The sequence below is a fragment of the Magallana gigas genome, chromosome 8 (genome assembly GCF_963853765.1).
Source record: "Magallana gigas chromosome 8, xbMagGiga1.1, whole genome shotgun sequence".
In the NCBI taxonomy this organism is placed as follows: domain Eukaryota; kingdom Metazoa; phylum Mollusca; class Bivalvia; order Ostreida; family Ostreidae; genus Magallana; species Magallana gigas.
Genome location: NC_088860.1, coordinates 32,121,069 through 32,224,671, shown reverse-complemented (window position 1 = coordinate 32,224,671; position 103,603 = coordinate 32,121,069). Strand labels below are relative to the sequence as shown.

The window sequence follows — 103,603 nt, the reverse complement described above, 5'->3', positions numbered from 1 at the left end:
TTTACATATGTGTTGTATTGGTGTTAATTTCAATCAGATGTATTTATGAAGATAATGAGTTAGTTTAAATCGTTTTTTACATATCAGTTTGTCTAAGAAATGGTAAATCTGTACATTACATATTTTGTAAACAACTATAAGACTCGAGCTTTGTTTACATAACAACCAATTCTTACCTCTGTATCTCGCTCGTAACTTGACTTTAACATTAAATATTTTGGTCAATCATTTCAAATGCAATAGTAAACCATTTTATACATAAAAAATGAAAATAAAATTTTTGATCTCAAATCGTGTCTAAGTCCCTTTAAGACATTTTTTTTAGTTTTGCTACCCCAGGAAAAAAGTTCCTACCTTGTAGGCAAGATGTTAAGCCATTCTCTTTTACAGTTAGTCTTAGTTTGTTCATAACGTACCCTATATTGCTTTTGCAATACGACAAGAAAGCATGTCTCACACATCTCCGCATCCTTGGCCCTATTTCCATACATATTCTGAATACGATCCTTCAAATCAGGTAGACTTTGGACTCTGTTGTCGTCGCCAGTTAGCTGTGGCATAGAGAATGAAAAGCTTTTCTTGAAAGAAACTTTGATTAGCGTCAATGTAACGACCTCTTTTGGTATATTTCTGCAACTCTTTGTCTTGAATTTCATTTAAAGTCACGTCGTAAATAACAACTACTAGTATGGCGTAGTTAGTTTTAAGACCCTTAATCTTTTCCTGTGTCTCATTCCCTGCAATTTTTAAAATGTCGTCGTTCAAGGTGGCAATATTGTCTTGGTATGAAAACCCTGCCACAAAATCTCGCATCATTTCGCAAACTGACAATAAGCTATACTGACTTCCAAATATTCAACAATATTTTCCGTTACCCATTTTGTCTATACTGGTGAATGTACCACTAGTACATCTATAATTTCTTTACAAACTTTATCCTGATCAAAGTGGTGAAATCCAAGGTATATATAAAGTAGAATCTTGATTTCAAGCCTATAAATGATTATAATCATCAAAACCAATACAACAGATGCTATCAGGCATGGAATAACAACCATATTATAAGAATCAAAGTCTTCTAGGCATACAAACGCATTGTCTGGTACACTTATTGATTTCCTTTTCCGTGTTATTTATCAACGTTACACCTAACTTTCTGAGAATAAATTGTTATATTCGGATTACTTATCATCCAATGTTTTAACCAAATCGTATAGCAGTCGCATTTAAAGGGATTATCTTCTATAATATCAAGTTTTCCTGAGAAATATTCCAGGATTTCGGAAGGCAAAATACCAGAAAATTAAGGTTCAAAAATAGTTCCTGAAGGTTTTTCATTTGACGGAACACACTAGACTCAATTTGTGCAATACTGTTGTGAGATAAATAAAATGAACGAATGTTGTTGAGGTATATTCTATTACTTAATGTTGTTTTGATGAAACCAGAGGTCCAAGGTACCAGATGGTAACATTTCAGGCAAAGAGCGAAACCCTCTACTACGACAGTCTACAATATTATATATTGCTGAGAGATCTTTTATAATAACATGGGCAAAGTGGTATATTTTTCTCGCAATATGTGTCCTTTTCAGGGACTTCTAATATACCGGGACTTTTGAACTCAGCTGGCCAGTGGCATTTCTTGTAGATTTTATCTTCTCCAAGGATATTATCTTTCATGAAAAAATTCAATACTTTAGAAATTTGGTTTATCCCGCAATCACAACGAAAAGGATTATTTTCCAAAATAAATATAAAAGTTTTCAACACCTTTAGGAGATTTTGATGCAATTGGATTTTGAGTTAATCTCGTTGTCCTCATAGTTTGCTATTTCCAAATTGTCAATTTTGCTTCCAGTAGAATCTAACATAACTGTGTGTTCATCACTGATTTGCTGTCTGCCTATGGACTTAAGATTTTCTAAAGAATTTGTTTCGTTATTTACCACACCTTGTATCGCAATCCTTTTAAATCTAAAATTGTTTGAGTAAAGTTTTTAGATTTCGCGTTTGTATTTTTCAGACTTATTCCATGTAATAATTAAAGTGAAAACACAGCTTCTGGGACCTCAGAAAATTCATTTCCGTCGAGAATAAGTTTCTTAAATTCTAGAGAACGACTTGGGAAAGCGTTTGGTTGTATTGCTGCAATTTTATTATGTCCCAAGTTAAGATTCCGCAAAAGCTTCAAATGAGAAAAAGTATTTTGTTCTATGTTGGATATTTTGTTTTCAGAAAGGTCTAGATACCCCAAATTCAAATTGTCTGAAAATGCTTGGATGACAAAAAACTGATCTGGTTGTTTTTAACATCAAGATGTCGAAGTTCACCAAGGCCTTTAAAAGAGTCGATTGGAACCTGTACCAATTCATTGAAGCTTAGATCCAAATACTGAAATCCTCGGAGATTTCTAGAGGTATCGCTGCTAATACTCATAAGTCCAACTTTTGAAAATAAAAAATTTTGAAAAAATTCTCCAAAACCAAATTGTGATCGGTTGATTTGAATCATTTGATATTATTGAAGTTGAGAGCACAAAACACTGTTAATAGATTTAAGGTATCTATTTTCAACGAATAACAACTCAATCTATTTATTTATGGTAAACTTTAATTTTTATGTGGTGACTTTGACTGATAAAGTATTCGAATATTTGTCATTTTTATGCACATGTCTCCTTTTTATACGTCTTTTTCAAAATTATATATTTCAGGATTTTGTGATAATTCATCAATCATTTTTTTTATGTCGGAAACGACAGTATCTATTTATGTCAACAGAACAACTTGAAACATTGTCAAAAAATTCGACGTATATGTACACATGTACATTTGACTGTAACGTGAGCTCTTCAAATTATTTGAATTAATTACTTCACCATTCATATCTTGGTGGGTCAGACTGACTTTTCCTGACTTTTCTCTAATTAAAGAACGAAGTGAAACCCTGGGCCTTCAAAATTGATTACTAACGGGTGTTTTAATTCATTTCCGAATGTTATTTACCGCTTGGGTTACGACGTCTCTATGAAAGGGAGTGAATCGGGTTTGCTACTGACAAACAAGTTGATAGAACTCGATTATCAGCAGTATCGACTGAAGTCATCTTTTCTTAAGTTCTAAAGTCGATACAACGACTTTGTCAGCAAGTACAATCTTATACTGGGTCGTATGCTGACTGACTGACTGGCGTTTTTCATACTTACTGTTAGGCCATTATCAATGATGACCGAATTGTCAACGATGAGGTCCGTGTTTGCTCAGCTCCTGTTTTGCCTTTTTACTTTTTACTTTTGATTTATAACACTTTTCGTTATCGCCACTCTTCATTTTTTTATTGCGTTATAGTGATTATTTACGGGTCTGAAACCAAATGATTGCAAATTACTTCTTCTCGCCAGCAGTGCATTGTTACGTCATTTTTGGGAGTTGATTTCTGCTGCTGACAAGACTTAGTTCTTGAAAATAATTGATAGATTCGATGTCATGTATGCTAAAGCATTGTTTTTCAAGGAAACTTATTTATAAATACCTTGAAAAAAGTCAGATTTTAAATGGTACGAACAATTTAAATATTTTTTGTAGTCGTATGTATTCCTACGCCTGAGTTCAATATACGACGCTCGGCTAGCTGTCTCCGTAAATCCTTGTCGGAGATTTACGGCATGCGCGGATCCAGAAAATTTTTCCAGGGGGGGTCCGAAGGATAATTGTGTTTGCCAGGGGGGGGTCCGAGGCATATTTTCGCGATAATTTTACTATGTAAATTTAATAAATTTTCATTTTCCAGGGGGGGTCGGGACCCCCCGACCCCCCTCTAGATCCGCGCATGTACGGTGTCAGCTGAGCGTTTGATTGAACGAGACTAGAGTTCAATATTGCTTGGATCCATACAATTTTCGAGAAATATTTATATTACTGATACATAGTTTGATTGAATTAATTTTATCTTTAGATATTATTTAACATGATTCATATCGGGGTTTCTCGACATTCTTGTCGAAAAAGTCCAAAAATTCATATTATAAAAATGTGCGTAATTCAAATTAGAAACTACATGTATTTGTCATGCAAAATAACATAACATTGATTTTAAAATAAATAAACATGGACAAAATCAACTCCCGTCAGTTCTTCAGTCCTTTGATTTTCACATGGAAGTATACAAGAAAAATGACACAACATTGCACTGGCGATAATCGGTATTTAGAAATTGGTCTCACTGCAAGCCATGAATGCGCAGAAGGCCGTACTTATCTCCGAATTCCGGTGGTAAGCTGTTGAAAGTCCATAGATGGGGCACCAGACAGTATGTAAGTCGATAACCAAATTGAAGCTTGACACACTGAAAAAAAAGTGCCTAAGACAACAATTGACTTGTATTGCATTGTTAACTATTTAATTAAAATAAATATTGTTCAAGGTTTAAACGTTATACATGTAGCGTTACGTTTTTTGCATAGTTAAACTTAATATTATGATCAAAGAATTGAAAAAAGGTAAATGGGCAAATCTTTTATAAAATTTAATAGTTATCCTTTCGAATGCAGACATTCTCAGATATATTATTGCTGATTAGAGATGTTGAAAGATGGGCTGTGGCAGCTCGACAATCAATTTGTAATATTTAATTACGCCTGACTAAGTTTTTTTTGCAATTAGGTAGATGTAATTTTGTTATATAATACCGTTAAATGTTGACATTTATACAGAAATGACACATGAGAATGCAAGCAATCAAGGTTAACGTAACTTAGAATTGAAAAAACATTGATAATGAAACATTTGGCTTGCATACAATCTAATTAAAGTTAGATCTTTGATCGGATCCAAATAATAGCGATCATTTTGAAGCAGATAAATGATAAGAATAAAAGTAATAAAATAAAAAAAAAATAAAAAATGCAATAATGCAAATATTGTTAATATTTTTTTATTCTGGTCCATTTTCAAACCTTTTTTGTTCCATCAAGGAACTTTATTTTTCGTATAGCTCCATAACAAAGTTAATACAACGACACAATAAAATATTTATATTCACTTCACTAAATCATTGTAAATAAGACTTTTATTGTGTGAGTATTTGTGTCTGTTTGGGTGGGGTGGGGTGGGGAAGGGTGGGTTATTCTATGATTTACGTCTACTTGCTTTTCCCGTGGCCCCACTCTGACCAAAAATAAAGGTTAAAGTATTGAATCCTAGATGTAAGCCAGCCTTGAAATTGAAACATGTCCATGGTCGTGTAAACCTATTTCCTTTTGAGGCTCTACTGGTCTGTCCCTGGATCCCATTCGGACTAAGTATTAATGATTAAATCTGGGATTCTTCCGATTCCTTAAATAGTAGCTAGCCCTGTTATTCCCGTATTCAGTATATGCTATTAGTAATTTCACCAGGTTAGCTATATATTTTAATGGTCGTATAAACCAAATTCCTTTTGAAGGTCAGCTAGTATGTCTTAGGGCCCAATCCTGACCAAAGAGGAAGTCTTAGAGTCTTGGCGTTTTGAGATTTAATAAAACTTTAAGGTAATCATAATAACTCACTGAACAAGTTGGTCTTGCACAAAATACACAGAAATCATTATTACTCCCGTTAAAACCAGCACCCCAAGCACAGCTCCAATGAAATAGGACACAGTGGCTTTTCTTCCCAGAGATTTGGCTTCATCAACGTCGCCATTTTTGTAAGCATCGTCACCAACCTGCATCCAATGAACTCCCGGCATGCAACAGAGCAGGAAGAAGAAAAAGAAGCAAGGGCAGTGGAGGGCACTGTGGATCATATGATTAATTTTATTGTATGGATTTGATTTCACCAAAAATTCGTTGTAGGTCGAAGGCTCCTCTTCGGGAAGATTGTAGATGAAAAAATGCATGGGCTCGTCTTCGTATCGAGACCCTTCGGCTCCCATCTGTGTGGGCTCAAGAGATTCCCTAACTAAAGGATGGGCGGATCTTTTCGCAGCCCTAGGAGTGGGCGGGCAACTATAAGCCCTTCTTTCTGACGGAAACTCCGGACGTTGAAAATTATCCTCCAGTTCCTCACCAATGAAGATGTTTAACTGCCTCGTGTGCGCATGCTTCGCTCTGAGAGATCCGGTACCCGACAACTTTGAGATGATGCCGGGTGTGTGAATATCCTCGTCGGTATAGGGATTGTGATACGTTGAGAATTCGGATAATGGTGATGAGGGATCTCCTTCCCTTTTTTCTGCATGTTGAATCTGTATTCGGAGTTTCTCGGGTTGGATAGTTTCATACGCACATGAACTCGGTGATGACGATTGAACCCTGTCGCTGTCTATAACTTCATATTCTATCGTGGCACTGGGGATGTTTATTTCAGAGTTGGAGGGCATGCAGGAATACTCATCAGCCATTTTTGAGAATTCTGCAAGAAGAAAATTGTATATATATATTATTGAATGCTGTTGTAGCCTTCGTGTAACAGCACTATATTACAGTCTATCCGTAGACTCTGATATCTTATACACCCATTAGTGTAGTTAAAATTGAACTTTTATCTTTAAATCAATGGGTGCTGGAAAACAAGAACCACACCCCCTCCCTTCACCGATTTAGACATCGTGTATTTTTCTTTAGAGTCGTGTAACAAAAAATTCAGTTTCAAATAAAAACTAATCAAATTTTTTTTGTTTTTCAATATTTTTCTACTTAAAGACCCCTTTGATCTTTAAGGAGTGACAGTGGGGAGGAGGTACTAGTGTCGTCAAGTACCTGAGATCAAAACTACAAATGTATTTTATAGTGTGATTGGGGGATTCCCGTTAAGGCATTAGTTAATAATAGGAAGCCAAACGATGTGTATCATGTGAACTGAACATTGATCAAAATAAACATATAAAGTAAGTACAATCTAGCGAATTTTCCTTATTACATTACAAAATAATTTTTAAAAAAATGCAAATTAGAACTCACCACTCCTTTAATTGTAATCAGACAAGAATTCCAAAAGCACAGCGTTTTCAATTTCCTTACATTTGATTTCCAATACTGTCTCAGTTTCAACACCTCTCAACAACAAGCATTATTTGTTGAATTCACATACATCATCCATCTATTTATTATCTATTTTGTTTAAGAAAATAATAGGTGAAAAAAATGTCCGATATTCTCAAACGGCAAAACGCCCTACCTTGATGAACTAGAACTGTTGTCTGCTGTGCTCACTGATGTGGAACCAGAACTTTCCCCCTTTGTTTAGGCGTAATATCCTGACAACATTAACGACATTAATCCATCACTTTACACGAACCAGTTTTTGCTAATTTATTGAGAAATCTAGTAAACAACATTTAAGTCCCCCCACACATTAGGTTTAATTTTTGTAGTTTTTATCAATACATTTAACTAGATTCCTTAAATAGGAGACTCGGTGCAAATCAATTTATTATTACAGACTGTGCTTGGTTTAATTTTGTGCAGTCAGTGATTGTGCCTAATCAAGTTGTATAAACAAAAAATGGTCTCAAATCAATAGAACAAAAATCAAATGCATAATGAGAAGCTTGAATGGCCTATACGAAAAAGTACTAAAGTTGAATGTATAAAAAAGTGCATATTTTTAAAGATTTTGTATTTTTATCCACTCATTCATTTTTATTTATTTATTTATTTATTTATTTATTTATTTATATTAATTTCTAATATTCAAGATAAAAATTCAGTATGACTCTGTCAGTATGAGAAATAAAATCGTTTTAAATGTTCTGGTAAACAGTAGATTAACTGATTTGTTGATTAACTGATAAGAAGATGAAAGTTCAATCTCTACACAGAGTTGTCGTTCGTACCTCACCATACACCAATCGCGATTGTTCATAAATGTACATTATTTAGAATTTTATTCAAAATCTATCAACGCAAAGTGTCTGTATCATCAACATTCCCGTAGAAGAACACGTCTTTGTGTACTCATTTTAAACGATGCATATTTTTATACTTTCAATTGTTAGTATACATTCTACATACTACATATATACTATACGAGGGTGTTTTGCTTGATTAATACCTGTCAACTGCATGCAGACATAGCCTTTTGGGTGACCATTAAAAAAAGGTCTAGTGAAGCGTTTGAACCATTTGATATCGAGAAATGAAATTCATTCTATTAACATGAACATGCATGTTTAAAAACACTAATATGAAAGGTGAAAACTGCAACAGTTTTTATGACCGAAGCTACCTATAGAACTGCTCTTTAATGTCAACAAAAACGATCTATATGTAAATACAATTTCATAACATCGTTCAATCTATCGTATTAAATCCTTTGGACCCGTACCTTCGCCACCTTGAACCGTTCTGTATGTACACATATGTATATAACCATTGGCCACATTTCCCATACAAAATAATTTACTTGTTTGGGGTTTATATAAATAGTATGCAATTTCACAATATTGTTCAATCAACCTTCTTTTACCCTTCTCGCCAGTGCCCACTTTACCTTGAACCGTTCCGTATTATAATACCCATGCAACGATTGGCCAGATGCTCTCCTAAAAATTACTTTAAGGGTTAACAAATATATACCTCGGTATACAAACATGTTTTTGTTTACGTTCTGTTGCACCTTTTCTGACCCCCCCCCCCCCTTTTCCTAGTTTTCACTGGTCAGGGTATATAAGTAAGAGTTGCAGATTTCCGTAACCCATAATTAAGTAAACGCTCTCCAGACTAACCCACAGCGCTTATAAAAACCCCGAGTGGCTCTGAGTGCCTCTAATTGTCGAGAGGTCGGCTATACATGTTATACATATAGAAGAGCTCCTGCAACAAGGAAGGTGGGTTATCATTTTGCTCCATTTTAGTTTTTCTTATCAAGAATTAGTTGTAACACTTTTTTTTTTAAGAATATGATTCATTTTATATGCATGTGGTAAATTATTGTTTTATTCATTAAATCTCCTGATATTTAAAAAAAAAAAGAATGTAAATTATATGAACGGAGAAAAGTCCTTTGCATTATGAACAGTCTTCAATAGTGCCTAAATCCAATAAAACTTCGCATAAACCATAACCGATTTATCTGTTTATTCTTTTCCTTATCACGTAAATGAAACTTACTAAAGTTTCATTTCATTTGCAGAAAAGATGAGACTTCTTTGGATTTTTTCGCTTGCCCTGGTATTCAGTTTGGCTCTTTCCGGTAAGTTTATGTATCTCTAACCATGATTATCTTAAGAATGTTACAGCGTGGATCCAGCCAATGCACACCAAATTATTATTCAATTAACATGTTTTTAATTATGATTTCTCCTCTATAGACGAGTCTAACTGTTTTGGAAGCACGTGTGAGGAATGTATGAAAAACAGCGAGACTGGGAAATGCATCTGGTGCGGTGCCGCAGTAAGATGTTTCTTTTTTCTTTTTTTTTTTAACACCCGTTCCATCAAATAATAGTTAGAGAATTGATATTGTATAGTGTCACATCCTTTTGTTTTTGCTAATTTCCCCTTCCCAATTTGCAAATCAAAAATAACTATGGAAATGTATCTAATGTTGAGAATTCATCACGCACCAACTTAACTCAGTAAAATAATTGTTACGCTGTGCACGTACGGGGGTCTACTCCGATGGAATTAAAAAAAAAATTGCATTTCAGCTTTCTTAAAATTTATCGATATCGATATCATATCATAGCACCTATTTCACTTATTCTTTGCCGCAATTTCTAGCCAAGGGCAGCCTACATGTATATGCTACTCGCTGAAAACAGGATGAGAATATTGTTATACTGTATTATAGATAATGCACACAGAAATCAATCACTGCACAGATGACCGTTTATATGTAATTTTACCATAACAGTGCCACTGAATAGCTGCTCATAAATCAGAATAGTACAAAACAAAAGTTGATAAGGCCACACCAATATAATTTCTTGTTCGTCGAATATTTAGTGATAAAGGATACGAGCGTGCGAGCGATTAATAAATAATAATTTTTTTTAGTAGCGAAAAATTTAAGGCATTTCATAGATAAATTTGAGCGGACGGTTATATTTCATCTATTTGTTTCTCATTTATAAAACTATTTTAAATGCAAAAAATAGAGCGGAAATAAAACAGCACTGAATTTTCAGGATGCGGAAAATTACTAATAATATTATTTGTATTGTTTAAATGATATAAGAATGCGCGGGATCCGACGAACAAGAAATTATATTGGTGTGGCCTTAAGCATATAATAATTTCTGTCTATGCAGTCCTGATATAAAAATTGCAGCTCATATTGCTTTTGAAAGGTTCCCTCTTAAAAGCGGCATCTTAACACCCTTAAGTTTTTCAACTCAGAATTAGGACACAATGTACTATATATGTACCTAATTAAGACTAGATATTTATGATATTTACGAAACACTTAACATTTCATTTGGCTAAGTGGTGTTATAGTGACGTGGGTGTTTCTGGTACTTGTGCAGTATCGAGCAATCCTTCCCAAATTTCAAGTACATGTAGTTATAGTCTCCAATTTTGTCCCCAGTACTACTTTTGGGACATTTCGACCCAACGCCAGTTACTATAGAACTGCATGTATCTGATTATTATACCCATCGAGTCTCAATGAATATCATATAGTGGTAGAATGATAATTATTCTTTGTCAATTTATGAAATTATAGCAATAAAAAAAACATGCACACAAAACAAGCAATATGAAACCAAAAAAATATATAATTAAAATATCTAATTACTGTAAATCATTAGAATTTGCATGTAATCATTACAGAACTATACTGCTGGTCCACGCTGCTTCTACGTGCGAGATTTCGACGCGAGAGGCAAATGTGCCGGGAGCATGGTTAACTGGCCTACAAAGCTCGCCTACATCAAGGTATGTCCAAACGTGAGATCACTAAAATTTAGTATACTACAAATAGACTTTTAAACTGGTAAAAATAAGTTTATATTGTCGTATTTACAGGCAAGGCAGCTCACTGACAAGGTCATTGTAGGAAACGACATAGTCCAATTCATAGGCCGGAAAGGTACAAATAACGCTGTTTGACAACGAATTACTCAGCAGATTTTTAAAGATTAGAACAGTTTTTAAAACAATTTTACCATCGAAAACCATTTGCCCTATATTTGTTTGTTTTTACAGGCGGGGAGACGGAACACAGGGTCGCCATTCGAGTTCCTGGAACATACTCGCGCAAGAAAAAGGTATACTCGTATTTCATTCATGGAGTGTTTATACATAACTAAGAAGTAATACACTGCTTTAAACAAGACACACGATATTGACATAGGAGTTAATGTTATAAAATGACTGTTTAAATGATTTTAAAACCAATTGTCTAGGTGACGGCTGTATTTATCCAACCAAATATGGGCAACACTGAACCTGTAGCACTGACGATCGATATCAAATGCCAAAACAGGTGAATAAAAACCCTTCAAAATTACATACCGCCATAATATTGAAAAGACTTTTTTTCATACAGAGTTAATTATTTTCCATTGCAGAGTTGTTTCGAGGAAGAATCCTAACAAAGTGAAATGCAAGAAACTCAGACGACAGCAAGAGGTAAGATTCTATAAATTTTGCAAAAAATTGACTTTCTCGATATTTTATGCTCTTTCTCGATAGTTTATGCTCTCGAAGATCAAAAGCCTGGATGCAAAGTGCATTTGTTCTGACAATACTATGGTCTGTCTTACTAGCACACGTGTGCTGTGACCATGTGGCTTGAATCACTGCAGGTTGACTGTTTAATATCAAATTGCGCATTCAGTAATCGCAACCGGCCTTTTTTAGCCTTCACAATAAGCGGAGAACGACGTCGAATGTATTACGCAGGCGTCCAATGTTACCCCGCGTTTCATAAACCTTGATATAAAGGGCAATGTATGATTTGCTGCAGTTTTGAACCATTTTAACAAGACCATCTATTTCTTGCGTCAAAAGAAGTTTAAAATGACGCTGGTTCAAGCGAAATTTACACCGATTGCGTAGTCTTAGCTCAAACTAAAGCCAGACAAACCTTGTTGATTTCAATGAGCCATATCTGAGTGGCCAGCGATTAAATAGACTAAGTCACATTGCTGCTTAACACAATATCCCAAGGTCCAAGCTCTTGTTAAAATAGATCTAAGATAAATGCATTAATTTCAATGGTACTAACTAACAGTACAAAACAAATGCGTACTACAAAAGGGACATTCAATGCTGTCTTGTCAAGACTTCAAATTGATGGGAATTCATGCGCGGATCTAGAGGGGAGTCAGAATCATGCGAGGATCTAGAGGGGAGTCGGAATCATGCGCTGATCGAGAGGGGAGTCGGAATCATGCGCTGATCGAGAGGGGAGTCGGAATCATGCGCTGATCGAGAGGGGGGTCAGAAGGAGGAGGGGTCCGGAAAACTCCAAGAAAATCAATCTTCTTCCGTTTACATAGTAAAATTACTGAATATATGCATAGGACCCCCCTTCCCCCGACCTTGGAAAACTTTTCTGGATCTGTGCATGGAAGCCATTTCATTTTGTAAAAAAGTCTCACATCTGAGGTTTTTTTTCCGGGCTGCACCGGAAAGATCCGATCGAAAAGTTGGGATTTACATGTAAACGTTTAATTCTTTTGAGATCAAAGACTATTTGTTCGTCTGTGAATAATATGATATACAAATGCCTGTTACTGCTTTATCCTAGTGACCTTCTTGTTTGAATGAAACTAGAACATATTAGTTATTGTTATACTTTCATGTTAAATACTGAAATCTGATTGGTTAAGACGCAGTTAATAATATTTTCTATTACCCTCAGCGTTAGCAAAGCACTTAGCAACGGGTAACATTAAAAAATGTTACATGCGCGAAAATTATGCGCGTACGGTTCGCTGTAGAATTCACGTTATTCCTATATAAAAGCAGTAAAATTTTCTTAAAAATTAAGACATTCAGTATAACAAAATACTAGTATTTACAAATTACCGTTTGTTCAATTACTACATTATTATTGAATTGCGTTTCTTGCATATCAGTTTTATTGAAAGTCGAAATGTTTTTTTAAATATATATTTTTAGATTTATTTCGATGTGAAGATTAAATATCTGGAGGATATGGCCCCAAAACAGTGAGTTATGACTAATCTAAAAAAAATTATACATGTATTTTTGATAAATCATAAATGAATTCTTAAAAATGTATTTTTGTTTAGCTTGATGCGAATATCATTAGTCTTGAATGTACACACGTATTATTCTATGAAGATCAAAATCAAATGTTGATAAAATGAACAATTATGAACAGATTATAAGCATGGCAATTTCATTTACAGAAAAAAGAAATATAAGCTGAAAGTAAAGATTGGGAAACAGAAGCAAATTCTGAGAATAATTGCACAAGGAATTGAACCATGCAAATGCAGCAATAAGGTAAAGTACTGCAAGATTAATAATGTTTTATTTTTTGGTTGTATTGTTTTCCAATGAGAAAAAAATTATTACTGTTTCTGAGTATTCTGCGATTATAAAGAAATCAAACGCAACTATAACTGCTTTTAGATTAGTGTCTTTCTATTTTTTGCAAACCGAATAGAAAACAAAAGCACCTGTCTGCAAATGGAAAATGGATTTGGGAAGCAAAGGGAACGACAAATGTGTGTGTACGGATTCGAACTCTCCCGCCGCTACATCAACGTCGGTGGTAGAGGGTGCCACTCCAGTCGGTGGCCCGGAATTCGTGGGTGGCGGATCCGGGGCTGTGGAGGGTGCCATAGGGGGTGGTATCGGGGGTCCCGTGGGAGGTGGTATGGGTCAGGGATTTACCATTACAGATGAGGTACTGAGCCAGCTACCTATGGGGTCCCCTGGTAGTGACATTGAATGCGAGGTAAGTTCTTTGTGGTAAAGTCCCACTTGGCTAAAATGACCGCTTGTTTTAGGTTCTAAGGATATTAAAAGTCTAAAACTTTATGAAGAAATAAAATATTGTATTAATTCAATTTTTTTTTAATTTAAATTCAATTTAATAGTTCATTATAATTTTCAAGCGTCATATGATGGTAAATAAATTATTCATTTTAAGAAAGAAAAAAAAAATTGATTGATGTTTTAAAAACTTGATCCCGGGATTTTCCGTTCCTATCTGAATATTGTTTTCTTGTCTACTTTTGTTGAAAACTCCTACCTTTTTTTGATGTAAATGTTTAACTGTCCTATCATACTTGCAAAGACATATTTCCTGATTACAGTGCATGGATGTGTAAATACAACATGTACAGTACTCCCTCTTTCTAATAAAGCCTGGTTTGTCTCTTCCAACAGTCCTGTAAGGAGATGTGCCCTGTCTACGGTCAGTGTGTGGACTGCTTCGTCTTCTCCGGGTCCCCCATGCCTAACGCCAGGTGTCGCCAGTTATGCGGGGGGAGACGATTTGCTCCAACCATCAGACGAGTCCGAGACTTTCCCGGTACCGACGACTTTATTACAATTACCATAGTATAATTAAAAGATATTCCTGCTACTGTAAATAACATTACTATGAAAAATTTGTTCAACTCGCTGAAAAGAAATACTAAGTATGACTTGTTGCAGTGTGTCTGGTACAGTTTGAAGTTGCTTTTATGGTGTGTTGTTTTAAAATATGTTAATTAATGAAAAAGAGTTTTTCTTAACTATCTCAGTTTATATCATAAAATACATGTTATTTTATTTAGATGAATTTCAAACGTTGATTTACGCAGCAAAGAAAAATGAGGACTACTTAGACCCATTTTTAACAAGAGCTTGGACTTTGGATAGCAATGTGACGTAGACCTGACTATTTCATTGCTAGCCACTCGGCCAAGGCTCTTTGAAATTAACAAGATTTATCTGGCTTTTGAGCGTAGACTATAACTAAACAATTGGTGCATATTTCGCTTGAAACCAGCGTGAATTTGTTTTGACGCAAGAAATAGATAGTTACGTCCTACTGAAAGTCCAAGGTCTTGTTAAAAAGGTTCTATTACAGTATCAGTTACAAACCCCATGATTTTATTTTTCGCTTTATTGTTGTCTTTCAGACGAAATCAATAAGTGTAGTTACACCGATGAGCAAGGCTGCAAACTGAAGTTTCAGGTCATACAGGACAGGGTATTTGAAGTGTCTATGAAGAAAGGTATGATGCGCCCCCCTCCCCCACCTTTTGTTACACAGTTATGATTTACAACCAGTTCGAATGACACATTAGTGTAGACTGCGTTATGAATTGTAAAAAAAAGCCAATTTTTTTCCCTTTTTAGATTGTGGATTTTCATTGTGTTCAAACAATACGTGTCCAGCACCTAATGGTGTAAGATTGCTTTTATTTTTTCCCAACTACCCCCTACCTTTTCTAAAATAAGTATAAAAATGCCTTTTAGAGATCCAACTAGATTTAATACATATTTATTTATATAACACTACATTTCAGTTTATTTTACCAATTTTGTATTTAAAAATTAAAATTAATTCATTGTCTTTTTTCATAAAAGAGGATATGCAGTGGTAAGGGTTTATGCCAGTGTGGAGTCTGTGCGTGCGAGCCTGGGTATTTCGGCCAAAGCTGTGAACAGTGCCAGGTATCTCTCTCTCTCTCCCTCTCTCTCTCCAATGTTCGTTTCATACAATTTTAAACGGCATAGGTGTTTTCTTTTCGAATACTAGTACCTTGGTTATTGTATAACACGGAAACAGCACATTATACATAGTTCAAGTATTAGTATTAGCTTAATACTCACAGTATCACAGTAAAAAAATTGTACCCCCTTATCAGAATACCACCATGGCATCCCTTTAAACAACATCATAATTATATCATCACGTTTTATCACTGGTTCTAACCCTACTAAGATAAGTTTTAACCGGTTACGGATGTTCAAAATATATACAGTATATTTTATCTTTAATATTAAATTCTTTGTATTTTGTATATACATGTATATTATCTTCAAAATATTAAATAGTATATAATAACCATTTATTGCTTGTAGAATTGCAATGAAAAATGCTACGACCTGATGCCCTGCGTTGCGTGTATGTCCTTCAACGTGTTTAAGAATTTCAAGAATGCAGAGGAATGTCGCACCAATTGTGCACAGTACAATATTCAGACAATGAAAACGATGTCTCCACCCCCACCTAGTGCCAGTTAGTGGATTTATCTTCCATTTTGTTTATCTAGAACGAAGACATCATGCGCGGATCTAGAAGGGGACCCTTCCCATCTCCAGCAAATCTGACAACTTGAATACCCCCCTACCCCCGGGAAAATTTTCTGGTTCCGCGCATAGAGTGCTTTTATTACCAAAGTGTTGCTTTAAACTTTATGATATGTTAAGTGTGTTTCTTTAATTATTACAAGCTTAAATATTAAGTCAAGTCAAAATGATTTATTTGAGTACTTAAAGGAATTTGACCGATATTAGTTGTTTTTATCAGAAGATAATGGCAGAGATCGCTAAACGTTTTTTTTTTCTTTCATATAGGTCAAGGTCAAATGAGTTTGTGTCAGGCATTTGACTCGGACAAGTGCTTTTACACTTTCCAATACACACAAACAGGAAATGACGTCACACAAGTCAAAGTTCTTCCGCAAAAAAGTAAATGCAGATAACCATTGGAATTTCCCTGAGTTTTAATTTTTTTCAATCTTTAAATTGATATTTAATATTTTTTTATGATTTCAGTTTGTCCGGAATACGGCGGAAAGTGAGAGAGGGTCTACATATATGAACTAATCATATGAATCAATCTCTTATTTTGTACATTCATATTGCTTTTACATATTGATAAGTCAAAATGTAATCATATAATTACATGTATATACTCAACGAACTTTAGTGTAAATTCTTTATACACATGTAGCTTTGAGAATAAATTTTTATACTCTTAAACGTAATATTATCCGTGGTTGTAGCTGACTGGCTTGAAATTGAAAAATGAAAGGTTTAATTTAGGATTTAGTATCTGATGCAACCGAAAAGTTGAATATTTCACATACTAAACTTTCAGCTGTTAAGATGTGATTGAGTCATACATAGGTTAAAAGTCATTGATAAAAATCAAAGTAACACCATTTACAATTTATAAAAAAAAATTAATATTCAGACGGCGTATCAACCGCAAAACTGAAATTATGACAGAGGTACACTATACCCTCAGAAAACATCACGTGTCTTTGAACATTTAAATTATTTAATTGGAGTTCTCTGAATTTAAAGTAAAGTCTTATCGATGATTTTTAGAAAATGTTTTGAGGGAAATTTTGAAATCCTTTGCCTAGGGTTAGGGTTAGGGTCTTTCTAGATGTATATGGTCAAGATCTAAAGCGACAATTAACGTATATAAACTAATAAACTAATCTACTTTAATAAATAAACATCTTATTCATTAATATGCATGTTCATAATCTGCATTTAATAAGAGGTTATTCCAAAAATTTCCGATTCCTCGGAATCGCTTGTATACACTACCAACATATCGGCTTCATTGACTGCCGATCGTCTAATTCCGGCAATTTGACCTTTAACCTCTCTATTGTTTGGTGTCTTTATGACCCAATTCACAGTCTTTTCTATGAGACTAACGACATAATTCTGGGTCGTGGCCATTTTGCTGTTGTTGTTTGTCGAATTCTTGGAATCATCAGTGTTAGACGAGGAAGCTTGAACACCAAAGATAAGAATATCCGGAGAACTTTCAGAGCTTCTTGCAACTATAAGCTTTGAAGTCACAGTTGATGAGGTCATATTGAGTACAGAATCGAGATTTATTTGCTCAACGACGGTTCCGTCTTCAGGATTTAGTTTTAGAATTTGTTTTTTGTTGATTGAAACACCCCATATCGATGCTTCTCCTGCGTTTTTACTTAACTTGAGCGAATTGTCTTTTCTCTTTAGTTTATCAGCTCCAATATCTCCGCTATTAGATTCAAACATCGCAAAATTTGATAGAGACTGTGGAATTTTAAAAATAAGGTTCGGAGATGTTCCATTCACTTCGTCCTTGAACCCCCACAGAAGATGTGGCGCGTTTGTGGTGCCCTCTGGTGGCGGTAAATTCACGTATACCATGTTTGTGTTGCTGTTGACCATGATTTGAGGAGCTGGACCATATGTGGAGTCGACGCGGGTTTCCTCTGGCGTACCTCGCTTTTCTTGGTGATTTTCACCAACAAGAGGCAGCACGGGATCAAGATTCTCAAAATTATAAACCCAAGCAATCTCCAGACGACCATCCAACGCATTCTTCATGTCAATTGCAAACAGACGCTGCATGCCGAGAATGTTTGGCTTGAAAGAAAATTATGAAATAAAACTAACATTAATAAATCAAAAAATATGATTTTGAACAATTTGTGATACGATGATATTAAGGATTAAAGCTCTAAAATTTCTTCGTATTTTATTGATATTATTTGTTAATCGAACTTCAAATGTTTTTTTTATATATATTATTGGATAGATGGTTCTTTTTCTAGGAAGAAAGTGATAATTGTTCAATGATTTAGTTTACCTCTTGTGTATCATAATCGGGGCGAAACTCCGTGAGGATGTAAATTCTATGTCCGGACACGACAGGGGGAGCCACCGGTAAAAACGTCCCGTTGCTTCTTTGTTCCTCTGCTCGAAACTGAATGGCAGCATGGGGCACGCCATCTATTAAGTCATCATGTCAACATCAGTGAAAACTATTCTTAATAAATTGTGTTGTAGAGAAAATGTTGCAAAAAAGATGTAAAATAAAATGTGATTTTACTTACTTGATTCATAGGTAACCAAAAGTCCTTGTCGTGAAACAATGGCAATGATACCGGTCTCCTCTGATACAGCCAAACTAAAAATATGAAGTATAAATCATTCATAATGATCTACAGGTACAATTCCTGTATATAATGAAACAAGAAGATGGTTATTATATTTTTCTATACCTATACGTCGGATACAGCTTATCTTGGAGATTAATCTGTGGCTTCACTATTTTTCCATCGGGCTCGAACATTACAAGGTTGTGGCCATCGGTTCCGATGACGTCACCATAAATATCCATAACAGGTAATGTGGGTTTCTTTAGAACGTCTCCGTACCAAGACGCCATACCCGTGTCTGGATTCAAGGTCGTATAGCCCCTGTAACAAAGAACTCGGGCGTATAAAATGGCAAATGACAAAAATGTGAATCCCTACTATCTAGTTCTTAATATTACACTATTTAGATATCTTATCACACATACTCATATTTTATTATAGCATTGAATCATGATTTTTTGAAGTATACACTCTCATAACTGCAGCGGTGTGTGCATACAAATTGAGTAACGCGCGTTAGCGCGTTATGAAAATTTGTATGCACACACCGCTGCAGTTATGAGAGTGTATACTTCAAAAAATCATGATTTAATGCTTATATTTACATTTTTTTAACTTCTTGCCTTTTCTGCAAATGTGATTCATACCTTAAAATTCCTATCTTATCCTAAGGGTAAGTTAATATTAATGGAAGAGCCACAGTAACAGCCACAAGCGTGAACTTTGATTTTCGCTTGTGACGTTGCAGTTTACAGCGTTCAACGTTTGTGACGTCATAATAAAACTCGTCAATTTGACCTTTGACTACTTGTTGCATTTAGAGGCATTTAAACATCACGGAATTTAATGAAAAAACACAGTAGAATGTAAATATATTAAAATACATCGCTGACAATTAACCAAGTTTTGAAAGAAATATCGAGTTTTCGGGAATATTTTTTTTTTATAAAAGTTCTACATGTTCTTTAGGACTGATTCACTTATCTTCTTCGTAATTGCAGATCAGGTTATGTCAATATGCCTAACGAACTATGTCAATAAATACTTCCGCACGTTGTATCAATATATGCTGTATCAATATGGCTTTAGCTGTTCAGTAATCGATTACGCTGTAATGTTTAAACAATATGCAATTTTAACGCTACAATTCTCGAAATATCATTCAATGTCATAACGAAATATAGCAATTAATCAATGCCTTAATATAAGCAAATTGAAACACTGTTCAAATATTGCCCAATATTTACGCTACAATGCTAAATGAATTCATTAAAAAAAAAATCATACTCATGCTGCAAGCCCTTTGCTTGACACACAATGTTGACATTGTTTGCTGCACACCCAAGGGAATTGGTCAGCGGCCCCTGTATAAAACTCCTTGGCCAGGCCATGCCGACATTAGAGGTCATTTCCAGCGTGTAGGAGAAGGTGCCCGTGGGACGGCATCCATACATAGGGCAACTGTCCACTGATGCAGTATATACTTTTCCAACACATAAGACTATAGAGATGAGGACCAAACTTGAGACCATTGCATTAACCGCCATGACCGGGGGATAAATACTAGTTTCCGACCGCAACCTGATCGGTCAAAGGGTTATAAAGATATAATGATATCATAGTCGTTATCAGTACCCCACTACTTCTATTTAAGTATGTGTAATCTTTAAGACCATAAGTCCAACTAAAGATATCAGAAATAAGCAACATATACATGTGCATCTATACTGTTTTTGTCTATTGGTTGACAAGGACATGTTTACTGAGTGTGTGTGTGTGTGTGTGTATATATATATATTTATATATATATATATATATATATATATATATATATATATATATATATATATATATATATATATATAATCCATCCAAAATGAGTAAAGTTAATCCACACAAGTAATAAATGATTAAAAATAACAGAAAGCCGATTCAAAACTCTACCGGTTTCATTGTAATCTTCATGAGTTTTGAACAATCACCATAGATAGATAAGTACATACATTTCAATACATTTTTGTTATATGACGTCACAACGATCATTTGAAATGTATGTACTTATGTACCTATGGTGATTGTTCAAAACTCCTGAAGATTACAATGAAACCGGTAGAGTTTTGAATCGGCTTTCTGTGTTATATATATATATATATAGCTTTTACAATAGCTTTTTTCCGATAGTACGACCCGATGTTTTTTTCATTCTCGCAATCTTACTTTACAGCAAATTGTTATCGTGTAAGAATATGTGGAGACTATAGTCGTTTTAAAAACAAATTCTTCCTTATATTTGGAAATGTTATGGGAAGTATATGTATGTGGGGCAATAAGGGGAGGAGTCCTTAGTTATGAATTAGATTGTAAACATTATTGGTGTTTATCCCATTATTGCATAATTAAAAAGAAGCATTACTTCCTTACAGAAAAAACTCATTTACTATTTGAAGACACGGGATACTGGTTATATGTACAAATTTTTTTTTAAAAGAACACGTTTACGTTATTTTTGTGACAAAAACCATCATGTCTGATCTAACGTTTCATTTGATCTTCAGTTTAGATTGAGAACTTAAATTCAACTTATGCTATTTAATTGATCTGTGCTATTTTTTGTTTTTTGCAAACTTTAATACAAGATAAAATCGATTCGTTTGTATTAACTAATGCAGCAGTGCCCCACTATTTATAAGAAAAAAAACCCAATGTGACGCAACATTGGACATTGGAAAATATTCAATTAAAGAAGTTCGTGCATTTAGATACCTTTGTGTGACGCGACTTGTCAGAATGTCCATTGTATATGGGCTAAATAAGAAAAACATTAACTTCAAATTTGGTTCAAAAGATGGAACTCTTCGATTTTGAATTCATCCCAAAAATATTTCAAAACCCTTTAAACAGTCCGAGGTTTCCGAATAGAAATTCAGACATTTAACAAGTATCAGCTGTAAAATCTTGTCATTCATTGAACATGACGCAAAATATAGAAACAAGAATAACCACCTCGAAGGTACAGTTGTAGATGCAAGGTCAATGGCAACAAAACAGTGAAGTATTACAATAAAATATTCGACGTATAGATGTATCCCAGTCACAATAAGGTTGAAACCAAATAACGTGGTGAATGAAAGGAGATTTTCTCTCACTGTTACAGTTTTCCTTTTCAGCTTTCCCTTTTACAAACAAAGAAGTATATGTTTGATAGACTTAGACTGTGCGACCTTCTGCTTGGCTAGAGCCTGTAATAAAAGTACAATATGCAAGTCTGATCAAAATATCTGCAAGAAGTATTTATATTTTCCCGTTCGTTTTAATAAAAATTGTGTGTGAATTAATGAAATAATGTTAAATATAATAACTGAAAGTAAAGGCTAAAAAGACATATTCGTATATGATTAACTGGTTAAAACAAAATATCTTGGATGATATAATTCATGCACAAAAAATGTCATTGATAAGAAAATCCGTGATATTTGGAAGGATACCAAATCTATTTAGGGTATTAAGAACTTACTTAAGAACTCAAGGGTCTTAAGAACGTACTGCTTACATATTTGTTATTTCAAGTAAGCAATCAATTTTTTGGAAATACTTTAAGATTAAATATCATAAGAATATCATCAGAAATTTGTCTAGATTTAGTATATAATAATATGATAATATTATCATAATTATGGATTCGGTTAACGACAGGAAATATCTTTTTTTCCCCATTGTTGCCCCCACCACTATTCACGATTCAAAAGAGTTAAATAAAACAAAAAATGTATGAGATTGATGTCTCTATAGTCGTGAAAAACGTTTGACCGAGCTTTTTACTGGTACCTTATTTCGTAGTGCATGCATTTGCACAAATGAAAAAGAAAGCGACATGCGTTTCCATAAAGAGTTGTATCTTGTGATATTGGGAACCTTATACTTTACCCTTGTACTGAACGAACGCGTAAGTATTATTTAAACTTTTGTTCATGTTACACAAATAACTATAATAAGCATACTTTTATGAAAGAATTAAAAAAACATGTACCACAGTATTCTAAACCTGTGACATCATGAGCTGTATTTATTTAGGAGTTTTGCTGCTTAATTGAGAAATCATGCTTATCTTTTTTTTTTATTATTTCTTAAAATCTTGTTTTACCCACATTTTTTAAAATGAAGAACAAGAAAAACATATTTTAATAAGATTTGCAGATTTAAGAAGAAGATCTATTGAAAGTCTTTTTCAAAATTTCTGCTGATGTTAGTATCTGAATAGTATTACTTATTAGATTAGTTACTGACTCAGTACGGAAATATATTGGGTTGATCAATCTCACAGATGGTGAGCAGAAGGCGAGACGTCTATGAGATTGATCAATCCAATATATTTCCGTAGTGAGTCAGTAACTAACCTAATAAGTGTTTTGTTTTCCCGAGGACTATCAAGCGACATATTCAATAACAAATAGCGGTGATCTACGCAAAGCCATGTATAAGATGCCTTACATCTCGTCCAATTAAACTCATTTAAACTCTTCAAAATTATCAATACAACCTTTCAAATACGCTTTAAAAGTCTTCGCTTCATCCATATTATTACAATGTTTTGTTGCTATTCAATTTCAAACCTCTGCAGAGATTTGAGCAAATTTTGACGTTGTCGTTTTGTTCTGCTACAGACACAACAATGTAACGTCAATATTCAAAGGACAACTACTCTAATTTAAGCTGAACACGATTTCTGTGTTAAATAATATAAAATATCGAGATGAGTAGGTGAGGCGGGGGCCAATGACGGCCATATTGCCTAATATTAATCCTCAAAGAACCTACATAGAGATATATGAGGCAATCACGTGCCATGTTTAATACAATGAAAATGTGATATTTCAGTCCGAGGGAAAACAAATATCCTTATATGCAGGCTGTTTCCAGCACTTACTCGTACATGTTGAAAGTCGCTAAAACCTATTAGTAATCTTTAGGGTGTTGTTTACTCAGGGTTTGAGTTCTTAAATTCGGATTGTTGTAAAGTTCAATGTCATGAGTAAAATTTGTTCTAAACACAAAAAGTATCTGTGAAATGAATTATTATTTACATAACATTCGATATTTCTACTATATTATGGAATTATGCCAACACAAAAATAGACTTTTAGCCAAACAGAGGACAATCGGTCTAAATTTTGCAGATTTTGTTTTCCGCTTTAATATTTTTGAAAGTACTCTAATATTAAAAGTTAAGATTTTATATTTTAGTCTATATAGTTTTGCATATTTTCTGTTAGTTTTACCTCATTTATTCATTATAATAACCGTATGGCCCGAATTTAAAAAATATTGAAAAATTATTAAAAACGAGAAAAGACACCATATCTCAAAATTTTGGTCATTGACCTCATATAAATTATATGCCAACAGAATAAGATCAATATACGTTGTTTAATACTATAAATGTTTTTGTATTATCATCATTCAATTTTTTGTAAAATTGGATCAAAAATGGATAGGAATTTGAAAAGTGATGGAGGAAATTCGGACTGGAATATTTATAAAAAAACTGTGAACGAAAACTTAATGCTTTGTATTTATTTAATGTCATTGCCATTCATAAATTGTATTTCATTTTCAAAAGTGTTGAGCAATTTGTATTATTTTCACAATTAAGAAAATCTCAATCATATTTTAAATCATATATAAAATTTTAAGGGATTTTCCTTTAATTTTCAAAAAATATACAATGGCAATTAACTCAAAAAGTAGGTCATTGACCTACTTTTTTGAAAATGAAAATTAACACTACAATAGAAGGTCTATAACACACAATAGTTGGTTTTTCATTATCATCAGTGGAATTTTTTTTTCGTTCTGAGTAAACGTCATCCTTAAAAACCAACATCATATATACATTTTGACTTCTGGCTAAGCTGTTGAATTAAAACCTACATAAAAGCTTTGTTTTTTGTTCCTATTATTTATAATGTAATGCTTTAATTTCTATATATATGGGGCTTCATTAATAGAGTTAGTGACGTTTCTTACAATAGAATGCAAAAGCACCAACATACAGTATTTTGAATACTAAACAAATTTATAGGAAGGTTCGTGCATTTCTAAATGTCGCTCAACCTAATGAGATCAAACTAAATTATACCTGTACGCGACCAGAAAATGCAACAAAATGAATCAAATGCATAAATTACAACACAAATACTATGAAATGCCTCAAACTTCATTTTCATTATTAAAGAAGGACAACACGGACATGACGACAATATTTCGATTTTTTTGGTTTGGATGCCTTTACTTCTGGTACATGACCATGAACACCTAATACCGTCGTTTTCATTAACGTTAGATAGACAATTTTGTATTTGAAAGCGACAGATTTTGAGGTTTGAGGTGGTGGCGTCATCATTTGGATTAATCAGAATTTTTTATCCAAATTTTTCATATTAACAGAACCCTCACTGCCATTTGGAATGTGAACGGACCTCAATTTGCTAACCCAACTCTCTTTGCCCATTCTCTCACCTAGCTCTACTTTCGACCCAAACCCTTAACTCAAACTACTCTAACCCCTCATTTTCCTCCACTGTCTGTAAAGACACTCTCATACACTCTATCCAGTACTCAGTCTTTCAACCCTCTTACCTTATTTTCTCTCCCCCACTCATGTCCCAAGTTCTCACCCCGTCACACTCTTTTCTCTCGACCCCTCATCCCACCCCCTATTCACTAAACACACACACCAATCTCTCGTTCTCTCTCTCTCTCTCTCTCTCTCTCTCTCTCTCTCTCTCTCTCTCTCTCTCTCTCTCTCTCTCTCCAGCTCTCTCATAAAATACTGTTATTGATATAGGTGTATTTAGTTTAGATGGAAGCAGATTATAGCAACATTGTTTCGTGATTACAATAACATTTTCCCAATAGTACCATCTTATACGACCTGATGTTTTTTTTCCTCGCAATCTTACTTTACAGCAAATTGTTATCGTGTAAGTATCTTTAAAAGAATATGTGGAGACTATAGTCGTTTTAAAAACAAATTCTTCCTTATATTTGGAAATGTTATGCGAAGTATATGTATGTAGGGGCAATAAGAGGAGGAGTCCTTAGCTATAAATTAGATTGTAAACATTATTGGTGTTTATCCCATTATTGCATAATTAAAAAGAAGCATTGCTTCCTTAGAGAAAAAAAGTCATTTACTATTTGAAGAAACAGGATACTGGTTTATGGAACGCCAAATTAACATATATTCAAATATTTGTACCTATCTTCAAATAATTGTACCTATCTTCAATTAATTGTACCTATCTTCAAATCATTTGAAGATAGGTACAATTGAATTAAAGATAGGTATAATTGAATTAAATATAGGTACACTTGAATTGAAGATAGGTGTAAATAATTATACCTATCTCTAAATAATTATATCTAGGTACAAATGAATTATACCTAGGTACAAATGAATTATACCTAGGTACAAATGAATTATACCTAGGTACAAATGAATTATACCTATCTTCAATTCAATTAAGGATAGGTTCAATTGAATTATACCTATCTCTAATTCATTTGAAGATAGGTAAAATTAATTTAAAGATAGGTACAATTGATTTGAAGATAGGTTCAATTCAGACATATCTACAAAGGATTTAAAGATAGGTACAATTCAATTATACCTAGGTTCAATTCGTTTTGTGTATTGTTGAAAATAATGAACGCTCCCTTGAAAACATTTCAACATGGAGGAAAACGAGGGAAGCACCAACAACCCCTCTATTTGATGGGGTACCAAGTGCCTATAGAAATTTTGAAAATAAAAATAAAAAATATTAAAATCATGCATTCTGACGGTATTTTGGTCTAAACGTTCTACATAAAACAATTAATTTAAAGAAATGAAGATAATAATATTTCTATTGATCGACGTATCGCATTGATGAAAAAGTTTTCCGGTCAATTTTTTATTTGATACGTCGATCAACAGAAAAATTATTATCTTCATTTCTTATCATTTAATAAAACATTTTCAAATCAAAAACTTTGAAGTGTCATTGATCAAAAATGTAAATAATGTAAATGAAGCGTCGCGTATGAATACAAAACAACAGCAGCAACAATATTCAAAATGGATGCGCCTTCATCTGATGCAGTACTATACAGGGAGTATTCATTATTGCCAATATTTTAGTAATTGAAGATAGGTTCAATTCAATTGTACCTATCTTTAATTCAATTGTACCTATCTTCAATTCATTGCATTTGTACCTATCTTCAAATCAATTGTACATATCTTTAATTCAATTGTACCTATCTTCAATTCATTGCATTTGTACCTTTCTTCAAATCAATTGTACCTATCTTAAAATGAATTAAAGATAGGTATAATTGAATTGTACCTATCTCTAATTCAATTTGAAGATAGGTACAACTGGATTGAAGATAGGTACAAATATTTGAATATATGTTAATTTAGCGTTGCATACTGTTTATATGTACAAAAGCATTTTTAAAAGAACACATCTACGTTATTTTTGTGACAAAAACCATCATGTCTGATCTAACGTTTCATTTGATCTTAAGTTTAGATTGAGAACTTAAATTCAACTTATGCCATTTAATTAGTCTGTGCTATTTTTTGTTTTTTGCAAACTTTAATACAAGATAAAATCGATTCGTTTGTATTAACTAATGCAGCAGTTCCCCACTATACATAAGAAAAAACCCCAATGTGACACAACATTGGACATTGGAAAATATTCAAATAAAGAAGTTCGTGCATTTAGAAACCTTTGTGTGACGCGACTTGTCAGAATGTCCATTGTATATGGACTAAATAAGTAAAACATTAACTTCAAATTTGGTTTAAAAGATGGAATGCTTCGATTTTGAATTTCTCCCAAAAACATTTCAAAACCCTTTAAACAGGCCGAGGTTTCCGTATAGAAATTCAGACATTTAATAAGTATCAGCTGTAAAATCTTGTCATTCATTGAACATGACGCAAAATATAGAAACAAGAATAACCACCTCGAAGGTACAGTTGTAGATGCAAGGTCAATGGCAACAAAACAGTTAAGTATTACAATAAAATATTCGACGTATAGATGTATCCCAGTCACAATAAGGTTGAAACCAAATAACGTGGTGAATGAAAGGAGATTTTCTCTCACTGTTACAGTTTTCCTTTTCAGCTTTCCCTTTTACAATCAAAGAAGTATATGTTTGATAGACTTAGAATGTGCGACCTTTTGCTTGGCTAGAGAATGTAATAAAAGTACAATCTGCAAATCTGATCAACATATCTGCAAGAAGTATTTATATTTTCCCATTCGTTTTAATAAAAAATGTGTGAGAATTAATGAAATAATGTTAAATATAATAACTGAAAGTAAAGGCTAAAAAGACATATTCGTATTAACTGGTTAAAACAAAATATCTTGGATGATGTAATTCATGCACAAAAAATGTCATTGATAAGAAAATCCGTGATATTTGGAAGGATACCAAATCTATTTAGGGTATTAAGAATTTACTTAAGAACTCAAGGGTCTTAAGAACGTACTGCTTACATATTTGTTATTTCAAGTAAGCAATCAATTTTTTGGAAATGCTTTAAGATTAAATATCATCAGAATATCATCAGAAATTTGTCTATATTTAGTATTTAATAATATAATAATACTATCATAGTTATGGATTCGGTCAACGACAGGAAATATCTTTTTTTCCCCATTGTTGCCCCCATCACTATTCACAATTCAAAAGAGTTAAATAAAACAAAAAATGTATGAGATTGATGTCTCTATAGTCGTGAAAAACGTTTGACCGAGCATTTTACTGGTACCTTATTTCGTAGTGCATGCATTTGCACAAATGAAAAAGAAAGCGATATGCGTTTCCATAAAGAGTTGTATCTTGTGATATTGGGAACCTTATACTTTACCCTTGTACTGAACGAACGCGTAAGTACTATTAAAACTTTTGTTCATGTTACATAAATAACGGTAATAAGCATACTTTTATGAAAGATTTAAAAAACATGTACCACAGTATTCTAAACCTGTGGCATCATGAGATGTATTTATTTAGGAGTTTTGCAGCTTAATTGAGAAAATCACGCTTATTTTATTTTTTATTATTTCTTAAAATCTTGTTTTACCCACATTTTTTAAAATGAAGAACAAGAAAAACATATTTTAATAAGATTTGCAGATTTAAGAAGAAGATCTATTGAAAGTCTTTTTTTTTTCTTCAAAATTCCTGCTGATGTTAGTATCTGAATATATAACCTTACATATGTATATGCAGGCTGTTTCCAGCACTTACTCGTACATGTTGAGAAGTCGCTAAAACCTATTGGTAATCTTAAAAACTAACATCATATATACATTTTGACATCTGGCTAAGCTGTTGAATTAAAACCTTACATAAAAGCTATGTTTTCTGTTCCTATTATTTATAATTATTATAATAAAATACATGCATTTGCACATTTGTAAAAGGAGGTAAAATGCGATTGCGTACAGGCTTGTATCTTTCTGATTTTGAAAACCTTCTCATTCTTTATCCTTATACTAAACGAAATCAAACGGGTAAGTAATGTATGCTCTTTTATTTTTGATACATAAATAACTAAAAGAAACATTAAGAAAAAAAATTGTCACATTAATCTAACCTAAGCCTTTACTTCTGGTCACTTTTATTCAATGTTGAGTCCTGAATTTTTATTCATTTTCAAAGGGAAAAATATAAATGATTTTTACAGACATTTCACGAAGATTTGCTGATTTAACAATTTGTATACATTGTGCATGACTAATTGCAGTCAGTCCCGAATTTTTTTTTTACAATTTCTGTTGATGTAAGTCCCTAAAAATAATTTAAAATTTGCATGAGAGCAATGTTAAATACCTAATATTGGTCTGACAAAATGTATGTGACCTCATTAATACAGTTAGTAACGTTCCTTCCAAAAGACTGTAAAGACGCCAGTTGATTTAGAACATGATTAATGTTGAATACATAACAGATTGACAAGCAGTAACGTTTGAGTGCAACTCCTTTAAAATTATTGCAAACCTATACTAATATAAATACTCTAAATTGCTTACATTTTATGCCTAAATGCATTGATAAAGTTCACGCCATCGCTACTTTGATGTACATTGTGACGGCATATATATATATATATATATATATATATATATATATATATATATATATATATATATATATATATATATATATATATATAACAACGATAACATACCCTATATATATCTAGTTAGTTGGGGGGATACTGTATAGTAATTTTAATTTTATGATATCTTTTATTGCAAGGCTATTTTAATTGCTTTCAAAAAACAAACTTCAGTATTGCCTTGTTCAGATAAAACGGTTATGAAATTCACATTAAGTATGTTGGGATGAGATCAGAACGAAAGCGTCATATTCTTTAAACTTAAAGGAAGTGGACATGAAAAAACTATCAAGGGCTCAAATTTGTCTGTTTGATGCGTATAATGATATCTGAAAACCGTTTAGACAGAGCTTTCCTCAGTAAGAAGATATACCACTTAGAATAACTAATTCTTGCAATCCATGAGTGCTGTCATATTGTTAAAATCATTACCTCCCTGCATGGTTATCTCTAAGCATCTAAGAGAGGGCAGCACTGATGCTGACGTCAGTGAGACACATTGCATTTTTACATACATTTAGCAACAGAGATAAAATGCCATCATCAAAATGTGAATTGAAACTTGAAATGGATGTAAAGAGTTGTCTTTATGGAGGAAGATTTTGGATCTCAGAATGATGCATTCCCACCAGCAGTTAATGTGACATGAAACTAGAATGGAAGGTCCCTGGATCAGTCACAATTAATCAGTGTTATTGTGACCTATTTTTTCTTGCACTCGGGAATTTCTTGTTAATGAGTTTGAACATAATATGTGCTACATAAATGAACACACAAGGTGCATTGCTCAGCATCATGACTTTTAAAATGTGTCTTAGTTCTGTTATTCTTCTGACAGCATAAACAGAACCGGCGTACATATCAAGATTTTATCTATCAAAAACAAAACAAATCAGAAAAATGTCCAGGGCATTTAAATAAAAAGTAACGGTAAGAAACCCCACAAAGTAAAAAAAATTACATTAAATAAATTGAAATGTACAAACAGCATTTTATTTATGTAAACACTGACTGCCACATCTCCGTACAAACATCTGGAATGCGATTGTCTCATATTTCATAATTAAGGTCTTCCGTTTCCAACGGAAGACCTTATAGTGATTGTAGTGATTGTAGTGTTTCTTCTTATTTTTGTCCCCTTCTTTTTGTCCACAAGATTTCTCAGAGATGGCTGGATAGATTTTCTTGAAATTTTAGGACTAATAGAAAGTAATAATATCTCGAGGTGTTTTTTTCATTTTTTCAAAATTCACTTCCTGTCGTCCGTGTCCTGTCCCGCGTCAAAAAACCTTGTTCCCTCGATATCTCAGAATCGGCAAATACTTGAACATCTAAACTTTGTGGGATGATAGACCTATATCTGTAGATTTGTTTAAACTATTTTGTTTTGTTCGTCGTAACTTCCGGTCGTCACCGGAAGCACTTCAAAAATAATAACTTTTAAGCATTAAATTCTTTTTCCATAGAATAAATATATAAGTATAAATCTATACATAGGTTATGAATGCGATATTCTATCAACAAAAACATTCTACTTCCGGTGAGATATCTCAAGTATCTCAGGTATCTTTTTTGAAACACATTTTGTATCCACTATATCTCAGAAACTATTAATGATTAAGCCCAAAAACTTTCATGGATGGTAGACATTTGATTGAAGATGTGTTTAACCGGTTTCATTTTTTCTTTCGTCACTTCCGGTCCACACAGAAAGAGTTCAAACAAATCGAGCTGTTTATCAGTTGAACTATTTTTATTTGATATTTGTTGTTAGCTCATGAACAATAATGTACAAAGGGCAAGTATTCAAGAAATATTTAATACAATTTACATTAAGCACTTTCGTTTGTTCCTATCCTGTCCCGCAACAAAAAACCTTTGTCACCTGTAGATATCAGGAACGATAAAGACTTGAACATCCAAACTTTGAGGGATGATAGACCTTTAGTTTTAGATGTGTTTAAACAGTTTTGTTTTTGTTCGGCGTAACTTCCGGTCTTCACCGGAAGCACTTCAATTTTTTTTATTTTTACCTATTTAATTAATTTTCCGTAGAGTAAAGATATTAGTATAATTCCTTACATATGTCATCTATGCAATGTTAAATAAACAAAAAAATTCTACTTCCGGTGAAATATCTCGATTATCTCAGTAAGTTTTTTTAAAACATATTTTGTACCCGCAAGATCTCAAAAACTATAAGTGATCAAGACACGAAACTTTCATGGATGATAGACATTTGATTGAAGATATGTTTAAACAGTTTCATTTTGTCGTCTGTCACTTCCGGTTTACACCCAAAGAATTCAATCAATTCAAGCTGTTTATCTGTTTAACTGTTTTTACTCGATAGTTTAAGCTACTTCGATAAATAATAATGTAAAATAGGCAAGTAAACAAGTAAATAAAAAAATTAATTTTCATTTAGCACTTCCTTTTGCACGTTTCCTCTCCCGAGACAAAAATCCTTATTTCGACGAGATCTCAAAAATGGTGAAGACTTGAACAACCAAACTTTGTGGGATTATAGACCTATGTATGTACATGTGTTAACACTATTTCGTTTTATCCGGCGTAACTTCCGGATGTCACAGGAAGTACACCAAATTTTGATTTTTTTTAAAAATGTTGGTTATTTAGCAAGGAAGTAACATTTTAGCTATAAAAACACAAAAGGTCATCTACACATGATAAAAACGTAAAAAAGATCTACTTCCGGTGAGACATCTCAAATATCTCAGGTAGCCTTTTTTTTAAAACAAACTACCCACAAGATCTCAGAAACTGTGAGATATCAAGAAACAAAACTTTTATGGATAATGGACATTTGATTGAACATGTGTTTAACGGGTTTCATTTGGCCGTACGTCACTTCCGGTACTCACTCAAAGCGTTTTAGCAATATAGGTTTATTTTTTAACTTTAGAATTTTTTTTAACATTTCACTCAGAGTGATGAACAGTAACGTACCGTAGGTAAATGTACTAAAAATATCTACTTTTAATTTCTTTAATCACTTCCGTTTGTCCGTTTCCGGTCCCGAGACAAAAACCTTTTTTCAACGAGATATTAAAACTGAAAAAAACTTGAACATCCAAACTTTGAGGAAAGACAAAACAACGTATGAAGATATGGTTTGCTATGTTTTAATATATCCGTCGTAACTGCCGGTCGTCACAGACAGTACTCTAAAATTGACATTAAGTCTTTTTGTTTTGTTTAACTTAGAAATAATTTATTCCGTATTCTTTTACAGTATATATTGTATTTATTTTCTTTTAGAAGAGAAATGGATTTTTTTTATACCGATAAAGACATGAGGAACGGAAGATTTTTTTGTTGTTATAGCAACAAGAGTCTAGTTAATTTATATATTCATTTTTTTGCACAAATCATTTATAGTTATCTGATGTTCATTTATAGAATTGTACTAAATCCTTGTCCTCTCATGATAGTACAAAATTTTTCTTCACATCCAGGCTAATTTTTTTCTTCGTAACTTTATCAAATCTGTACATTAACACTGGCCTAGTTCCAACAATGACCCAGTCACCAGCAGCAATGTGGCTTATCTACGTCAGAGAACAGATGCATGCTGGGGGAAAATGGATTACCTCCATAAACCTTTCACTGAGAGTGTTAAATTGATAAAATCTCTTGATAAGAATAAACAAAATGGTAACAGACCTCATTTTTAAGTTTCAAAAGGCTTTTAAAATTTATCAAGCAACAATTAATTTTTTCATGTTCACTTCCTTTAACGTATCATTAGCGTTTTAACTATTAAGCCCTTCAAGTTGCCTCATTTAAAGGTACATGTATTCAAATTAATTCACGGCATTATATAATTAATTATTTTTCTAAAAGGTTTTTATGTAGCGTTACATTGATTATTACATTCTTTCTTTTTTATGGTGTGGCATACCTTTGCTGATCGAATACCTAGTATTTTTTAAAATTTAGTTATTTATTTGGATGTCAAATTCTGAGACTGCATACGCCAATAGTGTCATTAGTATGTTTCTTAATCTTACGTGCTAGGACCAAATCTTATATTTCTTCTTGAATAGTTTTGAAAATATTTATCGTCATCATGATGACAATTTGTCAGTAATCGTAAGCACTATCTTGGTTGTATTGAACACATGTGACATAATTTTTGACCAACTAAAGGACGCTTCCCCTGTTGTTCCATGCACTTCTCATAGCAATTCTATATATTAAATGGAACAAAAAATATGACAATGGTTGTTTTTAAAGGCAGTAATCTCGATTGCCATTATAAACCTATTAACGCTATAAAATAAAGCGCATTGTACATTAGGATTGATAAACAATATCGGGTCAATGAAATAATACTTTTCAAAAAGTATTAGGAAAAAATCTTTGAAATAACAAAGAAATACATTTGGTGTTTTTTTCGTGAATATTAATGACGGAAGTGCGAAACCAGACAACCTCATTGCATACTGGCACTGTACCAGTTATCGGCTAAAATTTAACGTTTTCTTTTCGTATTTCCATATTTCTTAATATATTTGGATAAAACTTGACACACTTTAAATGATGAAGTCCTTATTTATCAATCTGTTCGATTATATCATTGTTTAGAACCCAAAACATCTTGTTTTTTGTGCTTTTTCGCACACCCCGAATTGCCGAGATTTTACGATTTACTGTACCAGTTTTCGGTTTAGTGTTATAACATAGTAAAATCCCTGTACATGTTGATTTTATTCTCTGCAAAATGTAATTTTCATTTTCAAGAACTATGCCCCTTGTGGGGTTAGACTAAAGTCGTAGGGGTTATGATACATAAACAAAACTCATAAAATTATTTGTTTGTTATCATACAGTTATACAAAAAATCATAGACTATTCAATATATAACTGGGCAATCAGGCATTTAAATGCGCTATGAATCTCTTGGATTTTAGTGAATTCCTTTTGTTTATACATGTTATATGTATTGATATTATATATCATATCAAAGAAGAGATATAATCACGTTCCCAAAGAAGTCATTTTCAATTTTTAACTTATTACGTCACTTCCCCCACTGCTGAAAGTGCAAAGATGTAAATCAGCGGTAAACAATGATCGTATAAGCTCATGTTTAAGGGTGTTGTTTACTCAGGGTTTGAGTTCTCGAATTCGTATTGTTAAAAAGTTCAATGGCATGAGTAAAATTTGTCCTAAACACAAAAAGTATCTTTGAAATGAATTATTATTGACATAATATTCGATATTTCTACTATATAATGGAATTATGCCAAATCAAAAATTGACTTTTAGCCAAACAGAGAAAATTCGGAATAAATTTTGCAGATTTTGTTTTCTGCTAAATCATTTTTGGAAGTACTCTAATATTAAAAAGCTAAGATTTTGCATATTTTCTGGTAGTTTTACCTCATTTATTCATTAAAATTTAATTTTTTTGTAAAATTGGATCAAAAATTGGTAGGAATTTGAAAAGTGGTAGAGGAAATTCGGACTGGAATATTTATAAAAATTGTGAAGGAAAACTTAATGCTTTGTATGTATTCAGTGTCACTGCCATTCATAAATTGTATTTCATTTTCAAAATTGTTGAGCAATTTGTATTATTTTCACAATTAAGAAAATCTCAATCATAGTATAAAATTTTCAGTGATTTTCCTTTAATTTTTCAAAAATATACAATGGACATTAACTCAAAAAGTAGGTCATTGACCTACTTTTTTGAAAATGAAAAATAACACTACAATAAAAGGTCTATAACACACAATAGTTGGTTTTTCATTATCATCAGTGGAATTTTTTTTCATTCTGAGTAAACGTCATCCTTAAAACATATTTAAGAAAGTTTTCAAGCAAGCTTACTTTTCTTTATTCAAATCAGACGACTGAATTCAAAAAATTCGAATAGTCGCCTGCTATAAACCCGAACTCTCAGTTTAGCCGATAACTGGTACAGTACCAGTATGTCCCCCGGGAAATCAAGTGGCTGTTTTTAAATGTTTGCTGAACTAAATTACGTATCTGTGTACATAGTTGGCAGTTATTGATTAAAAATATTGTGATGATCATTAATTATAGGTGTGTTTTGTTTGTAACAGAGCATTCTTCCAAATATCCAAGGTGACATATTGTTATAAAGGCTTTATTTTTTAGCCTCTTGACCTCAGTTTCTTTTCAAAATATTTACCCGTTGATAAGAAGAACAGAAATAAAAAAAGTAAATGCATAAAATAAACCCCCATTGACGTAATATATAGGTAAATAATTTCAAAATGATTTTTTTTTTGCTTCAGTAACAAGCCTTTACTACCCCTGTGATTCCTTTTTTGAAGGGTTCCCCTTTTTGTGATGTAAAATAAAAAAAAAGAAACTTCTGTAATTTTATTTGCATACCAGCAAATACCGGTATTCTGTAGAAATGTCATTTTCCCCCTGGGAAATAATATTTTTTCCCATGGGGTTTTTAAAGGTAAAATGTCTTCTTTTATTTGAGACACACTAAACAAACGACACTGAATCTTAAGCAGGTGCAAAAATGTCACCGTGACACTGGCAAAATAATCAGGAACAGTGTTTTTTTTAGACTAAAGTCAAATGTAATTAAAGAAACGGTTTTCTAAGATTTGTGAGATTTCATGGAATTATCATACTCTTTTAAACAACATCTGATTAACATGTGCAGATATTGGACAAGGCTACATTACTGCAGCTACATTTTAAAGTTGCTTTAATATTGTATTTCATCCCGATTGCATTTAATAAACATCTGTAGGTGTTACCCTTTTAAACTTTTGAAATATCTTACACAAAATACTTGTATGACTTTTTTAAACAAAGTTAAATTATACTATAAGAGAAGCAAAGAGAGGCGTAAAGAAAATGCAGAGTTCATTAACGTTTAGTGATCAGACCATATTCAATTTTGATCATTTCATGTGACTTTCAGAGAGAGCTAGATGGTTATAAGTTCCCAGTATACTCCACACCATTTTGTCCCAGAAATGAATCAGAGTGGAACAAGAGATCGACAGCTCTCAATTGTAACGTGACTAATGGATACACGTGTTTACCGAATCAGCAGTTAACAGAGCTGTTGGAGTTTTGCTACACAGAGCCTCGAATAAGAATAGAAGAAGGTAAACAATAACAAACCAATATTTTAAAATTTTAATGTAGAAATAGTAAATGAATATAGATAGTTTCTCTTGATTTGATTTTAGGTACATGTTTATATTTGGTCAAACGCGTTTCAAAAGTCAACGGACACAGTTGCCAAAAGTTCACATATGGGTGTCACAATACCTCTTTTATCAGCGACAGAATTTATGAATGTAAGTAATATTAAATTTGTAACTAACATAAAAAAGAGCAATTGAAGATAGCTTCCAAAAGTATTTTAGAATGGCATTTTTACCTGTAAGTTAAACATCATTGTTTTATAGTTTTTGTGTCATGTTTTATTCTTTGTTACAGATGATACACGATAGTCTCGTTAGAATACTAGTATTAGATTTTATTTGTAGCATAGAATAAGAACACATAATTATATTTGTAATTTTCAGGACACTGCCATCGTAAAATGTTCATTCAAACCATACATTATTGACAATTACCTCTATCTTATAAATATTGAACGAAATAATTCCTCATTGCAAAACAGGATTATTATTGATGTTGTTTTTAAATATTGACATTAGTAAAATCGACATGTTTTAAACAGAAAGGAATGACAGTGATTTCTCGCACAATCATCGGTGTGAAATCGGGTTGTCCATTATGAGAAAGTAGTTTGAGATTTTTCTGGCTTACACTATATATTTCTACACCACTGTAAATTGTCAACATGTAATGCTGTAAGGAAACAATAAATGATGGAATAAGCTAATTAATTATTTGTTTTGCATAATTGATAATTTAAAAATATATCAATTTTCATTGAAGAAAATTATTGTATGCTCTCTTAATTCTTAAATTGTACTATTTGTAGCACACGGAGGGATAAACCGAAAGTAAACTTTTAAATTCCATACCAGAAAGTCAGATATACTGTAGTGTTTTGACGTAAAATAATGAAAAGTATTAATAATAATTCATTATATATACTCATGTGGGATAGAGAAAATCCATCTTCGGGCCAAGATTCATGGTCTAGGACTCGGCCTCGTCTTAGACCGTGAATCTTGCCCCGAGATGAAATTTCACTATCCCTCAATCGTAATAATGAATGATTCTATTAGTGTTGGACATTTACAGACCCGGCTTGCATTTCTCTTGGTAATGGATGTTTCCTTGCAGAACCTTCTTGTAAAAGGTAAGGTATTTGAGATCAAATTTTGATAAGACCTGGTTTAAATCATCCTGGATGAAAATCCTGTTACATGTATCATTAACTAAAATCTATCTATAAAAGTTGCAGCGCTGTAAGACTTTTCTGTTTATAATATATTCCTTAATTGGTCCATTGACGTGTCTATTAATATTAGTTTGATATGACTGTTGTCAAGTAATAAAAATGTTTAACCATCTCCTTAAAATAACCGATAAGAAACACTTCTAAGAATGAAAATGGGAAAAAGTCATCTTCATTTCTTCTATAATGAATATAGTTTTAATATGTACAGTGACAACTTTTTTAACCTTCATGAGAATGGATCTGTGAACATTAAAGAAGACAGCACAATAACGCATACTTACCCTCAACAATCAACAGAACAGATACATACAGAAAACACCTCCACGAACGACAAGGAGAAAGATACATTGACTGCAATACTTCTAGGAACAATCATTCCCATATGCGTGTTATTAGTGCTGTGCAGCTGCTATGTATTCCATAAAAGAAGTAAGATTGATTTTATTGTCCTGTGTATTTTATAATCCCGCAGTAAAATTGAGTAATATATTTGAGTCGAAAAGTATACTGCATTCTAGCTCTTCATGTTTTTTATTATTAATTTTATTATAAGCTGAAGCAATTCCGTATACATGTACTAGGGTAAGAAAGTACAATGTACATACTTATTCGAGGGGTTGGGATGAGGAAACAAGGCTTAAAATTGTAAAACAAGTTTTAAATGATGAATCTTCAGTGTTATTACCTATTTCAAATAAAAACATTTATTGGTTAGAATATGTATAAAACACATTTTTTTTTATTATACTAAAGTTAAATTAAAGAGGTATGGTCACGATTTTGGTCAAAATTCATTTTCCGTTCTTAATGTTTACAATTCTTCAGTATGACATTTCTAATAGTAAAACAAGATTTGCGAGTAAACAATGTCCAGGTCGTGTTTTTGTTAGCATTTTGAAAATTGAAACGAAAATTTCAGGTTATGACCAAAAATTAATGTGACAAATACTATGTTTATTTATATTCAAAACGATTTAGCAGGTAGAAAAAATTAGAAAGATCCAATGTAGCCTTTGGGCCTTTTGTTTTTCCTTAGTAATAAATATGTCCAACATCTTAATCGTTTAGTCGTATCAAACTTGTGTAAAACCTATGTAATAATCTTTTCGTACCTCCTTCATCCAATATTGCTCTATATTTACCAAAATAATGTCTGTAAGCATGGTCTTTGCAGTGAATTTGAATTAAGATTCTATTTAAAGTCGTAGTAATTCTTTGTGTAAAATCTTTGTCTATACCGCTTTGCCTATTACTAAGCCCATTACTGCCCGCAACGACTATGGCGTATATAGCGGTAATAAGGGTCTGTCACTGGCTTTTGGAGTCTGCCCCAGCTTGTCGTTTGTTCTTTTATTTCGGGTTCCACTCTCCGTCGCCAAGTAACTTTTATGCCTTCCGTTTCCCCTCTGGTGTCCAGATATATAGTGCATGTTAAATAAAGAATGTGCAATGATCCTGAATTAAATTTCGTAGTCAGATGTTAAATTAAAAGCAAAGGATCTATAACATGATTTTCGACCGAATATTAAATAGGGATCAACTGCGATTGTGACTATCTCAGTGATATCTAGTAAAAATGGTTAACAAGTCCCTCATATATTAAAAACTAACGTAGTTTTATATATTCTTATTTTTTTTGCTATATTTTGGTGCTATCTTGTTTTTTGAGCAAAAGAGATGTTATAGTACATCTCATTTATTCCAATGGGGATTTCAACCAAATGATCAAGATAAACAAATCTTATTAATAACGAGTACCCCATGTGTTGCGTTTTGCAGTATCATTATTCATTTTTAATTTGTATTAGTTATTTTCTATAACAATTAGTAGTAAGATGATAATAAAAACCAATACTACATTTTTACGTCAGAATTTCAAATCTGCAAAAGACATGGTGACGTGGAAAGCTCAGAAAAAGAAAAACTTGCACAATCTACAGAACAACATGAACTTAATTATATTAATACAATTGATGCAGGTAAGTTTGCAATATCTAATGTTTCTGATTTATATCTACGTTTTACCGTTTTCCGTGGTTTACCTTTTCATTATAAACTATCAATAATGGTTGAAATCACGCTTTTGAAATGTAAATGTCAGAATTTTCGTTTTTTAAACAAAAACATGTTTTTGTAGTTCATGAAGATGAAGAGATCGAAACGTTAATTCATGAAAGTCAACATTCTGATGAGAATTCTGATCGCCATGAAGTAGAAATGCTTACACCAAATAAAAACAATATTTGCCAAAGTACATGTATGAATGCGTTTTTTTATTACTTATTTAATTTATTACTGACCGTCTACAGAAATATGTCAGTTTATTTAAGTTCTAAGCTTTGCACGGAATTGGATTTTGAAAAGTAAACGTTAATTAAAATTATGTTAAATATTATTTATTGAATTTAGAAGACTTAAACGAAGATTGGCATGCATAAAGCACACATTGACTCAGGAATGAATATAATAGATATTTTAAAATCAAATAATTTAAGCAGGCTATAAAATCCATGCAAATATTCTAAATTTTAAAATACGGTGCATGACAGAGTTTTGAAGAAATGTAAATTTGACTAAACTGTAAATGGGAAGTTCTTGAAGTTTGTTTTGTTGAAAAAATATTTATTCATGTAAATGTTCTTACAGTATTACATAAATTGTGTTTATAGCAAAATAGTTCTCAAGTAATTAAGCTTTGCATAGGAATTATTTAGAGTTGCTTCTTTGTTCTTTGCTTTTTTTAAAGAGGAGAATTTTTGAAATATATTGGTATTAAGTTGAATGGTTTGCTTTTCAAATAAACAACATACATTTATACTATAAATGAAATAAATGAGGGCAAACATGCTTATTTTTTTATTGCAAAATAAAACTTCAATTTTATGTTAACTTTACTACTTTAGCACCAGAACATTCGGTACATAACAGAAATGGTAAAGAAAGTTTAACAGAAGAGACACTTGCACAATCTTTTGAAATCAATCAACTTACTCCAATGAAAATTGCTGCTCCATTAAAGGAAGGTATGTATGAAACATTAATGACTTTAAATCTTCCATTTTCTATATTTATCATAACTTACTAATACCCCTTTGTTTTGACTCTCCCTTTTTCTTGACAAATATCATCACGTTCATTCTGATCCGTTAATGTTTAATGATTTTCTTCAATTCTAGAATCTGTTATCTATAGAAGGAAAAGTACTTTAGAAAATGAAGATAAAAAATTGAATCAATTAATTAATGAGCAACATACTGATGGGAATGCAGAAAGCCATGACGCGAAAATGTTTACACTAAACTAAACTTTTTTAATTTATACATTTTTAAAGAATTTTTAAACTTTTATAGACACCACATGTGTTCAAGTTCACTCTGTTATAAAATCACTACTAATCAATAGTTCAAACTATAAATATTTGTTTGATTTCTTTAAATTATCAATTTCCATGTCAAATTTTAGCAAAACAATTAGGAAAATGATCATTTCTGTTTTGGGCCTTATATTTAAAACAAATGGCATGTGACATGGGTCACAAATAAAATAAATGAACATTTTAAGTCTCCATCCTTATATCCAAGAGGTATTTGAATGATTGACATTACTATTATTTCAGGTGCCAACCTCCTTTAGATCATATAATTGATAAAAAGTGTATAATTTGTGACAAACAGAAACATTAATGTAATACACGAAATAAACAAAGCGAATAACAAATATACGTTGATGTTTACGCAATTCAAAATCCACCGCGTACGAATTAATATCACACAGGTAAGTATATTATTTTGTTCATAAGAATTTCGATTTTTTTTATATCAGATGAATAATCAATTTCAAGATCTTTGATATATTTCCAGTTCTTATATTAATACATCAATATTTATTTTTTAATTCTAAATCAAATTAGATACATATGAGAGTGATTTTAATAGAATGGAGAATTGAATCGAATTATAGGGAAAATGTTGTCATTTATATAAATATAAAATGGAAAAATATGCGATTATATGAACTTGGTCTAGTATTATGCATCATATATTATATATATATATATATATATATATATTATGTCCAGAGTAACGTAATTGTTATTTTAAAAAAGTCTGAAGATTGAATGAAAGCGCTAACGTTTTACTCTGTGTTGTCTTTCGTTTTTCAAATTTTCTATATATATATATATATATATTTTTTTTTTTTCAAATTTTCTATATATATATATATATATTCTTTTTTTTTTTTTTTTTTTTTTTTTTTTACACAAGACTAAAAAGTTCCCCTCCTCGCTAATAATTACTGTATTTTATGAATTTATCAAATTATCAATCACAAATAAACGAATTAAGGTTGCGTTTGACAGTTCATCATTAAAATGATAATTTTAGTTTTTATTTTTTTTTTATTTTAACGCTTGACAATTTATTTTAAAGCAATAAATTGAAAGAAACTGTTCTTGCAAAAGTTTGTAACAAAAAAATATACTAAAAATTTCAATATGCTTTCTTCTTTAAGTAACAGTAGGATAATCACTTCCGAGGTGTTCCGAACAAATAGTTGATCTTGCGTTCACAATGTATTCACCGTTCACCTTACGCTCCTGTTTGCCCCCTGTTTGCGTTCTGTGTGTGCTCTGTGTTCATCTTTCTTATTCACTCACCCAGAGAGAACCATCTAATAGTATTAATGCAGTGTCATCAGCATATCGATATATCAAGTATTCAATATCATAAATGTATAGCGTTCTACCTTATATGATTTTATTACCTTTTATACCTCCAGCAAACAAGTTCTGCAGGTATAAAGGAATCATCTCCGTCTGTCTGTCTGTCTACGCAATCGGCTTCGAACAATCACAATAATTGAATAAGAAGCATTCAGGACAGCACATAATGTGTTTACTATGCCATGATAGTTTCGTATGAGTCTGTATACATGTATGAAGGGACATTATTTTGCTGCACTTGAATAAAGATTTAAGCAATGAAAGGATTCAATATTTAATAATCAAACTTTTTTATGTGTGTAAGGATTCATTGCACATGGAAAGTTCCATATTACTTCTGTTATTAAATATAACCAAGTGAATAGATTACACTCGAAGGATTAAGGTCTCTTCATTTTGTGACTGATGAGTATCGTGTTTTGAAAAATAATTCTTTCAATGTTCAGCAGTAAACTCTTTAAGGTGTAAACATATACTTACTCCTAACTGATAATGATAAATGAAGTCTTAAGAATGATTCTTTCTTAACAAACTCCATACTTTTAATGCAGTAACTAAGCAATGCCTTCCAAGTAATCATAGCTTTCATGTGGAAAAAATATTTGAAATTGGTGAATGACTGCCTTATAAAAGAAAAATGACCAATTCTACTTTAGTTGATATTGAAATGTGCAAAAATGTTACTTTGTTTTACAATATCAAAATTCAAGATTTATAACGTTTGAACAGCGAGCTTTAATGTTTATTTTTTAACAGCAGAAATTCAGGAGTGCACAAGAAATGGCGAAGAAGGATTGAACGTTTTAACGCCTACGCAATCTTTAGAAAATTATCAACTTAACACTGCTTTGATTAAGGAAGGTATGCATTAAATTTTATAGACTAATGTGTCTCTTAGTTGCCCCTTTCAAACATTTTCTTATTGTTGACCATAAAAAGCCCAGTTTCGTTTTTTCCCACAAATTGATGTTTTTTTCTCCTTTAATTTTAGCATTTTGTACGTATAAAAAGATCAATGCTATACACCGTAATGAAGACGAAAAAGTCAAACTACTCTTTGATCATAATCAAATTATTGGCAAAAATGGAGAAAACCATGAAGAGGAAATGCTGAACAAAAATAAGAATATGATATACCAAGGTATGAATGCAAATCACAAAAAACGCTTAGTGAATTTAATTGAAATACAGTTGAACTTCGATATCTCGAATACTGATATCTCGAATACAATAAATGTAAAAGTAAATTGTAAGCCCCAAACACTTATTTTTTAAGTTTTTAAACATTACCATCTAGTTAGAGACAACTAAGTTTTAACTATTTATTTTGACTATAACGTAGCTTTAATTATTTTTTTTTTTTTTACAAAATGCATTGTATGAACAAATACATGTACAGTGACTACAACTATTTGAACATGAACATATGTTTTACTGTTGTTTTTGATTCAGAGGCCCTTAACATTAAAAATTTAAAGTCGACTAAATATTACACTTCTCATACATGGGGCCCTATAAACACTTTAAAGCAAAGAATTGATGTCATCCCTGTTAACTCTAGAGTACAAAAAATCATTTTTCTCTGGAATCCGTTTGAGTTCTTGTTTAGGTTGGAAATTACATGTAGGAGCACTGTATCTTAAAGTAAAGAATTGTGAAATATTCTAAATATTGAAACTCCAAGTAGCACACTGGCGACAAAAATCGTTTTTCATATTTACTCATCTTTTCATTTTCGTTTTTAACAGGTGGTTCTGTCGGTGAACACCAACTTTTCAAAGAATATGCCGTAGGCTAGGTCTAGAAATATTTTTTGAATAGTACTACCAGTTGTAACCCTCAAAATTATTTTATAGTCATACAGACACATTTAGCTTAATTCACAATTTTAATTTTTGTTTATTATATCTTCACAATTTGAAGAATTCCACGCATTTCTTTAAGTATGTTTTATTTTCAATAGATTTGTCATACTTTTCAAAATGTCAATGGAAAATTATTCAGAAGCATTTTACATGCTGTTATAAGGAAATCAAGAAATATTATAACATTTAAGGTAGTCCTATACTCGGCACTAAATGGGCTCAATCATTAAAAGCTTAGCTTTTAATAATAAATATACATTCTAGCAATACATATACAAAAGAAAATATGTATGTTTACATACTAGTTTGTTTGTTATCACCTCTGAGACGGGTGTACCCCCTTGCGAAAATTATTGACAATTATGAAATTTGCCAGACGTTCGTTTTTCCTATAAATAATTACCAATTTTGGGAAAATTAGAACTGAAGATACAAAATAGAATATAAATTTATATTTAAGTCATATCTCATCAATAATTTTGCGCAAATTTTTGTAAGTAAGTACATTTTATGGACCTGATGTATCAAAACAGAATACAAAAAATGCAATTCTAGTATCGCGTTTGGTAATTTTTTTACTATTTTATGGACTCAAACTTAAATTCATGGTGTTTATTCTATAGATTGACATCTTAGAAAAAAGATTTGGTTAAATAAATTACATGTTGACGGATTACTTTTCACGCTATAAGCGCTAAACCAAGTAGACCCTGACGAAAAGTTCCGTAAAAATCACATTTCGCTACAGTTTTCTGCCTAGATTTGTCAACAATGTTAGATATCATTTAAACATTAATTAATTGACGATTGATTAAATTCGAAATCGCTTCTGTCTCTTAATTTAAACCGGTTTTAGTAAAAGAAAAAGGAAAAATTGGGGGGGGGTGTCAAAACAAAGAAGATATAAGCATACCTGAGATCCTGGTTAATCAGAAACTTCGTTTTTCATTTTACTTTAACAGAATCGAGTTTCTCAGCATTAATCATTTCTATCTCTCATAGAATACATATAATACCGTTCTAATTGTTTATTATTGCCATTGTTTACAACAGCGATGTAGAGCAAAATCAATACCGGCTATCTAAAACGCTTTGTAAAAATCGAACCAATATTGTAAAATCCGTATTATGACGTAGTGCGATACTCGGACTACTTAAAAGGTCATCTATTGCTGTCTGTTTTCGTCTATCGTGACGCACCGGCTCCGTGCGTTTACTTTTAACATTTTAATCTCTTGTCTGAAACAAGCTTTGATTTAGTTTGATGTGTAGCATCTAGAGGGAAATAAACATTTATGTTATGAAATGCAGGACCCCCTACCCAGAACTGTTCTGTAAAATCTGTGACAAAAATAACATGATGCGATGCAAACTCAGAAAAAATTAATATAAATCGTCTTCTCTACAAATGGGCATTCAAAAGAGAAACGAAACACATGGTTATGTTGAGCAGGATTACCTCTACCAAAACACTTTAAGGCGGTGCCAATATTCGCTTGCCATTTATAGGATTGATCAACCCGATGTAGTTCTGTAGTCAGTCAGTAACAAACCTAGTATTTGTTTAGTTTTCCCGAGGGCTATCAAGTGATATATACATTTATTCACAAAAAGCAAAACTCTACGGAAACCAATGTAACAATTGCATAACACCTCGTCCAATTTGATCATTAAAACACAGTCTTCAAAATTATCAATTTCACCTTTTAAATACTCTTTGAAAATCCTCGCTTCATTCATGTTAACTTTCAATGTTTTGTTGTCATTCAATTTTAAACGTTTCAAAGGGAAACTACTCTAATATTAAAGAATTTCAAAGGGCAACTACTCCAAAAAGTTTAAGATATTACGGCATGCGGTTTCTGTATTAAATAAAATGAAATGTCGAAATAAGCATCTAATAGCACCGATATAATTTCTTACCGAACGAACATAGAGATAAACTAGAGCAAAGCTCGTTGCAAAGCAACGAGTGGGTCTTCCGTTAATGTCGGATGTAAAGCTGGAAGTTCCTGTAAGAAGCAGAGCTCTTAAACCAATAACATGAGTAACTAAAATAAAAAGATGAAAAAAATAGAATTATTCCTGGTACGACGTAACAAAATACGAATGATTTTAAGTACGACTTAACAAAAACCTTTTTATTTCAAGAACGACTAAACAAAAAAATCCGAATGTGTTCAAGTACGACTAAATTATTATTGTTGGTACGAGTTAACTTTAATTTGAACATTACTCTATTTTTTAAACCAAGAACACGGAAACAAAATTTCCGGAAAAATCAAATTTTAAACCCCGATATCTTCATAATGCATCGTCCGATTTTCAAACGGATTTCAGATTCGGGTTCAGCATAACCAACTCTACAAACTTCATAAACGTTTCAAATTGAAACAAAAAAATCGAAAATTTTAAAACACTTCCGGTTTGGACCGGAAGTGACGGAAACTAAATTCCAGCCTTACGTCCAAATAAAAACGATCAATGCTTCAACACAGAAAATTCCAAGTCTCTATCTTGAAGCGTTTTTGAAAAATGCCCTTGACAAAATCACTTTTTTAAAATTTAAAAATTGACGTAACGTAAAAACGGAAGTGACGTTGAAGTTAAAAATTTAACATTTTTGAGGAACGAGATAATGCTTCATAATTCGTGAAAGTTTAATGTTAATCCGTTGAAAACTTTTTGAGATATTCAGCTTTAAGAAAAATAAATAAAAAGAATATTAACTAGAGCAAAGGTCGTTGCAAAGCAACGAGTGGGTTTTCGGTTAATGTCGAAAGTAACGCTAGAAGTACCTCTAAGAAGCAGAGTTCTTAATCTAGTAAAAAAAGTAACTTAAATACAAAAAATTAAAAAAAAAATCGAATGAATCATGGTACGTCTTAACAAAATCCGAAGGTATTAAGTATGAATTAACAAAAAACCTTTACCATTTCAAGAACGACTTAACAAAAAATCCGAATGTGTTTAAGTACGACTTAACAAATTCAAATAAACTACATTTAAGGTACAATTTAACTTTACCTTGAACATATATCTATTTTCTTAATCCAGAATGTAAAATTAAAATTTCTGTTAAAATCAATTTTTTAACGCTTATATCCCGCATTCAATCGTCCGAATTAGAACTGGATTTCAGTTTTAAATTGAGGTTGATAAGCTTTTTATTAGCATTTATGATTAATGACAAAAAATTGCTCCGGAAATAGTTAAGCTTTTGAGCCTTCCTGGCCCCTAACTTGAGGGACCAGCCATATTTTTGATATCAAATAAAAGGTCTCGTAAATATAAACATATTTTGCTTAATAAGTGTTCAAGAATTGTTGACCGTTCAAGTTATATCTGAAACACTGTGTTTAAGGGGCCGAACCCTTAAACTCCTTAACAGGGCCACCAACAAAATTTTTTGTTTAAAACACAATTCTGAGCAACTTTTTCTCTACATTGCTTTTCAAAGTGTTGACCTTTCGTACTGTGTGCTTGTTGCATCATCAATTGTCAGAAACTTATTGATGTATAGTTTTTCTTTATTATACCTCTGTAAATATTTTCTATATAAAATTACTATGAACCAAACAACATTGAAATGGTGAACATTTCAAAGGGCCCCGCTGATGTTTTTTCAGAGAATTTTGCTTTGACCTTGACCTATTACTTGAAATTTTTCCAGCTGGCATAGAACTTCTAATTCAATTTCATTCCCCCTAACATACAGGCATTTTTGTGCAATCTGACTAAGATTAAGCATATCTGGGAAATAATCAACAGTTTTAAACTAATTTTAAAAAGATCTGCTATGACCTTCACATTGACTTGGTTCAAGGTCATTGCACGCCATTAACCAATAAGCTCTGTTTAGGCAAAACATTAGTCAAATAGGGGCTAAAAGGAGAGTTTATATATGCTCTTAAAATATATGGATTTTTGCGTTATCTGCTATGACCTTGACATTTGATCTACAAATATCATTCGAGGTCATTGCATATCCTTTGATCAAAGGCATCATTTGGGTGAAGTATGAGCCTGATTGGAGCAAAGGGAGAGAAGATATACTGCGGACAAGGATTTTTTAAAATATAATTCTGCTATGACCTTCACAGTTTACCTTGAAAAAAGGTTCAAGGTCACTACACACCCTTTACTCAAAAGCTCTGCTTATGTGAAGTCTTAGCCAAATAGGGGTTAGTGGAAAGTATATAGGCTCTGAAAAAAGGATTGTTGCATGATCCGATATGATCTTCACTCTTTACCTAGAAATTTCATTCAAGGTCACTGCACATCGTTTAACCATAGAGACACTCTGTGAGTATTGGCCAGATTGGACCAAGGGGAGAGAAGAAATGCCCCAGACAAGGATTTTATATATATATATATATATATATATATATATAATTCTGCTATGACCTTAACCTTATACCTAAAAACATGGTTCAAGGTCAATGCACATCCTTTACCCAAAGGAACCCTGTGGATGAGGTATGAGCCAGATTGGGCCAAGGGGAGAGAAGCTATGCCCCGGTCAAGCAATCTCGGATGGACAGACGGACAAACTGATCACTAGAAGGCGCCCACATAAACATGCTTTTTTATCTAATTTGAAATAGTATCCATGCTATATGCCCATGGTGAATAGTCATCAAAACCATTCATCAGCAGAATTCGATTTCCGTCCTTTTTAAACTAGGAACACCTCTGACCTAATCAGATAGCTGCATTAAATACAAAGTTTGATAACTCTAATTTGTTTATCATCAAGAAATTCTGTATCGCTGACAAATAAAGTTTTCTTTGGTATAATAAAATACCAATTAACTGACTATTCGGACAATAGCAAGTTTATTGTCCGACTCCACAGCAAGTATTTCCCTTGGCTTTGCCTCATGAAATAGTTGCTGTCTTGGGGCCGTTGGGGGACAATAAATTTGCTAATGTCTTCATACCCAGTAAATAGGTATATGATATTCCATCCACCTATATTTTGTGTTATATAACCTGTGTTTGTAACCTTCAATTTCACCGTGTAAAGTGAACACAACAGTCATAGCCGCAAGTTTCACAATTTATTTATTTACTGCCTTTCATGTACTTAAAATTAGGGGCCTTAATACTGCTTACCAATTCCAACAATTATAATGATAACTAACTAATGATAATCATTAAAATTCATTTCATGAATCTACGCAACACTGATAAACCTTCAAGTACAGTCACTCTCAATTTTACAAAAATATTGACGGTACTTTATCCGAAGCTGTTCCTTGTACCTTTAACTTAGTACACTAACATTTTATGAAAAGACGGTTTGTCTTAGAATAAGAAAGCTAATGCAATTCTGAGAAAAAGAATACCACATATTGCCAATTCCATTGGGGTTTAATAAAAATATGGACATTTAAGTGAACCCACCATTTCCAATTTCCTTTAGTAAACACAGATTTATAGGGTTCTCCATAGTAAAACATCTTTACCTGACCTTTTAGAGGTTAATTGTTGTTCAACCACCTTTAAAAAGAAACCTTATTCAATACAACATACATCTACATGATATAATCATGATAAAAAGCTTCACTTCACTTAGAAATCCCCTTACATGTATACCCCCCCCCCCCATCTTTTGATTTTCATAAAAAGTAATGGTTCGAAATGTTTTACCTAATTTTATGAAACTTGTGGCAATTTCCTTGTGTCATTTCTCACACATATTTGAAAACAATCATCAATGATTCTAAAATTTGATCTTTATTTGTTTATTGTATGATTTGTACCATTTTAAATAATAGACAGCTGTCCTGCTTGTGATTTCTTGTTTTTACAAAAGTAAGCTAACAATCATTTTTAGTGAATATCTAATCTATTCTGATCTAGTCTCCTTCTAACCATGCTAAAACAGTAAGTTACAACCTACAAGTTAGACATCTGCCTTAAATTCAAACACACCCAGGTAGCTGGAGACAGATCGAGTTGGTTTCCATGAAAAATGTTCAAATTTGACTTGTTTTTCTACTTTTTTTTTTGCATATATACCTTAGAAAGGTAGAAATAGGTTGTTTCTTGTTCATTCAAAAGTAATTATCATAGCAGATGTTATTTCAAAGTCAAATGTACATTTACATATCCTACATGTAATCTTAATGCAGACAATTGGATGGGGGGGGGGATTTTTCAATTATGTAAACACATCTTAATATCTTTTTAAAATAAGAAATAAAGGAAACATAATTGCATACTTTTTTTGAAAAACAAATTTTCACAGCAATTATGAATTCTTTAAACAGCCTTAAATTTGTTTTTCATAATTTCTTATCAAACACAAACCACAACATGGCATGATGCTTTCTTAAAGTTCCATTATTGTTCTTGCATTATCCTATTTAATTTGAATTACCGGTAAATAGTCTGTAGAACACAAGGAATATGCATGTGGATAGAGGTGACAATTTAACCTCAAGAGCTGACCCACAACAATCAACAGGTAAAAGCCATGTGGTGCCATGTGGTAACAAGAGTCCGTTTTGAGCTGAAATAAAAAAAAGAATTAGCTGTGTTTACATACATGTACTAGTAATAGCTGTGTTTACAGTAACAAATGCTTAGTATTTCTGGAAAAAATACACTGACCATGCAGTGTAATAAGTATAACATAACATTTAGGCAGTACAAGATCAAAAATGTGCATATCAAGTCATAAAATAATATTTAAAAAATTTCTTAGGTATAGACACTTATCAAATTGAGAGAGAGAGTTTATTACTTGTAGTGCAACAGTCAATATTTCAATTTGTAAATTACAAAGGAATATTACCCATCCGAACAGCATCAAAGTACATGTACTAGCTTCTGGTATACCATGTTTTATCAATTCTACTGGGTTTTTTTTTTTGCAAATAAATTTAGCAAGGGTTTTTGTTTCTTTTCTTATAAATTACATGTTTTAAAAACAATACTATGTGTAATAAGCATAAAACATGTATGAGTAAACTTAATAAAGAATTTTTAATAGATTATTTTTCACAGAATGTGGTACATTACATGTATGTCAATCTTTATGAAACTAGCGTATATTTCGTGCGCCATAAATTGCAAGTTTTTTGTAAATATCATTTACTTGCATGGTAGCTATATATTGTCTAACCCAAATTTTCTTCATAAAGCTACAGCTGTATGTATCACATGTATGTTTTCTCACAAGTATGTGCATTTTAAAAAAATATCCAAATTCCAACAGTTGAAAGTAACTCGATGAATTTTTCATTCTCCGATAAGTTCATTGTGTTTTGTCCGTGCATATATTATTAGTCTGATGCAACAACAGCCAATCAGTGGTAAGCTAAATCCACTAATAAGAAACTTTGTGGTTGAGGAGCGGGTAAATTGTTTATGCATAATGTAGCTGACACTGACTTGAATGCGACGCTGTCAAGAAAACCACACCAAATAATATCAAGAAACATAAATATTCACTTAAATGTATTGTGTTGTAAAGTTAACGTTTTTAACACTTATTGCATCTTGCAAAACATGTGATGACTCTTAATAATCTGTTATACATGTATATCTGATATATATGTACAAGATGGGAGAAATAATGACGGAACAGACTGGGATTCGAACCTGGCCCTCTGAATCTCTCGTCAAGTTCATTGTGTTTTGTGCGTGCAAATATTATAAGTCTGCTGCAACAGCAGCCAATCAGCGGTAAGCTGAATCCACTAATAAGAAAGTTTGTGGTTTAGGAGCTGGTAAAATTGTTTATGCATAATGTAGCTGACACTGACTTGAATGCGATGCTGTCAAGAACACCACACCAAATAATATCAAGAGACATAACTAAGTAAAGGTTTTAATACAATTATTGTATCTTGCAAAACATGTGATGACTCTTATAATCATCTGTAATATATCTGATATATATGTACAAGATGGGAGAAATAATGACAGAACAGACTGGGATTCGAACCTTGCCCTCTGAATCTCTCGTCAAGTGCTCTACCAACTGAGCTACATGTATCTGGCACCGGTATTCAAACCAGTCTGACCGTCACATTGCCCCCCCTTTAAATGATTTTCACCCTCAAAGATCACCCCTGGCTCTTCCCCTGGCAGGAGTTAACCTGTCAGTTCCAGGGGTTGGTTACAACACCAATATTGTATAGGGATGGAACAATCCACCGATGCACCGGTGCATCACGGTATTTATTTTGACGACATTTGGATCGTTACATTTACCATTATTACATTACGATACCTATGGGAACTTTTTTTTATTTTCCAAAAATATCTGAGCTTCATATATCGGCTATTTTTAGTCTGCGCGCCTAATATGAAAGTACAATGATGGCGGAAAACCTCGTAAAGTTGTCAAACCTGTTAGGAAGCTAAATCTGGAGTGTGGACAACTTTTGGATTACTTTTTAATGAAAAAGTAGTGTATATGAGACTTAAGTAATTTGTTAATTGTGCAACGCTCATTTTAAATATATCAAAATAACTTTGGACATGCGGTAATACATCGACAGATTGAATAAATTTTTAACCCTTATTCATGTTTTCATTTAGTTGCAACGTATCGTGATATGTATCGTATTGCATCTCATGTATCGTGATATGTACCGAATCGGCTAAGTACAGAATCGTCCAAGCCTTAATATTGTAACAGGATGGGAGAAATAATGAAGGACCAAACCAGGAATTAAACCTGGGCCCCCTGAATCTCTAGTCAGGTGCTCTACCAACTAAACACTGGTATTTAAACCGGTCTGACCATCACATTTATAAAAAGTTATTTTAAACAATGGTGTTCAATAAAAAATAACACTTGCAACCTTCAGTTTTTGTCTGTAATTAATCAATATTGGCGTGCGATCAGTTATCGTCGAGTACCATTTTTCATCAGTGCATTGTTACGTCATTTTATCAACACATAAAGTTATATACGAAAATATGATGTAACATTGCACGAGCGAGAAATGGTCCTCGACAAGAACTGCTGGCATGCCAGTACTGCCAGTAGTCAGATTAAAAAAAGAGAATATAAATGAAAAATTACATTTAAAACATTAACAAGGACAATTCAAGTACACATCAAAACTGCTAAACAAGAAAAAATATGTGAACTGGTAAAGTGGTACGCATAGTTCTAACTTGTAACCTACATGTACAAGTACGTGTACCGGGTACCCGTTGGTCTGCTAAACCTCTCTAATGATACATTGATCGGCATCATAAAAATATTAAAGACTTTTTAGTCATGTTTTAACTCTGAAGTCTGAAGTATACAATTTTATTTACTTGATGTTACATGTATGTCTACAGGGTATTTATGTCTACATTTGGAGTCTTCCGCACAAGAATATGATCATATGTTTCTAATTAGACCCTGCTTTGAATTTTGGGTTGAAAATTCACAATCTGATTTTTTTTCAATAGATAAATTCGGTCATCCTTTCCAGTCACCCATGAACCTCGAGCAAGTCTAAACATCCAGTAAACAAAGTAAAAATTACTCGTTAGTAAACAAACACCCACACCATAACAAAAACATCTAACTCTGTAATTCTTATAAAATTCTTAACCCAGCAGATGTTAAATCATCAAGATATATTTGTAAATTCATATGTGATGCACATAACATAAGAAAATCTATGTACAGTACCAACTACATGTATATTTGTGTACTGTATGTATGACTTTCGCCACATGTGGATTTTCTCAATAAATAGAATTGTAATTTACACAAAATTCTGGTAAAAAGGAAAAAAACCAAAAAACAAGTGAAAGGTAAAACATTTGGGATTCAATTCTGTTAAAAGGATTTATATTGTCTGGACTAGAAAAAAACCATACATCAGTGACAGTGTGCACGTACTTACATGTACATCTATAGACTAAATGTTAACCAGTTAACATGCTGACATTTTAACCACTATAGACAAGAAACTTTAAAAGGAATAAAAAGCATCACCTTCTTCAGTAACATCCACATAAATCACACACTTTAATGTCCATCTTTTCCCCTTTATTACTCGTAGCTTATCAACGGCTGATCAATGGAAACATAAACATCCGTCGACATGGTCGACAGAAGTGTGGCTGTCAGAATTTCCTCGTAAAGATTCACACGAAAATATATCCCTCCTTATACAAATATGTAGTATTGTTCCCTGTGCATGTTCATATGTTTCACAGTAACTTAAAAATGCATATGTACACCGAAAAATGCACAACTTATCTTCTGCATTACGCTCTCTCTTTTCTACAATGCCGTTCGTTACTGTTTACATTCGCCGGTTACAAACAGGAGGGCCGCGACAAACATTGCAAACATTTGTTCTGCGTGGCCGATTAGAACGTTTAAAATAAGTAGTTGAATTCATAAATGATATAGCCTAGATGAAAAAAAAATGAAATTGAATCACAACAATTTATCTTAGACGCAACACAATGTAATGCAGTAAATGCCTGGGCCTTAAAACGGCATTTGTTCGCTTGTTTGTCTATGTAGACAAATTGACTCGTTCATGTACGATTCACACATATTTGTTTTATGAAATTTGAAAAAAATAGGGCACAGAACTTTTTAAATTTGATACCAAATGACATTATTTAATATATTAACAATAACTGAATTAATTTTTTTTCATAAAATGATAACGATTTTTGCTATCAGAAAAATACGTGTATGAGCTGCTGACCCCTAATTATAGGGGCCAGCCCTTTTTTCTTAATTTTAAATGAAAGCTCTCGTTATTCTAAACAACTTTTGTTCTATATGTATTAACAAAATATTTTTAGTTTAAAGGTTATTATACAAAAAGCAACACAATTTCAGACCCCCCCCCAAAACCTTAAACTTTACCGGCAAATAGCTTAAAAACTAAAAAACATTTTGCCAAACTATTCATGCCAGCAAAACTATAAAATGTTACCAACAATTCTGCTAAATTTCATGCAACTATCTGTTGTAGTTCCCGAGATCAACTCTGGACAAAAAACCCCCCAATTTTCAATTAAAGGGCAATAATTCATAACCGGAAGTAAATTTTAAAAATTTGAAAAACAGGTCTCTAGACCTTAACATTGTCTACATGCCCTGAAAGTTTCATAACAATCAGACAACAAATGTACGAGAAATGGCCTGCACAAAATTTTCGGTAAAAAAAAAATAATAACTAGATCTCGTTACGAGTAACGAGTAGGTCTTCCGTCCGATTTTGTTTTTATATGATACGATGAAATATCGATATTCTCTGCCAAATAAATGTGCGATCTTGGTGAATCTAGGTTTTTTGTCTCGAGACCGGAAACGGACGAACAAAAGAGGTTTATGAAAATAAAAGCTGGGGTTTTTTTTACATTTGTCTAGAGTACACCACTGTTAATCATGGAAGATGAAATACCAAAGATAATCAGTTAAACTTGTGAAAAAAATGAATTGTTTGAACTCTTCTGGTGAGTACTGGAAGTGACGATTGACAAAAGAAAACCCGTTAAACATATCTTCAATCGATTGTCTATCATTTATGAAAGTTCGTGTCTCAATCACTTACAGTGACTAAAATCTCGCTGGTATCAATTTTGTAAAAAGGCTAGGTACCTAAGATATCTGATATAACTGACCGGAAATAGAATATCTTTGCTTATTTAACATATATAAGATCGTGTAATAATATACCGGTATTCAGTCCATGTAAAAAAATAGAGAAAACATATTTTAAGTACTTCCGGTGACGACCGGAAGTGACGACAATTCAAACAAAAAATGTAAACATGGATACATACTTAGGGCTATCATCCCACAAAGTTTGGTTGTTCAAGTCATTACCGTTTTTGAGATCTTGTGGAGTCATTGTTTTTTGTTTTTTTTTTTTGGGGGGGGGGTGTTGTGTCTCTTGACAGGAAACGGACAAACGGAAATGCTCAGTGAAAATAAAAAGTTAGTATTTTATGAACATTAGACACTCGAACTTTATTGTTTATCAATTTTATTAAAATTGTCAAAGAAAAACAATGAACCTTTCAAACAGCTTGATTTGTTTGAACCCTTCCGGTGAGAACCGGAAGTGACGGTTGACAAAATGAAAACGATTAAACACATTTTCTATTGAATGTCTATTATCTATATAAGTTTCGTGTATTGATCACTTGACTTTCTGAGATCTTGTGGGTAAAACATTTATCAAAAAACGCTCTCTGAGATATTTGAGATATCTCACCGGAAGTCGAGTTTTTTGTTTTTATCTAACATCGGATACATCACATATGTAAGGATTATTACTTATATTTCAATTTCATATGAAACAAATTTAATGCAAAAGAAAAAATAATTTTTAAAGTGCTTCCGGTGACGACCGCAAGTTATGACGGACAAAACAAAATAACTGAAAGACATTTACAACTATAGGTCTATAATCCTACAAAGTGTAAATGCTCAAGTCCTTATCATTTTTGAGATCTGAATGCCACAAGCTTTTTGTCGTGGGACAGGAAACGGACAACAGGAAATGAACTTTGAAAAAATTAAAAATGGATCCTCCAGATATATTTTTTTTCTATCACTCCTAAAAATCTCAATGCATAACAAAATATTTATCGTTTTTAAGTTATTCGTAATAGACTTTACGAATCTCTTGGTCCCTAATTAAAGGGGCCAGCCCCTTTTTCTTGATTTTATTGGAAAGAACTTTTGATTATCTACCACTTTTGTTATATATTATTTAACAAAATGTCAGCTGATAAAAAGATACAGATCAAAACGTATGACAATTTTGAATGAAAATTCGTACCCAATTTTTGTGCCTAGGCGAGCTCCATGAAATGGCGCCACTGGCGTAAAACAATATAATAGTGCATAACTTCAAACTATAGACTACCTATCCTGAAAATATCGTATTCATATCTTTCTGAGATCAGCTCTGCACAAAATAGGTTGTAAAAAGATAGAAAATCCGCCGTAACTCGGTACCGGAAGTGACATTTTCGAAATTTCAGAAAACGTCTAGAATTATGACCTCTGGCAATCATCTGTGAAAAAATGGTCAAAATCGGCTGAATAGTTTCTGAGAAATCGCGTGCACAAAATTTGTGGAAAAAAATAATAAAAGAAACAGTACGAAAACAATAAAGTTTTCCGTTGGAAACGGAAGACCTTAATAAGAAACAGTAGAATAACAGAATAACATAACATTTTCAACGGAAAACCCTAAAAAAAAACAATAGAATAACAAAAGGATCTTCCGTTTAAAACGGAAGACCATAATAACTAGAGCAAAGCTCGTTGCAAAGCAACGAGTGGGTCTTCCATTAATGTCGGAAGTAAAGCTGGAAGTTCCTGTAAGAAGCAGAGCTCTTAAACCAATAACAAGAGTAACTAAAATAGAAAGATGAAAAAAAATCGAATATTCCTGTACGACTTAACAAAAACCTTTCCGATTTTAAGAACGACTTAACAAAAAAAATCCGAATGTATTCAGGTACGACTTAGCAATTATTTTTGGTACGAGTAAATTTTACTTTGAACATTACGCTATTTTTTAAACCAAGGACGCGGAATCAAACTTTCCGGAAAAATCATTTTTAAACCCCGATATCTCTGTAATGCATCGTCCGATTTTCAAACGAATTTCAGTTTCGTAAGCAGCATGATCAACTCTACAAACTTCATAAACATTTAAAATTGAAACGAAAATTCGAAAATTTTAAAACACTTCCGGTTTGGACCGGAAGTGACGAAAACTAAATTCCAGCCTTATTTCCAAATAAAAACGATCAATGCTTCAACACAGAAAATTCCAAGTCTCTATCTTGAAGCGTTTTTGAAAAACGCCCTGGACAAAATCACTTTTTTTAAATTTAAAAATTGACGTAACGTAAAAACAGAAGTGACGTTGTAGTTAAAAATTTAAAATCTTTGAGGCACAATAATGCTACATAATCCCTGAAAGTTTCATGTAAATCCGTTGAAAACTTTTTGAGATATTAAGCTTTAAAAAAGTCAGAAAAATAAAGAAAAAGAAAAAGAACTAGAGAAAAGCTCGTTGCAAAGCAACGAGTGGGTCTTCCGTTAATGTCGGAAGTAATGCTGGAAGTTCCTGTAAGAAGCAGAGCTCTTTAACCAATAACAAGAGTAACTAAAATAAAAAGATGAAAAAAATCGAATTATTCCTGGTACGACTTAACAAAATACGAATGATTTTAAGTACGACTTAACAACAACTTTTCTTTAATAATAATAAGAAGAAAAGTGAAAAAGAAACCGAAGAATAATAGAAGGGTCTTCCGCTGAAGACGGAAGACCCTAAAAAAGTGAAAAAGAAACATTACAATAATAGAAGGGTCTTCCGCTGAAGACGGAAGACCCTAACAATAGAATAACAAGAGGGTCTTCCGTTGGAAACGAAAGACCCTAATAATAACTAGACACGATCTCGTTGCGAGTAACGAGGAGGTCTTCCGTCAAATTTTTAGAAGAAAATATGACATCATCGACTTTGATTTTAGACAACAAAACATGATATGGAAAAGGGAGTGAAGTACTAATGCTTTATTGTATCGCTTTTTATAAGTTCTATTACACTGCTTTTTAAATACCTGCATTTCTTCCAATTAAGATTGAATTAACTTGTTTACATCTAATCCCTCAAAACCCTAATTGGGTAACGAAAGAGAAAATCAATATATTGTTAGGATATATAAACGTATTATACGAAATCTAGCTTTAAAAACCTTTCACAAAATGGCTCTCATTAAAGGGCTTTAGATGAAAAATTTTAGAGCCCTTTGATCCCCTAATTTAAGGGGCCAGTCCCTTTTTCTTAAAATCAAATGAAAGGATATTTAATTCTGAACACATTTTGTAAACAAGTGTTTAGAAATTCGTTACTGTTCTGGAGATATATCAGAAAGAAGGTTTTAGGAGCCGATCCCTTATCTCCTTATAGGGGCCGTTTGCGGAAATTTTGAAGGTTGCATATTGTGAAGAATTGCAGACGTTTAGGCCCCAACGTGTTTAGGCCCCAAGACGGTTAGGCCCCAGGTAAGATGTTTAGGTCCCAAGATGTTTAGGCCCCAAGATGTTAAGGCACCTGTTGTTTAAAATAATAACTGATAGTTAAAAATACATGGCTTTTAAGCACTTTGGAGCCAATAAATGTAATATACTTTAATTTGTAGTAAACTAACAATCGTTACGCAAACATGGCGTTGTTTACTTTATATACAAGTTCTTGAAAAACTTTTATCACGAAAAACATTATGCTATAAACTTGCATGCACACGCTATCAATGATAGAATCATCCAGCATGGTTATGTGTCCGTGCTTTAAATCAGTTAATACCGTGATCAAATCATACTATCATCACAAAGAAAGAACTATATATGATAAGAATTAAATTTGGCCCCCATAATTCATCATTTTTTAAAGTGTTTCGGTTACAATAAAATGTTATGTTATAATTTAGAAGAGTTCATATAAAATATATTTTTCACATATTTGTTTGATTTATTTGCACTCACTTGCAGTATATGACGTCAGAAGTGACGATATTTCCAAAATTCAATCAAAATCAGTCGAAATTGACTTTTTTCTCATCTTTTTACGAATGGGAAATATAGAGCGCATGCTTAAACCAGAACAAATTTTTTGTCACTTATTAGTCTTCGCTAGATACATCTCTGGTTAAAATATTTTGTTGGTTCAAGCATGCGCTCTATGTTTCCTGAAAGAAAAACTTCTTGAAAACAAGCTTTTTTATGCTAAAATGCAAAAATGGCGGGAAAAGGCTGTTTTTACAATGCCGTTTTTCTAAATTGTGGGCACTTGAATCAAAATGAACATTAATTTAAAACATCACATATATATCTATACAAAGAAAACAAAGAATTACAGTAAAATAATGATATTCCTTTTAGGGGGCCATTTTAGGCCCATACCATATATAGTCCTTTACGAACAAATGTTATATAAGGGGAAGTATTTCATTATTGATATTTCAAGAAAAGAAAGCAATTTATTGTATTTTTTTCTATTATTGGAATTATACAACACTTGAATGTCATAAAACTGTTCAGTAAGCTTACATGTATTTATGGCAACTTATTTTATACATAATATTTTTACGAACCCTTATATATCCCAAAAGAATTCACCTACTTATTACCCAAATACAAGTGAAATGTTATTTCTGTGATCATATTTGTACAATTAAAGGATATATCTCCCAAAATTATGTAATTTTTCTGCCAATGAAGCTTAACTTGTATTTGACATGTCTTCTTTTGGAGACCCGTCTCTTCATGGTTTACTTCTTAAGTGAGGTGTGAAACCCTCATTGTATTACTAGAAGATCTCTTCATTATCTTCTCCTAACTAGCACCTATCTAGAGAGGGAGCAGGATACGGTGGGGGTGTTGTTTTAACAATTTAATTCATGTCATACACAAAGTAAATGAAAGTATTTACCGTTTCTTTGATCTCTAATTAGAAAATTCAGTTCAGTTATTCAGTTCTTTATTAACTTTAAGCTATACAGCTCATCAGTACAATCAATATAAACAATATACACGTACAAGTAGGTTAACAGGAGAATGTGGCAGAAGTGTACATACTATGATATCAACATCTAATTTGCATTAAGTAAATGTCTTCTTAATTTCAAACCAAAGTGAATAAATTTACCCAGATTACATAGTTCCTTTATATTTTCAACATTAAAAAGTTGCAGAAGTTTACACATTGAAGGTTTTTTCCAGTAATAAGGCTTAATGTATTTTTTGCGATAGCCGTCGTATATGGGACATATTAAAATAAAATGAAATTCGTCTTCAATAGAATTTGAACATAAAAAACAGTTTCTATTGTGTCTTTCAATATTATAAAATTGACCTGTTTCTATCGACAATTGATGTGAAGACAACCTGAATCTGGAAATACACTTTTGATATTTGTTTGGAATAGGTTTCCTTAAATAAAATTGTAAATTATGGGTTGCAATTAGGTATTTGAAAAAAGAGCATTTACTAGAAATATCTAGTTGAGAAAAAATATACTGTGTAGCTTGGTCAAAAATACGTTGCTTAACAACAATGAGATCTGCAGCTGTTATTTTTTGTTTTCCCCACAATTCAAACATACCCAGATTGCATAAAAAAATCTTTAACATGATACAACCAGTTTTTTGCATTATGTTTTTCGACACAGTCATATAGTGTATAATAGCAATGTTGAATAATACAATTATTATGGTACAGTATTTTTTTTCCAGAACTCAACTATGTTGAACATTCTTTGGTACAGCAGAGGACAGCGTTCTAATTCAGAATAAACTGCTACATTACAAGTTGACCTTTTAACTCCCAAGATATGTTTCCAAAAATCAAGATGAGGTTTCTCAATATTAGGTGCTTTGAGTGAACCCCATACCTCAGAAGCATAGTTAATGACACTGCCAACAAAACAAACACACAATGTTAGCATAGTATTATGATTAAAACACATGTTTCTAATACTTTTTTTCAATACAAATAATGCCTTAATTAATTCCTGCCTTGCTCAGCAAGTTGTTTCTCAGCTTTAGAAAATTTATTATTGTAGTAAAAAAATAATGCCAAGATAAGCAAACTGATCTACAATGTCAAGTGGTTTACCATAAATATACCATTTTTCGTTTTCATTTACCCTTCCACCTTTTCTAAAAACAACAATCTTTGACTTATCAACATTAATGTGTAATTTCCATGTGCTACAATAATATGTTAATTCATCCAAAAGTGATTGAAGACCAGCAATTGTTTCTGAAAAAATCACCATGTCATCAGCATACATAAGAAGGAAAAGATTCAGTGATGAAATTTCAAATGGTACACATTCAGAATTTAAAAAATTGATTTCAAAATCATTTACATACAAATTAAATAGAATAGAATTAGAAAATTAAATATAGAAAATAATATGATGTGACAAAATAATATATTTAAAAAATAATAAACTATGCATAAGATGCAGATTATACTTCTTTATAATTTTTAAATGAAATGAAGTTTTAAATAATAAAATGTTAATTATAATTAACTATAATTAAATGTATGCTGGTGCCTAAACCATTATTCATTTAAAAAATAAAATGAAAATTTTAATTAACTTAGAAAAATGTAGGCTGGTGCATAAACTTCTTGGGGCCTTAACATGTTGGGGCCTAAGCGTCTTATCAATGAAGGGCCTAAACATCTTGGGGCCTAAAAGTCTTGCTACCATTGTGAAGAACATCTTTTTTTGAACAACTTTTCTTCTGTATTGCATTTCAAAATATTTTTCCTTTTTGTGATATTGGTGATCAAAAGTTTGGACTTTTGGCCCCGAAAAACCCTTAATTACGTAATAAATGAAAAATTCATGGCATTGCTTGGATACATAACTGTGAGATAAACATAATTGCTTCTATTACCTTTTACAAAGTGTCTCTCAGTAAAGGGCTACCGATTAAAGATTTTAGAGCCGTTTGGTCCCCTTATTTGAGGGGCCAGCCCCTTTTTCTTGATATTAAATGAAAGTTCATTTAATTGTAAACAAATTTTGCTCAACAAGTGTTTAGAAATTCGTTACCGTTCTGGAGATATGTGAGAAAGAAGATTTTAGGGGCCGATCCCTTATCTCCTTATAGGGGCCGTTAAACGAAATTTTGAAGGTTGCAAATGTTAAGAACATTATTTTGAACAACTTTTCTTCTGTATTGCATTACAAAATATTTTTCCTGTCTGAGATATGGGTGATCGAAATTTTGGACTTTTGGCCCCGAAAAACCCTTAATTACGTAATACATAATAAAATCATTACATTGCTTGGATACATAACTGTGAGATAAACATATTTGCTTCTATAACATTTCACAAAATATCCCTCAGTAAAGGGCTACAGATTAAAGATTTTAGAGCCCTTTGGTCCCCTTATTTTAGGGGCCAGTCCCTTTTCTTGATATTAAATGAAAGGTCATTTAATTTTAAACAAATTTTATTCATCAAGTGTTTAGAAATTCCTTACCGTTCTGGAGATATGTGAGAAAGAAGATTTTAGGGGCCGATCCCTTATCTCCTTATAGGGCCGTTTAACGAAATTTTGGAGGTTGCATATTGTTAAGAACATTATTTTGAACAACAAAATAGTTTTCCTTTCTGAAATATTGGTTATCGAAATTTTGGACTTTTGGCCCGAAAAACCCTTAATTACGTAACACATAATAAAACCATTACATTGCTTAGATACATAATTGTGAGATAAACATATTTGCTTCTACTACTACTATTGCTCTTTTTACATGTATTATTATTAGGGTCTTCCGTTTCCAACGGAAGACCCTCTTGTTATTCTTCGGTTTCTTTTTATTATTAAGGTCTTCCGTTTCCAACGGAAGACCTTATTGTTATTCTTCGGATTCTTTTTCTTCTTCTTCTTCTTTTTTTTTCTTACGGTTTTTTGTGCACGCGATATCTCAGAAACGGCTCAACCGATTTACACGAAATTTTCAGATCTTCCTAACTATGTTGTGAACCTTATCGGAAAATATTTTGGTTGATGACGTCATTTCCGTTTTTGAGATATTGGCCTTTTAATGATTTTTAGGGGGTTGGTTTGTCCAAGAGTGTTCTCATAAACTACAAAAGATATCGATTTCAAAATTTCAGGGATGATAGACAAAAGATTGCTTCTCTGAACAAACGCATTCATATTTTTCTAGCACAAGAAACGCCGGCGCTCGGTAGGGCTCGAAAATTGAGAAAACAAAAGCGTTCTAATTTTGCTTGTTTTTTTTAGTTTATCTCTTTTCTCGTAAATATTTTGTTAAAACATGTAGAAGAAAAAAGATTTATATTTACGAGATCTTTTGTTTGACATCAAGAAAAAGGGACTGGACCCTAAAATAAGGGACCTAGAACCCTTTAAAGTTTTCACTTTATAACTCAAAAGCGGTTAAGATTTCGATATAGCTGTCGCTGCAAAAGTTATTCATTATGATCTAATTAATGTCATAACAATAATATTTTGTTTGTGTATTGCGTAATATAAGTGTTAAAAGCTAGACTTGTTACCATGTATTTGTGTTTTATTTGGCAAATAAACGGGGTATTAGTGCGTATAACTGACATAAAGGGTACCAGTTTATATTACGGGAATTGTTAGAACATTTTATTTATTTTCTGGTGATACACATTATGGATAAAGGAACTTCTTCTATGCAATGCATTTGAGTCGCATTTAAAATCTAGCTGGATTCCGAGCTGTGTATGTGAACAATTACGTATCCGATCCCTTGCCCGCGGCCGAGGAAATAGGTCACGGCTGGACTAGCGAGCGGTCTACCGTTTTCCGATACACAAAATTTGCGCCTTGCTGTTATGCACACATGGGTTTATTTATTTAGCTGCAAACAGAAAAATTCCAATTTTAAAGATTTTACCTACTTCCATTGAAAGTAAACCAGCTTACATGCGGAAAGTGTTTAAACAGTTTTATACTTTTCTAGTAAAACACATTATGAATAGAAGAACTGTTTCTATGCAATGAATTTGAGTCGCATTTAAAAATCTAGCTGGATTCCGAGCTGTGTATGTAAACAATTTTAAGCATCAGATCCCTTGCCTGCGGCCGAGGAAATAGGTCGCGGTTGGATTAGCGAGCGGCCTAGCTATACCGTTATCCAATACACAAGAATTGCGCCTTGTTGTAATGCACACATGAGTTTATTTCTTTGCAAAAGATTATACCTTTACCTACGAATGAATTCTGTTTTGGTCTCGTAATTTCAAAAAAAGATAGTATGACTGTCATTGAAAAAAGGTGTTACATAATTGTTCTTTGTGATCTTGTCTATGTCATAAAATAGTTCTTTCGTTTAACAGCGCATCGATTGTGAACATTTCAGCGTGGTTTAAAACAAGAGGGTTAAACGACCACGAATTTTGACAGATTTGGCTACAAAGAGTGTAAAAAAGATGGATACAAAACACAAGTGCGATTATATCTTGTAGGGGATAAAAAATATATATAATTAATCTACGTTTGCCATAAATACAAAATTTTATCATAAGAATATTTGAACATTTAGATCCGCCGATTATTTCTATTTCCCTTCATTTTTAGATGCTGATTTAAAATAACGTTTCGAGGTATAATAAGTGGAGAAATTTTTATTAAGCTGCATGTTCCGATTGGCCATTACATCTTTGTAAGATCATTCATTTGGTTTGCATGGAAAATTATTTGATACTCGTATTTACACGGAATTGATAGCCTTTTAACGTTAGAAATATTCAAAGTAAATAAATATAATTGGGCATACAAAACCCCCATAAATACATCATGGGATAGTTTAGAACGGTTAACTGTTTGGTCTCATCCTTCGAATGACCGGGTTTATTCATCCTGCATGTTTTGCATCAATTATAAACAACGTAAATTTCAAAACTATTAATGAACAAATATACACCTTTTATCAAATAGTCATGCTGTATATGTTATTTGTTATTGTCAAAATCGTAATACAATCATACTAGCTTCGGCGTAAGGGGCCAGTTTAAACACGAGGCGAAAAAACGCGAAACCCTTTTATGTCGTTTATTTTGTAAATAAATTTGTACATTGTACGGTAAAACGTGTCTAATTTGGTGGATAAAACACTTGGCCGGAATGGCCAACTTCCTTTTTAAGATATTTGTTGCAAAATAATTATAGTATTTAATGCAGTAGGTCTTGATCGTGTATTCTTGCAAAATTTTCAATTCTTTTGAAATATATTAGATTACATCGATCTTATTTACGGTACCTATTTTCATTTTCATTTTTTTTTTTGGGGGGGGGGGGGGGGCAATAAATCCATAACGGAATACATACGATGGAAATGCCTTTTCAATCAAATCATCGTAATTGATAATTTTTCAAACATTCGATTAACCTGAAAATTCTTAACCGGAAATTGTTAAAAAACATTAACAAGTCAACAGTGGGCTAAACTAACTAATGGCAAGAACTCTTATTATGCAACAAACAAATAGACAATAGATTAATATTTATATATAAATGAGAATTTTATATATAAAAAAATGTGAATTTTGACATAATAATATGCAACTTTGTACGTGTACCCATACAACGGGGATAACAAACGATATCGGCAGTCTTACTCCCACGGTATCCTGAATCACGGCCTTAAAAAAATGGGGTGAACTATTATCTACCTATCTAATTTTGGCAAAAAATGCGTATTTATATATAACTTATTATTAATTATGACTTAACGGTATAAACTGAAATGAGCTGCTAGTTTGAATCTTTATTCACAGTTGTTTAAATCAATAGCTAGGACAGAAACAATTGTCGATAATTGAGCATTAATTATCTCGCAGAAGGCCGATCGATCGATAAGTGACCGGACTACGGGAGATAACTCTCACTAATTATAAGCATCGCGGCCGGAATAGACAAGATCCGGATTGCACAATATTTTTAATACACAACATCCGGATTCAACAAGTTTCAAGATGTATATTATTTTTTCATTGAAATAAGGCTTAATTGACCAGGAAAACTAATGCAACGTATATCATTACACACATACTTAGCATAACCCTCGTTTAAAAGCGTATACATATTTTATTAAAAATCGGACCAAGCAGCTTTAACATTAAAATTTACATGTGTAAGACACTTTATTTGTCATGTGCATGATCCTGGGCATGAATTATTTCAATACTTGTTTATTTCTCCAAAGTGATCTCTAATTCTATTCACAAATGTTGTCATTTAAAATTACGTGAGGTAAAAAATTTAAAAATTTGAGTCGATCTCAACTGTAAACTGTTATGTATCGAAGAAATCTATTGATTTTATCATGTGTTACGTAATGAGGTAATTAGATTTTTAGGGGTCAAACGTTAAAAATTTTGATCACCAATATATCATTTGATATTTGACATTTCATTTGATATCAAGAAAAGGGGACTTGCCTCTCAAATTAAGGGACAAGAGGGCTCTAAAGTCTGTTATCTACAGCTGTTTACTGAGAGATATTTTGTGAAAGGTCATAAAAGCAGAAATGTTATTTTACAGTTATGTATCCAAGCAATGTAATGATTTTATCATGCGTACGTAATCAGAGGTTTTCAGAGGTCAAATGTTCAACATTTAAACACCAATATATCAGAAATGAAATATCTTTTGAAATGCAGTATAGATGAAAAGATGCTCAAAATGATGTACTAAACAATTTTCAACCTTCAAAATGTCGTTAAACGGCCCCTATAAGGTGGTAATGAATTGGACCCTAAAACTTTCTTTCCCGTATATCTCAGGAACGGTAACAAATATCTAAACACGTGTTGAACAAAATATATTTCAAATTAAAAGACCTTTCATATGATATCAAGTAAAAGGGACTGACCCCTCAAATTAGGGATCAAGATGGGCCTATAGCCTTTTTATCTATATACTCATTTACTTAGAGTTGTTTTAATAGGTTCCGAAAGCAAAGTAAGGTATGCAACGTACTTTGAAAAAATTACGCAGTCTGAATTTTTTTTATTTAACCTAACAATTTAATGATCTTCTCATGCGTTACCTAATAAGGGATTTTAGGGGCCAGAGGTAAAACGTTTAATCTTTTCTATCTCAATTGAAACAATTGCAAGCATTAGCAACGTAAGAGAACTTATAAAGCATTACAGGAAAGCATTAGTACTCAACTACTATTTCCAGATAATGTTTTGTTGTCAAAATTTAAGTCCATGACGTCAAATCTGTTCTAAAATTCGGACGGAAGACCTCCTCGTTGCTCGCAACGAGATCGTGTCTAGTTATTAGGGTCTTCCGTTTCCAACGGAAGACCCTCTTGTTATTCTTCGGTTTCTTTTTATTAGGGTCTTCCGTTTTCAACGGAAGACCCTCTTGTTATTCTATTGTTTCTTTCTATTATTAGGGTCTTCCGTTTTCAACGGAAGACCCTCTTGTTATTCTTCGGTTTCTTTCTATTATTATTATTATTCTTTTTATTTTTTTTTCTGACTCCTTTTCGGCTTTATAACTCAAAAAGTTTACAACCGATTTTAATGAAATTTTCAGAGGTTGTGTGCAACTGTAATACCTCAAAGTTTGTGAAGTTTCTTTGAAAACGTCACTTCCGTTTTTACGTTACGTCATTTTTAAAATTTTCAAAAAGTCATTTTGTCCGCGGCGTTTCTCAAAAACGCTTTAAGATAGAGGCTTGAAATTGTCAATGGTTATGATTTAATCGATTTACCTCTGTAATAAGGCTGGAAATGAAAATCTGTCACTTCCGGTCGAAACCGGAAGGGAATCAAATTTTTCGAAAAAATGAATTTTCTGATCAAATCAAAAATGAATATGTGTTTTATAGAGCTTATTAAGCTGAATCTAACACTGAAAGCCGTTTTAAAATCGGACGATGCATTACAGAGATATACGAGTTCAAAAAATGATTTTCCCGGAAATTTTGATTCCGCGTTTTTGGTTAAGAAATTAGTATCAAGTTCTTGGTTAAATTAACTTGTACCTAAAAATTAATTGTTAAGTCGTACTGTAACACATTCGGATTTTTTTGTTAAGTCGTTCTTGAAATCGGATAGGTTTTTGTTAAGTCGTACGTAAAATTATTCGGTTTTTGTTAAGTCGTACCAGGAATAATTCGATTTTTTCATCTTTTTATTTAAGGTACTCTTGTTATTGGTTTAAGAGCTCTGCTTCTTACAGGAACTTCCAGCTTTACTTCCAATATGAACGGAAGACCCACTCGTTGCTTTGCAACGAGCTTTGCTCTAGTTATTATTATTCTTTTTATTTTTTTTTCTGACTCCTTTTCGGCTTAATAACTCAAAAAGTTTACAACTGATTTTGATGAAATTTTCAGAGGTCGTGTGCAACTATAATACCTCAAAGTTTGTGAAGTTTCTTTGAAAACGTCACTTCCGTTTTTACGTTACGTCATTTTTAAAATTTTCAAAAAGTCATTTTGTCCGCGGCGTTTCTCAAAAACGCTTTAAGATAGAGGCTTGAAATTTTCAATGGTTATGATTAAATCGATTTACCTCTGTAATAAGGCTGAAAATGAAAATCTGTCACTTTCGGTCGAAACCGGAAGGAAATCAAATTTTTCGAAAAAATGAATTTTCTGATCAAATCAAAAAAGAGTATGTGTTTTATAGAGCTTATTTAGCTGAATCTAACACTGAAAGCCGTTTTAAAATCGGACGATGCATTACAGAGATATACGAGTTCAAAAAATGATTTTTCCGGAAATTTTGATTCCGCGTTTTTGGTTAAGAAATTAGTATCAAGTTCTTGGTTAAATTAACTTGTACCTAAAAATTAATTGTTAAGTCGTACTGTAACACATTCGGATTTTTTTTGTTAAGTCGTTCTTGAAATCGGAAAGGTTTTGTTAAGTCGTACGTAAAATTATTCGGTTTTTGTTAAGTCGTACCAGGAATAATTCGATTTTTTCATCATTTTAATTAAGGTACTCTCGTTATTGGTTTAAGAGCTCTGCTTTTTACAGGAACTTTCAGCTTTACTTCCAACATTAACGGAAGACCCACTCGTTGCTTTGCAACGAGCTTTGCTCTAGTTATTATTCTTTTTCTTTTCTTCTGACTCCTTTTTTGCTTCATAACTCAAAAGTTTTTTAACCGATTTTGATGAAATTTTCAGATATTTTAGCACGTTAGCGTCCCTCAAAAATGATAAAGTTTTAAAGAGAACGTCACCTCCGTTTTGACGTTACGTAATTTTTAAAAATTTAAAAAAGTCATTTTGTCCCGGACTTTTCTCAAAAACGCTTTAAGATAGAGGCTTGAAATTTTGAATGATTATGATTTGATCGATTTACCTCTGTAATAAGGCTGGAAATGAAAATCTGTCACTTCCGGTCGAAAGCGGAACTGAAACAAATTTTTCGAAAAAATGAATTTTCTGATCAAATAAAAAATGAATATGTGTTTTGTAGAGCTTATTAAGCTGACTCTAACACTGAAAGCCGTTTTAAAATTGGACGATGCATTACAGAGATATCGGGGTTTAAAAATTGATTTTTCCGGAAATTTTGATTCCGCGTCCTTGGTTTAAAAAATAGCGTAATGTTCAAAGTAATATTAACTCGTACCAAAAATAATTGTTAAGTCGTACTTGGACACATTCGGATTTTTTTTGTTTAGTCGTTCTTGAAATTAGGAAGGTTTTTGTTAAGTCGTACTTAAAATCATTCGTATTTTGTTTAGTCGTACCAGGAATAATTCGATTTTTTTATCTTTTTATTTAAGTTATTCTTGTTATTGGATTAAGAGCTCTGCTTCTTACAGGAACTTCCAGCTTTACTTCCGACATTAACGGAAGACCCACTCGTTGCTTTGCAACGAGCTTTGCTCTAGTTATTATTATTATTCTTTTTCTTTTCTTCTGACTCCTTTTTTGCTTCATAACTCAAAAGATGTTTAACCAATTTTGATGAAATTTTCAGAGATATTTGCAAGTTGGCGTCCCTCATAAATGTTAAAGTTTTAAAGACAACGTCACTTCCGTTTTGACGTGACGTCATTTTTAAAAATTTCAAAAAGTCATTTTGTCCCGGACTTTCTCAAAAACGCTTTAAGATAGAGGCTTGAAATTTTCAATGGTCATGATTTGGTCGATTTACATCTGTAATAAGGCCGGCAATGAAAATCTGTCACTTCCGGTCGAAATCGGAAGTGAAACAAATTTTTCGAAAAAATGAATTTTCTGATCAAATCAAAAATGAATATGTGTTTTGTAGAGCTTATTAAGCTGAATCTAACACTGAAAGCCGTTTTAAAATTGGACGGTGCATTACAGAGATATCGGGGTTTAAAAATTGATTTTTCCGGAAATTTTGATTCCGCGTCCTTGGTTTAAAAAATAGCGTAATGTTCAAAGTAAAATTAACTCGTACCAAAAATAATTGCTAAGTCGTGCAGTAACACATTCGGATTTTTTTTGTTAAGTCGTTCTTGAAATCGGAAAGGTGTTTGTTAAGTCGTACCTAAAATCATTCGTATTTTGTTAAGTCGTACCAGGAATAATTTGATTTTTTTATCTTTTTATTTTAGTTACTCTTGTTATTGGTTTAAGAGCTCTGCTTCTTACAGAAACTTCCAGCTTTACTTCCGACATTAACGGAAGACCCACTCGTTGCTTTGCAACGAGCTTTGCTCTAGTTATTATTATTCTTTTTCTTTTCTTCTGACTCCTTTTTTGCTTCATAACTCAAAAGGTGTCGAATTGATTTTGATGAAATTTTCAGAGATATTTGCAAGTTGGCGTCCCTCAAAAATGTCAGAGTTTTAAAAAGAACGTAACCTCCGTTTTGACGTGACGTCATTTTTAAAAATTTCAAAAAGTCATTTTGTCCCGGACTTTTCTCAAAAACGCTTTAAGATAGAGGCTTGAAATTTTCAATGGTCATGATTTGGTCGATTTACCTCTGTAATAAGGCCGGAAATGAAAATCTGTCACTTCCGGTCGAAACCGGAATTGAAACAAATTTTTCGAAAAAATGAATTTTCTGATCAAATCAAAAATGAATATGTGTTTTGTAGAGCTTATCAAGCTGAATCTAACACTGAAAGCCGTTTTAAAATTGGACGATGCATTACAGAGATATCGGGGTTTAAAAATTGATTTTTCCGGAAATTTTGATTCCGCGTCCTTTGTTTAAAAAATAGCATAATGTTCAAAGTAAAATTAACTCGTACCAAAAATAATTGTTAAGTCGTACAGTAACACATTCGGATTTTTTTTGTTAAGTCGTTCTTGAAATCGGAAAGGTGTTTGTTAAGTCGTACCTAAAATCATTCGTATTTTGTTAAGTCGTACCAGGAATAATTCGATTTTTTTATCTTTTTATTTTAGTTACTCTTGATATTGGTTTAAGAGCTCTGCTTCTTACAGGAACTTCCAGCTTTACTTCCGACATTAACGGAAGACCCACTCGTTGCTTTGCAACGAGCTTTGCTCTAGTAATTATTATTATTATTATTATTATTATTATTATTGTCACTAATATATTAATTATTATATATTTGTTACTACAAATACATTTGAATATTGTAACATGTACTTTTGTAAATAAATAATAATTAAAAAAAAAAATATTTGCTTCTATAACATTTCACAAAATATCCCTTAATTAACGGATACAGATGAAAGACTTTAGGGCCCTTTCGTCCCCTAATTTGAGAAATCAGCCCCTTTTTCTTGATATCAAATGAAAGGTCTTGTAAATATAAACTTTTTTTGCAATACATGTGTTAACAAAATATTTTTCAGAAGAGAGATAAACAAAGAAAACCATGAAAAATTATGACGTTTTTTTGGTCTCAATTTTCGGGACCAGGCGAGCTTTAACGCCTCTTGAGCATGAAAAATATGAATGCCAAATGGCACAGCTACAATCTATTGTCTACAATCCCTGAAAGTTTGAACTCAATATCTTTTACCGTTTAGGAGGAGGTCCCTGGACAAGCCGACTCTTTGAAAATCGCTAAAACGTCACTATATTGAGAACGGAAATGACGTCATCAAAATAAAAAAAATGTATATTAAGATAAGATCAATATCTATTAGATCTGAAAGTTTCATGAAAATCGGCCGAGTCGTTTTTGAGAAATCGCGGGCACAAAATTTGTAAGAAAAAAAAAGAAACGAAGCAACGAGTGGGTCTTCCGTTAGTGTCCAGAGTAAAGCTAGAAGTTCCTGTGAGAAGCAGAGTTCTAAAACCAAATTCAAGAGAAAATTTTAGAAAATATTTTTTAAAAATCGAATAATTCTTAGTACGACTTAACAATATCTGAATGATTTCAAGAACGAATTAACAAAAACCTTTACAACTTCAAGAACGACTTAATAAAAAAAAATCCCGAATGTGTTCAAATACGAATTAACAATTTCTGAATTATTTTAGGAATGAGTTAATTTAACTTTGAACATAACACTATTTTCATAACCAAGGACGTGGAATCAAAATTTCCAGAAAACTAAATTTTTAAATCCAATTGGTCACGAAAAATTAATTGTTCTTGAGATATCTATACAAATGTGTTTTAGGGGCCGACCCTTAAACTCCTAAATGGGGTCATAAACAAAAAAAATTAAGGTCGCATATTGTACAAAACATTATTTTGAGCAACTTTTGGTCTACATTGCTTTTAAAAATATTTACCCTTTTTCAGATATTAATGATCAAAGTTTTGAACTTTTGGCCCCTTGAAACCCCTAATTACGTTACATATGACTAAAAGATGGTACTGTATAGATAAACAGCTGTATAATAAACATTTTTGCTTCTATATAAACATATTTTTTCTACAAGTAATCATGATTTATAAACCGTTATCGAGATATCTAAACAACTGTGTTTTAGGGGCCGACCCTATAACCCCTTACCGGGGCCACTAAGAACAAAATTGTTGGTATCATATTGTTAAGAACATTATTTTGAACTTTTGTTCTACATTGTTTTTCAAAATATTTCTCCTTTTTCAAATATTAATCACAGGGCGAAAAACGATCTTTAAGCAAGTCCTTAAAGGTGGCTTAAAGGTGGCGTAAAGGTGGCTTAAAGGATATACAATCTTTAAGTCACCTTTAAGTCACCTTTAAGCTCAGCTTATAGGTCCTTAATGTCCAAACTTCTTTAAGTCACCTTTAAGCCATCTTTAAACCACCTTTAAGCATCTTTAAGTGGCATTTACGCTCCCTTTAAGTTGTCTTTAAACCATCTTTAAGTTCCCTTTAAGTCAAGTTTGATGAAGCTGAACAATAAAAACATATTAAATGCAAAAGCTCTTTTATAGGGATGGGAGGGGGTCATCCGAGTGATAATATAATTTCCAAGGAAGGGGGGGTGTTCCAGGCAGTTTTAATTGTCGCTCCATTAAACACAGATCGCTATCATCAACACCGCTCCGATGGACACAGATTGCCGTAAAAGGTTATAAAATTCTTAATAATTTTTGGGGGGTTTCAAAATTATTGTAGGGGTGAGCGCAGTCTCTGTATTTTAATCTGTACATGAAACTAATTAAAGTATGTTTGTTTCCTATTATAAATTAATCGGTGAAATCTCTCTCTCTCTCTCTCTCTCTCTCTCTCTCTCTCTCAGTTCAACCGGTTATTAAACAAAATAAAGATAATGAACCAAAAATGCATGATTTAATTTAATAATCAGTTTAAGGTTTGTATTTTTTTCCCCAATTTTTATTATTTCTAGGTCTAATTCTAGATCTGCTAGATACGTGTTAAAGATGAAAAGACTCTCAACTGCCTTTGTTATATCGGGCAGGATATTCCTGCTTTGTTTGTCTATAGACATAGTTTTGTTCGTTTGTGTATATTTAATTAAAGTCTATTGTTTGTCCAACTTAAGAAAACCCCTGGAAGTAACACAGAATATACAAGATATACACAACAGTTGTGTCGTGTGCCCAGGTGCACGTTTGTGTATATCTTATTAAAGTCTATTGTTTGTCCAACTTAAGAAACCCCCCGGAACTAACACAGAATATACAAGATATACACAACAGGTGTGTCGTGTGCCCAGGTGCACGTCAGGGTTTCTAAAGGCGTTGAAATCTTAGTATGTACGAGTATACGATAAGTCTAGTGAATAAAAGTTTATTTACATTTGTAATTCATTTTCAAAGTATTATTTCCTTGCTCTGGGTTTCAAAAATGTTACGTCTACAAATTAACGATACATGTATGCAAGAGTAAAATCTTGAGGCTAATTAATTAAAGTACCGGTGATCATAAATAGGGGTTAATTATTTAAATATATGTATAAGGGTAAATATGTCATATACCCGGCATGGTACATCATTCAATTGTATGTACAAGTATATGTATACATCATTTGTAATTGCCACATGCAGTAAATACGTCACCGGTAATTGGTAATATTGTTTGTTGTAGAATTGATAGTTTAAAAATCATGTATACAATTAAATATTTAAACATACTGGAACGGCGCTGCGATCATAAAAACCGGGAAATTGCGGGAAATTGAACAAATACCCAATAGTTTCAATGCATTTAATAAAAGAAATGATTTCATTTTCTTTCTTACATTTTATAGCTATAAATTAGATGAACGTATATCTACTCGGTTAAATTTATTAACTTAGAAGGCCTACATTATAGTGAGCCTAACGGTTTCCATTTAGGTATAATATATATTTTTTTCACTGAAGACCAGGTTCCGTATTTCATTCTAAATACATGGATGCATGTAATTTATAATTTAGATATAATTGATTGTTACAAACTGAATAGTTTGTCAATGGTTTGTCAAAATCTTTTCAAGTAAACACATTCAATACATTGATTCAATATTCACTGATATATAGGATATAAAAACACCGGTAAATATGTAAGTTACCGTGGCGCAGAGGAAGTGTTGTGATGCTAGTAAACTTAGGGTCCCGGGTTCATTTCTCGCCGAGGGCGGTTTTTTTTTTTATTTTTAACTCTTTTTTCTAGAACAAAAACTGTTTTTAATACCTTTTCTTTCATAAAGTAATACATTTTGTTGGTAAATTAAGCACAATATTGAATTAAAATTTTTTTAATGGCTTAAAGGTGGCTTAAAGGTAGCTTAAAGGTAGCTTAAAGGTGGCTTAAAGACGTTTGGACATTAAGGACCTATAAGTTGTCCTTAAAGGTGGCTTAAAGGTGGCTTAAAGATATTCTTTAAGCTGCCTTTAAGCCATCTTTACGCTTTCTTTAAGCCACCTTTAAGCAACACATATAGCTTAAAGGTGGCTTAAAGATCGTCTTTAAGCTACCTTTAAACACCTTTAAGCTATCTTTAAGGAGAACTTAAAGATGGTCATTCATCCTGTGAATGATCAAAGTTTTGAATTCTGACCCCTTGAAACCCCTCATTACGTAATATATGACTTAGGTATGGTAATGGATAGATAAACAGCCGTACAATGAACATTTTTGCTTCTATAATTAATAACAAATTATTTTTCAGTAAAGAGTTATAATAAGAAGATTTTAGACCCCTCTTGACCCCTGATTTGAGGGGCCAGCCCCTTTTTTCTTGATATCAAATTAAAGGTCTTGCAAATATAAACACATTTTGTTCAACAAATGTTCACGAAATGTTAACCGTTCTTAAGATATCTGTACAAATGTGTTTTAGGGGCCGGCCCTTTAACTCCTAAATGGGGTCATAAACAAAAAAATTAAGGTAGCATATTGTACAGAACATTATTTTGAGCAACTTTTGTTCTACAATGCTTTTAAAAATATTTCTCCTTTTTCAGATATTAATCATCAGAAGTTTTGAACTTCTGGCCCCTTGAAAACCCTAATTACGTAACATATGACTTAAGTATGGCACTGTATAGATAAACAGCTGTACAATGAACATTACAGCTGTTATAATTAATACAATGTAACAAATTATTATTCATTAAAGCGTTATGGTAAGAGGACTTTAGAGCCCTCTTGGCCCCTAATTTGAGGAGCCAGCCCCTTTTTCTTGATATCAAATGAAAGCTCGTGGAAATTGAAACAACTCTTGTATTACATGTTTTAACAAAATATTTATACATCAAAAGGTATAACGGAAAATGTGCAAAAATTTCGTGAACAAATTTGATGCTAATTTTCAGGTTAAGGCGAGCTTTAAGGCCTTGAGCAATTTTTATAATTAAAAGCATCGGGGTACATTTACAGACATTCATCTACAATCCCTGAAATTTTACAGTTTCTATCTTGATTAGTTTCGGAGGAGATGCGTGGACAAAATGACCCTTAAAAATTTATAAAATCGTCAATATTTGAAACCGGAAGTGACGTCAACAAAAAATTAAACTAAAAACATTTATCCCCTCCGATGTCCTATATGTCCGGAAAATTTCGTGCAAATCGGGCGAATAGTTTTCGAGAAATAAAGCTTTAAAGAAGGCAGAAAAAGAATGTTAAGAATAATAATCAATAGAAAGAAACAGTAGAAAAACAAGAGGGTCTTCCGTTGGAAACGGAAGACCCTAATAAGAATAAAGAAAAAGAAACCGTAGAATAACAAGAGGGTCTTCCGTTGGAAACGGAAGACCCTAATAATAAAAGGGAATAAGAAACCGTACGAAAACAATTAGGTCTTCCGTTGGAAAACGAAAGACCTTAATAAAAAGAAACCGTAGAATAACAAGTGGGTCTTCCGTTGGAAACGGAAGACCCTAATAAAAAGAAACAATAGAATAACAAGAGGGTCTTCCGTTGGAAACGGAAGACCCTAAAAAGAAACAATAGAATAACAGAGGGTCTTCCGCTGGAAACGGAAGACCCTAATGAGGCAGACACGTGCAATGTTTAACCCATCCTATGTTTAAACGTTAAAACTGCCTTTTAAAGCTGATTTTTTCTCTCTGCTAATTAGTTTTGATACATATAAGTACAAGTATACAGTTCCTAGTGTTTGTCTCACTAATTTGAGGTATAAACATGGAATTTTCTCTCCAACATTCAAAGTGTAAACAAAAACATTATCCAAGTTTTGCTTTCATTTTACATACATGTAACAAAGAATTGCAAGCCCTATATCCCACTTATAACTGACGACTGAGACCCAAATTTTAATTGACTATTGGAACTGCTTTACTTAAGCATTGTTTACATTAAAAACGAAAAGAAAAACAAATTTGACCAAAATTATTACTTTGTCACATTCAATCTTACTCTCTTCTCCAATATACATTATAAGAAAAACTAAATAATTGATAATGGTGTCCATAAACTCCTCAATCATTATTGTGAATTTCATGGCCCCTCGGTCAGGGTTCAGACCTTTGGCCGGGGACCAATACGGCTTTAGAGCTAACATGTGTCCACACTTAAATATTTCCCTTTTTGCTTTTTACAGCAGTGGGAGAGAAAGTTAATGTAAGATTATTATATCGAAAAAGTTCTACACAAACAGTAAGATTTATTGTCCCTTGGTCAGGGGTTTATATTATAATATTGTTATATAGTAAGAATCTTAATCTTAAGAATTTTTTTCTCTATTTCAACAGCAGGAAGAGATAAACTGAATGCATCATTTTTATGTACATCAAACCTTCCACCTGAATTTCAAAATTGGTGACACCTTTGTTCCGGATTATAGGCCCTCTAGTATAGTCTGTCTCAATTAAGTAATTGCTTCCATCGCTTTTTGATGATTTTTAATAGAAATACACATACCAGGGAAAGAAATACAGTTGATTCGATAAAAGGGGAAAATATCCAATATGTCACCATTGAAGCATTTTCATATTTTACTTATAAAAGTTCAAAGGAAAGGAAAAAGATAATTTACGGAGATTAATAATGAGAATTGTTTACATCTTTTCTCTTTCCAGAACTACTCGGAATGCCTTGCACAATTTTTTATCGTTATTATCCGGGCTATTTCATGACTGATGCAATGTAAAATTTCCGTAGACTTTCTATTTTCGGTTTTCTATTGAAACTTAAAGCAGTGAATAAATGTAATTTGGGCATAAACGTTTTTATGGTTATCAAAATATTAATCCAAAAGTGTTGAAAGATAAAACTCGGGACAGAGAATAGGCGTATACGGCCACATAGTAAAAATATATTTTATAATATATTTGGAGAAAAACGTAATGTATTGTTGTTATGTATGTAATATTATCTCTTCTTAAATTGTGAAATTCACTGCATATAGGACAGAGGTTAAGATTTCTTATTTAATTTGGGAGTAACATATAAGAAACATTTATTTTTAAGCTAATTTAAGTTACTTGAGAAATCATTTAATGTCTTTGCCTTCATGATGGCAAAAAGATAGATAAAGAGGATTAGAACGTGTAACTTTAGTCACAAAATTGCGTCTATATGCGGTTAAAACTCAAAACCTTCTCGGGTAAAAAAATCATTTTACTTACTGACAATATATAGGTATGAAGCTTTCTTTTTTAATCAAAAGCTTACAATTATATTATGTGCCCCTGGTGTTAAAATAATTTCCTATTCCTATTGCTTTTGTTCCCTTTTATAAATTGAATATTCAAACATCAATTATTAAAGCTGGTGTAACAGTTAGAGGAGTTTAATAAACTACATGTATATGATTTTGTTTTAAAATGTGTATATAATAACAAATATTAATAGAAAACATACCAACAAGGCTACCGGTTTATCGAGAAAACAGAATCAATAAAGGAAATTTAACGTCAATAAAATGAATTGTCTCACGTATATTTTGATTCAAAATAATATAAAATATATTTGATGTATAAAATTCACTTTTAAAGAGTTAATTGTTCTACTTCATTATTACTGAAAGTTTTCCTTTTTTTTTTATTGCAGAATCACCTATCGAAAAAGCTATTTTGGACAACTGGAATCATGAAGACTCCTGTTTTATATTCACAAAGGCGTGTGGAGAAGTAGAAAAGTTAATTAAAAGCAAGAACCTGGTTATTGTAGCTGGTCACTCAGGATCAGGAAAGTCAGCCATTACTCAACATATTGCGCTCCAATACAGAAAACTTGGCTGGAAAGTAAAACGAGTGAAAGAAGTCAAAGATATTGTCGATGAATATTGTTCAAGTCCTTTCCAAAAGAATAAAACCCTTTGTATCTTTAATGATCCAATAGGGAAAGAATCTTTTGATGAAATGTTGAACAATCCATGGCAAACATATGAGGAAGAATTGAAATCGTACTTAAAAACATCAAAAGTAATGATGTCGTGTAGGAGTCACATTGTTTCTGATACTAGACTGACACGTTATCTCGTTAATCAATCAGACATCACATACATCGATAATGACGAAAATAAATTATCCATTATTGAGAAAAGACAGATTTTGTCCAAATATACATCTGATATGAATTTATCCGACAACGAGTGTGACCAGATTGTTAAAGTAGAAAAGTATTTCCCGTTATTGTGTAAGTTATATTTTAACATACACGATTCTAACAAACACGATATATTTTTTTTTACAGAACCTAGAAAAGTATTAGAAAAAGACATAAGAGGGTTCCGAAAAAAAGACAAAGAAAAATACTGTGCTCTAGTTCTCCTTATACTTTTTAACAATGATCTTTGTGTAAGTTATCTTTTGAAATATACAGACATGGAAATCAAATATAAACACGCATTAAAACTTTGTGGTTTATCAGGGAGAACGCCACCTTCTGAAATACGAGACTCTTTAGAATCGCTTAAGGGGTTTTTTGTCAAGAAAACTGGCGACACATACCATTTTCATCATGACTTTGTGATGGAAGTAACGACTCATGTATTTGGGACAGATTACCCTGCAGATATTATTAATTACGCTGAGATTGGCCTCCTCAGGAGAACAGTAAGAGTAGAAAACTGTAACGAAAAAAATGACACATTTACGATAAATCTTAGTGACAGATACGTAGAAGAGCTTGCAAACAGATTGTTTTCTGAAATGATTGGACCCCGCTTTTTAGATGTCGTTCTCAATTCCTGTCTGAGGAACGAAAAAGTGATTAAAGCACTAAGACAAAACATAGATAAAGATCCAAAACAACTAAAACTGATTCTTAAGAATACGAAACTTAAAACCAATACAGAGGTATTGAATCTGAAATCGAAAGATTTACTTTTATCCAAACTTTCTTTTTTGGAATTACAAAAGGAAGTTTCGCCTCTTTTTGCCCTGATCGTATTTTGTCATACAGAGTTGGCTACGCATTGTATAAATACTCTTCAGCAAAATCAAACCAATATTTATCCCTGTTCCTTGTTTCCTGCTGTATGTTGCAATGGTTCCTTGAGTTTGTTTGAAACGTTTTCGAAAAACAGTATGACAAAAATATTGCATGGTGCGAACCCTATTCGCATTGTATCCCTGTTTCACAATTACGAAATACTTGATAAGTTGATAGAGATGGGTGTAGATGTTAATCTAAAGACCGACATCTCCGGAGGTTGTACCCCTTTGATGTTAGCTTCTGGTAATAACTGCAATGAAAACGAAACAAATAACCATGGAATATCAAGCGAAACAAGAAGAAACAAGACTGTTGAAATTTTACTGAACAATGGAGCAGATGTCAATATTTCATGCACAAAACACGGAGACGGTCCTCTCTTTTTAGCTTGTCAAAACGGACATGACAGCACTGTTAATCTTTTATTGAGTAAAGGAGCAAATGTTAATGAAAGTTCAAGAGATGGATCTAGTCCTCTTTTCATAGCATGTCAAAACGGTCATGATAAGACGGTTAATTTATTGCTAAATAATGGAGCAGACATTAATTTATGCAAAACTGACGGAACCAGTCCTCTCTTTATAGCTTCTCAAATCGGATATAATAGCATTGTACAACTTCTACTTCAAAAAGGAGCATACGTTAATTTAGCCAGTGATTTCGGGGCCAGTCCTCTCTATGCAGCTAGTTTAAATGGACATGATATCACTGCAAAACTGTTGGTGAGTAATGGAGCAGATATAAATCTATGTAGGAAAAGTACATGTAGTCCTCTCGATGGAGCTTGCTCTAATGGACAAGAAAACATTGTAAAATTCTTACTTCAAAAGGGAGCAGACATCAATTTATGCAATGAAAATGGAGTCAGTCCTCTTTATTCAGCGTGTTCAATCGGACATGATAGTATTGTACAGTTTTTACTGAGTAATGATGCAAATATAAATTTATGTAAGAAAAATGGAAATGCACCTATATCTGCTGCGTGTTCGAACGGGCATGATAGCACTGTACAAATTTTACTGACTAATGGAGCAGACATCAATCTATGTACGGAAGACGGCGCCAGTCCTCTTTATATGGCTTGTCAAAACGGACATGATAGCACTGTACAACTTTTACTGAGTAATGAGGCAGGTATTAATTTTTGTCAAAACGATGGAGCCAGTCCTCTTTGTATAGCTTGTCAAAATGGACATAATAAAATTGTACAATTTTTACTGCGTAATGGAGCAGACATTAATTTATGTGAAAATCACGGAGCCTGCCCTCTCTTTATAGCTTGTCAAGCCGGGCATGAATGCATTGTACAACATTTACTGAGAAATGGAGCAGACATCAATCTATGTACGGAAGACGGTGCCAGTCCTCTTTATATAGCTTGTCAGAACGGACATGATAGCACTGTACAACTATTACTGAGTAACAGAGCAGACATCAATTTATGTCCAAACGATGGAGAAAGTCCTCTATATATAGCTTGTAAAAATGGACATAATAAAATTGTACAACTTTTACTGCGTAATGGAGCAGACATTAATTTATGTGAAAATCACGGAGCCTGCCCTCTCTTTATAGCTTGTGAAGCCGGGCATGAATGCATTGTACAATATTTACTGAGAAATAGAGCAGACATCAATTTATGTACTGAGGACGGAGCAAGTCCTCTCTATACATCTTGCAAACGCGGGTATGACAGTACTGTCAAACATTTACTGTGTAATGGAGCAAACATCAATTTATGTACAAAGAATAATTCTAGTCCACTATATGTAGCTTGTCAAAATGGACATGAAATAATTGCACAACTTCTTCTGAGTGTTAGGGCAAATGTCAATTTATGCAATAACAATAATATAAGTCCCCTCTACGTAGCTTGTTGTAACGGACATTTTGATATTGTCGTACTTTTACTTAGTGAAGGGGCAGATATTAATTTATGTTCAGAAGACGGAATAAGTCCTCTTCATACATCTTGTATAAAAGGACATGATAGCATCGTACAACTATTAGTGAATAAAGGAGCGAATGTTAATTTATGTACAGAGACCAATACTAGTCCCCTCTTTGCAGCCTGTATTACCGGGCATCTTAACAATGTTCATACTTTGATAAATGAAGGAGCAGAAATTGATGTATGCAACAAAAACGGAGTATATCCTCTCCACATAGCTTGCTTCAACAGTCAGGAGAAAACTGTGCAAGTTTTACTAGACAATCGGGCAGGCGTCAATCTATGTATGCGAAATGGCGTCAGTCCTCTCCTTGTTGCTTGTGAGAAAGGAAATGTTAGCATTGTTCAACTTTTGATGACAAAAGGAGCAGACATAAATTTATGTAGGGAGGACGGGATGAGTCCTCTGTTTGCCGCATGTTTGAGCAAACAATATAACATTATACAACTCTTACTACAAAATGGAGCAGATACAAATTCGTGCATAAAAAACGGACCTAGTCCTTTATATCTAGTTTGTTTAAACGGACATGATAAAATTGCACAGCTCTTATTGAATAACGGAGCAAACATTAACTCCTGTGCGGAAGATGGTTCCAGTCCTCTCTTTGTCGCCTCTCTAAACGGACATTACAGTACTGTACAAATGTTAATAGGTAATGGGGCAGATATAAATGTATGTAAAAAAAACGGATATGACCCTCTTTGTGCAGCTTGTTTGAACGGGCATGAAAACACGGCACAACTTTTACTGAATAATAAAGCAAGTATCAATGAAGGCGTGGAAAACGGAAAGAGTCTTCTGCATTGGGCTTGCAGTTTGGGAAAAGATGCAATTGTGCAACTTTTACTTAGAAACGGAGCGAATATAAATTTGTGTATGGAACGCAAAGCCAGTCATGTATGTTCGGATTGTTATAGTAAGCATTATAATATACCAAGTCCTCTCCGCATATCTTGTTTAAACGAACAATACAGCACTGCGCAACTTCTAATAAGTAAGGGAGCAGACGTTAACTTATGTCTTGAAGATGGTATAAGTCCTCTCTATGAAGCTTGTAAAAACAAAAATGATAGCATTGTACAACTCTTACTGAATAATGGAGCCAATGTTAATTTATCTAGCAGAGATGGTTGCAGTCCTCTTCATAAAGCTTGTCAAACTGGACATGACATCACTGTAAAGCTCCTACTGAGCAATGGTGCAGAAGTCAATTTATGTGGGCAATACATTGTCAGTCCACTTTTTTTAGCTTGTTTTCACGGATACAATAGAATCATTAAACTTTTACTCAGCAATGGAGCAGAGACCAATTTATGCATCAAAGATGGAACCAGTTCTCTCTTTATTGCATGCTACAACGGACATGAAGAAACTGTTCAACTTTTGATTAGTAATGGTGCTGACATAAATTTATGTAGGGAAGGCGCACCAAGTCCTATCTATGCAGCTTGTCAAAACGGACATGATCGCATTGTACAACTTTTAGTGAGAAATGGAGCTGATGTTAATGTATGCGACAGTCACAAAACAAGTCCTCTCTATATTGCTTGTCAAAATGGGCATGAAAGCACTGTAAAACTTTTACTGAGTAAAGATGCAGATATTAATTTATGTCTAACAAACGGGATCAGTCCTCTTTATATAGCATGTAATAATGGACACGATGATATTGTAAAACTTTTACTAAGGAATGGAGCAGATATAAATTTATGTATGAAAGATAGAGTTAGACCTCTATATATTGCATTCGAATGTAGATGCTACAAAATTGTTAGTATTTTACTCAACAATGGCGTAGTCAATACCCTGGGTTGTGGATGGGAAGTCAATCCAGATTTGGTAGATTGCTTTGATGAAAATGATAGTACTGTGAAATTTTTACGACAACCCGACAACGTCCTTTGTAACATGTATGATTTGGATTCGTATTTTTCTCTTTTTGTGTGGTGTCAAGTTGAAAGAGTCACACGAATGATATTTGATATTTGAGTAGGTTATTTGAACTACCTTTACTTATGTTATTTTGTAAATCTACAAAATAAAGGTCATGGTACCATATGAAAACTTACTTTACCTTGAAAGCAAACATTTGCACATGCTGAAAAGACAACTTGACATGTAGTTAAGCTGTTACGAAAAAAATATTTTCAATGAAAATTTTAATTCTGAGTGAGGATTTTTTTCATATAGATTTTTTTTTACATAGACTATTTGAAAATTATCTGAATAATTTTTGTTGTTTGTTAGTTCATTGTTGACATAATTAATCTGAATATATGAAAAGTTGCTTTAATATAGAAGCAACTTATATTATGTTAAAGCTAGAACTGCTACTTTCATGATTTGTTGTTTGCGAACTCTCTTTAAATTTTTCTCTGAATTTTATGAATGGTCACGTACTTTTTACATCGTTATGTATTACTGTTTTATCTAGTCTTCTAATTTTCTTTCAATAGAAATTAATGTAGCTTTTACCCAGACAGAGTACAGTCTGTCTCACATTATTGATATATTATTTGGTTTATACAAGAAGTCAATTCACTTTTTTAAAAACCATTAAATCTCTCCTTCTATCAAAGATTTCTATGTTTTAAAAGTATTCTTACATATGATTCCATTTTATATTTTCTTACTTCTGTTTTCATTGTTATTCAATTTTGTCGTTTTAAGTATATGTACTATTTATAGCACAATACATGTATGTAGTTGAAAGACCCCATTTGATTATAACTTCTATTTTTTTTTCTTGTCAAATGTTTGATGTTCAAGTAGTTACATATTTCTATTATATTTTTGATTCGTGACAATACTTTTACAGTAACCATGTTTAATGTCTTTACGTTAACGCAATTGAAACAAACAAAGTAAGGTTTAATACGGATGAAACAGAGTTTCAATATACATTTAATATATTTACAGATGTTTATTAAAATTGTAAAGCTGAATAGTAATGAACGATTTATTCAAAGTCTCTTTTTTATATATTTTTAACATATGAAATAATAAATTATCAAAAACCAGTGAAATGGTGTTTTGGTGGCTATGAAATGATTCGTGGTTCTTGTGTTTAACTCTTTTATGGCAAAACTTTAAAGCATTTCTGATGTTTTTGTCACCAATTGATCAATAATTCCTTGCAGTTTGTGAATATACCATGATGTATTTATTATGAAAGTAGACATCCTAAAATTTCTAAAAAGGATACAAAATATTTTGAGTCATTAAAAAATGATGGTCTTTCCAAAAACAGAATATATGTTACTATTACATTCCTTAAAGAAGTTTCTGATTTGGAATTTTCATAGGTTTATACACTCCATGTTTGTATTTACACATAAAGGCTTTACAACGTGTGTCAGTTGTAAGCTGTTAAATCTAATAAAGATTCAGAAATAAAAGCGTAGGCCATTAGGACCTGCAGCAAACAACCACTCAACAACAAACACTCGAATGCCTCAGCCCATCTTGGCTGGACATAGCAGTATGGGAATATTTACATATGTACACTGAACCAAGTTGTATAAGTTTACTATATAAAGGAAGTACATTTATTTTTTTCTCCGTCAGGGTAACTGATTTCTACTTACCTTTGGTATAGTTGGGAACGATGCATCGACCATTACATCTGGTTGTAATCCGAGACCTTAGCCTTTGTTAAATACAAAAAAACTTCCAGTTTGGTTGAATTTTCCTCAGAGCTTTTGGACTGGTTTAAAAGGCCGATGGAAATGACGTTACACTTATGGAAGAGAATTAATTGTACAAAAATAACGTTTTCTTCGAATTGCTAAAATAATAAAAACAATATCAAGGACAAAATAAACAGCGAATTTAAACACGGCACAATTTGTCGTAGAAACAATGCAGACACCAATATTCCAACGGCTCTGGCTGTTTTATTAATAATAGTTTTGGCCATGTTAAGTATTTTTATACCCGCACTTTCTAAAGAAAGTTCGGGTATATTGTTGTTACCCTGTTCCGTCCGTCCGTCCGTCTGTCCGTCTGTCACGTTTTACTTTCTCAAACTGCTCCTACATCTTATAAACCAGCAAACTGAACTCTTGGAGTTTGATTTGGGGTATCATGTTGTTTTGTAAAAAGGTTTCAAAAATTCTCTGTTAGTCCTGGGGGTCAAATAATTGGTAAAAAATGACGTTTTTTCACAAAAAACCTTCTTCCTCGAACTCCTCCTACATTTTCAACAGTAGACAAATCATCCTTTGGAATATGTTTTAGGGTATCCTATAGATGCGCAATAAGGTTTCGGAATTTTCAATTTTGTCCTGGGGGTCATTTAATGGCTAAAAAATGACGTTTTTTTTTTTTTACAAAAAAACTGGTTTCAAAAACGTCATTTTTTTTTGGCAGTAGCCAAATGATCTTCTAGAATATGATTGGGGGTGTCATATTGAGGCGTGATCAGGTTCCAGAATTTTTTTTTTATTAAGGGGATCAGTGGGCAACAAAAAATGACATTTTTTGGCAAAAAAAAATATGGTTCCTCTTACAACTTTTGGAGTAGCTACATCATCTCTTGGGATATAATTTGGGATGTCCTATAGATGTGCAATAAGGTTTTAAAAATTTAAATTTCATCCAGGGAGTCAAATAGTAGCAGAAAATTTACGTTTATCACTAAAATAACAAACATTGATCCAAGAGCTCCTCTTATGATTTAATGGATAGACAATCATCATATCTTGGGATATGATAGGGACTGTTCTATAGATGTGCAGTAAGGTATTCAAAATTTAAATTTCATCCAGGGAGTCAAAAAGTAGCAGAAAATTGACGTTTATCACTTCAAAAAAACATAGATCCTAGAACTCCTTTTATGATTTAATGGATAGACACATCATATCTTGGGATATGATAGGAACTGTTCCATAGATGTGCATTACAGTTTTGAAAAATTAAATTTAACCCTGAGGCCCATTACCTACCGGTACATACCTTTTGATGCCCTTTAAGGATCAAGAATATATATGGTTAAGGGGTGGGGATCTCAACCGTTTTTGAGATATTCGGGCACTTCCTGTTCAAGGGGGGGTCATGACCACCCCGGGGCCCATGACATACATACCGTTTGATGCCCCTTGACACAAGGAACAAGAATATATATGGTTTAAGGGTGGGGATCTCAACTGTTTTGAAGATATTAAGGGACTTGCTGTTTGAGGGGGTCAGGACCACCCACAGGGCCCATGACCTACATAACAATTGATGCTCCTTGACATCAGAAACATGAATATATATGGTTTAGGGGTCATGATTATAACAGTTTCTGAGATATATGGTAATTTCAAATTCCTGGGGGGTGGGGATGACCCCAGGGGTCAGATCTAATAAACCCTATATATTGCCAGTAACAGCCAATATATGATTATGAAAACCCTATATTATTATCTTTGTCCGTTTTCAAGTTACCATTTACAATAGAGTCTACGATTCTTCCTACAAGGTTCAATGTTAGACCCCCCACCCTTTTGACACCCCCCTCCCCCCCTCCCCCAAAAAGTGGTTGTCTAACCCAAAATGAGAAAAATCAAACCATGGTGCACAACTAGATATGCACTGGCCTATCATATCCTAGAGTTTTGTACAATTCTGTTCAGCCATCTCTGAGAAACAAGTTCAGAGCAGGAAAGAAGAAAAAGAATATGAATAATAATACATGTACCGTATTAAAAACCGTACAAAAACAATAAGTATCCAAATTTCATTCGAGAGACTTAATAATAAAGATTAAATAGAGATAGGATCATCAAACATCAATAATTTAAAGATAATTGACAATTTCTGATTCTAAGGGGGTTAGGATGACCCCTTAGGGTCATGACTTACATGCCATAATGATCTGATGCGCCTGCATGACCTAAGGAGGAATAATATCTTTGGATTAAGGTGGGGATCTCAATGGTTTTTATGATATTTAATAATTTCAGGAAGAGCACTTGGGATCATGACCTACATACCATCTTAAATGCCTTGAACAAAGAGACAATAATATAATATGTACATGATATATGATTCAATTTAAGAACCCATATATAGATCAATCATCTGTTTTGTAATACTTCCTATGTATATATACATGTACATGTATTAGTTTGTGTTTTGTTCTATACTAGTCATGTTCATGACTGTAGTATGGCTTAGTCTCATTTTAAATTACATTAAAAAATTGTCAAATATATGACTTGGAACCCCCACTCCCAAACAAACTCAAATATAAACTGTTCTCCCCACCCCCCCCTCCCTTGTCGAATGATCTATTAAAATCATAATATAATTTGGGTGTCTAAAAACTTTTATAAACTGGTAAAAAATGTTATTCTTAAAAAAAATTATTTACACCTTGCATAATTGACAAATGATCTATTGAGATATGATCAGAGGTCATATTTCTACCTTGGGATCAATAAGTAGTATTCATTGACAAGTTAAAATTAATAACAATAAACGATTCAAATTATAAATGTTTATACTCCACATTCACCCCCCCCACCCCAATCTAACCTGGTTATAAAGATTCAGACTTCTTAATACATTCTTACATGTGTACAGTAGCAAATTTTAAATCATCTTGATTCTTGATTGCTTTTTCTCTCGTGATTCACATTTACATTTTGGAAATTGCTTAATTCAATTTTTAAGATTTATAAACAAAATGTTATATGCATCACTTCCATGTGTATTCGCCTATTTGGGGCAATTGTAAAGTCTCCTAAACAAAGCAGTGACATCATTAGGCTAAGATTTACCCATATGGATCAAACACTACTGTATAACATATGAATAAGATAAAATACATCATTATTTTTAGTTCTAAAATGTCAGGGTGTCTCCAAGGGGGCATAATCTACATACAATTTTATGCGCAATGACACAAAGAGCAAAAATAAATTATATGGTTTAGGGATGAGGATCTCAGATCTCAGAAGTTAACAAAAAATACAGTGTATCATATCATTTCCTATTTCATAAAGGCAGGGGGGGGGGGGTTAAAGACAACACCTGGGGGTCATTAATGTACTTTACACCATTTGATGCATCATAATGACATTAGAAGATATTTTGTATTTTCCTGTTTCATGGGGTCAGAACAGTCCCATAAGGTCATGACCTACATTGTTTTTAATGCATCATAATACATTAAGAAAGAAATACTCCTTCCTTCCTATTATAACTCATATAAAAATGATAAGTGTCTACACCTACTTACATGTAATACACAAATTTAATAAGAAATTGTTTATACAGGGTCAATATGGGGTCAACTCAATACTGCATGCAGTCTGACAAATGAAAAAAATAACTTTTGCAACTAAAATGACAGAAACTTTACAAATGCGATAGGATAGGTAACGATGATAAGCTTATTTAAATATTAAAAGATGATGATACAGTATGCTGTCAAAGGGAGGTCACATTTAGAAAGTGAAAGTAGAACATATATGTATGCTGGCATCTCATTATATTGTGCTACTGCTACTACATGTAATATGCTTACCTAAATTGGTCAACATCATAATGATAATCCAATTAAAACACAATAATGAATTCCTTTAGCTGATCTTAACTACTCCTTTTCTGCATACGGAAAACACAGACATGCATGTATGGGTGTTGCTAAAACGCGGAACGGAAAACGGAACGGAAAGCAGAACGGAATGGAAAATATCATCACGTTTATCGCTTAAAAAGGGTATAGACTGGCCAGAAACGATTTACTTTGTATCTTTTATTTATATCTAATGAATGATTATCAATACGTTGTTATCTTATTAATATTCATATGAATGTCTATCAATTATAGCATTGTATTCATTCGGCTTTAGTTGAGTACGGAAACGGAAAAATAAAATGTATACGAATTGTGAAACATTAACATGATTAAACGAGCAAATTAGCTATATAACTTTTTACTTATTTTTCTTATATGGTATTGCTGGCATATCAGCGTAACGTACGCAGTTAGTGAAAGCGTTTTATGCGTGTTTTGAGTATTTTTATATTTCAAATATGATGTACGGTACATGTATATACTTACATCAAAATTGAATTTTCGGTGTTCTAGACGATCTTTTATCATACAGACGATACAGTATCATTGAGATGGAAGAAAAAAAACCGTAGGACTGACGGCATTAAAAATTAAAATACAGTAAACATTAAAATACCCGGTAATTTGTGAAACTAGTAATTTGTGAATTAGTATTTTTAGCAATGCAATTTTGTTTACGTTTGCATTACTAAGCAGTTGTTTATTCCAGCAGCTATATACATATGATCCGAATAGAGAGCTCTAGACGTTGCCTGGTTTGATTTTCCGATAATACATTGGAACTATAGTCTGTCGATCCCAAAATATTCATGCAGCACATTTGGACGATTTATAATGGAAAATGTTGACATCTTTTCTCCATTTGGAAGTGACTCAGAAGACCTTGCACAATTTTTCAACACTATCATCCTGGTCTGTTGAAATGCAAAACCCCGTAGACTTCTTTATTTTTAGCCGTGTATTTATACCAGCTAATAAGCTAGAGAGGACGTTTTAAAAAAAGAATAATGAGAATGTTTAATGCTTCTAAAAGAGAATCGCTTGAACCCTGAGGTATATATAAATATACAGCAAAAAGTGAATCGAGGATATTTTGGGACAGAATATAGTGGTCAATGCATGTACTGTTAATTTTGAGGAAATAAATATTCTTGAATAAATAATCTAATATTGCTAATCTTTCAAAAATAAATTAAAAAGGTACATAAAGTATATCGTTTTAGCATGATTAACAAATCTATGAGGTAAATAACATTATAGATAAGATTTTCCGTTTTCCCTTCCGTTCCGCTTTCCGTTCCATTTTCCGTTCCGCGTTTTAGCAACACCCATGTATACATACACGTGAACCCATCTAATCGAAGAGCTGGGTAAAACTAGTACCCGCTAATGAGACATGCAGACCTGTGTTGTGTACGTAACTTCAGACAAAGATCATTCATTTGTAACATGCATGTATTTTTATGACCTATTCTTCAAATTCACTTGCACTATTTTATTAGGTAAATAACAGCTTTAAGGTGGTGCAGGACACCTGCATATTGTGATGTACATGTATACTTTCTATTGAGATAAAAATAAAGTATATTAAATATTGATTAAATATTTACCCCCCAAATAATGTTACCTAACATTGAAGCGCAATGGGTTTGAGCGTTTACATGTCTGTAAGAGCATTGGGGTCCAAGGTGAATTTTTGGTAATTTTACAATTGATATAAATGAATTTTCATGGGGGGGAGGGGGGTCTGGACCCCTCACTCCCACCCCTTCTCTAAATCTGTGCACACGATGATGTTCATGTAGGCACACAGAAGCAAATCTAAAACCGGCAACTGCCACGGGGAGGGGGCATAATTTAATTTTTAATTTTGTTTGTAATAATTATGTAGACCATTATACTTTCTTAACATTAAATGTTAAGATTATTGATTAACTGAAAATTCACTGCAAACAGTTCTACCCCAAATTGCACATAAAGTGCTGCTCATGTCACGATGTGTATTATCATATGGGGAGGGATCTCATCCTTCAGTTATGAAAATTATAAATTTTAATTGTATTACCGGAGCTTGCATATAGCCTTCATTTTTAATTAAACTGGTACAAAACAGTGTTATTTAGGGGCAAACACATGGTGCGGGTATTACTGTCTGACAGCATCTAGTTTTTTCTATAAACTATCACTAAAGACTAATATCAATCACAAATAATTGCCAATCACATTAAACACGAGCTGAAACCTTCCAATTTAATGGTTTGACGTTTCGTCACGGGTATTTATAATCAATTCAATTCTTGTTGTAAATTTATGTGAGCTATTGATGAAACGACGTCTTAGTAACTAAGTGTTGAAAATTTGAGATTATTTTACTTCGTTATTTTCAAATTACTTATTTATAATGGTGAACACCTCTTAAAGGTTTTGTTGAGTGTATGTCCTATCATTACCTTGTAGTGTGTTTGTTTCATGAGCAAACGTAAGGCACATCCTTAGTTGGGGCATATTCTTAGTCTTTTTGAATTTAAAAAGAAAGAAAATGAAATCGTTCTCCACTGATTTCGTTTTATTCAGAATGAGTATTGATAGTTCTTTATAAACACTTTTTAAAATGATCTAGCATAATTTGGAATAGGAAGACGACAGCCAAAGACACAGTACAATTTTCAATAAAATATTTATATCAGTTAATTAAAAATGCATCAGCATTCTTCCCTAACATTATATCATTCCATAACCTTATGTATCTGCAGGTTTTTAAGCAGAAATCCTTTTCTCAAATTCAAACCAAATGAATTTTGAAAAGTATTGTATCCAATATGCTTTGCCATTATATCTAGATCTCTTCATAAGCCTACAAAGCCTAAAACACTTTTTAAAGTCCGTTGTTAAGAATGCATTATAAAAGCAAACTATTTTTATGAGAATTACTAAAGAAAATGAAAAGGAATGATTTCAAAAATTTGAAACGGTTTCCATGGTAACATTTTAAAAGAATTGGTTTCTCCATCAATGTTCTGATATAATTATATAATTAAAAATAGGACTAAGGCTGTTATATGTCTTTGGAAGTTTACACCAGTGGGTAAAACCTTCTAAATTGGCTTCAAAGTTGGTAAGTTTTGCTATTTTTCCATCTTTAGCCTCGATTACTATGGCAACGGTTACCCCTAGCAACTAACTTTTAGTGGGTTTTTTTGCGTTTTACAACAAGGTGTGTCCATGTATGAAATATATGGAAAATTGGTGACTATGCCTGGCCAGACCCATTTATAAATCTTTGATTCTTACATAGAATAGATCTGAAGATTCATTGCCAGACCAAGAAACCAGGAACATATCATTAAATCTAAAATATGACTCCCTAGTTCGATAACCTTTCCATCGCAAAGGCTTCGATCTACAATAATTACGAAGCCTTAATATGAACATGAGAACATATAAGTTTTTCCATACATTGAACTATCTGCATTATTCGAATCAACAAAAACTGTTCCATTTGTCACAAGCTTTTTTATATTTACTGACAAAATTTGGATCCAGAATTAATTATATAATTAGTAATCAATTAAACAAGTAAATCATACATCCGTTCATTGTACTTAGTACGTGTATAGCTTCTAAAATAAAGAATATTATACATTTATCAGTTTATTGTAAAATATTTATGTTGCGTTTTATTGTATGACATAAAATTATCGTTCAAATATATAATACGGTGAAAAGGGGTGTATGAAGCGTTTAAATTCCTTTTAAAACCCAAAAGTTTTTGTGCAATTTGTCAAATACACCGAAAACCAATACATGATTTTATATAAATATGTATCTCTGTAAAACAAAACCATATACTCGTAATAAAAACGTTTGGTCAATGCAACTTTTGAATGTAGATAATATACTACTTTTTAATATGGTATTATTTTGATAGCACACGCCGTTTTAGTTTTTTAAAGTTTTTTGAAGTGTCAAAATATTGCATAAAAATAGCTCAAAATTCTTCATGTGACAATGTCAATTAAAAACTAGATTTATAATTTTAAAACAAAGACAACTATATAACTCTACATTTAACCAAATATAATGAGAAAAATATTTGTTTAAGATTGAAAAAAAACAACATTTTTAATCTCAGTGAACGTCTACTATCCAGGAAAACAAACACTTTTGAATGTGTCATTTATCATTGTATAATAATGAAATGATTCAATGCGGTTCTACGGTAAGCACATGTAATTTGAATGATATACCTTTTTGAAAGTAATTAAATTACCATTACATGTAATTAAAAAATAGGTCAATTACACATTTCTTTAAATTACATCAAAATTGATAATTAATTACATTCAATTATTCTTACAAATCACCATTACCCCATCCTTGGCTCCTACAACTCTCTCCCAACTTTCTTACTCCCAATATCTCACTTCCTCTCTCTCCTCACTTTCTGTCTCTCCCTACTCCCTCTATCCCTGCTCTTTAATTCCCACACCTGTTTTCGCACTTTCTCACCCCCCCCCCTTTTTCTCTTCCTCTATTTCCTTACTCCCTCCCCATACTCTCACTCCTACACCTCTCTCCCCACTTTCTCACTTCCCCTATCTCCCTTCCTCTCTCTCTCTCTCCTCTCTCTCTCTCCACTCGTATGCTCAATCCCTTTATTCCCACCCCCTTTCTCTCTCTCCTCACTCTCACCACTCCCTCTCTCACACTCCTCTCTACTTTCCCCACTCTCACTTCATCCCCTCTCTCACAACTCACTCCTCCCTCTCCCAACTCTCACTCTTACCCCTCTCTCACACCCTACTTTCACTCCTCCCTCTCACTCCCCACTCTGACTCCTCGCCTTCTTTCCCCACTCTCACTCCATCCCCTCTCTCCCCACTTACTCACTCCTAACCCTCACTCCTCCTTCTCCCTACTCTCTTACTACTCTCCCTCTCTCCCTACTCTCTCTTTCTCTCTCCCCACTCTCACTACCTCTATCTCCGTTTTACTCTTCACTCTCTCTCCCCAATACTACTTCTCCCTCTCACTCCCCACTCACTCCTCTCTCACACTCCTCACTCTTACATCCCACTCTCACTACCCAATCTCTTTCCCCACTCTCACTCCCACTGTCTCTTACTCTTACTTCCCACTCTCACTCCTCAATCTTACTTCCCACTCTCACTCCTCACTGTCACTAGTACTCCTCCTATCCTTCTCCACTCACTCCTTCCTCTCACTCCCCACTCTCAATCCTACTTCTCACTCCTCACTTTCTCTCCTCACTCGTCCCTCTCACTCCCCACTCTCACTCCTACTCCTCTCTCTCACTCCCCACTCTCATTCCTCCCACTCACTCCTCACTCTCACTTTCCACTCTATCTCCTTACTCTCACTCCCCACTCTCCACTCTCTCCCCTAACTCTTACTCCTCCCATTCATCCCCAACTCACTCCTCCCTCTCACTCTCACCCCCTCTCTCTAACTCTTTCTCGCCTGCCTCGCACTCCTCTAATTCACTCCCAACTCACTCCTCCCTCTCACTCGCCACTTACTCCTCCCTCTCACTCCCCACTCATTCTTACTCCCCCCTCTTTCTCCCCTTCACTTCTCACTCTTACTTGCTTTCACTCCTCCCTCTCACTCCCAAATCTCACTTCTCCCTTTTACTCCTCACTCTCTCTCCCCACTCTCACTACACAATCTTTCTTTCCACTATCACTCCTCCCTCTCACTCCCCACACTTGCTCTCTCCCCTTTCTCCCCACTCTCTCTCCTCACTTCTCCCTCTCACTCCCTACTTACTTCACACTCTTTCTCCCCACTCACTCCTCCCTCCCCAATCTTACTTTTTTCTATTCCTCCTCACTTTCTCTACCTCTCACTCCCCACTATCTCTCACTTCCCATTCTCTCTCTCTCCCCACTCTCCTCACTCCTCCTTCTCCCTACTCTCTTACTACTCTCCCTCTTTCCTTACTCTCTCTTTCTCTCTCCCCACTCTCACTATCTCTATCTCCGTTTTACTCTTCACTCTCTCTCCCCAATACTACTTCTCCCTCTCACTCCCCACTCACTCCTCTCTCACTCCTCACTCTTACATCCCACTCTCACTACCCAATCTCTTTCCCCACTCTCACTCCCACTGTCTCTCACTCTCACTTCCCACTCTCACTCCTCAATCTTACTTCCCACTCTCACTCCTCACTGTCACTAGTACTCCCCCTATCCTTCTCCGCTCACTCCTTCCTCTCACTCCCCACTCTCAATCCTCCCTCTCACTCTTCACTTTCTCTCCTCACTCGTCCCTCTCACTCCCCACTCTCACTCCTATTCCTCTCTCTCACTCCCCACTCTCATTCCTCCCACTCACTCCTCACTCTCACTTTCCACTCTATCTCCTTACTCTCACTCCCCACTCTCCACTCTCTCCCCTAACTCTTACTCCTCCCATTCATCCCCAACTCACTCCTCCCTCTCACTCTCACCCCCTCTCTCTTACTCTTTCTCGCCTGCCTCGCACTCCTCTAATTCACTCCCAACTCACTCCTCCCTCTCACTCCCCACTTACTCCTCCCTCTCACTCCCCACTCATTCTTACTCCCCCCTCTTTCTCCCCTTCACTTCTCACTCTTACTCCCCACTCACTTCTTGCTTTCACTTCTCCCTCTCACTCCCAAATCTCACTTCTCCCTTTTACTCCTCACTCTCTCTCCCCACTCTCACTCTACAATCTTTCTTCCCACTATCACTCCTCCCTCTCACTCCCCACTCTTGCTCTCTCCACTTTCTCCACACTCTCTCTCCTCACTTCTCCCTCTCACTCCCTACTTACTTCTCACTCTTTCTCCCCACTCACTCCTCCCTCCCCAATCTTACTTTTCTCTATTCCTCCTCACTTTCTCTACCTCTCACTCCCCACTATCTCTCACTTCCCATTCTCTCTCTCTCCCCACTCCCTTTCCTCACTCTCTCTCCCCACTCTCACTACACAATCCTTCTTTCCACTCTCACTCCTCCCTCTAACTCCCCACAATTGCTCTCTCCCTTTTCTCCCCACTCTCTCTCCTGATCTCTTCTCCCAACTTACTCCTCACTCTTTTTCCCCACTATTTCTCCACTCAATCCCCAGTCACCCCTCACTCTTACTCCCCACTCACTTCTCCCTCTCACTCCCAAGTCATCACTCCTCCCTCTCACTCCCCACTATCTCTCACTCCCCACTCTCTCTCTCTCTCTCTCTCTCTCTCTCTCTCTCTCTCTCTCTCTCTCTCTCTCTCTCTCTATGCACTCTCACTCCTCACTCTCACTCCCCCTCTTTCCCAACTTTCACGTCATCCCCTCTCTTCCCACTCTCACTCCTACCCTTCTCTCTTACTCCTCCATCTCATTCCCCAATCTCATTCCCCACACTCCATCCCCTCTCTCTCTCTCTCTCCCCACCCTCTCCTTCCATCATCTCACTCTCTCACACTCCTTTTCCTCTCATGCATTCCCAACTCTCCTCTTTCACTCACTCTCTAACCCCACTAGGAGGAGGGGATTAGAGAGCAAATGAGAGAGAGAGGGGATGAGCATGTAAGGGATTCTATCACTCTACCCCTACCACCACTCACTCCTCCAGCTCTCCCTTCGCTCACTTTCTCAATATAGATAACAACATACCAAATTGATGAAATTTAGTCCAAAACATTATTAGATACAATGCAGTCTTTTGGGCCAACCATGAATTTATTTTGTGCACAAATTGCTTTCTATAGGTTTAATAAAATTAATAAAATGCACGAATTTCGTTGTCCATGCTGGGTCTACATTTTTCCAGAATTCAACCACATGCAGTCTCTTAATGCCTCGAAGCATTCCAATTCAATCAGGTGTGATTTGAGTTTCATGAACTAACTTCTTTATGATGTTCCTTTGTACTGGTTACATGTTTTCGTGATGCGCTACTATAGGTTCTGGCGTCTGGGTTTTTTTTGGGGTACCTACAATTGTAAAGAAAATAATTAACTGTCTTTGTTAAATGCTAATTCAATGCAAAAATCAAATTCATTTGTCACTGTTACCATGCGAACTTTGCTGTTATTCAATATGATTAAAAGTAAACATCAGAATAAAATTTACCTTTCTCTTAACTTGAATTGCAATTGGAAAAAAAAACAACAACTCATGCTTCTAAGATTTCTGTAAGGCAAGAACATGTACTATATGTCTCTTGGGTTTTACGTACAAACTTCAAAATACTCGTTATGGCATTATTTCTGATTACTTACATGTATCATGAAAAAATATCAATACCACTAACAAATGTCACCCTGAATAAATTATAAAATACAAATTAAATTTATTCGTATCAGTATCCATTTTTGAAAACTTTATTAAACTCATTCAGCAAAATAATATTGAATACACTTCAAATTTTAAAATTGAATTATTTTGAATTTCATTTTTTACATGTGAAGAAACAGTCAGCAAGCCCACATACCCCACATTCCCCCATTACTCGACAATGATACACATAATGAATGGCAGGGTAAGCTTTAAATGCACAAAATAATTTGATAAAAGGCATAACTCGCTAAAATTTATCAGATAAAACTTCCTGTCAATTAAATATGCATACTTATTATCTATTTCTTTGTTAACCACAAAATTCTAAATTCCAAATTAAGGGCCGATACTCCCACAAAATTAATGGAAACGGGACTTCCTGATAATATGCTCATCTACGCATTGTATCTAAAATACCTACAAAGAATCTGGGGGAATAAGCCGAGGCAAAAAACCACATAGGTCCATTAAAAAAACTAACATTTTTTTTTTCTAACAAATTTCACTTTTGTTACATTTATTAAACATATGTAATCATATACATTCAGTGCTGCCATAACCCACAAAAAGTAACTTCACATTTAATTGTTATTAAGACAACAAAATAGTTATATATGCTAATTTGGCAACAAAATGATATAGAAATCGGATGTTCAAATTATATTTTTTCATAGAGTGGGTCATCGTACCATTTTTTAAAGAACGAATATTGATAACACATATTAACGTCTATCTTTTTCGATTTTCCAAAAAATGGTACGAAAACCCACTCTATGGTAAAAAGTAAGTTTTCTTCTTTTAATTTTTAAGATTGGTCTTTAAATGGCTAAGTCCAGTTGTTTGCGTAATACTGATGACAATACAATCACCTATATTATACCCTCTAAACAAGCGAATCGGTGGTGTAGTGGTAAGCGAGGAGTTCTTTGAACAAATGTCACTGTAAAAGCGGGTGTTCGAATCGTACGCGTTTTGGGTTTTTTTGTTTATCTTTTTGTTTACATTGTTAAAATGTAGTTTTCTTTTTATACTTAATAATATACATTGTTAAAATGTAGTTTTCTTTTCTTTTCCTAATAATTAAAAAATTTGCTAATAATAACTTGAAATCATTTGATATGCGTTTTCTATACTACTTTTATAAAATATGAAATGTATGTTATTCTCTTTGCACGATATCATATTGTAAACAGCTGGTTGTTGTGCATGCAAGAAACAATTAAATGGCAAGATAAAACGTTCCATCTTTGAATCATTGAGAGTCTTGTTAACACAACAGGGACATACGCTGGACAAAAGCATGTAATTGTGCTCAAAATGCAGAATATAAGCTAAGTCAAACGTACAGTGTGCGCCTAATGAAAATTCAATGATTAACTAGGCATGTATTTCACTCCAATTGTATCGGCAAGAAAATCACATTACAAATGCGTGTTTTGTTGTGAAGGAAAAAGCATAGTAGTTGTACCAGAAGACACATAGACCACTCGGACCAATGACCAACACAAAGTATGACCAGTGACGAATAACAAGTCCCCTTGTTATACGTTAGTGGTTTGACTACCGCTGTCTTCCGTGTGGTATATATCATAGGCGTCGGAACCGGAGGGGTGGGGGTGGAGGCGCTTACTTTTTTTTGGCAAATTTATACATCCCAAAGACCTTTTTTTGCTTGTCAAGATTTTGTACAAGTCTACCCCCCCCCCCCCACACACACACACACACACTTTCAATTTGATTCCGACGCCACTCTTTCTTCTTCTTTTTTTTGGAAAAACTTGTTTTAAATACCTACAAAATGTGTTTCCTAAATTCCTCCTGTTTCCAAAGCAAAAAAAAATCGACTACTACAAATGGTGGAATCGACTGTCCCATACTCTTTGTCGACTCCCCTGCATTAGGGGTTGTATATGATGACTGAGGTAAATTAGTAAATAAAATATTTTTAGAAAGTAATCAACATTTTTGTATTTAAACTCTTTAAATGAGTACATGATTGTCATTTCAAATTTGCCAGTTTAAAGTATATGTAAATACTATTACAATTTAAGCACATTTACGCCTTTTTGGACATTTTCATTTGGACAATACTGTCCACCGTTTAAATGCCCAGTTAACTCGAACGTCTATTACTTCTTATTAGAGGTATGAGAAGGTCGTGGGCATTTGCACCGGCTTATTCCCCCAGATTCTTTTCAACAAATTTCTTGCAGTTAAATTTTTAATAACTACGTTCAAAATAAGACCAAAATTTTAAGTTCATAATGGCCGAAATTTTCTGACAAATCAGGGAACCAGACTTTCCTGGTAAGATTTAAATCTTCACACTGTGCCCTGAATACCCACATAGTTTTAACAAATCCTTACAGAGTTAAATGGGAGTTGCATTTTCAAACTGTTTATTACTATATTCAACATAAAATCAAAAAGCTAAGTTGAAAAGGGCAGAAATTCCCAGAATTTTATAATTAAGGAATCGGATTTGTCGGTAACATATATGCACATTTATGCATAATGATAATTATCTATTTATAATTTATTGCTTAAAAACCATACATGAATCCTTTAAAGGTAGATATGGTAAGTAACTAGTTCATCAAGCCTTTTAAAATGGTTTCGCGCGGGTGGGGGGGGATGAAAAACCAATAAAACATTTAACATTTTCAACCATTTGCAAGAATAAATACAATGTATGTCAAAAATACAGCTTGACTGGTGTCATGTATCCCAAGATCCATCTTCCATGCAAGTTTTCTTAAGCTTTAAAATGAATCTTACTCTTGAAATTATTGATTTAGCATTCGATAAAATCTAGTTCTGGTTTCTTCTATGGTGTATAAGGCGTTACAATTCAGGCAAGCTGCATCGTTTTTTATTTTAAAATGGGGAGGAGGGCGTAACATATAAAAAAATCTTGACAAGCCAAAAGAGAAAAACATCCGCCAATCTTTTAAATCTTTATTATTTAGGGTAGAAAAGTAGGATAAATTCTTTTTTTTTTTAATGCTAATTTTCAACACTGCCAATATTTTCTTAAACTTTACGATATAAGAAGCATAGTATTATCTTCAAAAATTGGAACGATTGTATCATCAATTTTGAATTAACGATCCACAAGTTTACAAGAATAGTAGTAATTGGCAAACGTAGATATTTGTAATATCAATTTTGCGAGAGTTTTTAACACAAAATCGTGGCAGATGAGGCCGTTAAAAAAATCAAAATGACGACTTAAACGATTTTTGTAAATGTTATTATCATTAATAGTTCAATGAAATTTTATTACTATAAAAAGAAATAATTTTGACATCATTTGATGTTTTGGTGATTTCGAAAAGAATAAGTGGAAGGCCAGTCTTAAAATGATTGAGTGTAATACACATTTTAGGAATACGTTAAAGGAGTAGCGAAAAAGGCCTATTAAATTTGAATCAATTTATCTAATAAATTTCTCTGCTGGAAGATGATTAAATAAATCTTAAATAAACAAAATGACTGTTCGTATTTTAGCTTTCAAATAAAATGAAAACATAAAAGGCCTATTAGAATTTAATTTGAATAAATTAATTCAATAAATTTCTCATTTGGAAGAAGATTACATAAAATTCAAATGAATAAAAAGTTTTAAAAAATGCATTGTTCATATTTTAATTGAAATTAAATCAGTGAGAGCTTTCAATTAAAACAAAAACATAAAGAGCTATGGCAGAGGATGACAACTAGTCCTGATCAGAAAAGCTCACTCTCACTTGAGTTTACTATACATGTAAAGTCTGTCCTCCCGGTTTTCCCTTTCCCGCTTTTCACTTTTAACAATAATTAGGTTTTCACAAATATTTTGGTGTGAAAACTATATATCTATTTAATAAAATAAAAATAAAAAGTTCATGTGCTCTGTAAACAAAATGCCTCTGTCTTGTCCGAATAAAGGGCATGGTTGAAAATATTACAGTAGGGCTACTTTTATTAGCATTGCAAAC

At 33.1% G+C, this 103,603-nt stretch overlaps 4 protein-coding genes across 5 annotated transcripts; 2 read left to right on the top strand and 2 right to left on the bottom strand.

Moving 5' to 3' along the window:
* Positions 1 to 4,100: 4,100 nt before the first annotated feature.
* LOC105341061 (uncharacterized) lies at positions 4,101 to 7,302 on the bottom strand. Of its 2 annotated transcripts, none has more exons than XM_066068513.1 (3): positions 7,160 to 7,302; positions 5,548 to 6,394; positions 4,101 to 4,346 (listed from the first exon to the last, which is right to left on the bottom strand). In XM_066068513.1, the coding sequence occupies exons 2-3, from the start codon at positions 6,381 to 6,383 to the stop codon at positions 4,208 to 4,210; spliced, it is 975 nt and encodes a 324-aa protein (XP_065924585.1). In that variant the 5' UTR covers positions 6,384 to 6,394; positions 7,160 to 7,302; the 3' UTR covers positions 4,101 to 4,207. The 2 variants fall into 2 exon arrangements, with proteins under 2 accessions (XP_065924585.1, XP_065924584.1); XM_066068512.1 differs by lacking the exon at positions 7,160 to 7,302 and adding an exon at positions 6,943 to 7,153 and having other exon boundaries at positions 4,107 to 4,346.
* Positions 7,303 to 8,660: 1,358 nt separating this feature from the next.
* LOC105341060 (integrin beta-1) lies at positions 8,661 to 16,890 on the top strand. Its single transcript, XM_011447355.4, has 18 exons — positions 8,661 to 8,810; positions 9,116 to 9,175; positions 9,294 to 9,376; positions 10,759 to 10,863; positions 10,954 to 11,017; positions 11,134 to 11,195; positions 11,334 to 11,413; positions 11,499 to 11,559; positions 13,057 to 13,106; positions 13,311 to 13,407; positions 13,571 to 13,864; positions 14,299 to 14,443; positions 15,039 to 15,134; positions 15,259 to 15,308; positions 15,490 to 15,576; positions 15,988 to 16,144; positions 16,483 to 16,596; positions 16,684 to 16,890. Exons 2-18 carry the CDS (start codon positions 9,121 to 9,123, stop codon positions 16,707 to 16,709), a joined length of 1,626 nt encoding a protein of 541 aa, XP_011445657.3. The 5' UTR covers positions 8,661 to 8,810; positions 9,116 to 9,120; the 3' UTR covers positions 16,710 to 16,890.
* Positions 16,891 to 17,343: 453 nt separating this feature from the next.
* On the bottom strand, positions 17,344 to 20,402 carry LOC105341058 (uncharacterized). Its single transcript, XM_011447354.4, has 5 exons — positions 20,091 to 20,402; positions 18,927 to 19,124; positions 18,759 to 18,832; positions 18,512 to 18,654; positions 17,344 to 18,288 (listed from the first exon to the last, which is right to left on the bottom strand). Exons 1-5 carry the CDS (start codon positions 20,348 to 20,350, stop codon positions 17,413 to 17,415), a joined length of 1,551 nt encoding a protein of 516 aa, XP_011445656.3. The 5' UTR covers positions 20,351 to 20,402; the 3' UTR covers positions 17,344 to 17,412.
* Positions 20,403 to 28,647: 8,245 nt separating this feature from the next.
* LOC136270946 (ankyrin repeat domain-containing protein 17-like) lies at positions 28,648 to 85,936 on the top strand. Its single transcript, XM_066069965.1, has 11 exons — positions 28,648 to 28,759; positions 36,944 to 37,133; positions 37,218 to 37,328; positions 38,251 to 38,308; positions 38,619 to 38,839; positions 40,282 to 40,389; positions 40,548 to 40,667; positions 41,314 to 41,433; positions 43,890 to 43,994; positions 44,125 to 44,274; positions 80,395 to 85,936. The coding sequence occupies exons 1-11, from the start codon at positions 28,688 to 28,690 to the stop codon at positions 85,725 to 85,727; spliced, it is 6,588 nt and encodes a 2,195-aa protein (XP_065926037.1). The 5' UTR covers positions 28,648 to 28,687; the 3' UTR covers positions 85,728 to 85,936.
* The last annotated feature ends 17,667 nt before the right edge of the window (positions 85,937 to 103,603 follow it).

Bases quoted from the DNA above. Each gene is read 5' to 3' on its own strand.
- LOC105341060 (XM_011447355.4), top strand. From the start codon at position 9,121: ATGAGACTTCTTTGGATTTTTTCGCTTGCCCTGGTATTCAGTTTGGCT. The intron at 9,176-9,293 runs GTAAGTTTATGT...TCTCCTCTATAG, and splicing joins ATTCAGTTTGGCTCTTTCCG to ACGAGTCTAACTGTTTTGGA. The intron at 15,135-15,258 runs GTATGATGCGCC...TTCCCTTTTTAG, and splicing joins TGAAGTGTCTATGAAGAAAG to ATTGTGGATTTTCATTGTGT.
- LOC105341061 (XM_066068513.1), bottom strand. From the start codon at position 6,383: ATGGCTGATGAGTATTCCTGCATGCCCTCCAACTCTGAAATAAACATC. The intron at 4,347-5,547 runs GTGAGTTATTAT...CTTTTTTTTCAG, and splicing joins GTGCAAGACCAACTTGTTCA to TGTGTCAAGCTTCAATTTGG.
- LOC136270946 (XM_066069965.1), top strand. From the start codon at position 28,688: ATGCGTTTCCATAAAGAGTTGTATCTTGTGATATTGGGAACCTTATAC. The intron at 37,329-38,250 runs GTAAGTAATATT...GGACATTTACAG, and splicing joins CAGCGACAGAATTTATGAAT to ACCCGGCTTGCATTTCTCTT. The intron at 44,275-80,394 runs GTATGAATGCAA...TTTTTATTGCAG, and splicing joins TAAGAATATGATATACCAAG to AATCACCTATCGAAAAAGCT.
- LOC105341058 (XM_011447354.4), bottom strand. From the start codon at position 20,350: ATGGCGGTTAATGCAATGGTCTCAAGTTTGGTCCTCATCTCTATAGTC. The intron at 18,655-18,758 runs GTAAGTAAAATC...ATGACTTAATAG, and splicing joins TTTGGTTACCTATGAATCAA to ATGGCGTGCCCCATGCTGCC. The intron at 18,289-18,511 runs GTAAACTAAATC...TTTTCTTTCAAG, and splicing joins CCGATTATGATACACAAGAG to CCAAACATTCTCGGCATGCA.